This window comes from Sorex araneus, chromosome 6 (assembly GCF_027595985.1).
Source record: "Sorex araneus isolate mSorAra2 chromosome 6, mSorAra2.pri, whole genome shotgun sequence".
NCBI lineage: Eukaryota > Metazoa > Chordata > Mammalia > Eulipotyphla > Soricidae > Sorex > Sorex araneus.
Window position 1 is genome coordinate 96,323,323 of NC_073307.1, and position 144,179 is coordinate 96,467,501.

At 44.2% G+C, this 144,179-nt stretch overlaps 2 protein-coding genes, 2 long non-coding RNA genes and 1 other non-coding gene across 6 annotated transcripts in view; 1 reads left to right on the plus strand and 4 right to left on the minus strand.

Moving 5' to 3' along the window:
* MRTFA (myocardin related transcription factor A) overlaps nucleotides 1-32,089 on the minus strand; it is a 96,056-nt gene extending 63,967 nt beyond the window's left edge. For both annotated transcript variants that reach the window (XM_055144163.1, XM_055144162.1), the window contains exon 1: nucleotides 31,870-32,089. In XM_055144163.1, coding sequence (XP_055000138.1) covers nucleotides 31,870-31,915 — 46 coding nt within the window. In that variant the 5' untranslated portion in view covers nucleotides 31,916-32,089. The remainder of the gene's footprint in view (nucleotides 1-31,869) is intronic.
* Nucleotides 32,090-33,329: 1,240 nt separating this feature from the next.
* LOC129406164 (U6 spliceosomal RNA) lies at nucleotides 33,330-33,436 on the minus strand. The gene has a single exon (XR_008630827.1). It is a non-coding gene; the product is annotated as a U6 spliceosomal RNA (small nuclear RNA).
* A 19,989-nt stretch (nucleotides 33,437-53,425) lies between these two features.
* Nucleotides 53,426-117,608, minus strand: LOC129406129 (uncharacterized). The gene is made up of 3 exons (XR_008630808.1): nucleotides 116,863-117,608; nucleotides 78,361-78,473; nucleotides 53,426-53,566 (listed from the first exon to the last, which is right to left on the minus strand). It is a non-coding gene; the product is annotated as an uncharacterized LOC129406129 (long non-coding RNA).
* Nucleotides 117,609-127,950: 10,342 nt separating this feature from the next.
* On the minus strand, nucleotides 127,951-133,946 carry LOC129405819 (uncharacterized). Its single transcript, XR_008630777.1, has 3 exons — nucleotides 133,843-133,946; nucleotides 131,889-131,981; nucleotides 127,951-128,059 (listed from the first exon to the last, which is right to left on the minus strand). It is a non-coding gene; the product is annotated as an uncharacterized LOC129405819 (long non-coding RNA).
* A 7,792-nt stretch (nucleotides 133,947-141,738) lies between these two features.
* Nucleotides 141,739-144,179, plus strand: part of MCHR1 (melanin concentrating hormone receptor 1) — a 3,746-nt gene continuing 1,305 nt past the window's right edge. The window contains exons 1-2 of the mRNA XM_004610528.2: nucleotides 141,739-142,456; nucleotides 143,694-144,179. The exon at nucleotides 143,694-144,179 is cut by the window's right edge and continues 1,305 nt beyond it. Coding sequence (XP_004610585.2) covers nucleotides 142,159-142,456; nucleotides 143,694-144,179 — 784 coding nt within the window. The 5' untranslated portion in view covers nucleotides 141,739-142,158. The remainder of the gene's footprint in view (nucleotides 142,457-143,693) is intronic.

The window sequence follows — 144,179 nt, forward strand, 5'->3', positions numbered from 1 at the left end:
ATGATCTGCTATCAGTCCTCTCCCAGAACCAACCACAATACTTTCAGAGCACAGTTGCTCATCCCCACCTACCCCATTTCCACTGAAAAAGGCCCAATAAATATTTGCAAAATGGAAAGGAAAATGAAAAAAAAAAAAAAAGTTACCAAAAGTACAGTAGGTAAGGGACTTGCCTTGCATGCAGCAGTCAAAAGCAATCTTTGAGCACAGAACCAGAGTAAGCCATGAGCATGGCTGAATATGATGGGCCAAACACCAAAATAAACAAACATAAACAAACAAAAAAAGTCCTCAACTTCAGTAACACCTTCTCTCAACATGACCATGTGGAGTTAATTATTTCACTAGTGTCGTAATATAAATATTATCAATAAATAATTTGCTCCAGGGCTGGAGCGATAGCACAGTGAGTAGGGCATTTGCCTTGCACGTGGAAGATCTGGGTTGGATTCCTCCCCCCCTTCGGAGAGCCCGGTAAGATACTGAGAGTATCTCGCCCGCACGGCAGAGCCTGGCAAGCTACCCCTGGCATATTCAATATGCCCAAAACAGTAACAAGTCTCACAATGGAGACATGACTGGTGCCTGCTTGAGCAAATCGATGAGCAATGGGATGACAGTGACAGTGATTATAAAATATTGTCATAGAGTTAGAATCTAATAGTAATTAAGAATCTAGGCTTCTAGATTCTTGAAAAAGGAGTCAGAGCAATAGCACAGTAAGTAGGGCATCTGCCAGGGTTCAAATCTTGGCTCAGCAACTCACTAACAGATACTAACAAATACTTACACTAATATATACTTTACATCTCTATGCCTCCCCTTTCTCTTCTGGAAAGTAGGATTAACATAACTCACCTCAAGGGATTGCTGTTTATAAATGAGCTAGTATATATGAAGCACTTAGAGCAGTACCTATCCATCCACAGTCAGCAAATACTGGCTGTTGTCATCATATGAATATGTAACACATACATATAAATATCTCCATCAGAAAAAAGTGAACTGATGGTTAATACAAAGGTGTTGAGAATATGGTTCTATTTTCTTTCTGCCATCTGTTTATCTTCTAAATTTTCCACATGTAAGAACTTTTATATTATTACCTCTGTGATAAGCAAAAAACCAAAAAAGGGGAAAAAAACTTCTTTCTCAAAAAAAAAAAAAAAAGAAATGAGTCTTGCTATGCTTTTCAGATGGGTTAATTACTTAGCTGCAGGACATTAGAGTGTCCCCACCTTTGTTTTAAAGGAGGTTTTGGTGTTGGAGCAGTGTCCTTGGTTCTCTAAAATTTATGGCTGGGGAAAGGCAAGCTATACTCTTTATTTTGCTCCCTTTTCCTTTCTGTATTTGCTGTCTATGTCTCATGTCTGAGACACTATGATACAGATAATTGAAACATCCAAGAAACAGTCCTTGTGAATTTTACAATGTAGGCTATTCAAATAACTTGTGTCCAACCAATTTCACATCCAGTCAGCACAAGTGTTCCAACAGGAATAAAGAAGAGAGGAGTCACCTGGAATCAAAAAAGAAAACCAAGCCAAGTCCTGCAACCCCCATGCCTCCCAGCTCGGTTTTAGGGTTCTTAGGTTTTTTTTTTTTTTTTTTTTTTTTTTTTTTTTTTTTTTTTTGCTTTTTGGGTCACACCTGGCATTGCACAGGGGTTACCTCCTGGCTTTGCACTCAGGAATTACTCCTGGCGGTGCTCAGGGGACCATATGGGATGCTGGGAATCGAACCCGGGTCGGCCGCGTGCAAGGCAAACGCCCTACCCGCTGTGCTATTGCTCCAGCCCCAAGGGTTCTTAGGTTTGTTTTTGTTTTGGTGCCATACCTAGCAATGATCTGCATTGCTCTGGCTCTGCATTCAAGAATTTATCCTGGGAACTGCTGAGTGTTGACAGTAGGTAAAGGACAATGCCTGATAACCTTTCACTATATGTATTGCAAACCATAATGTCCAAAAGGAGAGAGAGAGAGAAGGAAAGTGCCTGCCACTGAGGCAGCAGGAGTGGGGGTGGGGAGTGGGAGGGAGTCTGGGGACATTGGTGGCAGGAAATGTTCACTGGTGAAGGGACAGGTGTTGGAACATTATATGACTGAAACCCAGCCACAAAAACCTTTGTAACTGTGTATCTCACTGTGATTCAATTTAAAAATTTTCTAAATAAAAATAAAAATAAAATAAAATAGGGGCTGGATTGATAGCATAGCAGGCAGGGCGTTTGCCTTGCACGCGGCCGACCCGGGTTCAAATCCCAGCATCCCATATGGTCCCCTGAGCATCGCCAGGAGTAATTCCTGAGTGTAGAGCCAGGAGTAACCCCTGTGCATCGCCAGGTGTGACCCAAAAACAAAAATAAAATAAAATAAAATAAAATAAAATAAATGATCTGGACAGAAAAATTAAAAAAAAGAATTACTCGTGAGGTGCCCTGGGGACCATATTGGGATTGAAACTGAGTCGGACACAGGTGCAAGGCAAGAATCCTACATACTATACTGTTGCTCTGGCCACTGGTTTGGATTTCTTTGGTTTTGGGTTTTTGGGGTTTTGGTGATTGGGGTCACAGGTACCAGGAATCAAATCCAGGCCTTTACAAGCAAAGTATGCACTTCCGGACCTTTGTGCTCTCTCTCTCTGGCCCTGCTTTTGTTTGTTTGTTTCTCGAGGCCTCAGGGACCTAGACTAGTTTTCATGCATGTAAGTCAAGTGACTTATCACTGAGCCACATTTCAGGCTTCCCCCCTCCCCACCATCCCCTTAAAGACAAACCAAAAAGATGGGTAAAAGGCATCAGGACCAAAGGGAGAGGAACAATGAAATCAAAGGTTCTGCACACATAATACATTTTCATTGAATATCCATAATACAGTATGCTAAACTCTGAGGGAGAAAGAGACACAGACAGTGAAGATAAACGACCAGCACATCCAGGAGAACCAGAATGCTTGCTCTTCTGCCAGACACCTCTCAGAAGCAAGATGAAAGCAATGTGATACAGGCTGAAAACTTGAATTTGAAACCAGACAGATCTATGTTCAAATTCTTGCTCTAACCCCTCTCCCATACTTGGGGATAATATCATCAAATCCATATATTTTTAGGGTGAATTATCTATTTTACTGTTTTGGAACTTTGGGCTTTCTTTGGTGGAGGCAAGGCAGAGTCTCCCAACTGGTACCCTCAGGAGACCCAGGGTCCTTCCTGGCAATTCTGGCCAACCAGGCAGTGCTCATGGGGACTTCCAGGGTCTCTCTCTGCCTTGCAGGGGTGGGTGGGGGCCTCCAGGGCTGCACCCAGCAATACTCAGGGGCCCATGCAGTGTCAGCCATACACAAGACATGCGCCTTAACCCTTGTATTATTGCTCTAGCCCCATTTAGGGTGACTTTGATGAGATAACCACTATTCAGGAAATGGCCAGCAAATGGTTCCCCTTCTTTTACTATTTTATTTTTAATTTCTACCTTTAGGACAGTCTATGATCTTCTACCATATATACATAAGAACATGGCAGAGACTATGGGGAGCAAAGTATTTTTAAATATATATTAACACTGGGCTGGAGCGATAGCACAACAGGTAGGGCGTTTGCCTTGCATGTGGCCGACCTGGATTCGACTTCTCCGTCCCTCTCAGAGAGCCCAGCAAGCTACCGAGAGTCTCCCGCCTGCACAGCAGAGCCTGGCAAGCTACCAGTGGTGTATTCGATATGCCAAAAAACAGTAACAAGTCTCACAATGGAGACATTACTGACTGGTGCCCGCTCGAACAAATCGATGAACAATGGGACAACAGTGCTACAGTGCTACAATATTAACACTACTGAAATCACATTTTAGTGAATACACAACTGTTTTATTGTAAAGATGTTATGCTTGAAACTAATTCCTTTAGGATTTCTCAAACTGGTAATATCTGCCTACATTATATGAAAACCATCTCCCCAAACAGGAAGCTGGTCTCATCTCTCCTGGGATTCCTTCGTCTGACTCTAACACTGAATCATTCAGACAGCAAAGACAACGCAGATAAGCAGTCTGAGCACAAATGTGGAGCAGGGTTGCCAGAGCACAGTACAGGACAACCCCTTTATCGGAAGTAGAACCTTCTAAAGCAGAAAAATCAAAGTGGAAAACTTTTCTAACAGGCTGTGCTACTGAAGAATAGTATCTTACAGGAGAAAAAGAGGTGTAATAATCTGTTTCACAGCAGCAAACAAGTAAAAGCTGCCTCCCTATAGTCACATACTCAAAAATGTTTTAACTATCTTGTTTAAATTCATTTCTTGAAAATGACTTAAAATTTTAGTGGTAATTAAAAGTTTTTAAAGACAGGATATCATACCTATCATAAAAGAAAATAGCTTCTGAGTGTCTACGGATCTTAAGGACCAAACTCATTTTATTTCAACTTCCCCTACAAATTTTCCCCTGGTTTCACAGTGAAACAAGTGATACCTCATTCCAAACAAGAGGATTTAAAAAGCAGGTGCAAACCTGGAAAGAATTTTCATGTGTAACCTATAACTTTTATTTTATTTTAAACTGAAATAAATTCTCTGCTTATAAATAAAAAGAATGTCACTGAGTGGTTATAATCTCTTTTACAAAGCTAGTCCTTGCGGGCAAGGGATGTGGCTGGTGGTAAATGACTTGCATCTATGAGCTCCTGAGTTCAAACCCCAACACAACCCACCCCCCAACAAAAAAAGCCATTTAATTTGAACCGGAGATAGCTCTAAGAGCTGGAGTGCATACTCTGCGCACAGAAGGAGGCCCAAGCTCAGTCCCCAGCCCCGCATGAACCAACCTAGCAACTGGAGAAATAAGGCTTGAGCTCCCAGCCAGAAGCAGCCAAGTCTGCAGTGCGTGGCCTTGCAGGTACTGCCTGAGCTTCCCAACACTGCCATATGCTGAGAGGGAGCCCAGACCCTGATGGGTGGATCCTCACTGCCAAAACAAAGTGTGTAATCTCCAGCACACCACAACCTAGTGTATTCAAGGAATGCACTAATAACTAAAATCTGCTACTCTGCAACCAAGTTGTGTGACCCCAAGGTCATCACAGCAATAACAGCAAAAAACAGAACAGACGGTGAGGGTGGGGTTTAAAGGTTAGCATTCTAGAGATAATTATCATGCTTCCAGGTGACCTGGAGATTTTTTTCCCCATGTAGTATCACAGAGAACACTTTTTTTACTCTTCTCATCCATTCTTCCTTCCATCACTACTGCACAGGGAAGTCATTAACAAGTGAAGATTCTAAACAACCTCAGCATCTCTGCTGTGCTCCACCCCATCCTGTGGATTACTCCTCCTGGCTGTACCGTGTTAGCCAAAGGACCCACCAGAAATCAAAAGTAGTCTTTCCTTGAGGTGCAGGATTAAATACCTGTACACTTGTGTTTCCCCATGACTGCTTGTGGTAGTCTCATAACATAGGACTATTTGTCCTTTTCCGATGATCCAGATGCCACCTGGGAAGCATGTGTTCCTTATTAAAACTGACAACAAAATAACAATGCAGTTAGGGCTACCCTCCACCCCCTGACCAGTCACCGCACTATCCAAGGATGCTAAACTCTATTTCTACCAGCTTTTTTCGAGCAGGAGCTGAATTTTGGAGCCACATCTGGTGGAGCTGAGAGGTGGCTTCTGGTGGTACTCAAGGAACCAAGTGATGCTGGCTTTGACCTTGTACTCATCACTCTACTAGTTCTTTCTTATTCCTTCACTGTTTTTGATTCTTTGCATTTTTCAAAGCTGAAAGGTGCAAGGGTCCTTCCAGTACAGGGCATCTCCCTTCTCATCTCCCCTAAAGAGTAATGCATGTTAATTCTTCTTCAACTCCAGACATTCACCCTAGAAATCATATTGTCCAGGAGCCACTCCCACACCAGGGTTACAAATTGTGCCTCTCAGATCCCAACCCAATAGCTTACCAAAATGCTCAAAAGCTACAATGCAAACATTGTTCATACAAAACAGACACTAACTACTTAGTGTCTGTAATGTGGGAATCGGAAAGGAATTTCAGTCCTCTAGGATAATTTATTGAGCTCCATAAAAGATGCTCAGAAAGTCAATTCTATTTTGTAATACTTCATACTTTTTCAAAGTGTTCATCCTACACTTTGAAATTCTAATACACGCCATTCAACAATTTATTTGTCTGTTTGGTTAGTTTCTGGGCTGCTTCCAGAGGTGCTTGAGGGACCATGTGGTGCCAGGATCAAAAAAGACTTCCTCATGCAAAGTGTCTGCTCTGAATTATTTCCCTGATCCAACAATATATTTTCACCAATACATACACACAGAAGATACGACTATTTCCCAGGATACTTTTCCTCCTTCCCCACCTCTTATGTGTTTTTTTTTAAAAAAGGCTGCATGAACACACTGAAATAATTCGGTTAAATTTATTGTTACTGGACCCTAAAGGAATACAGGGACCAAGGTACTTGCCTTGCACACAGCTGATTTGATCCCTGTCACACTGCATATTTTCTCCCAAGCCCTACCAGAAGAAATCCCTCCCACCCCTGTGCAAATTCCTGGCAGTATATGGTCCCCCAGGGACCACTAGGGGTCACTCCTGAGCACAAAGCCAGAAGTTCGCCGCGCGCCACCCCCCCCCCCCCCAGCACTCAGATACCACTCCTAGTTCTGCTTGGGGAACTATATGGGGTGCCAGGGACTGAACCCAGGTTGGCCGCATGCAAGGCAAGCGCCCTACCCACTGTACTATCACTCCACACCACACCCCCATGCACGTCTATCATAACTATTTGCCTGTCTTCACCAATGCCCTCAGCATCTGGCACGGCCCTCAGCTATATCGGGGCCTGAGAAATATTTTCACATGGCATGGATTCTTAACCTCCTTCCAAAAGTAATTCGTTGTTTCTCTAATACTAATAACCCTGACCATGTGGCACATATTCTATGCTTCATATTTTGTTTTATGTGCAGTAAAAAAGGAAATACATGTTTATGCTTTCCCTGTATGCTTGGGGGGGAAAGCAGGTATATCATACATCTCTGTGACCACTAAAGAGAATTCACAAACTTAGCAATCAAAAACTTTCAGGGCTGCAGAGATTACTCGAGTGGTTGTGCACAGGCCCTTCGTCCCCACACCCTGGCTAGCACTGGCCCTAAATGTCTCCCTACCCGAGCACCCCTAGATATGACACTGAGAGCCCCAAGCACGGCCAGGTTGGCATCACTGGGAGTGAACTAAGTGTAGCTCCCATAAAAATATTAATTTTTACATACACAAGATTTTTTTATTAAAAGTTTTGGGCTTTGGGGTGTTCTGGGGCTGGTCCCTGCCTGTGTTCAGAAGCTACTACTAGCCTGTCGCTCAGGTTCATTTCTGTTGCTGTCAGAAATCAAATATGGACCTCCAATGCGCAAAGCAGACACACTAGCCCTTGTAGTCATCTCCCCAGTAATCTCTCTCTGTATTACTTCTTTTTCTTTTTTCTTGCTTTTTGGGTCACACCCAGCAGTGCACAGGGTTTACTCCTGGCTCTGCACTCAGGAATTACTCCTGGCAATACTCAGGGGACCATATGGGATGCTGGGAATCGAACCCGGGGCGACCGTGTGCAAGGCAAACGCCCTACCCGCTATGCTATGCTTCAGCCCCCTCTGTATTACTTCTTATGACTGTCTAGAAATCTATAATCATTAAAAAAAATTTCACCTTAGGGGCTGGAGACATTGGGTAGGGCGCTTGCTTTGCATGACGTTGACCGAGGTTTGATTCTCAGCAATCCATATGGTCCCCATGAGCACTGCCAGGAATAATTCCTGAGTGCAGAGCCAGGAGTAATCCCCGAGCATCTCCAGGTGTGGCCCAAACACCCCTCTCCCTCCCCCTATCAAATAAGCTTAAAAAGCAATTACCAGGGGCTGGAGAGATAGTACAATGGGTAAGGCCTGGCACGTGGCTGACCCTGGTTCGATCCCTGGTTTCATATAAGCTCCCCTGAGTCCCATCAGGAGTAAGCCCTAAGCACTGTCAGATATGGCCCCAAAACAACAAACAATACTTGCTGAAAGCAGTATATTGATTAACAAAATCATTAATTACTCAAGAGCTACCAGGGTCCTTAGTAATCCAGCTTCTTATTTCTATTCAACCTAATCTCCCAACTATCCCACACTTTCTATTTTAATCAAGGTAAAAACCTTACTCATCCTTAGATATCATGCCTCGTTTCCAGATCTTTCCTTAGGATACATGTCCTATCTGAATGTCATCTGATTCAACCCTTTCCTCCTCTGACTCTTCTTGCTTATTCAAATTGCAACTGCCTTCTTGAAGTCCAGCATTTCTGATCTTCCTCATGCTGAAATTTTCTGGTATACATTTCTCTTTTTAGTTAGAAACTTGGGTAATTCCTGCATCTCCAACAAGAATGTATATTTTTGAGTCTCAGAATCTGTTTTCTTCTCAGGAATCTCCCTAAGTGCTACTAGAGCGTTAAGTATACAATAAATAATTAAAATATACTTGCTGGAAGAGAAGCATCACATTAGCCACGCATATTATTAAACCTCAATCATCCATGCTAACAGGAGAGCCATTGCATAGAAAGAAAACCTCCACTGCACAGAGACACCTGCTGATATATCCAACCAACTTTCAGAGAGGACAGGAATACCTCTGTTTATGTTAAGTATGGGGTAGTTTTCAATTTTCCAGGAAGTCACAAAGCTGCCACAAATGGTCGACCACACAATTCCTCCCTTGTCAGGGCCCAGAGTCTACTTAGTTTATCACACTGTACTGGCAAACAACTGTATGATTTTTCCTCATCTGTGACACAAAGATAAAAATAAGCAGAGGTAGTCATATTCTAAACATTCACTGGTTCACACCTTCTCCTAATAGGGAGATCATTGTTTGGGCACAAAAGATCATCTGTTCTGGCTCTTACTGAACAAATATCTTGTTTGTATCAACTAAGTGCTTTTGTAAATAGAATATAGTGACAATATCAGTAAGAATTTGAAAGAGAGATCTGCCAAAGTAAATCCCTGTGGTGATCTACTCTTATGATAATCCAGAACTGATAAAAAGCCAAATTCTTCCCATACTCCATAGAGAGTTTCCTTGGCCTACAGCTATTTTCCCCGAGTTTCTAAGCTCTTAAAACACTCTCTGGTTAACATTTCTTATGGTCAAAGTTTTCTTATAACAACATAGAACACAGCTGAAAAGAGATTTCTTAATCTGAATTTGTGCTTTATACCTGGTAGACGATACAGCTTTCTCTCAAGGGGATTTCAAACTGCCTTAATTTATCTCCCCCCAAAACTCTACAAATACTTCTATTTAACCTAATGGCAACAGCTTTCCTACTGAATAATTCCTTAACATCTTCCTGTTTTGGCAGGTCCTGTTGAAATCCCCCTCCCCAGAAGGGGAAATCTGTGTAAAAACACTGCCAGCTTCAAGTTCCCTTAGGCAAATTTCCAACCCAGTGCAAGGTCATGAGGTTAAACATTTCTCAATGACGCAGGCGCCCTCCAAGGGAGGAACAAGGTTAAAAAAGAGAAAGGAGCTTATTCTTCCCAGTGCAGTAAATCAAATGATAGCAGTCCAGTCCTAAAAAATAAAATCTGAGTGAGCTGCTTCTACTGCTAGGAGCCCAGTAGAAGCACAGAAATGGGATAAGAGCTGTAAGGTAAGAGGGAGAAAAGGTACCTGAGGAACGAGTAATACAGTCAAACTGACAGACGGTGCTCTAGGTTTTCTCAAGAATGGCGAGGCCATTATTAATAGCTGTTTCCATATACTGTTTGATATAAAATGCATAACTTACAATAACTAGTGCAAAGTGGTGGTTCTAAGATAAGGAACCAGTAGCATAAAGCCAATCTCTTAGGATTATACAAAATGATGTCCAAAAGACAGACAACAAACACCACTTGATTTCATTCATAGGCAGAGCACAGAGAAGCAAAACAAAATCCCAGCCTGATAACAAAATGGTGACTAACAAAGGCTATGGAATGAGGGGTGGCTACAAGTGTGTGGGAGGAGGGGGTGCACTTAATAATGGTGGATTTTAACTAGATCAGAGATTCCTAAACTTATTTGATCTAATACCTGTTTTCAGGAGAAAAAAAAAATCAGCATCTCCCTGGAAATCTACCTTCTTTCACGATCAAACAGAAAGAGCCCCTCACAACTGCACCACGTCTGCTACTCTACTCCCCTTTTGCCACCCCAACAACTGGGGGGGAACAGCCCACTGGGAAAACTGAACATGACCTTTAATGGTGGGAGCAGTGTGGCATATACACTGACTGAGGTGAGAAGTACTCCTGAAACATAATGTTGCAAATTAAGAGAACCTCAAGTTTGTAAATGTGTAGTAGGTAGGAGGTTGAGAAAAACAAAGGAAAGTTCATAATCAAGTTCTCAGGGAAAGAGAGTAAGGTGCAGATCCCAGAGGAGGAAAACTCATCTGCAGATGTGGTAGAAATCCTGGGCAGAGTGGTACAGCGGGTAGGGCATTTGCCTTGCATGCAGCCAACCCGGGTTCCATCCCTGGCATCCCATATGTTCTCCTGGGCACTGTCAGGAATAATTCCTGAGTGTAGAGTGAGGATTAACCCCTGAGCATCACTGGATGTGACCTAAAGCCCCCCACCTCCAAAAAGGAATTCCTGGATCTCTGGTCACTTGCATAGAGAGAAAATAATTAAATAAATATGACTTATTCCCTGGACAATTTATACCTCCCAGAAGTTTAGAATGAGAAAGGCCCCAATGCTTATGAGATATTTCAGTGATGAAAATATTGTTGCAAATTTACAGTGTTTCATTTCTCAAAGTGCTTTCATTCAATTAGCTCTTAATAAACATTATTTTGTACCTACTATAATGCCAAGAACTGGGGGTACAGAAAAAAAGACACCATCCATGCATTCAAGAGACTTGTTTCTAGTGATAACACCTCCTAGGAATAATAATGTAACAAAGCAATCAACCAGTCATTTCACCAGGGCAGGGAGAATACAGGAGTTCCTTGGTCTAGGATCAAAACATGCATTTTCAGAAGATGTCCTTGAGCTGGGACTTAAAAGATAAATAAAAGGATAGAAAGTAGCCAGAGGAAGACTCAAGGCAGGAGGAAAATTATATGCAAAAGAACACAATATCAAAAGGGCACAGATGATTCTGGAAACTGGAAACAACTCAGCATTACTGGAAACTCGGAAGATGGAAATGACTGGAGATAATCAAGTAATGAGTCACAAGTCGAACAGACAAAGAGATTTCATTTCATCCATGAGAAGCTGAAGACGACTAGGGATACAGTGCAATGGTGGAGTATGTGGCTACATGTGTTGGGCCCTAGGTTCAACCCCCAGCATAGCAAATAAAAAGACCAAAAATAAAAACAAAACCCACTTTTTTTTAAAAAAAGAATTCTGAACAAGAAAACGAGAATGATTAAAACTGTTAGAAAAAGTATCTTGGCAACTGTACGAAGTAAAATCAGAGTCAGACTAGAGAAGTAAGGCAGATAGAAGGCTGCTGAAATCACAGTGAGAAACAGTAACAGTCGAATCAAAGGCAGTGAGACAAAACATGAGAGGTGAAAGCAGACAGGCTGGGAGGGAAGGGGGAGGGAGGAAAACTGGGGACATTGGTGGTGGGAAATGCATACTGGTAGAGGAACGGGTACTGGAACATTGTATGACTGAAACCCAACCATGAACAGCTCTATAACTATGTATCTCACAGTGATTCAATTAAAAAAAAAAAAAAAGAGGTCAAGTCTATATTACTCAGAGAGCAAATCACTGTCAGGAATATAAGAAAGGAGCAGCTGAGAATAAGAATCCTAATTTTCTGGGTAAGCCAAGAATAATAACAAGTTAGGGAATACAAAAATGGTTGCCACAGGGAACAGCAGTAGTTTTAAATGAAGTTTCTAAGAATTACCTCGATGTGCAAGTAGGAACAATTAGTGGAGTAGGTGAATCTAGGGATTAGGAAATGATAGGAATAGGATACATATATAAACACCCAGAATAAGTGGGAGCCACTAAGGCTAAATGTTGGGATGAGGCTGCTCTAAGGTAAACATATATAGACTGAGAAGAAGAAAAAGTTTAGGGACTAACTCTGAGAAATAGTAACACTTAAGGGAAAGGAAGAAAACTACTCAAGAAGCTGAATAGTAGAAGAAAGGTAGGAAGTAAATTAGAGAGAGAAGGTCATTTACAGTTAAGGAACCCAGGAACTAAGTCTTTCTTAAGTGTGGGCAAATTCCATGGTAGTGGGAAAGCAGACCCCTCTTTCCCTACTATAGAAGCTTAAAAGAAACAAATAGTTTAACATCCTGCGTCCAGCTCACAAACAGAACTCAATTTCAGCCAGTCAGATCCTTCCATCTAGTACTCTAAACAGAGGGAGAATTACCCAAAAATGTAAATTACAATTAGCAATTATTCACAGCACTGTGGCAGGCAAGTGTCTACTGACTGCACAGCCAATAGTAGCAAGCATCCATCGGAATCCAGACCAGGAGCAGTGGCAGCGAAGTGCCACTCATGACTAGAAGTGCCTTGCTCTGTCTCGGCTCATCTACCCAGTATTCTTACCAAGGGCTGGATATTACAAATACTCTTTCAAAGGTTTATTTCATGTGTAGGTTAACTAGAACATAAAAAGACTTTGGGTAGAACAATCTGAGGAAAGGGTATCAAATAGAGAAAGGTCGGGCTGGAGCAATATAGCACAGCGAGTAGGGCGTTTGCCTTGCACGCGGCCGACCCGGGTTCTATTCCCAGCATCCCATATGGTCCCCTGAGCACCGCCAGGAGTAATTCCTGAGTGCAGAGTCAGGAGTAACCCCTGTACATTGCCGGGTGTAACCCAAAAAGCAAAAGAAAAAAAAATCAAATAGAGGAAGGTCAGATAAGAAGAATGATGATGAGGGACCAGAGAGGTAGTATAGGGGGTAGGGCACTTGCCTTGCACACAGTTCATCCAGGTTCAATCCCGGGCATTCCCTCTGGTCCCCCAAATTCACCAGAAGTGATCCCTGAGCACAGAGCTAGGAGTAAGTTCTAAGCACTACCGGATGTGGTCAAAAAATGGGGGGTGGAGGGGTGGGAGGAGGGATGGTGATAAGAAGTTAGTGGTGATCTTGGTAAAACTCTTCATATGTGTATCTTATTCCATACTTTAACTTTTGGAGACAATTTAGTAAATACTATATCTTTGTTTTAAGGATAAAAACAAATTGGTCTGAGCCTAGGGAGATAGCAAAAAGGCTGGAGCATATGCTTTGCATGCAGGAGGCCTGGGTTTGATCTCTAGCACTGCATGGTCCCTCCAGCCCCCATACCACCAGGAGAGGATCCTTCCCACCTCAGCAATGCCTGGTATTATTACCAGAGTCCCACTGAATGGGACCTAAAACAAAAACAAAGAGAAGAAGAAAAAAAAATTGAGTCTAAAAGAGATTGAGGACTGCAACAGTTACAGAGTTCTTTTAACTATCCAAGGTTTACCCCACAAGAAAGTCTGTTATTTTACAGACACTCAAGGAAGGTGTTAAATCTATTCTAATCCTGACACCAAATGTCTACTGACAGAAGCGATGACCACATATGGCTCCCAATTCTGGTCTTTCATCATCTTAAATTTTGGTAGTAAAATATTTTCAGTAGGATCTTAACAAAAACACTAGAATTGGGTCTGAGATATAGCTCAGAGGTAGAGAACACTTGACTCACGTGTGTGACGCCTGGGTTCAGTCCCCAGGCAAGGTTGGGAGGAGGAGGAGGGGGAAATACTAGAATCCTTATAGACAATAACCCAGAAAAGCCCCTCATGAAGCTCCTTGTCCTCCTCACTCCCAGGCTCAGGGTGGCTTGGTCACTACCTCAAGACTACATCATCAGTTACAAGGGCTCTGCCAGTGGAAGAAGGGATCTTCCAAACCTGACCATGAGAACCACTGTGGGAATGAGAGGTTGGGAGCTTTCAAAAGAAGAGGATTGTTTCTCAACTTCATTCCTTTGGGATATGTCACGGCAAGGAAGGAGAAATTGGAAAAAGCAGCTTTCACAAGCTGCCAAATCCATGGCTTAGTCCCAGGGGATAATTAGCCAATGAGATTTTGTGGAGTTGATGTAATGTTGGCAGAGGCTAACATTTTAGGTTGAACATGTAGCCTCTTGATATTTAGCTACAGGGCTAAAAAGGATGACATCCTGAAAGCCAAGAAACTCATACCCATAACACAACCACTTAGCAATTTGCATCTTAAAATTTGTAAATGTTAACTGATCCATCTTTATCATGAATAGTTTACCAGAGCATCTGTTAAACTATAAATTTTCTAAATCTTATCTTATGTAACTCTTGCTAGAAAAAGAAAATTTTAAGCACTTCCAAAGAACAAAAACAATTAGAAAGCTTCAAGTAATAAAAGGGAGAAATTAAAAGGGAAGTTTTCCAAGGAATAACGTGTTTGTGGTACTTTAATCCCAGTACTAGCACACTAAGTTTTAAACTGTCTGACATCCTTATGAAAACAAATTTTGAAACTGAGTATACTAAGCCAAGAGTTTTCATGAGCACTACATATCTCACAAAAACGGTCAATCTTCACCTTAAAAGTACTGTGAGATGCAGGAGGCAAGAAATCAGTGAGTAAGAAACTGAACTATTCATGTGCTAACACTCCTGGTTTGAGCTCAAGATATAAAATTTCATAATAAACCTTGTCATTTTAATAAGGATTAAGTTCCTTGACTTAAATATGTTACCAAAAGCTGGAGATGAAGTACACTTAAAAATATACATGTATATATACACATATATATTATATAAAGCTCTATAGGCTCACTCTTCAAGCCCATGTGCTCCCTTGCTTGTCTTTCTTTGCTTGCCTATTTCAACTCTGGAGAAGCCTGTTCTCTCTTGGATATATACAATTCTCAAAAAAAAAAAAAAAACTACTCTCTAATTAATAAGCATAAACTATTCAGCAATTTCAAATATGTGCTTGTTCCTTACTTGAGAGAGAATTTATGGTTCCATCCTGGGTAGAAATATATCTAGTAACAAATACTAATACTCCACAGCTTACATATCTTGATAACTTCACAAAGAAATTAATAATCACAACTCTCAAACTAAGTGAGAGGGAAAGACAGTTTAAAAGAGAGATTTTTAAAATATATCTTCTTGGGGCTGGAGCAATAGTACAGCAGGAAGGGTGCTTGCTTTGTATGTGGCCTTCCCTGGTTCAATTACCAGCACCCCACATGGTTTACCATGCCCTGCTATGAGCCATCTCTGAATGCAGAGCCATTACTAAACCCTGAGCACCACCAAATGTGGCACAAAACCAAACATATCTTCTGGGGCCAGTGCAACAGGTAAAGTGCTCGCCTGGCATGCAGCTGACTCAGGTCTGACCTCCCCAGCACTTCACAGGGTTCCCGAAGCACTACTAGGAGTGATCCCTGAACTCAGAGCCAAGGGTAAGCCTTGAACACATCTGGGTGTGGCCTAAACACCAAAATATAAAATAAATCTTCTACACATAAAGAAACCAGCCAGACACCTTTGGCAGGAGGGTTTGTTTGCTCTGTTGGGCTGGGGACCTAGATGCTGAATTTTCCAGGAGTAGCATTTGTCTTCCCAATCTTGCTAGTATTTCATGCTCACTTCACTCACTCATTAACATACATTTATTCAGCATCAACTATAATGATGTATAAAAACAGTCAAACAGGGGCCAGAGTGATAGTACAGCAGGCAGCAGTAGGTAGGGCTCTTGCCTTGCACATGGCTGACCCGGGGTTCAATCCCCAGAACCCTGTATGATCCCCCAAGCATGCCAGGAGTGTTCCTCGGGCGCAGAGCCAGGAGTAGAGGATAAGTCCTGAGCACCTCTGAGTGCAACCCCCAAACCAAAAAAGAAAGGCAGAAGGAAAGGGGGAAGCTAAAACATAATTTATAATAAGATATAAATGTCTTCATAAACTTTATAACCTATCTTCTATATAGGTCATATGTAGAAAATATAGAAATAATAGAATAGAAAATAAAAAGTATCCCCAAAAGATATATAACAAAGAATCAATACACAAGGAGAAAAGGAAAAGAAAAGAAAGGGTCAGAGAGATAGTACAGAGATTAAGGCACTTGTCTTGGACACAGCTGAGACCAATTTGAATCCCAACACTCCATAAGGTCCCCCAAGCAAGGCCAGGAGTGATTCCAAAGCACAGAGGCAGGAGTTAGCCCTGAGCACAGCTGGGTGTGGTCCGAACCTCTCTCCCTTGTAAAATGAAAATAACCAGAAGTGACAGAAATTGTCAGAGACCTGAAGGATGAGTACGTATAAAGCAAGCTGGAAACAGGAGAGGATTAGAATCAAAAGAGCAAAAGGAAAAAGGAGTTGGTAAAGCTGGAGAGGAAGGTAGGAACCAATAAAAGGAACTATGCACAATGGGAAACTAGCCTACTATTCATAAGTACAAATACTGACTTCATATTTAAAATATGACGATATTATCTGAGCCTTTATTCACAACTATCTAAACTAGAATCTAACACCTATGCAGGTAAGGATGTTTTTCAAGTTTCTCAAAAACTTTTTGGGGTTTTGTTTGTTTTTGTTCTGGAGCTATACCCAGCTGTGATCAGGGCTCTGATCACTCCTGGCAGGGCTTGGGGGACGCCTTGGGGTGCCAGGAATTGAACCCATGTCAGCTGCAAGCCCACTGTACTATCGCGCCAGCCCTCTCAAAAGCTTTTCATGTAAAAGACTAATAAGATATTTGAGATTATTAAAAAAAAAAAACTATCAAGACTTGTACTTCCACTGTAGTTGGAATGAAACATCTAAAACTAATTGAAAACAGACTGGAGAGATAGTACAAGGTTCGTGACCTTGCCACCCACCCCACTTCAATCCCCCGCACCACATATGGTTTCCCAAGAAACACTAGGAGTGACTCTTGAGCACACATCTCATGAAGCCACTTGGGAAATATATAACTCAACCTTTAAGTTCCTGAAAATTCTGTACTACAGGACTGAAAAGGGGGAAGAAGGCAAGGAAACATTTTTCTTTACCAGAGCTACTAAGCAAGGACCTCAAACGAAAAATGTTCCTATTCTAAAGATACACAGGTTTAAATTTACTTAGTACCCACAGAAACTATTTGCTTCATCGGAAAAAATTTCTAATACACGTTTATGGCAAGCCACTTGAGAGGTTCTACTTAGTTTCAAACATATGACGCAGCTTTTGGCCACGAGTCAGGATGCAGCTTTTGGCCATGATGTAGAGTCAGAAATCTTACTACATTGTAATTCAAAATAGCATCCTTTTGAATCTCTGTTAACAAGTACAGAACTACTATTCAAAAAAAAAAAGGATGGGGGCTAGACATCCGTCTAGCACACAGAACACCTGCAGTGTACACAGTCAACCCAGGTTTGAACTCTGGCCATTAACCATATGTGTATATGGTGCTTAGGAGATCATATGTAGTGTTAGGGATGGAACTGGGGTCTGCTGCATGCAAAACAGCCTATAACTCCTGAACCATCTCTCCTGCCAGGGCAGAACTTTAAATAGAAAATACTCTACCTCTAAGATGAGCCATAGTCAGGAAGAAAACTCTGAAACCATCTATGTAGCATTTTTTAAAGTTAGAGATTAATCTCTCAAGCTGTTCTTCAAACCTTGGAGATTTTGGGTAATAAAGTATATTTCCTAGTAAGAGATCAAGGGGATGAAGATCAGGGGTTGAAGACAGAAGTGATAGGTGGAAAAGAAGTTCCGTGATTTTTAGCATAAGCTAGCAATGCCACCACCTTCTCAATAGTAGCTCACTACCTTTAAAAATCCTTTTAACTCCAACTTTCTGGTACCCAAAGTAGCTTGGGGAACTCCATAAAGGAGGTGAAAGGTGATGATCTGATATGTTATACCAAATGGAACAAGTATAAGTTGTACATAAAAGGGAAAAGGTAAGGAGTCAATAAAATGGCCCATAAACAAACAAAAAAATCAAATCACATCCACTGATGGATTTAAAAAAAAAAATAGTGTCCACAATAGCAACAGACTTGCCCTAATTCAAAAGAAGCATAGTCCTCCTTTTTAATTTTTGAATAATATTCCACAGCCTGTTGGTACCTTCTGTGAGGGAACAGGGGTGGGGGGCAGGGAGGGGGGGAGATAGATAGGAGTGGGGGGGGCATGTGGGCAAACACCCCACTGTGCTCTGGGATTACTCCTGGCTCTGTGCTCAGGGTTCACTCCTGGTAGTGCTCAGGGAACTCTATGTAGTGGTAGGAATCACACCCAGGCCTGCTGTGTGCACAGCAAGCACCTTAACCTCCATACTATCGCACCTTAACCTCCGTACTATCTGTCTGGTCCTTGCTGTTTCTTTTTGCTTTAAAAAGAAAAAAAAAAAAAACTTGGAATTGAAACTAAGATGTCACACATGCAAGGCAAGAATTCTACTGCAGCACTACTCACATGCCTGAATTTTTCAGATCACATAAACAGAGATGCCTCCAGACCCCCCTCCAGAATGAGCCTCATCCAGGGCATGCTGAGGGGGCAGGGGAGTCCCTCCACCTGTCCCAACAAGGCCCGCCCTGGCACATGAAACATTCAGCTTGTTATCAAAATTTATCCAAAAAGGATAAAAAAAAAACTAGTTGTTGAGTGTTGCCTTAGTTTGTTATCTTTATTGCTAGAGGTTTTCCACTTTATGAATGTACTACCACTGTTACCCACTTACCCACTGATGGTTATCTAGATCAGTTTTAATTTGGTGTCATTAACAAAAATGCTGCCATTAACTTTTGTGTATAAATGTGAATATATGCATCCATTTTAGTAAAAAGTAATGAGAGGGAGAGACAATAAAGGATTTATGAACTGCTTATGGTCTTCCAGAACTACCAGAAGTGACCTCTTCGCATGGAGCCCCTGAACTTGCTACGTGTGACACAAACCCTCCTCCAAAAAGAAAATATCAGTAATAGGATTAGGATCATTAAATCATATGTTAAATAAGCTTAAGTTTCTGAGAAATGCCAAAATTTTTCCAAAAAGATTATGCAATGTTATATTCAACCATGGACTGGAGCGATAGCACAGCAGGTAGGACGTTTGCCTTGCACAGGGGAGAGGGATTCCCCTGTCCCTCTCGGAGAGCACGGCAAGCTACCGAGAGTATCCCGCCTGCATGGCAGAGCCTGGCAAGCTCCCCATGGCATATTCAATATGCCAAAAACAGTAACAACAAGTCTCACTCTGGAGATGTTACTGGTGCCCGCTCGAGCAAATCAATGAACAACAGGACAACAGTGCTACAGTGCTATATTCAACCGTTAGTAAATGAATTACTAACTTCATTTACTTCTTACCCTTGCCAACACTTGCTACTGTCTTTTAAATTAAAAAAAAAATTAAGAAATGTATACTAGAGAAGATATAGTGGTTTTAATTTATAGTAGTTTTAATTTGCATTTCCCTGATGTTCAGTGACATTTTCATGTGCCTAATAAACTCTTTTCCCATTTTTATTTTTAATTTTTGGGCAACACCCAGCCAAGCTCAGCGCTTACTCCAGGGTCTGTGACCAGGAATCACTCCTAGTGGAGTTCAGGGGATCATGTATGGTGCTGGAGAAGGGACCGGGTCAACTACATGCAAGGCAAGCAACTTACATACTATACTACCTCTCCAGCCCCTTTTCCCATTTTTATTAGATTATCTTATTGCGGGCAGAATCTCCTGCCCTGTGCCAGGCTGTCCTTACCAGAGTCCCCTCAAAGGGGGGCGGGTTGAGTTTCCCCTCCCCGCCCAAGCAGAGCCCCGGCAGCCAAAAACCTCCAGAATCCAGCCACAGCCATGCTCAAGGCCACTCTCCACACGCTTGGGTGAGCCTAACACATGAAGGAACCAACAGAGGAACCCAGGTATGCAGGACCTGTGGCTGAGATCTCCAAGCCTGCTCGAATTAGGACTGAGCCTCCTCCACCCAGATCCCCTGTAGCTTTTCCAGTAGCTTGGCAGTCACACCCACAAACTGCCCCCTGGCTCCATGTAATCTCATCAACTGCCAAGATCCAGAGACATAAAACAAAGCTTCCAGGAGAGCAACACAGAATTTCCTGCCCCCGCACCAGGCTGTCTTCACTGGGGGGGCCCCTTCGGAGGGGGGCAGGTTGAGTTTCCCTCCCGCCCCAAACAGAGCCCCAGCAGCTGAAAATCTCCAGAACCCACCGGCAGCCATGCTCAAGGCTACTCTCCACAAAAACTCTCCGCCTCTCTTAGAGAGCCCAGCAAGCTACCGAGGGTATCCTGCCCGCACAGCAGAGCCTGGAAAGCTACCTGTGGTGTATTCCATTTGCCAAAAACAGTAACAATAATGGGCCTCATTCCTCTGACCCTGAAAGAGCCTCCAATACAGCAGCATTGGAAAGGACAGGAACAAATGGAGACATTATTGGCACACTTGAGCAAATTGATGAGCAACGGGACAAGTGATACAAGTGATTTTATTGGGTTTTATGAGCTCTTTAAGTATCTTCTACGTCAGCTAGACTATAATTTTTAGTTCCACTAATAACTTGTCTTTTCACTATTGAGACATTTTTCTCAATTAAGTGTCCAAAATAAATATGGTTGAATTTGATATTTTTTTTCAGGTTTTTCCTTACAGTTTATATACTTTTGGTATCTTTTAGCTTAGACTTACAACTATAACCCATTTCCAGCAAATTTTTGTATAGAGTACAAAGAAGCAATTGGGTAGAGATATAATAGAGAATGCTAGTTCCTTCAGCATTTTAGTGAAACATTTTCTTTTACTGATTCATAAACTTTTACTTAAACCATGTATAAAAAAGCCTAATGTAATATTACTTCTAAAACTCAAAACCACTGCCATTTTAACAGGACAGAAAACTCCACATCCTTGCAGGAACACCCTTGGGTTCACTGAAGTAGCAGCTTAATTTCCAAACATCAGTAAATATCCTTTTCTGAAGCTATTATGAGTTCACATAGAAGGTAAAGGAGAGAATAAGCAAGAGTTATGGTCTTATAACTGCCCAAGATGAGTTCAAGCTATATTAATAAAAGCAAATAGCAATAAGATTGGCAACAAAGGAGGTACAAGAGGCAATATTTTGAAAATCAAGACAAAGGAAGTTCTAGGTAAATGACCTGAGGTGTCACTTAGCATGCTTAATCTCAAATTTGTCCATCCATGTAAGATTTTCCATCAGGTAACCTCTAAGATCCATCTTCAATGAAATGTTCTAAAATTACAAGAAAAATTCCATTTGTTCTTCCTTCCAACAATTAAGTAAAATGGCTCAAATATTATCAAAGTGACATATATCAAATTCAAATACTGTTATAGAAAAAAGTTTTATTTCATATTTCATCCAATGATTACACACTAAACAACAAATGATTTCTCCATCATATTCATATCTTGATTTTTTAAATTATTTTTCAAGCACTGCTTACTGCTCAACAAAAAATCTTTATTCCAACTGTTCACCTCAAAAATAGTCAATAAAAAGACAGTTATCTGTTAGAACAGAGCTTTTCAACTTGAATGAGCAACCGAGGACCTTATCAAAATCTTGATGGTGGGGACAGCAAGGAGGTACGTCAGTGGTAGAGCATCATGCTTTTTATGTGAGAGATCCCCAGTACCACCATTGGCAATACCAAAGATGCAGAATCTGATGCTGCACATGTAGGGCAGAATCTGCAACTGTATCTCCAACAAACTCCTGGGTGATATAGATGCTGCTGGTCCCTGACTGGTGAGATGTCAGAAGATGGGATCGTATTTGTTTGCTAGCCCAATTAATGTTAACACCCCAGGTTTTTCAATACTCACTGTCACTGTCATCCCGATGCTCATCAATTTGTTCGAGCGGGCACCAGTAACGTCTCTCATTGAGAGACTTACTGTTACTGCTTTTGGCATATCCAATACACCACGGGTAGCTTGCCAGGTTCTGCCGTGAGGGCTCGATACGCTCGGTAGCTTGCCGGGCTTTCCGAGAGGGGCGGAGGAATCGAACACGGGTTGGCTGCGTGAAAGGCGAACGCCCAATCGCTGTGCTATCATTCCAGCCTTCAATACTCTATACAACAAATTATCTTAAAATTTGTCTTATGGCACTATTTGGGGAACATAATCTTGTGGATTCTTGAGATAGCCTGGTTCAGATAACCAAGGTGAATTTAATTAACATTTTAATTTTTCAATATAAGTACTCTAGGTACTATTTCCCTCAAAGACGAGGCAATAAGAGTTTTGGTTTTCTGATAAAGAGCAGAAAAATTGCACAAGACTGCTCATACCTGAGACCAGGAGATAGCAGGGAGGTTAGACCTGGATTCAGGTGCCAGCACCACATGGTTTCCTGAGCATTGATGGGTGCAGCCCAACTGGTCCCCAGCACCAAAAGACCCAAGCAGCACTGCATTCTCTGGCCCAACTACTGAACCAGCCCAGCTGGTTATCACCAGAAGTAGCCCTTGGGACACTTGGGAGGCCCAGAGAAACAGAATTTTCATACCTACCCTGGGATAAAAAAAATTATAGAATGTACTTTCAGATACTTGAAACATTTTATACTAGTGTCACTATTTTATGCCTAACTCAGATTTTTCTTTTTTTGGCTTTTGGATAACACCCAATACTGCTAAGGAGATACACAGTACAAAGTAAAATTCAGGCCTCTACGTGCAAAGCATGCACTCAGCCCACTGAACTATCTCTTTGGCCCTCAGATTATTTTTCCCCACCAAAACTAAAATAATGGTATGTTTTTGATTTATAAAAACTTCGAGGAGATGGTACAATAGTACAGCAGGTACAGGCATGTGCCTTGCACACAGTCAACCCAGGTTTAATTCCCGGCACCCCATGTGGTCCCACATACACTGCCAGGAGTAATTCCTGAGTGTAGAACCAGAAGTGGCCCTGAGAATTTTGGGGTATACTTCCCCCAAAAAAAACAGCTTCTAAAAAGTTTAGAAAATTATTAAGTTAGCTAGAGTTCTGCCAAGAACACAGTCTAAGAAAAACACTGTAGAGATGAATTCTGGTAAATCTTACAAAACAGAAACATAGACAAAAATGTAAAAGGCATCAATATAAACTACACTGGTCAGAAGAAATAATTAAATGGGACAGAGTGTATCCTTATCACACACTGCTCCGTGGAATGCTTTGGCTTATAGAGGTCCATATTAACAATTCTAGCTTCTAATCAAAGTTTTCCTCTCATACTGCTAAGGTCTCAGAGACACCCAAGAGATATCCCAGAGCAGACTCTTGAGAATCACTGCCCTATACAACACTGCCTCTCTAGACACTATACATAAATTGGAGAAAGGCAATCTTAGGAATATAACTGCCCAGAACATACTGCGTTTATTTTTTTCCATCCATTAATGCAGAATTATTATTAGGCATGTACTATGTACGACGTACCATTACAGATACTGGAAACTCAGTAGAGAAAAATAGAAAAGTGCCTTTCCTACTAGATATTTTAGTAGGCAGAGATGAGATGGCAGTAACATGAATGAACAAACAAATCTTGCATTCTGTCAAATTATAAGTAGCATGAAGGACAAAACAGCAGTATTTCAAAGAACGAGGAGGTGTGAAAGCCTAACTGAGAAAATATTTAAACCAATATCTGGAAAAGATAACGGAGCAAAATACTAGACTGCCATAGGGAGAGTATTTCTAGCGGAGAAGAGCTACAAAAGGCTTGAGGTAGGCGTCTTCCCAAAGGTGTGCAAAGACCGTGCAGAGGCAAGGAAGGCTGCAGCAGCGTAAGTAAGGGAAAAGACTAAGAGATGCAGCTTAGAGGGTACTGGGACTGGAGAAGACATCAAAGACAGGACCAAACCCTTCCACTATCAGAACTTAAACCTTTTTGGTGAATGAGTACCACTGGCAGGGCAGAGTGAAGAGAAATATAACCTAACATTCATTTTAAATAGATCGTGTAAATAAATGTCTAAAGCAACTTAAACTATTCCATCTCTTATGGTGTGTCCTGAGGCCTTTTTGTGTATCTTTGTCCGTTTAAATGAAGATACAGATACTTCAAAGAGCTACTGTGAAAAATCAAATAATATAAATGCCTAGGGTGGGGGCAGTGCCAGAAATGGAAGACAGGGCCTCACACAAGCAAATCAAGTGCTCTACCACTGAGCTACATCCCAGGTTTTTTTAAACCTATTCCTCTTTTGTAGGATGTAGCTCCTTAAAAGACTCAATATATGGAGGGATAGTACAGGGCGTAAGCCACTTGCCTTTCAGGTGGCTGACCCTGGTTTGATTCCTAGCATCTCATATGGTTCCCTGAGTACCACCAAAAGTGATCTGTGAGCAGAGCCAGGAGCTGCCCTTGAGCACCACTGGTGTGGTCCAAAAACCAACAAAAAAGACTCAATACACAGAATTGGAAGAATATAATTAATGGTTAAAAATCGGGCTATAGTAGAATAATCAAAATTATTTGTACATCTGAGAGATAACCCCAGGGCTAGAATGCTATGGAAGGCCTGGGTTTAATCCCCAACAATTCGAGGTCCCCTGAGAACCAACAGAAATAGTCAAAATTAAAATAATAAACATTTTAAATGATGACCCTGAAATTACTCTACATTATTTTCACTATATAATAGTCAAGAATTTCTCTCTTTTAGGGTCTCTGTACTTCCCCGAAATGCTAACACCACCTGATTTATGTGACACTGTTGTAAGATTAAAGATGCCCCAAATCCCTGACATCATGAGTTCAGCCTGATAGTGACCTTCAGTTTGTTGAGAATAAGCAGAGAATGTTTCTGTTTTGTTGATGGCTGAGCAGGAATTTTTAGTATTTTTCCCTTGTTATTATAAAGAAAATTCTTTCAGAAATAATGCATGTGGTAATCATAAAAGTGAAGCTCCAAAGAAAACAAGACTGCATGAAACTCATCTTTATTTAATCTGGCACTGTTTTAATAAAACTAAAACTGTGGTTCATGGTCTTGACAGCTAGCTTCATCCAAAAAGAAACAAAAGAGACTCGGGAAAAGACAGAGACAGATGATTTCAAATGCTTTTGATCTGGGTCCTAACTCTAAGGAGACCCCAGATAAATCAGTGAGTCAGAGAAAGGGCACAGTGTAAGATGTAATCCAGAACACTGACGACAACAGCGGCCTGTCTGCCTACCTGCCTTCTGAGATCATCTCCCGGCCAAGCAGGCAGGCCCCGTGGAGGGAGGCCCATCAGAGAACCATGTTGCCAGCAGCGTCTGACTGCTCCGGGCAGGAGGTGAACTCCCCGGCACTGGTTTTTATCTCTACCTCTGAAGATGTGAGTCAGCCTGAGTAGTGACAGAAACTCGCAATGGAAAAACCCAAGGAAAATCAAAATATCCAGGGAAAATTATAAACAATCTTATACATCAAAGGCCTCTGATGGTTTCTTTGTAAGTAGGTTAGAGCAGAAAGAGCAATGGCATGGGAATAAGGAAAAGAAACCTCCATCCATTTTTGCCTCTAATTATGTAACTAAATATATGCCACTAAATAAATTAACCCCAGTGGGCCAATTTCCTAATCTTAAATAAGAGTGAGGATAAGAGAACACCAAAGGTTTTCTTCATACTTTAAATTCCTTGAAATAAAATTTCACCTTTCTCTAATCTATATTATTCTAAGAGATATAGTTCAAGGCAAACTGTAATAATCACAGAATTAGAAGTTAAAGAAATATGCAGTGATTAACTATATAAATACATCATGGGAGTAATAAGGAAACATTTTAAATTCTTAATTGTATAATAAATATTTCTGAATACGTAGCATGCCCGTAGTAAAAGCACAAACAATTCAAAAGTTACGTAGAGTAAAAAGCAAACAGTTTCCCAAGGAATAAACCACAAACAGCACTTAGAGAACTTTAGTACACATTGTGCTCTATTTCTAAGCCAAGGAAGTGGGTCTTCGCTTTTTACGTTGCAGTAATAATAATATGATACTCTATATATTCTTTTGCTTTCATGAAATGTCCTTAATAAACTTAAAAGAAAACTCATTGTTTAGGCATGTGCCTCACACAGAAGGAAGGGAAGGAGGGAGGAAGGGAGAGGAAGAATGAGAAAGAAGGGGGAGTGAAAAAAAGAGGAGAGGAAGAAAATAGAGGACAGAAAGAGGGAGAGGAGGGGGAGAGAGAGAGAAAGAAAAAGAGAGGGAGAGAGCACTCAACTGTTTCATGAAACATAATGCCTCTTCCTCCCCAATCCCTGATCAGTGCTCAACCCCTTTCCCCCGCTTTAGATAAGTCACCAGTTTCTTACAGTCCTTCCAGAGTACCTTCTGCAACGGGAAGGGGAAGTTTGTGTGTGTGGGTGGAGAGGTGGGTGGGTATGTGCACATATCTGCAAGAGAGACCAAGTGAAAACAGAGTAAACTGAGCCTCATCCACATCAGGTGTATGCCACGAAAACAAAGCGTAGCTCAGGTATTGCTTCAATCTTCTCTCTCCTACTCGCCCACTGCTATAGATATAACTAATAAGACAACACTGGCCAGATGCAGGTACAGGGCCTGGCTGGCCAGACTACTGAGTCAAGAGCTGAGCCCTCACACTCCTCCACCCTGAAACATAAGGAATCAATATTGTGCTCCAATGCACCTTTGGTCACTCTCAGAAACGCCAATGTCCATTTAAGATCACTGCTTTTCTCATCACAAAGTTTTCGTACTGGTGACAGGTCCCTGACTACCCTTAATTGGGACTTGATCAGAACAATTCGATTTAATAATACATCACAGGACAACAGCACATAGTACACATCCTGATATATGGGGGAATTTAAATTTTAAAAGCACTTGCTTTGAGCTGGGAGAGCTGGTACAGGGGTTAAGACAAAAGGCATGTGGCCATTTTGGATACGCAGTACGTGGTGCCCCCAAGCACTGCTGGGCTAGCCTGCTGGACTGGGCCTGAGAAGCACCACATACTGTAGCCCTGTTAGCTGAGAACTGCGGGGAGAGGCCCACAACTAAGCACCTCCTGGACCTGCCTTCAGCTCCCCACCCCATCTTGAAAATAAAGGTGCCTGCTTTAGACGACAGGAATCAACTAAAGATGATGGTTACAGGACTGATTTTTAGGATTGGTGGCTGTGTTTTGGGGGACACACCTAGCATGTTCAAGGGTTACTCCTGCCTCTGGATTCAGGAATTACTCCTGGTGGGCTCAGGGGATCATATGAGATGCTGGGGATCGAATCCCAACTGGCTGCATGCAAGGCTATCTGCTGTGCTATCCACACTATCTGCTGTACTCTCTGGCCCCTGATCTTTTTTAAAAGAAAAGTTTCAGGTAATGCAAACAAATTCAGAAATGACAAGAGGATTAAAACTGGCTATTAATTTTTTAAAACATGGAAACACAATGAAGAAACATAGTATGAAAAAATAATCAAACTTCTGAGATGAAAAGCATTATCTGAAATGAAGAATAGACTGGCTAGGATCAAAAGTTAATTAGACACAATGACAATAAAGACAGCAAAAGTTGCTATCACAAATGAAGTACACAGAGAAAAGGACTACAATAAATGTGAACAGAATGTTAGTGACCTTCGATACATTATCAGAATGCCTTACATGGAGAACTGATATGCAAGCAAGTTGAGGAGAAGGCAAAAATATTTAAGGAATAATGGTGCAGTCTTTATCCAAATCTAAAGGAAATGAAGTCACAGACCCCAAAATATGAAAATACCCAAAAGGAAAAACAAACCCACAACAATACACATTACAGTTGAAAAAAAATTTAAAAACCATAGAAAAGGAGAAAACTGTCGTATGAAAAAAGGCACTTATTTTTTGGTCTTGGTTTTGTTTTGTTGGACCACAACTAGTGGCAGTGCTCAGGGGCTACACCCAGCTCAGTACTGAGGGGGAGGGGGCTGCTCTTGGCAGTGCTCTGAAATCAATGTGGTGTGAGGGATAGAACCAGGGCCTCCTGCATGCAAAGTATGCAGAAGATTAATTTATAAATGTTGAGAGTAGGTCTCAGAACCCTTTGATAAAATCATGATTTCAGATTTATTCTAGGGTTGGAGAGACAAGTCAGCACACTGGCTAAAGCTCTGCAATCCCCAGCATCACACGGTCCCTCTCAGGCATCACCAGGAACGACTCCAAGCACAGAACCGAGAGTAGCCCCCAAAAGAAATGTGCTTTTATATCAGGAAAGCAGATCAAGCCAGATTTCTTCCCTCAAAAAATACTCTTAAAAAATACTTAAAAATACACTCTTACTGATGTCTACAATATACCAATGTTAGGCACCAATAAACAGACAAACATATTACCTTTGAGACACTAAGAATCTAATAATATAATTAAGGAGACCGGTAAAAGTGAAAATGTCTAGGGCCAGATAAATGGCTCAACGGACTTAAGCACAGGTTTACATGACAGAGTCCGGAGTTCTACTCCAGCAACATTACAAGCACAACCAGGTGTCTGTCCATTCCCACCCCCCCAACAGATAAAGTCAGGGGCTGGAGTGACAGCACAGTGGGGAGGGCACTTGTCTTGCACGTGGCAGACCCAGATTTATCCCCCACATCCCATATGGTTCCCTGAGCCTGCCAGGAGTGAGTCCTGAGTGCAGAGCTATGAGTAGTCACTGAGCATTGCCACATGTGGCCCAGAAACAAAAACAAAGAAACAAAAAGATAAAAATCTACATTTCATTTAAAGTTTTTTATTTTATTTATTCTTGTAGATCATACCCATTATCTTCAGGGGCTATTCCTGGCTGCATGCTGAGGGGTCACCTTTGGTGGTGCTTTAAAAGGTACAGCACCAGGGACCGAACCCAGGGCCTTCTGCACGCAAAGCCTGCTCTCTGGTCCACTGAGCTATTTCTCTGACCCTTATACTCTATGTTATAAAGGTGGCAGTTTAGGAACAAGGGGAGAAAGGGTTGTTTGTGTAAAGGGATTTCACAAAATTCATCTGAACCAGGATTTCAAAGTGTCAATATAAGACCATCATCAGTCAGGAGGATGAATATCTTATCTGTCTTACCAAACCTTCTTGCTCCAAATAGTAAAAAGCAAGTACACTTTTTACTATTTGGGGCTACACTGGGAATACGCTATGATATTCAGTGTCCTGAAGTTTAATTTCGGATGAAAGTTTTACAATTTGGATCTTATTAAAGGGGTTGAGTTTAAAATCTAAAACCTCATTTAACAGTAGTTTCTCCTACAAAGCTTATATTCACAACAGTCCAGATATTTTATTGCTAAAACACTGATGGCTTGCACAGATGGGTCCACATGACTTGAATCTTAAAAAGTCATCTTTTTAGGTTGGCTTTTAATTTATTTGGATTCTTAAGATTTCATTACTTTTTTTTAAAATTTCCTATCATAGTTAAATTATTGGGGAGGTGAAGGAATTAAACCACACCCAGCTGTACTCAGGGATCATTCCTGGCAGGGCTTGGGGGGACTCTAAGTGGTGTGGGGAACTGTATATGGTTTGGCCACTTGCAAGACAAGCAACCCACTTGCTATGCAATCACTCTACCCTAGCTACCTTATTATTGTTGCAATATAGCTTAATGGTCATAGTTTCAAAAGAAAACCATTTTACAAAATGAATGCATTTAAGTTTGTTGGGTTTTCCCCCCATTTGGTTTTTGTTTGTTTGTTTTTTGCTTTTTGGGTCACATCCAGCAATGCACAGGGGTTACTCCTGCTCCGCACTAAGGAATTACTCCTGGCAGTGCTCAGGGGACCATATGGGATGCTGAGACTCGAACTTGGGTCGGCCGTGTGCACAGCAAATGCCCTCCCCCCTCTAGCCGCCCCCATTTGTTTTTTAACATAGGACATCCCCACAAGAACTAGAGAAATCTGTTTGTTGTTACTCATTCTTTCTCTGCTACTCACTAAGGTGGGTACCTTCCTCTATTTTTATGCATAAAGGCAAGAAGAAAGAAGTCAACACATGTTATCCTATGAGATTTTTTATTCTACCACTTCTACCACTCCTGTCAGTTTCATCCAAATTTATCTTACAGATCTTTTGAAAGTTTTATGAAGTAGCAGGTCCAACAGATGGGTGGTTAGCCCTGCTAAACATATGTCTCAGAAAGAAAAAAAAAAAGCACAGCTCTTTGGAAGACAAGGAACTATTAAGTCCCTTTCCCTTATTTCACTGGGAATACTGAGGAAAGAGGGAAAGCAATTAATCTTTTAATTTTTAAGTGAAAAGGTGATCAAAAGGAAGAGATCATTCACATAAATTCTAAGGTCTATCCTTCAAGAAAAAAATGCACACTTGCTCATACATAGAGAACTAGAATACAGAGAAAGTCAAAATTTTAGCTTGACCGGGAACAATTTCATCCAAGACAGGTGCTCTGTACCAGTGTTTCTCAGTCTTTTTCCCAAAGTGGCTCCCTTCTATCCTTGTTTCCTTCCTGTGGTCCCCGGTCCTACCAATTGACCCCATTCCCATTCAGTGGTCCCCCCTCCCCATTTATGTGGTTGTCACCTGTGGCCCCCTTGGAATATCCTGGGAGCCACTGGGAACCCAGTGCTCTCCCCACACACTGAAAGACACTGCTCTACATTATCTTGTTTAGAACACAATACCTGAAAGAGCTGTGGTGAGAAATGGAGAGACAACCAATAACACAGAGCATGTATTCAAAGAAAAGGTCAACTGAAAAATTTATCATAGTCTTACTTTGTAAAACGAGAAAAAAATAGAACGGGAACAGTCTGTTTTTCTCTCTGCCCCTTTCCCTGTCCATGAAGCTTAACCTGATAGCATCTGATCGTGTCTTCCGATGGATCGCTTTATCTTTCAACATACTATCTAAGCACTCCCAAAGGAGAATTGTGAAGCCAATTCTGCTAGAGAATCTGCCAGAACCCAGGAATCTCATTCTCCTTTGAGCAAAAGCCAATGGATGTGAAGTGGTCCCCAAATGCTGCTTGTATGAATCTTTCAAGATAAGTTCTGGAACAGGAAAACATTACAGGCTACATTTTAGCAGAAGTCTAAAAATAACAAAAGAACATTCCCTATTTTTAGATAGCTAATGTACAAGTGTAAAAGCACTAAAAGTAAAAGAAACCACCAAAAACAAACTGAATTTTTAAATAGTTTAAAGGAAACTTTGAACTGCACACACTGTTTCTTGAGATAGAATTTCGAATTTTTTGCATTCTTTCTGTTGACTGCCTTACTCTAACTTCCTCATCCCTGCACTCAGATTTCCAATCCTATGGGTTATCAAGAGCACTTTCAACTAGCCAAAACATAAAAAAGATGAGAAAAAACAGCTCAGGAAAAAATTTAAAACATTTCCATAAAAGCACATAAAAATAGAGTGGATTAGTGATTAAAAACAACAATTTATAAAACAACAATTTAATTATCATTCATTAAAAGCAGTATCAAAGGTGGTAATGAAACACTCAGTTAAAGGAAAGTAGCAGTTCTTTTTCTTATATACGTGTTCCCATTAAATTGTCTTAAGGTCAGCAAGCATCTCACTTAAAACCATGAATATTAGCATGCACAATTCAAAAGATATTACTACAATAAACCTGAAAATGTACATTCACTGGACAGAATGCTTACCCCCATCTCTTTTTCACCCTGTCTCTATTCAATCTTAGCACAAATAAACCTATGTCTATTACAAGTAAAATTTGCAGGAAATGCGGCACTACCTGACTGGACAGCCATCATTAACATCTCAGGTTCCAGGAGAGTCATGACAGGCTTCTCAAACAGCAGTTCACAAATACAGTAAAAATTTCAAAGTCACAGAAGAAAGATGTCTTCATACACGACTGAAAGCTTTCATAAATTCAGTCTCATGCCTTTTGCTCCAAACAGACTGTGAGAACTCACTCCCCTTCGAAGCGCAGTTACCGGTTTATCCGCCCTTCAGGCAAGTCAAGATGGCACAGAGTTGAATTACTGCCGACAGGAAACCAAAAAGCGCTCAAGTTAAGACATATGAAGTGTGGTTAGCACAGTGAGTGAGCTCCTCCCCTAGCTACTCGGCTCTGGGGGAGTGGAGAGACATACAAAAAAGACTTTCAGAAAATAGATCAACTGCTTTTTCCTGTCCAAGAAGATGAAGCTTTGTTCAAACCTTACTCTGTGAGACTCTGCTACTAACGCAGTTTAGAGCAACAGATTAAACGCAATCCAAACAACTCAATCTTGTGAAAGAAACAGCCTAATTTTGATCCATTCATAGGTGGGGGGTAAGGATTAGATACGTATCAACACATAATATAAACAATTATGTATGGTGATTCAGTTATCTGAAAAACATTTTCAGAAACTTTTTCATCTGCGGTATTTATAGATAACAGGCTGAGGAAGTTGAATTTTTAACTGCAGAAGCTGAACTATTTCTCCACCCCCACTCCAATTAAAATATCTGTTTCAGAAAGTCATCTAAATACATTCCGAAGCTATAATCTGTCTTTCAGATCTGCCAATCCCCTTGACAGAGCCCCCTTACTGTGCCTATGTGAGACATGTGATATGTGAATAGACAGCTTATAAATGTTACTAGATTTACTGAATGTATAGAACACACGATTCAAATATAACAAAACTTCTCCTTTTCTGATTAAAACAAAAACCTTCATTTCTTGTTTTACTACCACAGCACTGACTCTTTTGAACACGACAGAACAGAGGCATTTTGCCTTCCACTAAAAAAAAGAAAAACTGAAGTCCTTTCAAATTATCGCAACTTTCCTACTTTCAAAATTAAAAGCTCATTCATTCCCTTCACAGTCACATTTACTGACATTCACCATAAAGAATAACTAGGGAGCCTTTTAACATATTTGATTTCATTTTTTTTTTTTCTGTCTTTATTTATTTTTTTTTAAATTTATTTATTTTTAATTAGAGAATCACCGTGAGGGTACAGTTACAGACTTATACACTTTTGTGCTTATACTTCCCTCATACAAAGTTTGGGAACCCATCCCTTCACCAGTGCCCATTCTCCACCACCCGTAAACCCAGTGTCCCTCCCACCCTCCCCAATCCCATCTCCCCCCCACCCCACCCTGCCACTGTGGCAAGGCATTCCCTTCTGTTTTCTCTCTCTAATTAGCTGTTGTGGTTTGCAATAAAGGTGTTGAGTGGCCGCTGTGCTAAAAATATGGAACGCTTCACGAATTTGCGTGTCATCCTTGCGCAGGGGCCATGCTAATCTTCTCTGTATCGTTCCAATTTTAGTATATGTGCTGCCGAAGCGAGCACTGATTTCATTTTAAATAGCTAAAAACTAGAAATCCATGTTTGGTATCTTTAGTGAGAATTCCTCAATTATTCTGGTTCAGTAGCAGCATGACTTAAAAGTCAACTACTACAAACTCTGCCCAGTGAATGTCTAAATGCTTACAAATTCAGGCAAACAAATGATAAATGAAAGCACTAAAAGACATTAAAAGAGAAAATAGACTCAGAAAGATTGAGGGAAATACTCAGTTATTAGATAAGAGGAAGCAATGCAGATTTGGGGTGGGAGAGATTCTGTGGCGAGGGGGGGGGGGGAAGCAAACTTCTTTCTACTCCAAGAACATCATGTTTAAAAGAAAAGCCAGAAAAGCTCTATATAGAACTGTGGGAATGACTCAACAGGCAATGAAGTGGCAGCCAGTGTAAGCTAAATAGCTGCTTTGGGGAAGAAAAGCATTCTCATTGGCCCCTCTGGCAAAAAAAGTTCTCTATCTTATGAAAATCGGATAAAGTTTAACTCTTAAGACTGCAAGAAAGCCCTGTCAGAGGTTAGCAACTAGAGAAGCATCCCTAGAAGATTGAGTCATTCCTTTGTCCCAATGTGGGTAGCACAATTGCTGTGTGGGTTTTTTTTCTCTTCAAATGAAACAAATTCTCACAGTTCTGTTCTTGCAAGAAAAGAAATATAAATTATAAGATTCCTACTCAGATGATGGTAAGAGCAGAGGGGTGTTTTCCTCCTGTCAAAGCTTCTTTTTTGCTCAAGAAGAGTGATTAGAAGAGTGTAGGCATGGCAGCAAATTCAATATGGTAACTTTTTGGAAGTTTTCACAATTTTGAAGGCTGAACTCCTATGGCATTTCAACTCCATAAATTTTTGTGCAAATTTTTTTTTCACAGAAAAGGAACTGAAGTAACTTGACAAGGTCTCTGAAAAGTCAACATGCTTTTCAAATTAATGGCACCAGAGGAATGAAGGCTAATGATTTTTTTTTTTTTACAGGGGTGGGGGTAAGGGGCAGGCATGCTGAGGGTGATACTCAGGGCCTACTCCTAGCTCTGCACTCAGGAATTACTCGTAGCAATGTTCAGGGGATCTTAAGGGGACCATATAGGATGCCAGCCTCATATAAAACAGACGCCCTACCTGCTTACTGTACTATCTCTCTAGTCTCCCAAACAATCTTAATTTGAACACTCTTTTACTTTTAGCCAATCCACACAAATTTAATAGGGTTAACAGTCCACTTTAAAGTGAAACTAGACAAGAATTGAGTGTTGAAAGTAGATAAAGGGATATACATGATAACCTTTCAGTATCTATATTGCAAACCATAATGCTCAAAAGAGGGGAAGGAGGGAGGAGGGGAGAAGGGGGAAGGGAGGTAGAGAGAGAAGAAAAGTGCATGCCACAGAGGCTGGGGGCTGGAGGGAAACTGGGGACATTGGTGGTGGAAAATGTACACTGGTGAAGGGAGGGGTATTAGAACATTATATAACTGAAACCCAATCATGAACAACCTTGTATCTGTATGTCTGACTGTGATTCCGTAAAAAATAAAGTGAAATAATACTGCAGGGTATCAATATAGTTTATTCACAAAGTTTTTCCATCCTAGCCCCTAAAAAACCATCCACACATCTTTAATGTTCATAATGAAGAGAAATTAGACAAGTTCTCATCTTAACCTTATTTGGTTTGTCATAGTCTCCATATTCTTCTTAAAATGGTCTATTCCCAAGAATAGATGACTGGGGCTGGAGTGATAGCACAGCGGGTAGGGCGCTTGCCTTGCACGCGGCCAACCCGGGTTCGATTCCCAGCATCCCATATGGTCCCCTGAGTACCGCCAGGGGTAATTCCTGAGTGCAGAGCCAGGAGTGACCCCTGTGCATCGCCAGGTGTGACCCAAAAAGCAAAAAAAAAAAAAAAAAAGAAAATAGATGACTGAATTTTAAAAAACTATGATACATGTACACAATGAAATATCACTTGGCCATAAAAAGAAAATTCATGCTACATGAAGGGACCTGGAGAGTACCATGCTGAGTGAATTTTATCAAAGGGAGAGAGACTGAGACAGAACAACCTCTCATATGCAGGATACAAAGAAACTAATGATGTAATAATGCCCCAAATCAATGGAAACAAAAAATATGAGAACTGGTATTCAGTAGGAAACATGCCACTCCAGGGGGCTGGGGGACAGAGCAGGGAGGAGACAATGTCAGTGTGTAGAGAGGCGTTCGGCCAGAGGAGTAGGTGGTGTTTGTATGTATAAGTGTTATGTATGAAACCCTATCAGCAGCGATAGTATAAACCACAGTGTGAAAACTTATTTTTGAAAAAAGCACCCGGGGCTAGAGCGATAGCACAGCAGGTAGGGCATTTGCCTTGCACACGGCCGACCCGGGTTCAATTCCCAGCATCCCATCTGGTTCCCCGAGCACTGCTAGGATAATTCCTGAGTGCAGCCAGGTAACCCCTGTGCATCACTGAGTGTGACCCAAAAAGGAAAAAAAGAAAAAAAAGCACCCATCATTGAAGCAGACTAGTGGGTGGGAGGCAAACGCGTTGTGGGGGAAATTGGAGGAAAGTGGACACTGATGAAAGGATCAGCGTTAAAACACTGTAAGGTTAAAACACAATGAAAAACCTCTTAATTTCATGGTAGCTACATAAAATACATTAATCAAAATGGCCTATTCCTCTGATTATCTTTTTTCTTTCTTTCTACTAGCCAATCATGATATGATTTATAGGAATACTTAAAACATTTTGAAAGCTTTAAAAATGAATCACTATTACACTTGGTTATCACATGTGTATTATTAAAATAACATTGGAAAACTATCCATATTTTGTTAAATATTAATGGTATTTATTCCTAAAATCGAGTTTCTTTATTTTTTTAAACACTTCCATTTTTATTTAGACACTGTGATTTATATTACCATGAATAGCAATGTTTCCGCATACAATGTTTCAACACCACACCACCACCAGAGTGTCGCAGCCTACCTCACCACTGTCTCAAGGTTCCCTCCCAAGCACCCCACTCCCTCCCACTCATCAAGCACAACAATGAGGTATCACCTCACACCAGTGAGAATGGTATACATCAAATGGGGTACACCTGCTACCAATGCTGGTGGGGGTGGGGAGTCGGAGGGAAGGAACCCTCATCCACTGATGATGGGAAAGTTGCCTAGTTCAGCTTTCACGGTAAACTGTATGGAGACTTCTCAAACAATTAAGAATTACTTGGGGGGGCTGGAGTGATAGCACAGCGGGTAGGGCGTTTGCCTTGCACGCGGCCGACCCGGGTTCAAATCCCAGCATCCCATATGGTCCCCTGAGCACCGCCAGGGGAAATTCCTCAGTACAGAGCCAGGAGTAACCCCTGTGCATGCCGGGTGTGACCCAAAAAGCAAACAAATAATAATAATAATAATAATAATAATAATAATTACTGAGCTTCCATTGAACCCATCAATTCTACTTTTTGGTATCTAATCCAAGCTCCAGAAATGTTAATTTGAAAAAACGGTGGCACTGCTATGATCACTGCAGCATTATTTATAATAGCCAAGATCTGGAAACAACCCAAGTGTCCAAGAACAAGTGAGTGGATAAGGAAACTGTGGTACATATACAATGGAATCCTACTCAGCTATTTAAGAAAAAAAAAGAAAGATAAAATCCTGCAGTGAGGTGACACATGAATGGAACTGGAGGATATCATGCCGAGCAAAGTGAGCCAGAGGTAGAACAACAAGGAATTATTTCTTTCATATGTGGAATAAAAGAAACAAAGAGGAAAATATAAACAGCCAATCGGGCTGGAGTGAGAGTGCAGCATAGGGCATTTGCCTTGCAAAGGGCTGACTCGGATTTGATCCGCAGCAATCCATAATGTCCCTCGAGCCCCACCAGGAGTGATCCTTGAGTGCAGAGCCAGAAATAAGCCCTGAGCACCACTTAATGTAGCCCCAAACAACAAACAAAATACCAGTCAATTACAAGAGACACTAAACATCTGTCTATAGAAATTATTTTCTTAAAAATCCTATTTTCTTCCTTCTGTCTTTCCTCTCAGACGTCAAAATAATTCCTCTTAACTTTTCAAAGGTACCCCTTCCCTCTTTTACATAGTCCCTTGGGCAAAATCCTCTCAAGATTTTTACTACCACCTACATACAGATCCGTATCTAGATCTGACCTCACCTGTAAGCTACCAAGTATGCATCTCTACCTAGCTATCTTAAATTCAGTATGTCTGAAGCAAACTTCCAAAATCATCACCCATACGAACCCTCTGAATACACAGCTACCATTTTTCCTTTCTTAGGTTACGGCATTCAAGTCCTATCACAAATGTCTGTTTGGAGAGGATTCCTCCAGTTCCAAACACCTACATGCAACCAATTATAACCGATTTCTCAAATCTATACTTTTTGCTCCATACCTATAAACAGAGCATTATTTCAGGTCCTTAACAGTTACACACACATACACACACACACACACACACACATCCGTTTTTTGCTTTCTTATCAACATCTTTCAAAAACACTGAGAGGCTCAAATATATGCAGAGGTATGAGAGGTTCAAATACATGCAAAGACAAAAAGAATGCTGTAAGTGCTAAAGAGATAGTTCAAGAAGATGAGCAAGTTTCGCATGCAAGAAACCTCGGGTCCATTCCCAGTACCAGATGGTCCTCCTGAGCATACCCAGGAGCAACCACTGACCAAAGAGCTGCTATTCTGGGAGTAACTGCTGAGAACTGCTGCATGTGCCCTCTTCCAAAACAGAACGATGTAATAAGCACTTATGTACCTCATCACTTAGCTTCAAAATTCATCAAAACAAAGCCAGACATATTTCATCTGTTCTATTCCCCCCCTCCTAGCCCCAAGACTGAATCACTGTGAAACAGTCTAGATCTCATCTAATTTCATCTTTATTCTGCATATGTAAAAGAATAGTTTAAATATAACTACAATGCTATGACCACACATATTTTTACAAAACCCTTAGTATCATCAACTATTCAATGTTAAAATTTTCCCAACTGTCTCATAAAAATTTTAGAACTGATTTGCTGAAATCAGAGTCCAACAGGAATAATATACTGCATTCATTGACGTGCTTATTATTATTTTAAAATTTTTTCTACATCCCCAACTAGGTTTTGTTTTGTTTTCTTAATGTGTTGCTTCCCCTCTCCTTTGTTCTGTTTTCTTTTACTTTTTTAAAAATTTTGAGCCACATCCAACAAGTGCTCAAGGGTTCAGTGCATGGGGGGTGCTCCTGGCAGTGCTCCCAGAAAACATGTGGTACCAGGGATTGAACTAGAGCCTCCTACATGCAAAGCATGTGCTCCAGTTCATTGAGCTATCTCTCCAGCCCCTCTGTTCTTTTCTTGTTTATTTTTTGAAGAAGCAAAACTGCTTCCCCCACATTTCGGGTTTTGCTAACTGTATAACAATGGTGTAATTTAACATGCTGTTCTCTCCCCTATATTTCCAGCAAATTAATAGTTAGATACAAGGCCTGATACAATTCAGATTAAAATTCTTTACAAGAGTATTATATGGGTAATACAAGTACTTCCACAATAGCTTCTCAACAGTGCTCCTTCTCTCTAGCCTTGCCTCAATTAAAACCATTCTCATACATCTCACAGTGATTCAATAAAATTTAAATAAATTAATTAAAAACATCCTCATAACCAATTGATTCTTATACATCCTTAAAAAGTCACTTAAGGGGCTGGAGAGATAGCACAGTGGGTAAGGCGTTTGCCTTGCACACGGCCGACCCAGGTTCGAATCCCAGCATCCCATATGGTCCCCTGAGCACCGCCAGGGGTAATTCCTGAGTGCATGAGCCAGGAATGACCCCTGTGCATCGCCAGGTGTGACCCAAAAAGCAAAAAAAAAAAAAAAAAAGTCACTTAACAGCAATTAACAAAAATTTAACCTCCCCTGAACTGGCACCCCATCTTCTTCATACCATCCATGAATTAAATAACCTCCATGAACTAAAAGTCACTTGTGCTTCCACCCACATGTACCATTGCTCTTTCCACAGGTTTAATGCCTCTGTATTAACAGATTTAGCATGTGTGTGACATGTAATGGCATCATAAATGCATGACAAAATGGATTTTTAAAAGTCCATCTTATTGTAGGAAATTCTAACCTAATAGGAAAACATCTAACAGCAACAGAACCGTTATGAACACACAGAAAGGCAGTAATCTGATACATTTTCTATTAGAACATATGCTGATGGTATTATATAATAAAAACTGCACGAAGGCTAACATTATCCACATCCCTGAAGCATAGGGTTAACTATAAGGATAGTTAAATAAGGACTATCAAAATATACACTTAGGAATATTAATTGCTAATGGTAACGAAAATGCCAAAATGTAGGGAATGAGTGAAATGCCAAAATGTAGGGAATGAGCCACAGAAATACAGTTTGACTCACTTACAAAATCATTAATCTCTTATCAAAAGCTGTCTAATCTCTTATCAAAAGCTGTCAACCTAATAACATTCTTCAATGGCAAATGATGCATATAGGTATACACGAAATAACATGCCATTTTAAAATCTCTATGGAATTTCAAGCACTGAGATGTAATTTTAGTCCTTATGTTCATTTTTGCTTTTAGTTCTCACATGTGCATGCATGAGTTTATGGAAGTGTAAATCTACAAAAATCTAATCAGTATATTGAAATTTCACAGATTCCAACCAGTTAAGTTTCTCCCAACACCTGGGCACAGGGAAACACCGTAAAGATAACAGAACCCAGCACCCAGGCAAGTCCCCGCAGGTCCTGGGCCATTTCTACTTCCTGCAACTTACTATAGATTAAAAAAAAATTAAAAAGAGGTCAAGACAACCACTCTGAAAAAAATCACACACTACCACAGGCATTCGCTGGCCTCAGAATAGACAAGGACTTCATGTTCAGTTAAATTTTCAAAATACAGTAAACGTTAAATGCCATAATAGTCATGAATAAAAATGGCAAGTTCAAGCTCATACACGCTGAATGTCTGAAATTTTGTCTCACTGCACAGTGCCAACATCAAGGGGGACAAGTATCAACCAGACTAACACTGCCTCCACACTGTCACGTAACATGAAGGTAGAAAATCTCTAAACTAGGAGGAGGAGAAGAAAAGAAAGAAAAATCTCTAAGTCTCAATGTAACAAAGAAAAAGAAAACTATGAAATACTAAATATGAGTATAAACACTGAGCAAATAAATGTCAAAGCAGTAATAACTAGTTTTAATTACATGAGATTTGGATTGCTCTTAGGAGGAAGATGAAAGCTGGGTCTACCAAGGTATCAAGTTTTAACGGCTTCTTTTAAAATTTCCAACTCTACACACTTGTCTACCAATGAATCATAAAATGACAAAGCCAAAAGAAAGTTTTCTTGATTTAATCCAGTCCCCTATCCAAAGTTCTGAAAGTGACAGACAAGAAAACTCAAATTCCTGACAAGTGAATTGAAATTACTAGACTACTAGAAGAAACTTTGAAAACAACAGTTAAGAGGGAAAGGATATAACTGAATGGTCAATAATGATGAAACATCCACTGGCCACAAAACATTTGGGAAGGGCCGGAAAAAGTACAGCGGGGAGGGCTTTTGCCTTGCAATCAATCAGCCGACCTAGGTTCAATCCCTGGCATCTTATATGGTTCCCTGAGCAACGTCAGGAGTAATTCCTGATTGCAGAGCCAGAAATAACCCCTGAGCAACGCTGGATGTGACCCAAAAAGTTAAACCCCCCCCCCCAAAAAAAAAGTTTGGGCAAAGTATTTTCCAGACTAGTAATCAAAGAAATAAAAATTGAGGTGTTAGAGAATATGGGATTAAGGTGCTCACCTTGTACACAGGTGACACTGACTCGATCACCAGCACCACATATGGTCCAACCAGGAGTGATCAGTGAGCACTGCCAGGTATCAGCCAGAAAACATCACACACACACTGTACAGTGTAAAATATCTCTATCATATTAGCAAACTCTTTTACAAGTCAGACTCTCAATGTCAAGAATTGACCTGGGAGTCTGGTGAGATAGTACAATGGATAGAGTAATTGCCTTGCACATAGCTGATTTGGGTTTGATCTCCGGCATCCCACAGGAACCCGGAAGTAAGCAAGCATCACTGGGTGTGGCCCAAAAAAAGAAAGGCAAAAAAGTGATCTGGGCACTCCTTCAGAGTTAACAGAAGTATAAACTGGTAGACCACTTTTGAGTGGAATGGGCCAGTCTACTTCGCCAAGAACTTCAATTCTTATCAAAACTAAGAAGGTCTAGGCCTGAAACAACAGGACAGCAAATAGGGTGCTCGCCTTGCTCTCAGCCAACCCAGGTTCCATCTCCATATGGACCCCTGAGCCTGCCAAGAGTGACTCCTGAGTACAGAACCAGGAGTAAGTCCTGCATTGCCAGGTGTGCCCGCCCCCACCCCCTCACCCCTGCTTAAAAAAAAAAAAAGTTGGTATGAAAATATAAACTGTGATATAAAAAAAAATAAGCAGGAAGAAAAAACAAAAAATAGTCAAAAAAAAGACTTATAAACTAGGGGCCGGAGCGATAGTACAGCGGGTAGGGCGTTTGCCTTGCACGCGGCCGACCCGGGTTCGATCCCCGGCATCCCATATGGTCCCCCAAGCACTGCCAGGAGTAATTCCTGAGTGCAAAGCCAGGAGTAATCCCTGAGCATCGCTGGGTGTGACCCAAAAAGCAAAAAAAAAAAAAAAAAAAAAAAGACTTATAAACTAAGTCTTATTTTGGCTTTTTTAATTTCATTTTTTCACTTTTGGGTCATATCTGGCTATGTTGGGAAATCCAACAGGGGTTAGCCATGTACAAGGCATGCACCTTAATCCCTGTACTATCTCTCTGGCCCCTCTTTTCTAAATTTTGTTTGCAATGCCTTCTGAGTAATGTGTTCTATAAATATTAGTCATTGCTTAAATCTAATTCTAAACTGAGAGGAATACATCTTAGAATGTAAGCAAGTCACCAACAAATGGATAATATACTCTTAAAGTTCCTTTAAAATGTGAAAATTTGGAACATGGATGGCATCTTCCCATAGAAATTATGAAATATGAATAATGGAAAAATTAGCAGGGATGCTTACAAAAGCCTGTTAAGATAGCTGAGATGAAATAAGTTTGCCATCAGAGGAAAAAAAGCAACAATATTTCAGATGCCATCCTAGAAATCCTGAAATAGGCCTATTGTAGTCTCAATCAGTTCTAAAACAAATACTTAAAAAGTTAATGAGAGATTAGTATAAACAAGAGATGGATATGTGAGAAAAAGTGAAAGACTGTTCTGCCATTAAAAAAATGTAGAACTTAAATTTTCCATAATCATTTACTATATGTCAAAATTCCTTTAGCTGGGGTCCAAGAGGTTAGATCTTCTCTACTATTGAGATTAGATGTTCTCTACTATTTCCAATTATGCCCATAAATTCACCAAAAGTACCTCTTTTCATTAGGGATCCAATTTCCTTGGGATAGGAAATAAGGATATCAAGACTGACAGGCTTGATACCTGGAGGATCTGTGCTAACTCATTGAAATTCTAAGTACAATAGGCTTCTCAATAAAACAGACCCAAGAAGTAAATTTCAACACTCTCTCCTTTCAGCACAACACACCACCCCTGAAAGAGTACCTCCTTTAACTCTAAATTTAGTCTTCTCTTGAACGCCACACTTTAGTTTCACAACCATTTCAGGGATTTTCCATTTCTATTTTTTTGGGGGGAGGGAAGGAAATGTGGAAGAGAGTGGATGTGGAAGAGAGTGTGCCTGCAATTTGTATGATTCAGTGCAAGGGCCTAAGGATACAGCGCTGCTCAGGCCCTACCATGCCAGGAACTGTGAAGAACAGACTCAACAGCGCTCAGGTGAAAGCTGTGCTACATCCAGTAGTGCTTAGGGGGCTATGAAGATGCCACAGCTCAAATCAGGGTTGAGCATACCCTGTTCTACCTTCCTGGTCCTCTACTTCTACTCCTACCTTTAATTTCCCTATAAATTAGCATATAAAGAGATCTAGACTAAAATATAATGATTGGGGCTGGAGCGATAGCACGGTGGGTAGGGCGTTTGCCTTGCATGCAGCGACCCAGGTTCGATTCCCAGCATCCTATATGGTCCTCCGAACACCACCAGGAGTAATTCCTGAGTGCATGAGCCAGGAGTAACCCCTGTGCACCACCAGGTGTGACCCAAAAAGCAAATAATAATAACAATAATAATAATAATAAAATATAACGACTTTCTTCATAGTGTATCCTGTTTCTTTCCTTTTTCCATAGAAAGAACTATGATCATAAATAGAAGATCCAAGTAGGATCAAAAAATCTTTCCAACTAAAGAGAGAGAAAAAAAGAAAAGTGCCTGCCATAGAGGCAGGCTTGGGCAGGGGTGAGGGGTGGGGGTTGGTAAGAGGGAAACTGGGGACACTGATGATGGGAAATGCACACAGGTGGAGGGAGGGTGGGTGTTGGAACATTGTATGGCTGAAACCCAAGCATGAACAGCTTTATAACTATCTCACCATGATTTATTTTATTTTTTAAATAACTTTTTTTTAAAAAGAAAGAATTCCTTGCAACTAGACCAACTGCCCCTCCAAATATTCATGTGATGGTTATGATTTTTAAAAAGTCAATAAAATACTAGTAAAGTAAATCTATAATACATAAATCAAAAACTATGGTCAAGTAGAATTTTTTCCAGAAATTTAAGGACGGTTCAATATTTACAGATCAATGCATAGTAACAATATGAAGAATAAAACTCATGTGATTAAGCTGGAGAGATAGTACAAGGGTTGAGGCACTTGCTTGCATGCAACTGACCCCAGTTCAATCCCTGACACCACATATGATCCTCTGGGCATCAATGAGTGTGGCCCAAAAACAAACTAAAAATATACATCAATAGGTGCATAGTAAAACATATGACACAATTCAACATTCATTTATGCTAAAATTTTTCAATGAGTGCAAGAAAAATCTCAACAAAATAAAGACCATATATGACAACCCCAAAATTAATATATTCAACAGCAAAATGTTGAAAGCTTTTTTTCCTAAGAAAAAAAGACAGGGAACAATTTCATTCCACACACAGTATTCAAAGTCCTAGTAAGAGCAATTAGAAGAAATAAAAAGCATTCAAACTGAAAAACGGTAAACAAAATTGTCACTATTTGCATGATATTTTCATGTCAATAACCAGATACTTCACCAAAAATAACTCAACCAATAATAATTCATGATACAAAAGCAACATAAAAATTATTTTGCACTTCTCTATACAAAGGATAGCACAGAGGATAATTAAGAAGGTAATCTGGGCCCAGGAGATAACTCAAAGAGCTGGAGTACATGTTTTGCTTGCTGGGAGCCCAGGTTCAATCCTCAACACTACATGGTTCCCTGAGTACTAGTAGCCCCCAAATAAACAAAAAATAAAATCCCTTTTACAACTGCATCAAAAACTACTACACTTAGGAATAACTTAAGCTAAGAAGGCAAAATTTACACAATGATGAAACAGACTGAACCGAACATACAAGTAAATAGAATTGGAAGAATACATATTGTTTAAAATGTCCATATTACCAAAAGCAATCTATAAACTTGATGCAATTCCTATAAATTTCCAATAAAATTTTTCAAATAAAACAATCCTATGATCTGCATGGAACCATGAAAGACTGAATAACTGAAAGAATCTTGAAAAAGAACAGAAAAGCTGTAGTGGGAGACTAACACCCAAGAGTTGTAGAGATAAGGATCAGGAGGTCTGCCCCACAGCTTGGAAACTGGCCTCACATGCTGGGGGAAAAGGCAGCTCAGAGAGAGAAGGGAACATTATGCAGAGGATGTTGGGAGGACCCATTCGGGTTAGAAGATGTGAACTAAAAGTAGACTATAGACCGAACATGAAGACCACTCAATACCTCTATTGCAAACTACAACACCCAAAAGGAGAGAGAACAAAAGGGAATGCCCTGCCGCAGAGGCAGGGTGGGGTGGTGGGGGATGGGGTGGGGGTGGTGAGAGGGATACTGGGATGGTGAGAGGGATACTGGGATGGTGAGAGGGATACTGGGATCACTGATGGAGGAAGGGTAAACGATCACTGTATGAGTGAAATGCAAACACAAAAGTTCATAAGTTTGTAACTGTACATCACAGTGATTCTCTAATAAAAAATTTTTTTTAAAAAGCTGGAGGCATCACATTCCCTGATTTCAAACTACATCACAAAGCTACAGAAATCGAAACAGTATGTGTTAGCATAAAAGAGCCACAAAGACCAGTGCAACAATAAGTAAAAGTAAACATCAGCTAGTCAAACAAGTAGATAACTATGCATACAATTTTTTGGAAGAAAGCTCAAAGAGCAAACCCCTAATGAGGAAGATGTCCTAGAGGAAGCAGTATGTTCCCCTAATCCTTAACAAAAGAGGGGGAAAGTCTGTAAAAGAAAAACAGCGATTCCAGAAGAGGAAATAGGACATGAAATGTAACTGAGATGTAGATGTGTCTCTTAGGGAAATTCCAAATCATTTAGTGTGTCAAGAGGAGAGTGTGGCAGAAGCTGACTACGCTGGATTTGGGTTGCCATTCTGAGGACTAAGTGGGAAACACTAAATGATTTCAAGCAGAAACAACATTCATGGTTCAGAATGATCACACTGGTGACCATAGGAAAAAAATTAGAAAAAAAGGATTAGAAAGCCATCAATACAATAATGCAAGTAAAACATTAATAAGATTTGAACTAAGAGATTTCTGTAACGGCAACAATAGCAGCCTGAGCTGGTGGGGTGTTTGCCTTGAACAGGATCGACCTGAATTCAATCCCCAGCATCCCATATAGTCCCGAGCTCACCAGGAGTGATTCCTGAGCACAGAGTCAGTGGTAAACCCGGAGCACCACTGCGTATGGCCAAACAACATAGCAAACATATCAAATTCAACAGACATGAATACTGCAGAATCTACAAAAAGTGATGATTGATGGCTGGGAAGAAAAGAGGGAGCAAAAGGAGGATAAATTAGTCTCAGGGACTAGGGCATTACTTCCAGACTCGGGGCTGGAGTGCATGCTCTGCAACAGGGAGGCCAGGGTCGATTCCTGGCACTGTATGGTCCCATCCCCTCTTCCTCTAAAGCACCACTGGAAGTGACTCCCCAAACACAGTGACTCAATAACAGAAACAATTTACTTCAAAAAAAAACTATGTTATTGACTTCCATGGGGGATAACTTGAAAATGGCAACTTTTAAAATATTTAAGGAACCAAGGAGAAGGATGGAGTGTGTAAGCTCTGTGTGTAAAGCAAAGATCAGATTCACAGGGTTGGAGTGATAGTACAATGGGAAGGGTAATGAAGGCTATCTGGAAGACAGTTTAGAGCCTTCAAGCACTTTCCCAGTAAGTGCAGGATCATGAATTCAAATCCCAGTGCAGTTTCATGTGCTTATCAAGACAGTTCATATACTGCACAAGTACTTAGGCCCTAGGCAATCCTGTCTGTCCAAAGGTCTGGGGGTTCTTAGCAAGGATGGGGGGAATTAAAACTTTGTACATAGGGCTGGCAATGTGGCTCAGTGGCAAAGCATATGCCTTTGACATGTGTGATTCTGGATTCAAGTCCCAGAACATTTTGTTGTTGTTGTTTTGGGGCCATACCCAGCAATGCTCAGGAGTTACTCCTGGCTATACACTCAGGAATCATTCCTGGTAGTGCTCTGGGGATCATATGGGATGACAGTGATCAAATTCAGGTCAGCCGTGTGCAAGGCAAATGCCCTACCTGCTGTACTATCACTCTGGCTCTCAAGTCCCAGAATTTAAAAGACAAATTCTGAACGTTAAACCAGGAATGTGGCTAAGCAATGCAGCAGCAGCACTTATCTTGTATATCTGAGGTCTTGAGTTTAATCCCTGGCACTACAAAAAAATATATATATGTATGTATGTGTGTGCGTGTGTGTATGTAATGCACAAACATGAAACTTGGGTATACAGAAAGAGAAAATATATTTTTGTTGTTATTGTTCTTTTAATTTTTTTTCTCCTGAGAAATATATTTTATGTCAATATCTTTTCATCTAATTCTGGGATCTTACCTAACAGTTCTTTTACAGAATTTACATGGCAAGGCATTTATTGCAGTATTATGCAAAACATGAAAATATTAAGACAAACAAATACAGCACACCCAGTTGTATTCAGGAGCTATTCCTGGCTCTGTGCTCAGGAGTAACCCCTGGCAGTGGTCAGAGGACTATATGCAGTTCCAGGGATTCGAACCAGGGTCAACCACATGCAAGACAAGCACATTGCCTCCTGTATTGATTCTCCAGTCACAAATACCAAAACAATTTAAGGGTCTCATGACAGGAACCGAATAAATGTTGCATATACAAAATTCAAATAACAAGCAGAGCAAAAATGCTGAGCCGAGTGATATAGGAAAACCTCATTAAATAATATTAAATGAAAATGATTTAAACAGAATATATGTGTGTAAAAATAAACAAAAGAACAGATCAAAATAGAGAACTGATGCCACTGGCTGCCAGTGAACTACATCATTTATGAAGGAACTTCAACTTCATTATCTTATGTGTTTATCTCACTATAAAACAATCAAATTATAAAGTAAATGAAGTCTCTATATTTTCATTTAGAAAGAAAACAAATGGCACGAACCTCTGGTTAGAAGATCCGGGAGAGGGTAGTGCTAATGTCAGAAAATGGAGAACTCAATAGGAACTCAGGTGAGGGGTGACAGGTTAAACTCTAAGCAGACTGAGTATGCAGCCAATGCAGCGAAAGGCTCAGCGGATAGCCACTGCTGAGACTGGAGCTCAGGGAAGAAAAGTTAGCTGGCACGAGAATAGCCTAGAATGGGGGAAATCACTAAAGCTTAAGATAAAGTAAGAAGTAGGGCAAACACTGGGGAGTCAAGGAATTTAAGAAGTGGGTAAAGACAGTAGGGGTCTAATGGTTGGAAAGGCAATGGATTTCTGTTGTTATTGTTATTTTGTTTTGGGGCTATCTCTGGCAATATTCAGTCAGAGATTCAGTCAGTGATCAGGGATCACTTCTGGCAGGGCTGGGGGGAAAAATTGGGGTGCCAGGAGCTGTATGCTAGGCAAGTGCCCTACTTGCTATACTATAGCCCCGGCCTCCAAAAGACCAAATTTTTATGCCAGGAAAGGGAAGACGCCTACTGTTTCAAAGAGCTAGAGCACATGCTTTCCAGGTGGGAGTCCAGGATCTAATCCCCAGCACCATTGGGTATGATACCCTCTCCCACAAAAAATAAAGGATCAATATGTCGTGCATGTACAATTTCCTGGGTTTGATTCCCAATGTCGCCAGATGTAGCCTCACAACAATACTATTTTTAACTGAAGAAAGAGGGGCCAGAGATAGTATACCAGGTAAGGCACTTATTTTCATGCAGCCAAGCTGCGTGTAATCCTCAGCACCCCATACTATCCCCAGAGCCCCACAAGGAATGGTCCCTGAGCACAGCCAGTGCAATCCAAACTCCCCCCCAGCCCCCTCCCCCCAAAAAAAGAACTAAGAAAGAATAATGTAATAGATACCAGGAACAGGGTAGAGAAAGTGGCCAACCATGACAGAAAGTTCAAACAGGATTTGCCTATCTGATTTACAACTAAAAGAACACTAATCGTAGTTCAAAAGGTCAGAGCAAGAGTTTTGCACATAGAAGTCCCTGTTCAATCTCCCTTCTACAATGAGAGCCACAAAAAACCCGCAAAGGTAGGGTCAGAAACAGAAAGACAGATAACTCTGGAACACGGGAAAGGAGAGATAGAAACTATGAACTGTTTCAGGAACTTGCATACAAAGGGAAAGTAATAGTGTTATTATTCAACTGCCTGATAGGCCGAAAGGTTGAAGATAAGCCCACTTACCTCTGCCCAACAGCAATAGCTACCTTTCTCCTCCAGAGAGATCATCACAGCTGTCAGCACTAATTTTCTCCTCTTCTGCCCCAAGATATTAGAGGGTTGTTGTGTGCTATCTGTCATCACCTTCACTATCACTTCCCTACCACAGAGGAATGCAGGTTCTTTCTCCTGCTCAAGGCAGAGCTAGCACCTTCAGATTCCATCCTCCACCTCCACAGGAAACTTACTCTCAGTTAGACTCTTGTTTTACTGTCTTCAGCACTTCCCTCCAGATCAGTGTTAACCAAAATGTGCAGTATCACCCTCTCCAAGGAACACTGAATCGTTGCAGTGGAGGTGGTATAGTAAATGCAATTGGGGTGGCAGTGGTGGCGTGGTTCTGCTTTCAGTTTGTTCCCTGAAAGGTTGGAAGGTTTCTAGGGCTGTGAGAAATAGTTCAGTATGTAAGATACTTCTTGCCTTGCAAACCACGAACCTGGGTTCAATCCCTGGCATCCCATATGGTATCCCAGACCCAGGAGGAGTGATCACCCCATCAAGATGCAGAGCGAGGAATAAGAGCATCAGATGTGGCACAAAGACAAAACAAAACACAAAGAAAGTAAGTTTACAGGGAGATGACAAGTAATTCTTTTTCTGAAACGGGGGCGGGGAGGTGGTAAGGCCAAATTAGTTTAGGAACCTCTAGATTCTTTCCTCTCAGAATATAAATTGAAATTGTCAACATCTGGGGCTGGAGCGATAGCACAGCGGGTAGGGCATTTGCCTTGCACGCGGCTGACCCGGGTTCTAATCCCAGCATCCCATATGGTCCCCTGAGCACCGCCAGGGGTAATTCCTGAGTGAAAGAGCCAGGAGTAACCCCTGTGCATCGCCGGGTGTGACCCAAAAAAAAAAAAAAAAGAAATTGTCAACATCTGGGGAGCACAGGGGTGGCACGGGAACATAAGTTAGAAATAGAAAAGCACGCATGTATGCATGTACACACACCCTGTTTAAGGGGCAAGAATAGCTTAAGTTTGTTCCACTTCCTATCTTGGGAGAAAAAAATGAGAAGCAATCTACTCATGCAACGAGTATTTATTGGGTGTCCACTAGTCCACTATTTACCATGAGTCAGGTATAATTTCCAGTGGACAAAATAAGATTTCTGGCCTCATAAGATATACATCAAAGCAGGGGGAATACAGACAATAGAAACACACAATCAGCAGGAAAGGTGTCCCTGAGGAAAGACATTTGTGCAGGAACCATTTAGTAACACACAACTAACTACAAAGGCCCTGGAAGAGGATCACTTGGTAAGTTCAAGAAATAGCAAGAGGGGGCCAGAGGGCTAGTACAGCGGGTAGGCACCTGCCTTGCACACAGCTGATCCAGTTTCAATTCCTGGCATCCCACATGGATCCCCGAGCACCAGCAGGAGTAATTCTTGAGTGCAGAGCTAGGAATAACCTCTGAGTATTGCCAGGTGTGACCCCAAAAGATTAAACAAAGTTTAAAAAAAGAAATTGCAAGAGGGAAAAGGGAGGGAAACAGGGACATTGGTGAAGGAAAGGGGAAACTCAATTATGCATAACTCCATAACTTTGTAATAATTCATGGTGACTCAACCAATTAAAAATTAAAATTAAATATCTGAAAGTAACTAAAATCAAGAAACAAAGGAGAGTGAATTAGGAAACAAAGGAAAAAGGTCAAAGATGGGTCAAAAAAGGCCACATTGTAAGAACCACGATTCTGAACTAATCTCTAAGAGCTGTGAAGCTGCTAAATCATCCCAGGTAGACCCATCCCTGAGCTGGGAATTCTAGGGCCTTCTCAGAATGGGGGAAGCGATTCCCTGCCCAGCCCAAAGGTGCTCAGCCCCACCCAACATCCTCTGGTGCATAAAAGGCCCAGCTCCTCAACTAACCTCAAGGAGACACCAAACCACTGAATCTTTCTAGCTTCTTGGCTTCTGCAGCACAGGGCCACAGACAACTCCAAATTTCACAGTACTGACAGCCCAGCAGGAGCTATGCAAATTTAATGGGAAAGTTGCATAAAAGCCCACCAAGCTCAGAGAGAGAAAACAATAGCATAGAAGGCTCAGCTAGTACCAAGTACAGCTCAAGACGTTAGTAACTCCACTGTAAGACACAACAATTTTCACAACTTTTCTTTTACTGAACTATTTTTTGATAATTCCATTAGCCATAAATGTGTGGTGACTGCCACAATAAGGCCAATGGGATTAGCAGCTTCGACTCTGTCCAGTGGGGGTTTATCATGAGGAATGAAACAGTTGTTGTGGCTTGTCCAGGTAGCAAGCTAGCCTCAGGAGCCCCAAGCAAAGGGTTCCGTGGCCTTTTTATCTGATATAACCCCTATTTTCCTCCTCCTCCTTGTCACATACACCATTCGTAATGAGTGAGTACACAGAACAAATAAACTGTTAGTGAAGCAGTGGGCATGGGGTAGATAAGCAATAGCCTTGGGAACATGGGAATGCTCTGCTCGCCTTGGCAGGACTCTCCCTGCCAGGCTGTTAAGGCCCTGTAAGTCTGTCTAAGCCTGTTCTCGCCATAGCAGGACATTTCCCACTTAGGCCCACACTTTCCCCAGCAGGCTCTTTCCTGCGTAGGCTAGTGCTTTCCTTTAGGCTTGCTTAACTCAAGATACTGCCCATATCATCGGGCCTGCATGTCTGCGGCAATTTCCCACAAAAATTAACATTTTGAGGAGCACATGGTTGCTAAGAGGCAGTAACTAGGAATAGGGAAATGACAAGAGAAAAGCTAAAAGAACAAAAAGGGAACACATTCTGCAAAGTTTTGCAAAACATATTTAGCAATGTTAGTTTACTGTTTATCTCATGAGGCAGTCACTGAGAATGTTAAGCTACAGAGTTCTAGAAGATTACTATGCCAAAACTATATGATAGAAAAGTTTCTTAATGACAGACACTTATTTACCATTAAGAAATGGTTAGGAGCCAGAGGCTACTCCTGGCTCTGTGCTCAAGGGTCACTACTGGTGGTGCTCAGGGAACCATAAGTGGTGCCAAAGATCTAAATCAGAGTAGACAGCATACAGTGTAAGTGCCTTAACCTCCGTATTCTTTTTTCACCCCCTCTTATTTACCATTTAATCCCTAATTCTTAAACTATAATACAATGATGCTCAATATATGTTTATTTAATTGCTAACATTATGGTAAGAATGGGGGAAGAGAAGCAAAGAGTAGAAAGACAATTTAGAAAGCAATTGTGAGAGCCAAAGAAACAGTACAAGAGGGGCTGGAGCAATAGCACAGCGGGTAGGGCATTTGCCTTGCACGCGGCCAACCCAGGTTTGATTCCCAGCATCCCATATGGTCCCCTGAGCACCGCCAGGAGTAATTCCTGAGTGCAGAGCCAGGAATAACCCCTGTGCATCGCCAGGTGTGACCCAAAAAGAAAAAAAAAAAAGAAAGAAACAGTACAAGAGGTCAGGCTCTTATAGTGCATGTGGTTGCAGCAGCTATGACCTAGTTCATATCCTCAGCATCACACATGTTCCCCTGAACACTGCCAGGGGTCACTTCTAAGCACAGAGCCAAGAATAAGCTCTGAGCACCATCCATGTATGACCACCCCCACCATTTCAAAATAAATTAAAATAAGCAATTATATTAATTCAGGTGAGAAATGTTAGGTCTACAAGGATCATATACACTAACTCTTGCCTACTGTAGCCTACTGTAGTAGAAGTAACATGAAACTTTCCAGAGACATGATATATGTAAGATTCTAAAACATAATCAAGAAGTTCCTGATGCAAATCAGGCAATGTAACAGTTCCAAATCCACTCACCGTTCTTCCTCTCACTAAGTGGAGGTAAATTGGGGTTCCGGCCAGGGTGGAGGCCTAGCGTCAGCTCGGGCTGCAAGGAGAGCTCCTGCAATTCATTGGCAACAGCTTCGCTCTGGGGACTGGGGGCCGCAGACAGGGACACAAGAACTGGTTCATCATCATTTTCACCAGCCCCTCCTCCGTCGAGCCCATTCACAGCAATGACGGAAGGGGGCAGGCACACTACACTGGAGAAATCCACTTTGGCTTTCGTGATGGCAACCTGGAAATAAAAGGAGAAACAAAAAGTTTAGGTATCACTGTGAAGAGATTGTTACGCAGGGTCTATGCAAAATACTAACACTATAAATTATACTATAGGAAAGCTACCTTTATTTTTCATTATTATAAAGCTTCTCATAAGTTTGGCATCATTATTAATGTTTACCACGTTCAAAGAGTGTATAAGATTTCAAGGCTGATATTATCCTAGACTACATTACTTAAGGTAACAGGGTCATACACCTCAGCAGACCCACCTCCACTTAAGTTTCATTTAAGTACTCCAGTTAAAGTAGTCCAGAGTCACAGTTTCATATAAAAGTTCTTAACCAAATAATAAAATCCCATTATTGCAGACCTAACTGCATTATGATATTAAAACATAGTCAGAGATTATCTAAAATGTTATGCTGCGGGGCTGGAGCAATAGCACAGCGGGTAGAGTTTGCCTTGCACGTGGCCAACCCAGGTTCTATTCCCAGCATCCCATATGGTCCCCTGAGCACCACCAGGGGTAATTCCTGAGTGTAGAGCCAGGAGTAACCCCTGTGCATCTCCAGGTATGACCCAAAAAGAAAAAAAAAAAAAGTTATGCTGCTTTAAAGTGTCAATAAAAGTGCTGTTAATTTCCTTTTTTTTTTTTTTTTTTTGGGGTCACACCTGGCTCTGCACAGGGGTTACTCCTGGCTCTGCACTCAGGAATTATCCCTGGTAGTGCTCAGGGGACCATATGGGATGCTGGGAATTGAACCCGGGTCGGCCGCGTGCAAGGCAAACGCCCTACCCGCTGTGCTATCGCTCCAGCCCCCAAGTGCTGTTAATTTTATAGTGTTTATCAGATTAAGTGAAAAACTAAATTACTGGCTCTTAAGTATAATTCAATAAATAATTATGAAAAAGACTAACATTTTCACTGTTAATAGTTCATTTCAAACTGTCATTTCAAACTAGTTAGGTATTCCCCCACCACCAATTAAAAACGATCTACCAATAGCATTTTTGTTTACTGAATACAGAATTTGAGTTCTGGGGCCAGGGAGAGAGTTCCAAAGAGCACTGCAAGCAAGTGTGAGACCTCTCACCCTTCACCCTGGGATATCACAACAGCAACAAAAGGGAAGTGAGGGGGGGAAAAATTTACTAAGCTAACTCATATTCTCCATTGTTCTTGAGGGAGTAATTATTCTTTAAAATGTTCTTTAGAGTCACAGACACATGGGTCTGTGGTAAAGTACATGCACTGCATGTATAAGACTCTACACTGAATATAAAATTTTAAATTAAAAAGGAAGTCCTTTAATTGATTTTCACTAATTTCAAAGGCATGCCCTCCTGGAATTACTCAATATTATTACAGTATCTGATGTATTTATTATTATTATATCGTATTATAATATCATGGGAGGGCTGGAGCAATAGCACAACTGCTAGGACATTTGCCTTGCATGTGGACAACCTGGGTTTGATTCCTCTGCCTCTCTTAAGAGAGTCCAGCAATCTACCCAGAGTATCTTGCCTGCACGGCAGAGCCTGGCAGGCTACCCGAGGCGTATTCAATATGCCAAAAACAGTAACAAGACTCAAAATGGAGAAGTTACTGGTACCCGCTTGAGCAGGCTTAAGCAAATCGATGAGCAATGGGATGACAGTGACATGACAGTGACAATTATGGGGGACTGGAGCGATAGCACAGTTGGTAGGGTGTTTACTTTGCACTCGGACGACCCAGGTTTGATTCTTCCACCCCTCTCGAAGAGCCCGGCAAGCTACCGAGAGTATCTTGCCCACACGGCAAAGCCTGGCAAGCTACCCGTGGCATATTCAATATGCCATAAACAGTAACAAGTCTCATGATGAAGAAGTTACTGGTGCCCGCTCGAGCAAGTCGATGAGCAATGGGATGACAGTGACAGTGATTATTATGGGATTCACAGGTTTGGCACTCGCAAGTGTTATTGCTCCCAAGATTCTTATATGACACCGTGATTTTTCTACTGAAGCATAAACCTTTTGCGTCTCTGATTATGATATGCACTTAACATACACTAACCAGTACTTCTAGAAAAAGATTTTTTTTATTTGGTTGGCCTGCAAGTAGAGGGTGAGCGATCAGATGGTTCAATGTTGATGAAGTCCAGGGGTAGAAATGGCCATCAGAGACACCGAACTAGTGTTCAGCAGCCATGTGGTGATGGTAATCGACTCAGACCCTTCCAGACACAAAACATATACCCCTAACTCCAAGCTATCTGCCCACACCTTAGAAAGTGTTTTTCTGTGTTTTGTTTGGAGGTCACACCCAGCAGTGCTCAGCATCTACTCCTGGCTCTGTACTCAGAGATCACTCCTGGAGGGGTTTGGGGGAAACACATGGTGTTCTGGGGACTGCACCCACCCAGGTCAGTTACATGTATGGCAAACACCCTGCCCTTTGTGCTATATCTCCAACCCTTAGAAAGTGGTGGTTGTTGTTTTTTCAAAGAAACTTTAGAGGAAAAAAAAACCTGCAGAAGAAAGTCAAGTCAACCCAAATATAAAGTTAGGCATATAGAGAAAAAATAAGGCTTATAAAGTAATGTTTGGGGGATGCTTGCTTTGCACATAGCCAATGTGAGTGTGTGCATGGGAGTTGGGGGGGTTCTGAGCCATAGACAGCTCTATGTGCTGAGTACAGGCCAGAGGTTTAGATACAATCCCAGCACCACAAGGTGTCTGATCACCTCTGGAAGCAATAGCTGAGCATCGCCAGATACAGGTCAAAAAAAAAAGGGTAAACAAAAGGATGATGTTTCTTCAAATATATGTTTTGCAATAAAGAGAGAAGTGTCAAATTCTGCAGTATCTTGACCTACCTCTCCCATAAAAATGAACATTGATAAAAATTTAAAATCATTGTATCACTGTCATCCCGCTGTTCATCGATTTGCTCAAGCGAGCACCAGTAACGTCTCCATTGTGAGAGTTGTTGTTACTGTCTTTGGCATATCGAATACACCACGGGTAGCTTGCCAGGCTCTGCCGTGTGGGAGAGTTACTCTCGGTAGCTTGCTGCGCTCTTTGAGAGGGGCAGAGGAATCGAACCTGGGTCAATCGCGTGCAAGGCAAACACACCCTATCCGCTGTGCTATCGCTTCAGCCAAAAAAGAAAAAATTTAAAAACCTGAAACAAAACTGGCAACTGCTAAAGTTGGGTAATGAGTTTATAGAACTAATCACACTACTCCTTTCCATACATTTGTGTATGTTTCTCTTTTTGGAGGGGGGAGGGAAAGGGGAGCCACATCCAGCTAAGCTCGGGACTTGTTTCTGGCTTTGCACTCAGGAACGACTCCTGGCAGGGTTTGGGGGACTTTATGGGGTGCTGGAGATCTAACCCAGGTCAGCCGCATGCAAGACAAATGCCTTATGCGTTGTACTATTGCTCTGGCTCCTGATGTTCTTTCTGTTTTAAATAGGATTTGTCCCATAGAACAAAGAGAAGAGCTGTGAAACTTCAAGGAACTTTTCCTTAATCTTGACCTTAGGATCACTAATGCCAAAAGTGAAATACAAACAATGACAGAAGAGAATATTTAACATAAGGTCCATCAGAAAGACTGACTTCTCTAGCAAACACTTTATACGCTTTGAAAAAACAAACTTTCTTTTACTCTTTAACAAAACAAACTTTCTACTCATTTTAAACCGCCCGTAGAAAAGAAGGCCTCAGAAAACTTTCAAAACTTAGACAATGAACAAAAATGTTGAAGTCCAGCCATCATGGATTCAGTCTCCAATGCCAATTCTTTAATATTAACTCCTAAAAATTTACTTTATGTAAAATTTAAGAAAATCTAAGGGTAATACTTATCTCAGATCATAATACTTTAGAAAAAAATTTTTTTTTCTGAAAGTATGGGGAAAATAGTCTGCCGTGGAGGCAGGGGGAGGGTGGGAAAGGGGGGGTATACCTGGGATATTGGTGGTGGGGGTTGTGCACTGGTGGAGGGATGGGTGTTTGATCATTGTGAGATTGTAACCCAAACATGAAAGCTTGTAACTATCTCATGGTGATTCAATAAAATTAAAAAAAAAAATTCTGATTTTGGGGCCACACCTAATGGTGCTCAGGGTTGATGCTTGCGCTGTACTCAGGAGGGACTTCTGAAGCTATTTGGGGGACCATATGTAGTATCAGGTATTCAAACCTGGGTGTATGTAAGACCAGTATGTAAGACAGGCACCTGAACCCCTCATACAGAAAAACTAGATCTCAAACAAAATATGAAATGTCTCAAAGGGAAAATAAGTATCTGCATCATGCTTTTGGACTGTAAATTCATAATTCTGAAGAGTCAAAAAGCAAACTTTCAAAATTATTCAGAACAGAATCATCAACTTCAACTTCGTGGCTGCTGATTCCCATACGATCAGCAATAGTCAGAACAAAACCACATGGGGGCAGGGTCATTTCCCACGGCCCATATGTTTCCCTCTTTCGCTGGCCTGATTCCGCCACATCTTTTCTCCACCCCAGACCCATTTTGGGCTGCAGCCTTCTGCTGGTTCCAAGTGGCATATGTAACTAGAAGGAAAAGCACAAAATGTGTTAGAGAAAAATGGAAGAACAAGGGCTGATAGCTGATAGCTCTAAAGGTTAATTACGACCCATGACAAAGAGTTGGTTTCATAAAGCCAAATTATATATTTCTTCTAAAAATACTTTTCCATGCAAAAACTACTTGGGGGGGAGGAGGGGCGCCCTGGGAGAACCATGCCCACTGGTGTTCAGGTTACATGAGGCTCTGTGCTCATGAGTGACCCCTGGTGGTGCCCAGAATTTGAACCAGGGCCAGCCACATACCAGGTAAATGCCTTTCCTCCTGCACTTTAACTCTGGCTCCCAAAATTGTTTTAATCAGTTGCTGGCAAACAGTAATTTGGAGACAACTATTTTCTAAGGCTTACTACATAAGTTCTAGATACTGCCTTTAGGTCCTACAGAATAAGGTGAGGAAAACAAGACATATTTAGTTTCTCTTACTGTCACCCCATAATCTTCAGATATATATGAATTAAATAAATTTTATTTCACTAACAAAATTTCACTAAAGGTAAGAGAAAAGGCAACATGTTCAAGAGAGAACACGGATTCCTCCTGAGGAAAGAGAGAGTCATGAAATAAAAGAAGAAATAAAAGGAATTACACACCCCAGGCCAACGATGTAGATCAGCAGTAGAGCACTTCCTTTGTTTTATGTGTGAGGCCCTTGGTTTAATTCCTGATACAAAGGAAGGAAGGGCATGAGGGAGGGATTGCTTTGACTTCCTCTTTTTAGAAATCATTCAAAATTAAGAAGTATAAGAAACAGGAAAATATATACTCTACATTCAAACAATGGACTGGAGCAATAGAACAGCAGGTAGGGCGTTTTTGCCTTGCATGCAGCCAACCCAGGTTTGATTCCTCTGTCCCTCTCAGAGAGCTTGGCAAGCTACTGAGAGTATCTCGCCCATCCGTTAGAGCCTGGCAAGCTACCCATAGCGTATTTGATATGTCGAAAACAGTAACAACAACTCTCTCAATGGAGACGTTACTGGTGCCCACTCAAGCAAATCGATGAGCAAGGGGATGACAGTGACAGTGACATTCAAACAATAGAAAGCACATACATGAAAAAGTGGTGTTAAATCTTACACCATTAAAGAAGATGCAAATTCTGACATTTCTTCTCATTAATGAGTAGTCTTTTTGCCTCTCCCCTGGAATCTGAGCTAGCATGTGATGCCTTAACCAATGAAGTACTGTGTACATGGTGCAGTTATAAAAGGGTACTGGAACCATCCTGGGGAAGGGATGACAGAAGCCTCAGGTGCAACAGGGGGGTGTTTTCGATTGTTCATTTTTAAAAGGTAGATTTCAAGGGGGCACAGAGTAATTTTTCTGAAAAATGGATACACATAAGTTTGGGAACCTCTTGTCTAGACTTTAAGAGGGGTGGGAGTGGGGCCAGAGAGATAGTATGGGTGGAGGGAGTAAGGGCATTTGCCTTGCATATGGCTGACCTGGGTTCCATCCCCGGTTTCCCTTAAAGCCCCCTGAGCACCAACAGGATCGATCCTGAATGCAGAGTAAGATGTGATCCTTCAACATCACCAAGTGTGGCCCAAAACCAAAAATTAAAAATGAAAGGGTGGAGCTTTTTACCTTGATCTATTGGAGCTCTATGTCCCCAGATAAGAATTCTAACTACTCCACTAGAAAGACATTAAAAAGAAGTCTCAAGTGGCCAGTGAGATAGTACAGCACGTAGGGTGCTTGCATTGCACGTTGCAGACCAGGATTGGATCCTCAACACCCTATTTAGCCTCCATGAGTATTGCCAGGAGTGACCCCTGAGTGCAGAACCAAGAGCAAGTCCTGAGCAGTGCTGGGTATAAGCCTCCCCAACAAAAAGAAAAAAGAAGAAGCTTCAAGACTACACTGAGGGGTCGGAATAGGAATTGAGGGGTAGGGTGCCTTGCATACAGACGACCAGGTTCAGTTCCCAGCAGCATGCCATATGGTCCCAGGAGCCTGCCAGGAGTAAGCCACTGCCAAGTGCAGTCCAAGCAAAAACAAAAACAAAAAACAAAAAAAAAACCCACAAAACAAAAAAAACAAAAAACCTACACAAGGGAGAAAGAATGTGATTGAAAATAGCTTTCAAAGCTGAGACACCACCACCAAGTGTCAGGCAAGAGTAAACGCTATCTTAGAACCTTCAGGTCAGCCCAGTCACTCGCTGAATACCACCATGAGGATTCAGTTACGGGGTACTCCAACAAAGGAGAAAAGAAAAGAATTCCTGGGGTGGGAGTGGGGAGGAAATAAAGACAAATACCAACAGAGCTCAACAATAAGCTAAGAAAGCTACCTGTAACATGACCACTGTATCACTGTCACTGTGGATATATAGCACTGCATATACTACATATACACTACTACAAAGTCTGCAACTGATTTTTGTTTTGGGACCACACCTGGCAGTGCTCAGGGATTACTCCAGACTCAGAGTTCCAGATACCATGTGTAGTACAGTAGCTAAGATAAGCAACAACCTAGGTGTTCAACAACAGATGGATTATGAAGATGTGCTATATATCCACAGTGTAATACAATGCAGCTGCAAGGACCGAGGAAATCATGCAATTTGCTACAACCTGGTTGGAACTGGAAGATACACTGAGTGAAGTAAGCTAAAAGAAGAAAGACAAACACAGGATAATCTCACTTATCTTAACATGTCCAAACTATATTTTAGAAAAATGATGTGGTTGTGAATAAACAGCTGATTTAGGCTGGGGGGGGTGGGTTGGGGGAAATAAAAAGACAAAAAAAGTTAACTTAGGCTATTTTTATTAAGCAAAGAATTATATTAAGGTGCCAGAGAGATAGTGTGAGGCTTAATGTACTCGCCTTGCATGTGGCCCACTCCTATTCAATCCCCAGAACCACACGGTCCCCTGCCGCCTGCTGGGACAGCCTCCTGAGCACAGCGCTGGGAGTAGTCCCAGAGCACAGTCAGGTGTGGCCCAATTTCCATCCCACCCCCCAAAAAAACACAGAAGCATGTTGAGACCTTAAACTAGACCAGTAGACATAGATGATAGCTGCCACACAACAAAAAATCATAGCTGACACAAAACAGAAATTCATATCACTGGTGAATTAATGTTGAGTGAATGGAAAAGAATTTATATAAGATAAAATGTGCTGATTATAGAAGATAAAGGGAAGGGAGGATCAAAAATGACTACTCAGATCTTGGGGCCAGAGAAATAATACAGCCAGTCAGCACCTGCATTGAACCTGGCTAACCTGGGTTCAATCCCCAGCACCCCATATGGTTTCGAAGCCCACGGGGAATGATCCCTGGGAGTGCAGAGTCAGGACTAAGCCCTGAACACAGCTGAGAGTGGTCCCAAAGCCAGAAAACAAAACAAAACAAAAAAGGCTCCACAGGTCTAAATCAGGATGACTGCTACAATGCTGATTCTACAACAGGGAAAAAAGAAGGAATTTCATCATCTGAGGGGGTGATGAATTTGTCTTTAGAAATTGGGTCTAGAAAACAGTAAAACAATAGAAAAACAAATGTTGTTTCTATTGTTCCCATAAGCACATGAGTAGGAACTCAAAGAAATGAAGGTAGAATGATAGAAACAAAAAAAGAATTGTGGGGATTTAGCTCAGTGGTAGAGTGTATGCTTCGCACATAACCCCTAGGTTTGATCCCCTACACACACACACATACACAAAATTAAAAAAAAAAAAAACTGTAGGGAGAAAAGAGGCAGAGTCTGCTTTCAAATCTGACTTAGATTAGATGACACTGGAACTCCCTATTTCAGATTGCTTACTTTGGTTTTCTGTTTGCTTGTTTGTAATCTATAATTTTTATTTTATTTTTCAATTTTTTTTACTCAGTCACTGTGCGATAGTTACAAAGCTTTCATGATTGAGTTTCAGTCATACAATGATCAAACACCCATCCCTCCACCAGTGTATATTTTCCACCACCAACATCCCCAGTACCCCTCCCCACCCCCCCACCCCACCCACTGCCTCTATGGCAGATAATTTCCTTCTTCCCCTTGCTCTATTTTTGGGCATTATGGTTTGAAATACAGACACTGAGAGGTATCATGTTTGGTCCTTAGTCTACTTTCAGCACACATCTCCTCCCATCTGAGAACCCCTCCAACCATCACTGACTTAGTGGTTCCTTCTCTATTCCAGCTGCCTTCTCCCCTAGCTCATGAGGCAGGCTCCTAACCGTGGAGCAATCTTCCTGGCCCTTGTCTCTACTATCCTTGGGTGTTAGTCTCATGTTATTTTACATTTCACAAATAAGTACAGTCATTCTGAGTCTGTCCCTCTCTTTCCGACTCATTTCACTTAGCATGATACTCTCTATGTCAAGTCCATCCACTTATGCAGATTCCTTACTTTGGGTATTAAACCATTCCTCTGATTCCTAAATTATCTGTACAGCTGAGGATCTCATTACATATCCGTCACTATTTTAACTGTAACTTTATAATGCTGAGGGGCAACCAGCTGTTACCAAACTTACAGACACAAGTAAACCCGGGGGCTTATGGAAAAGGACATGAACTTACCAGCTGGAAGTAGCAAAAACAAATGAAATTGTTACACCCTAGGCTCAACTGCTTTATTAATTACTATCTCCTGTTTAGATAGTTTCAACAAACCCCTATCACATATTCATAGCTTAGAATTATCTCTCCTGAAGTGAGCAGCACTGACCACTTGAGGGGGTTGTGCTGGAAAAATCCAGGGGAACAGTAGTAAACTCTGGTGCCATAGTGTGCGGGGGACACCTTCTGTCTATTTATTGAAGATGGCAGACTTCAGGGCCAGAGTGATAGTATGGCCAGTAGGGCACTTACTTTGCACCAGCTGACCCAGGTTCAATTCCTGACACCCCTTATGGTGCCCCAGCCTACCAGGATTGATCCCTGAGCACAGAACCAAGAGTAAGCTGTGAGCATCAACAGGTGTGCCCGCCACAAAAAAAAAAAAAAAGAAAAGAAAAGAGGGGAGGGGAGGGGAGAGGGGAAGGAAAGTACATTCTGTGAAAAACTGGATGTCTGTGTGATGACCTGATCAGCTATGGTGAGTGGTTTTGTTACTGATTTTGGTTTTCGTTGCTGCTGCACTGTAGAGAATGAACACAGGGCCCCATACATGTAAGGCATGCAATCGACCAGAACCACATCCCTGGTCCTTGTCTAGTGTTTGGTTTTATTTTTTTCTTAATTTAGGGGGTTGGGGGTTGAGAGCTAGACAGAATAAAATATGGGAGGCCACGTGGTGCCAGAGATCAAATTTAGGCTCCCATATGTAAAACATGTGCTCAGTCCTTTGAACCATTTCTCTGGCACTGACAAGTGGGGTTTTTTGGTACCAGGGGTGATGGAGTCACACCCGATTGTTCTCAGGGATCACTCCTGGTGGTTCTTTGGGACCATATGAAGTGGCAGGGATTGAACCACAGGCAGCAAGTGCAAGGCAAGCACCTAAACCCCTATACTGTCTCTCTGCCCTCCGGCCCCATCCCAGTGGGTGTTTTAAAAATATCACTGGTAATTATGTCAAGTACAGAGTGCATGAGAACTTGTTCACCTTGGCTAGTCACCTAACTTTAAGTTTGGTATAATTAACCAATCATTCTGACTGCCCCCTAGTAACAACTGCAATAACGTGGTTTTGAGAGAAAGTTAGGTGACTGTATCTTTAATATGTCACATCACTGCGTTAGTGATGGTTGTCAACCAGTCACCTAGAAGAAAAACGGATTCCTAGTCCCTAATAAAGGGAAGATACTTATAAGAAGATAATCTGGAAAACATGAGAGTTTGACTATAAGATGGTCTTTGTTGAAAACTAAAAGAAGTGTGACAATATGCCTTAATCCCTAAGCCTAGGTCACCCCTCCCGAGAAAAGGCTGCTTGAAATTTAAAGCAGTATGTAGGCAAAATGAGTTGGTTACATCTCCTGAACTTTATTAGAGATATTACAGATACACACATACACAGACATTACAGATACATTATGAATCCTTAATCTTTCTTCTATAGTGTTCAACTATGTTGTAATTTTAAAATGTAGAATTCTAATTGTTCTTAGAAATGTTTTCTCTTACAGAAAGATCGATTACCTACTCCCACCAGTTATGGGACCACCACACTGCTGGGTCTGAACAGCGCCACATCACCAGGACGGAGCACAAAACTACCAAATCCACGATGCCAGGCCGGATTCATGGGTAGAGAGGCCCTTGGGCCACCAAGCACTTCTGGTGAGGTATCCACCCCAAAACATCCACATGCTAAATGTAAAAGATCTGATAAAAGGCTGAAAGACTGCACAACATGGAGCATATATTCTGCATGCTGAAGGCCTGAGTTCAATCCCCGGCACTGCACAGTCCCTCAAACACTGCCAGGAGTGGCCCCTGACCAAGTATGGAGTAAACCCTGACCACCAGCAGGTGTGGCCCCATACAAAAGGGGCCAGAGATAATATAACAGGTAAGGTTGGGGCCTGAGTGATAATACAGTAGCGAAGGCTCTTGTCTTGCACACAGTTAACCCGGGTTCAATCCCCAGCACCACATATGGTCCCCTGAGTAATGCCAGGAGTGATCTCTGAATGCAGAGTCAGGAGCAAACCCTGAGCACCACTGGGCATGGCCCAAAAGCCAAAAGTAGAAATAAAAAATACAGCTGTCACTGTCACCCCATTGCTCACCGATTTGCTCAAGCAGGCACCAGTAACATCTCCATTGTGAGACTCGTCGTTACTGTTTCGGGCATATCGAATACGCCACAGGTAGTTTGCCAGGCTCTGCCTTGCGGGCGGGATACTCTCGGTAGCTTGGCGGGCTCTACTAGAGGGGCAGAGGAATCGAACCCCGGTCAGCTGCGTGCAAGGTAAATGCCCTACCCGCTGTGCTTTCGCTCCAGCCCAGTAGGTAAGGCAAACTTGCCTTTAACCTGGCTGACCTGGGTTCGATCCCCAGCATTATATTGGTCGCCTGAACCTAGAGGAATAAGGCCTGAGCACAGCTCGATGGGGTCCAAAAACCAATAAGCTTGATAAATTTAACCATGATCTGAACATATTTGTGTATTCACCTACAAAATTATGCAATTTCCACTAGAATTCAAGGATTCTTTGGTCACTTCTGATTTTATTTGGGGGGGAGGCCCCGACATCCAGCAGTGCTGGGGGCTACTCCCAGAAGTGCTTCTGAAACCAAAAGGTGCCCCCTCCACGCCAAGTATGTACTCAGTCACTGAGTTCTCTCCCTGGCACTTCCATTCTTACACAAAAACCCTACGTGCTCCAATAAGCCAGGACAACCTGAAATGTTCCCAGGAAACAATATATAAAGTCCGTCATAGTGATCCAGTTCAAGTATGAACAATATGAAAAAAATGAGCTATTTCTTAACACATTACTTTGGAATGAAAAACCTGTTGAGACAAACCTCACCTAGGATGAAGACAGGCAGCAGTTTGGGGAAAGGGAAGACATTTACAGTATTGTGCTTTGTTTTCTCACTACAATGGAGCATTTAAAGAGAACCCTTATCTTTCAGTGCTTCATATCCCAAAAATGCTCACTGGGAAACTGAGAGCTCAGTTTCCCAATGAGCTCTCTCCTAATACTTAGTATGTTCTCCTTTTATAAAATAAAATATTTCCCTAAATTCTTGAATATTTAACAACACTGTGAATGATATATCTTGATATGTATATATTAGATAAGATAGATATAAACCCGGAAAGTTATAATTTTATAGAGGTATACAAATACAGCACTCAACACTCAGAAAAAGTATACTCAAAACTAGTATCTCTGGATCTAGCAGAAAAGATCAGGTCTACAGCTTCTAGGCACCTATTAATGCAACATGAGGGACCCTCATACCAATGTACACACTTAAGACTGCACTATAATATTATATCTTAAATATCAAGGTATAGTATTGTCATATTCATAAATTATTCTTTTATTATAAAAGCTAACACTAATGAAATTAATCTACTCTGGCAAGATCTAGTAATATAAAATAGCACCAACTCTGCAAAACTGAACGCCATCAAAGTGTTCACTGTAGTTTGAGTTTAAAATCCATCTTCAAGCCAGGAATAAATCTCCATGGTAAAATGCATGCTTTGTATATATATGAGGTCTTGACTGGCTCTCTGGTAACAAAACTGTATTTTCAGTTGGTTGAAAATACTGCATTCAAGTTTTCAATCAAGGAAAATACTGCATTCAAGTTTCAATTTCTAGAAAACCTCTAGAAATATAATGAACCTCAGCAATTTATTTTATGTTTAATATATTGCTGGGTGGTAAGATTTGCTTCATCAGTTTCTTCTATATATCTTGTCAGTGTGTATGTGTTGTGAGGGGTAGGGGAGCCTCTTTACTGTTAAGGGTCACAGATGGTGACCTTTAACATAATCTTAATATAGGATTTGCTGCCAAGAATACTACCTCAAGAAAGGAAACATAACATACACGGCACTGACTTATTAAAGTGGTAAGAAGTGAGCACTCAAACACACAGTGATAACTGAAAAACCACTGATCCCTGTTGTGCAGTGGCAAAACATCTCGTTAAATCACTGCCTGCTGGAGCTTTAAAGGAACTAATAGGGAAATTTTAGAATGATGCATGAAGAAATTTTCAACAAAATTAAGTCAGGGAGCTAAAATTCAGACTCGAGTCAGTCTGTCAGAAAGCAGAAATAGAAAGGAATGCATCTCTACTAAGGAAGGTAGATTTTTTCCTATGGCCTGCAATCCAGCATCACACAGCACTGCAAGGAGTGACAGCCCTGCCAGCAATAACAAAATAAAGATAATAAAATAAAAATTGTCATATAGGGGCTGGAGAGAGAATATAGTAGGTAAGGAGATAATACAGAGGACAGAGCACTTGCCTTGCACTGACTGACCCAGGGTGCTTGCCTTGCACACAGCTGACCTGGGTTCAGTCCCCGGCATCCCATTTGGTCCCGAGCACCAACATGAGTAATTCCTGAGTGCAGAGTCAGGAGAAACTCCTGAACACTGCCATGTATGGCCCCAAAACACATAAACAAAAAATCTGTCATATAAAGTCTGTGAATCAAACTGCCAACATAAAAGAGGGTAGAATTTAGGAATTCTCTATAAAACGTCTAGGGGAGATTCATGGCTCAAGCAAAGGTGGGGCAGAGATGGGCCAGGCTCAGAGATCTCTACGATTAGATTCAGAAGGACACAGAGCCACAAAGACAAAGATTTAGATTTTGGTATACTGGGGGAGATGAGAGAGGTGTTGAGGAGATGACTATTTTGTTTTAATTTGATTTTGTTTGTTGGGCCATATTCTCTGGTGCTCAACTACCCCAGCATAATTTAATACAGGAATTACTGCTCTAGTAAGGAAAAAGTAAATGTTACACAGTAGCATTTAATAACTGCTGTTGACCAATGGCTTTCATTTTACTAATTTCTTCCCCTGCCTGAAAGATACCCTTTAATTACTATCATCTTTTTTCTACCATACCTATAGTACACTAATAATTCTGATAAGTTACCAATTTTTCAGTTATTGACCCTGAACTCTTTCTAACACAAAAGACTACATATCACACAGATATCCTAGGCTTTGAAATGAATACAATAATCATATGTGACTCCAGAGTAGCGCTGAAGTGATTGTGTGTATATATGAAAAGATGTATGGGTATATGCATTATTAAAAGGTGCAGTCAATAGTGTTTTTCTAATCCTAATTATAGCCTCAAATTAATTCCTCTCTTATCAATAAAGAACTCTGAATAAAATGGCAACCCACATTAATGACTAGAATTCTAGCTTCCCTTAAAAGTTAGGTATAAGCTTGCTCTTCAAACCTGTGTTCTCCCTTGAACATGTATCTCACTAGCTTATCTTTCTTTGCTTGCCTTTTCCACTATTTTCACTCTCAAACATGTACTTCTCCCTTTCTCACCTCTCACATCTTTCTTCTGTTTCAGTAAATAAAGTTTCAATAAAAGCTTGCTTTTTTCAAAAAAAAAAAAAAACTAGGTATAATTAGGAGTCAGACAGATAATACAGAGGGTAAGATGTGACAGACCCAGGTTCAATACCTGGCACCCCATATAGCCCCCTGAGCCAACCAGGAGTGTCCTTGAGCATTAAGTTAGGAGGAAGCCCTGAGCCCAGCTGAGCGTGATCCAAAACCCCCAAAATAAATAAAACCACATAAAGACAACTACTTCATACCACTGGGTTTACTAGACCAAAAAGCTGGCTTTTTACAAGTATTGGTGAGAATGCAGGAAAGTTTATGAATATTATATAGCTCCATTCATATAAAAGTCCAGAATAAAAAAAATCTATAGACAGAAAATAAAGTTAGTGGTTCTATAATTGAAAAGTGTGTAGGTGGGAGGGAGAGACTGGGAGATTGTGATAACCAAATGGTACAGATTTGCTTTATGTTGATGAAATGTTAGGTATATGTGGTTGCTCCTATCTGTGACTACTAAAAAATCACTGAATTATATTGTTTAAATGGGTCAGCGAAAATAAATAAATCAACGTGCCAACTGTATGACAAGGCGTGGCTCAAGGGTAGGCAGAGCACTTGCCTTGCATATGTGGTTACTGGGTTCGATCCCCAGCACCACATGATCCTCACCTAATAGTCAGGGGTAGAATACATTGTCTCCTGTGAGGTACTGGGTCCCTAGCACTGCAAAAATAAAAAGATGTTCTGTGGTATGTTAGTGATCTCACTGAGTTTGGGATGAATGCTGATCATGTTCCTTTTTCTTTTTTGTGGTACCAGGGATGGAATCCAGGGTCTCATTACATGCAAGGCAAGTGCTCCACTGCTGGGCTACTTCAACAGGCCCCTGACAAAAGCTTAATGATATTACAAAAGTTCTCCACATATAAAATTACTTTTCCTTGCTTTTCAAAAGGACAGCTTGAAGGATTCTAAATCATGCATAAATGTGGAGTCACTTAGAAGTTCCCCTTTAGGAAAAGATACTGAGCTGGAGAGATGGTTCAATAGTCTGAGTCCATGCTTTGCACCACACAAGAACTGACGGGATCAATCGACCATGGAGCACTGTAGGTGTGATTCAAAAATCCAGGGGGACATGCCATGTTTCCAAACCAGATTTTGGCTTAAACTTCAAATGATTTCCAAAATGGGACTTAAGCAAATTAGACAAATTTCCTTTGCATAATACTGTATCTCTACCTAAAATGCTTTTAGTATGTCTTTAAAAGTATGTGTATATGTGTGTGTGTATATATATATATATATATATATATATATATATATATATAAAGGCTGGAAAGATAGTTTAGGGCTCAGGGTCAGCAGTGCCTCATCAGGACCAACTGGTCAAACATTATGTGACTGAGTACCCCTCAGTCCCTTGAGAACTGCTTGGGAGACAGTACCTCCCTAAAAAAAATTAGGAAAAAAATCTACCACTGGGACTAGAGAGATAGAACAATGGGTGGAGTGCTTGCCTTGTAAACAACTTACCTGAGTTCAATACCCAGCACTTTATATAGTCCTCCAAACACCACCAAGAGTGATCCCTGAGCACAGAGCCAGGGTAAGCCCTGAGCACTGCCAAATGTGACCCCAAAAGCAAAACAAAAAAAATCGGTTGGGAAAAAACTTCAATATAACATTTAACTAAAGTAGTTTGTTTTCTGTCACCATTAAGCAAATTAATGAGACAGACAACAACAATTAAGAAATCCAAACATTCCTGACATGCTTCCAACTTGAAGAGTCTGGTTTTAGACTAAGGGAAAGAACACTGTCACAGAATGCTATGTACAGAGTGGACATTAGCCATTTTAGTTGATAATGACCAAACACAGCAAAATTAATATGTAATGAAGCACTACCTTGACCTTAAACATAGTGTGTTTTGTAAACACTTCTAAACATCTCAGAGGTAGTACCTACCAATCTCTAACAAGTCTTCAAAAGCTAGGCCAAAAAGAAAAGAGCAGGGACAAGAAAAAAAGTCCAAACCAAATTTTATTTGAGAATTACCTACACACTTACCATTCACAGTATTTTCAATAGCACTACTCACCCCCTCCATTCACATCCCAGCTCATAAAACAACAAAATACTGCTGGAACCAGGAAGAAGGCTGTGAATACAGACCCTGGTGCCACACACAAGCATAGATGTCATCTGACAATTCTGCTTGTGGGGAGTCCCAGCAACAATGGGCCTGGAAGATCAGCTCAGTGACTTAGAGCTTAATCCCCACTGCATCAAGGTGACTGTGCCATGATCTGGGGAATGTCTAACTTGAAAACTCAGTCAAAAATATAAAGATTCAGGGGCCGGAGAGAAAGTATAGGAGTCAAGCTGCTGTTGGCTTTGTATCCTGCCAACCCTGCTTCAATCACAGGCACTTTATAAGCACTGCAAGGGGCTACTCCTGAGCAGAACGCCAGGAATGCCCCTAAGGATCATCCCATTCCACTAATATACATAATATACATACACATATATGTATATTAGTGGAATATATATTTTATACACACACACACACACACATAAACACTCATGGTTGCTTCTCCCGGAAGGGAGCATAAAATGAGGCCCCCATAACCATGCCACTGGACTCCACACCAGGGGTGCCCCAGAGGGGGGCAGGTGAGAGCCCTCCCCACCCCAAGTGACCCAGCCTCAGCAGCTGACCTCTACTACCCCACCGCCGCCATGCTCCAGGCCACTTTGCAAGTGCTCGGGCCAAGCCTCACACATGAGCGAAGTCCCATGGAACCCAGGTACTGCAGAACTTTGTGATCTTGAACTCTGGGCTCAACGGGAGCAGAGATCCTCTGCCTGCTTCCCCCAATCTCCGGTCACACCCATAAGCCACGTCCTGCCAGTGCCAGATATCTCCTCATCAGTCACCCTCCAAAACTCACGGCTGCTTCTCCTGGAAGGGAGCATAAAATGAGGCCCCCACAACCATGTCACCAGACTCCACACCAGGGGTGCCCCAGAGAGGGGGCGGATGGGAGCCCTCCCCGCCCCAAGGGACCGGGCCCCTGCAGCAGACCTCCACTACCCCACCACCGCCATGCTCCAGACCGACCGCTTTCCACACACTCGGGCCAAGCCTCATGCATGAGTGAATGTATTCCTGGAACAAGCAACACATCATCAAAAAGGGAAATATATATACATGCCTCTCAGAGAGCCCGGCAAGCTACCGAGAGTATCCTGCCTGCACGGAAGAGCCTGGCAAGCTCCCCGTGGCATATTCAATATGCCAAATACAGTAACAAATAACAGGTCTCATTCCCCTGACCCTGAAAAGAGCCTCCAATCGTTGGGAAAAACAAGTAAGGAGAGGCTGCTAAAATCCCAGGGCTGGGATAAATGGAGACGTTACTGGCGCCTGCTCGAGGAAATCAATGATCAAAGGGATGACAGTGATACAGTGAGATATATATGCGTGCCTGTGTATTTAATTTTTAAATTTTTTTAATGAATCACCGTGAGGTACAGTTACAGACTTATAAGCTTTTTTTTTTTTTTTTTTTTTTTTTTTTGCTTTTTGGGTCACACCCAGTGATGCTTAGGGGCTACTCCTGGCTTTGCACTCAGGAATTACTCCTGGCAGTGCTGGGGGGACCATATGGGATGCCGGGGATCGAACCCGGGTCGGCCGCGTGCAAGGCAAACGCCCTACCCGCTGTGCTATCGCTCCGGCCCAGACTTATAAGCTTTTGTGCTTATGTTTCAGTCAAAATGACTGAGCACCAAATGTGCCTGGTATTTACAGATAAACTAAACAAAGAATAAAGCATAAAAATTTTCCTTGGAAAAACTGAAACGAAGACTACGCACCAAGGAAAACAGACCCTATCTCTTCTTTTGATAACAGAAAAAGATACAGCTATTATGAAGATAATATCAGAGTCAAGCTAGTAAATTACAGATAACTAGAAAGGGAGCTAGGGAGATGGCTCAAGGGGCTGGTGTGCATGCTGTGCATGTTGGAGCCCAGGGTTCTAACCCTGGCAACACATGGTCCAAACTCTCCAATCAACTGCCACCTGAACTGTGACCACCAATGCAGGGCAGAGATGTCACACAGCTATCAATGTGTGAATTTACCATTTCCAAGGTCACAAGAAGATCACATATACTCTGCAGGAGGTACATGTTCAATCTCAGGCACCACATGGTATCCCAAGCAGAGTTAGGGAACATGTTAGAGCATAGAGTTAGCAGTAGCCCCCAGTACCACCAAAAGTGCCCCATCCCCCAAAAGATAATATACAATCTGACGTTGAAAAGATATTTGCTTATTTTTTATTTTTGGCTAGAACTCGGCAAAAAATAACTGATATTATTTCCAAAATAACATGCAGCCAATATAGGCAAAAAGGAGAAGGGGGCAGTCAGAATATGTATGCTTTAAGTACTTTAATTGAAAGTACTTCTAAGGGCCAGGGAGATGGCTTCAAGAGTTAGAGCTCATGCACTGAATGCGGACCAAGCCCCAGGTCTGATTCCTGGTACAACATGGTCCCCTTGAACATTACACCCGGGTGTGGCTCTAAAATCAATTAAAAAAAATAAAATTCATAATTCCCCCAAGTTCCATGAAAAATTATGGGCATAGAAAAGATTTTCTAAGATTATTTTCCTATAATCTTAGGTACAGACTTAAGGAAAAATCACTAATATATAACAACCTTATAATCTAATTGAAAAGAATATATATGTGCAGAAAAAGTCCAAATGTCTGGTTAAGTCTTTTTTTTTTTTTATGTCTTTATTTTTATTTTTTTTTTTGCTTTTTTTGCTTTTTGGGTCACACCCGGCGATGCACAGGGTTACTCCTGGCTCATGCACTCAAGAATTACTCCTGGCGGTGCTCAGGGGACCAATTGGGATGCTGGGAATCGAACCCAGGTTGACCACGTGCAAGGCAAACGCCCTACCCACTGTGCTATCGCTCCAGCCCATGTCTGGTTAAGTCTTACAGCAAGCTTATAAAAGTTATTTTTATTCTCCCCGTGAATAAAGAGAATATCAAGGCAGAATGAGGCTAAATCACTCCTTCACAATAATCCAGTGATTAAGTATCTGAACCAGAGCTAAAACTTTGTATTAACTCCAGAGTCTCATTATTTCAAGGCACATATAAGACTGAGGGAGGCCAAGGAAAAGGCTTAAAGGACTGGAGCACATATTTTGCATGCTGAAGTCCTGGATTTTATGACCGGTACCACATGGTCCCCTGAAGACCACCAGGACTAACCCTGGTGCACAGCCAGTTGTGGGCTCACCCAGCAAAAACAACAGTGATACAACTATGGAATATAAAATAATATCAGACGAACACCCAAGGACAGTAGACACAAGGACCAGGAGGATTACTCCATGGTTTGGAAGCCTATCTCATGAGCTAGGGGAAAAGGCAGTTGGGAAAGAGAAGGGACCACTAAGTCAATGATTGTTGAACGGATCACTCAGAATAGGAGACGTGTGCTGAAAGTAGACTAAGGCCCAAACATGATGGCCTCTTTAGTATCTGTATTGCAAACCATAATGCCCAAAAGTAGAGTGAGAATAAGAAAGAAATTATCTGCCATAGAGGCAGTGGACTGGAGTGATAGCACAGCAGTTGGGCTTCTGCCTTTCACGAGGCCGACCCAAGTTCGATTCCTCCGCCCCTCTCGGAGAGCCCGGCAAACTACCGAGAGTATCGAGCCCACGCAGCAGAGCCTGGCAAGCTACCCATGCATATTGGATATGCCAAAAACAGTAACAAAAAAATCTCTCAATGATTTTTTTATTACTGGTGCCCGCTCGAACAAATCGATGAGCAACGGGATGACAGTGACAGAGGCAGTGGGTGGGGTGGGGATGGTAGGAGGGATACTGGGGACATAGGTGGTGAAAATGTACACTGGTAGAGGGATGGGTGTTCAATCATTGTATGACTGAAACTCAATCATGAAAGCTTTGTAACTATCTTATTGTGATTCAATAAAAAAAAGTGACGGAGAGGATTTTTACTTCCTCCTTCCTTTTTGTTATTGCTGCTGTGAAGACTGGGGATGAGGGTGGGAGGATCGCACACACTTGACTGTGGTACTGCCACATTTTAGTTTCAGTGCCAGTGATGACAAACAGCAGTGCCATCCTAACTACATTCAGTTTGTGGGGCAGTGCCACAGACAGACTTGGGCCTCAGGACTGTAAGGCAGAACTGTACCACTGAGATATCCCTCAACGTCTACGTGAAGAAAAAGGCTTTAAAAGCAGAAAAGCATTTGTCTAAAATCTATAATAAATGCTAATACTCTATTAAAGTGCAACCATGAAAAGATTATCAGCAAAATATTAAGACACAAGATGTTTTTTTCATTTAAAAAATTTATTAATTGAATCACCATGAGATGATTCTCACCAAAAAATAAACAAGTTCACAGTACAGAGAGGCTCAAATTAAATACATATGAGAGCCAGAGATAGAGCTCAAAAAGCTGAGCACATGCCTGGCAAGCAGGAAGGCCGAGTTTGATTCCTGGTACCACATGTTCCCTTGAGCACCATTAGGAGTGATTTCCCCAAGCACAGACATGAAAGAAGACCTTGGCACCACTGAATATGAACGACAAGTCCAAAGTAAATAACGGAAGTCTGGGCTCCATTACATACATTTTGCCTTGCATATTCAAATTTTAAACACTACCAGTTAAGTTTGTTGCTATCTCTTGGAATAACTACATGGTACTCCTGTAGGAGTGATATCAAAACAGAAATAGAGGATCAGAAAGATAGTTCAATAGGCTGAGTGCATTCTTCGCATGCTGGAGGCCCAGGTTCAATCTCTGGAACTACACTGCTTGTGTTCCATGGGCACAACCAGGAATGACTCCTAAGCACAAAATCAGAAGCAGCTGCTAGCACTACCTGTCAGAAGTAGCCCAAAAACAAATTTTGAAGTTCATAGTGGGGCTGGAGCAATAGCACAGCAGGTAGGGCATTTGCTTGCACGAAGCTGACCCAGGTTCTAATCCCAGCATCCCATATGATCCCCTGAGCACCGGCAGGAGTAACTCCTGAGTGCAGAGCCAGGAGTGACCCCTATGTATCACTGGTGTGACCCAAAAATAAAAAAAAAAAAACAAAAAACAAAAAAACATAGTAATATTAATCTAATCAATTATATTACAAAAGGAAAGGGGACCTTTATAGTGGATAAACCTAGCAGACAGGAACTTAACCAAATGTGAGCTTTAACATAACCATTAATGGAATAAACAGCATGGGTGCCCCAAAGTTAAGCACCGAGAAAGACAAAACATCCTGACCACAATATTTATCCTAATTATTACTCAAAGGAAAATCAATAAAATCTACTTGAAGGATAAATTGCAAAACAACTGGCATCCCAAAATGTCAGTGACATTTTAAAAATATTTTGGCATAATAAAAACATGTGTGTATGCATAAAGAAAGGCAACACAAAATAATAAATTTTTAAAAAGAAGATTAACAGGACAGGAGCCAGACAGTACAACGGATAAGGTGCTTTCCCTGCACACTGCTGACGCAGGTTCGATCCTCTGCTCCATGTACAATCTCCTGAACACCACCAGGAGTGATCCTGAGCAAAGAGCCATGAATCAGCCCTGAGCATAGTCCACTATGGCCCAAAAACCCAAAGTAAAGAGATGAGACAAAAACATAATATATTCAGAGTCAGTGAATCCTGTCAAAAGGGTGTATGTGCTATTCTTTATTCTGAAATGCTATTTCAGAATAGCATTTCCTGGAAAATAATTTAGGAAAGAAAAGTCAGGAGTCTGGATATAAACATTATTTAAGGAATTAAATGAGTAACATTCTCTTTGGTAAGAACAAGAAAAGAGAAATAAATCAAGAAGCAGAAGTCAGGGAATAAGTCAGATCACAGAGACGCAAACCCTATCTTCCTTCCTTCATAAGTCAGTACAAACACACTACTGGCAGGAACCTCAACATTACCAATTCTGAAATAAAAGCCCCAAGTGCAGGGGCTGGAGCGATAGCACATCGGGTAGGGCGTTTGCCTTGCACGCGGCCAACCCGGGTTCTAATCCCAGCATCCCATATGGTCCCCTGAGCACCGCCAGGGGTAATTCCTCAGTGAAGAGCCAGGAGTAACCCCTGTGCATCGCCGGGTGTGACCCCCAAAAAATAAATAAATAAATAAATAAAAGCCCCAAGTGCAGAAAACAGTGAGTGTACACTCATCCACCAATACTGGTGGGTAGTACAGCAGGTAGGGTGCTGTAAAGGTATGGTGCTTACTCACTTCCTGCAAAGTGAATAATGAACCATTCTTGAGAATGGTAAGTGCTTGAAAATCCAAATGGAAAAAAAGCATGACTTCAGCTGAGATTTAGCTAACAGGAATAAATGAGGGAGAAGGGGGGAAAAGGGCAGAAACTAGTGTTTTAAGTGGACTGGGTTAAGTCATATAAGCTATGCTTAAACCTTATCCTGAAAGTTAGAGGAGCCTCTAAGAACACAGAAGGAGACATATAGTATGATCAAATCTCCATGTCAAAAATTTCTGTCTGACAGAGATCACTATGGTAAACAAGGTAGAGCATAAGTTAAAAAGGCAACAAGTCTGGGGGCAGTGAAGACCAGCTAAAATTCTGCTACAGTAATACAGCAGGAACAAAAATATAGTCCTTGATGGACTGGAGAGAGAGTGCCATGGGTGAGGTGCTTTCCTTGTACGCAGCCGGCCGGAGTTCCCTCCCCAGCATCCCACATGGTCCTCCAAGCACCACCAGGAGATTTCTGAGTACAGAGCCAGGAATAACCTCTGATCAGCACAGGGTGGGTCCAAAAACAACCAAAAATATATACAGGCCTTAAGCTTCTATGTGACCTGGCAATTTCACTTCTGGAAATATACCCCAAAGTTCCAAAAGCACAATACAAAAAAGATATCTGCACTCCTATGTTCATTGCAGCACTATTCACAATAACCAATCTGGAAACAACCCAAATGTCCAAAACAGATGACTGAACAAAGAAACTACGGTACATATACACAATGGAATACTATTCAGCCATAAGAAAAGAGGAAGTCATGCAATTTGCTGGTAACGTGGATGGATCTGAAAAGTATCATTCTGCGTGAAATCAGTCAGAGGGAGAGGAAAAGACTTAGAACAATCTCTCTCATATGTGGGATAAGAAACTTCCTAGGGGAATATCAAATGCCCGAAGGTAATAAAAACGAAGAACATGAGAACCAGTCTTCAGTAGCAAGAGAATTTCGAGAAAATTAGGCAATTTATGTTTATTCTGTTACTCTAATGGAGGTCATACCTGACAATGGGTATGGAGTGAGGAGGAAGGAAAGTACACAGTAACAGAGTCAAACTCAAGATCTCACACATGCACGGTATGTTCTCTACCATTTAGGTATTATCACTAGTCCAGGAAATTAGTAAATTTTTAATTGAATTTATAATATATGATAATTTCTGGGACCAGAGCAATAGTGCAGCAGGTAGTGTCTAGTCTCACACATGACCAACCCAGGTTCAATCCCTGCACCATGAATGATCACCTGAGCCCTGCCAAGAGAGCCTTGAGCTTTGATGGATTTGGCAAAAATAATTTTTTTTTTCCATTTCAGTCCACTGAAGGATAGTTTTGCATCTCTGGGCAACTCTCTTAAGACCTTACTAAGAGAAAACAGTGAGTGTACACTCATCCACCAATACCGGTGAATAGTACAGCAGGTAGGGTGCTTACCATCAGAAGAACAGAAATTAAAACAATTTTAATAAAATAAAACATGACAGATCCCTTATAAGCATGATGACAACATTCATCTTCCTCAGCTAGATAAAGCATCCAAATGATCTGGGAAATTGGGAGCCCCCGTCCCAGAGCAACTGTGGCTACTACAACCCAGGCTACTCCAACCACCACAAACTGGAGTGCTTAGGGGTATTTTTGGAAATTTGCACTTGGCTCAGGGATTTTTTTTCCCAAAGTCCCCCCAAACAGTGGTATTATGTTTTATTTATTTTATTTGTCCCCATATGCAACTAGAGATCAGCAGAACTGCTCCAACAAACCACAACTTACATTGGCTTTGCCTTAAGAAAATATTAACCTACTTTGACCTACCCTACATCGGCTTCAGTGCGGCAAGTCACCACTTCCCAAACGGTCCAGGAGTCTCTTTCAGACCGCTAGTTTCCTCTCTGGCCTCTGACTGGATCAATAGCAACTTCAGAAAACTAAAAAAAAAAAAAAAAAACCCTCTACTAACTCATGTAGATATTTTCTTTCTCCGTAAAAGAATGTCCAGGGTCAGGGACACTGTGCAGGGGGTAGGGGTTGGCATGCACTCAAGCTGGGTACAATCCCCAGCACCATACAGTCCCCAAGCATGGTTGGGTGTGGCCCTAGAGGCCCCAAGCATCACCAGGTATAGCCCTGGAAGTACCTAAGTGCTGAGCGTCCCTGGCACCATAGGGCTCAAGCAGCATGGCATCCTCAGGCCCTATCACTGCACTGGCATGGTTAGCCAAGGACCACCAAGAGTGGCCCCTGAGCCCCCTAAACACCACACGGGAGCACAAAGTCAAGAAATTTATAAGGATGTAATAAAATAACATCAGTATATAATTCTATTTCCTCGAAATCCTTATAAGGTAAAAGTAGTCTTATCATGGAACAGTTCTTATTACCCAATTTAAAATAGGAAAGCAGAAAGAAAATAATTTCCTAACTGACCCCCAGATAGGAAGGAAGGAAGGAAGGAAGGAAGGAAGGAAGGAAGGAAGGAAGGAAGGAAGGAAGGAAGGAAGGAAGGAAGGAAGGAAGGGAGGGAGGGAGGGAAGGAAGGGAGGGAGGGAAGGAAGGGAGGGAGGGAGGGAAGGAAGGGAAGGAAGGAAGGAAGGAAGTTCATGCAGTATGAGCAATTATTCCTGTTCTGAAAAGTATTTGGTTTTCAAGGTAAAAAGTTATCTTTTCTGTCTTCACAACTGCAATTAACTTCTGTAACTGGTAAAACAGCCTAGATAGGTAGAGTTAAATCACAGGTAACACTAATTGAACACTTACTGTAGGCTCTATTTTAAGTGTTCAAATGTACTAATTAAGTTAACCCTCAAAATAGCCCAATGAGATACTTACTCTAACTCATTTTGTTACCAAGTAACAACTGATTCATGCTTCTGAAAATTGCTCTTCCTGGAAATGGTTTTTAAGTAAATGCAGGTTGAACCAGAGAATACATTAAAGCACTGGAATGCAAGTCTTGAATGTGAGAAGACAGATTTGATCCCAGGCACCGCATGGTTCCCCAGACTCTGCTTGAAGCAACAGCCTGGCCCTGAACCAGGAGCCTTGACCAACTGCGAGGTGTGGCACCAAAACCAAATAAATAAATGCAATCTCAACCACTGTAATCTCTTTGGGCGTGGGGGGCACACCCAGCAAAGCTCAGGGGTTACTCCTGGCTCTGCACTCAGGAATTACTCCTGGCAGTGCTCTGGGGACCATATGGGATGTCAGCAAGCAAACCTGGGTAGGCTTTGTGCAAGGCATATATGCCTTACCCACTGTACTATCGCTCCAGCCCCTCAACTATTATAACCTTAATGATAATTGTTATCTATCAGTGTTCTCTAAATAGTCATCCATTCATTATTTTGAGTTCCCGTAATGTTCTGAGCACTATATAAGCTACTATGGAGGATTAGTTCTTTGCCCTTGAGAGTTGAGAAACTAGTTGGGGAGATCAGACTATACAAGAAACACTACCAGGAGGGGCCGAAGCAATAGTACAGCAGGTAGGGTGGTTTTTAACTTGTATGCAGCTGACCCGAGTAATTCCTAAGTGCAGAGCCAGGAGTAACTACTGACCCAAAAAACAAAGAGGAGGGAGGAGGAGGAGGGGGAAAGAAAAAAAAAGAAACATCACCAGGAGCAACTCCTGAGCACAGAGCTAGGAGTTATACCTGAGCATCATTGGGTGTGGCCTCCCAAAAAAAGAAAATAAAAGTTCAAAAGCTGGACTATCCTACTGTGAGGCACACACCGTTTATATATGATTCAGCAAAACAGCATTTGAGAGAAGGGAAGGAAATTCTCACATAAGAGGAAAAATAGCTTCATACATGCCTTAAAGCTGAACCTTGGGGCTGGAGCGATAGCACAGTGGGTAGGGCGTTTGCCTTGCACGCGGCCGACCCGGGTTCTAATCCCAGCATCCTATATGGTCCCCTGAGCACCGCCAGGGGTAATTCCTGAGTGAAGAGCCAGGAGTAACCCCTGTGCATCGCCAGGTGTGACCCAAAAAACAAAACAAAACAAAACAAAAAAAGCTGAACCTTAAAAATACAGGATACTTGGAAGAGAAATGAAAATACTCTTCAGGCAAAGAAATGAACAAAAACATGACGGTAGAGACAGACAAGGTGTATCCAAGGTCCTTTATACTCTGATCCCACCCAGTCCAATCAGCCACGGGGCTAGCCACTGCTCTCCCTTCTCCTCCCCATGAGCCACTATGCTTCAAGGACATGCAACTTTGACAGATGAATTGCTTCTCCTAATGCCTGGAACTTTCCCCCCTTTTCCTTGGTGGATGATATTTACTAATCTTAATACACAGTACTCAAGTATAGATGTTAGAAATAATGTTATTATTAAGACACAATCAAACATTTTTCTAATGCCTTTTCCAGTTCCCTAGAGTCATCCAGTTGCTTCTCTACTACACTGACATGGTATGATATCTGTCCCTTTCATTATAGCAGCAAAATGTTCTTATTGTCCCAGGTTTTTTTCTTCCTTTTTAACAAGTCTGAACAGGAACCATCTCCCATACAATTCTTAACTTCTAAAACCTACTAGTACAGCATCCAGAACATTAGAGGTGCAACTATAGACTTGTTGACTAAAATCACATCTTGGAAAATCAATTTTATAGAATAAATATCAATAAGACCCTTCTAAGAAGCCAGCTACTTTAGTACATTTAAAAAATTTCATTTCGGAGGCTGGAGCAATAGCACAGCGGGTAGGGCATTTGCCTTGCATGCGGCCGACCCGGATTCGATTCCCAGCATCCCATATAGTCCCCCGAGCACCGCCAGGAGTAATTCCTGAGTGCAGAGCCAGGAGTAACCCCTTTGCATTGCCAGGTGTGACCCAAAAAGCAAAAAAAAAAAAAAAAAAAAATTCATTTGGGGGCTAAACAAATACAACAGCAGATAAAGTGCCTGCCTTGCATGCAGCCTACCCCTTACCACACAGGGTCCCCCTGATAGCATAGATCCTTAAGCACAGAACCAAAAGTAAGCCCTGAGCTCAGTTAGATGTGGCCCAAAGCAAAACAAAAATACAGTTTTGGAGCCACAGGAATAGTACAGGTGTTAAAGCACGTGTCTTGCATCCCAATCTCACTGATCCCTGTTTAATCCCCAGCACTTCAGATGGTCCCCCAAGCCCCACCAGAAGTCTCTCCGTGGAAACAGAGCAGAAATAGCCTCTGAGCACCACCAAGTGTAGTCCAAACCTCCCCCAACCAACTGAGAAAAAAAAGACTTTGGGGGCCAAAGAGATAGGACAGGGTTAAGGTGTTTGCCTTGAATGCAGTCAATCGTGGTTTGGTCCCTATATCACAGAGGATCCTCTAAACACCAGAAGTGACTCTTGAGCACAGCCAAGAATAGCCCCTGAGCACCACCAAGGACGTCCCCCCAAACCCCAATGATTAAAAAGTAAAAGATTCAGGAGCCAGAGAGAATGCCATGCACAAGGCCAAGCCAGGTTTGATCCTGCTAAATAGACAGAAAAAAGGTAACTGAACTGATCAATAATTCAGACATGGTGACCTTTCTCAAAGCATACTGTAGCGTGAATGTAGTATTATGGTTAAATAAGTAGTTATGGCTTTAGTCATGGATCATGACTAAATTTAGAAATTCAATCATAAATCTAAGGTTTATTAATAGAAATTTTCCATATGGTAGGAATTTAGGAAGTGAAACAGCAGCCTTTTGCTTTGCCGAAAGCAGAGTTCAGCAGAGTGCCAAAGGAACAAACCCTCTCCCAGCCCTGCTCTTGGCAATTCTGAAAGCAAAGAAATGTGCATGTGCCATGCTAAAAATCAGTCACCTAAGGGTAGGAGGCATTTTGAACGTCTGTGCTATTCAAGGCTAAAGTATTAATTTTATACATGCCCAAATTCATTTGAAGCATAATTTGTGGCTTGGAACTTTAAAGATGTTCTAAAATGCTAGACTGTTCACATATTAATCTAGTCAGCCAGGTCTGAACATGCCAGGCTTAAAATATTCTCTAGATCGTTATGCAAAGGTATGAGCGCAATCTTTTATTCTCAGGAAAAGGAACTCAGAATGACTAAAGCAATAGTAGTTCAATAAAAGTCACCACAGAAAAAGTCAACTTCTAATAGTGATGAGTTGTCTTTGTGTTTTTTAAAGATTTGAATAGAAATAAGGACTGGCAAGGTGGCTCAAAGACTGGAGAGCATGCTTCACACACTGGAGCACCAGGTCAGACCTCCAGCCCCACCACATGGTCCCCATCACTACTAGAAGTGGGTCCCAAGCACCATAACGAATGGGACCCCTGAGCACGGCTGGAGGTAGCCCCAAAATATCATGACTTAAAATAGAAAGAAGATACAAGCTAATGGCAAGTTCCTTACAATTATGAATCTCAGAATGACATCTCGGATTTTTAGTTCAAAGCTGTCAGAGAATGGATTTTGTTTTGTTTTCTAAACTGCACACATTCCATGTTTTTCCCCTGTATCCCAAGTGTATTTTGAAACTGATTTCTACATGAAACCATTTTATAAAAAGGTTATTTTAGTCACTCACTAAATCTGTTTAGAATCCAAGTTTAACTTAATATTGAAATATTTTCCTATGAACAGTATTTCAAACAAAGTTCTCTTAATCTTTTAATTTATCAGCTTTAGAGGAATGCCAAGAAAATTCGGAATGACTAAATCTTAATAAGTAAATCTCAGAAGTCACACAACCAACCCTTCATTTTCAATTGGGGAGTCAGAGAAGCAAAGTTTTAATGACTTGATCATAAAAACAGAGGGACGAGAATCTAATTTATTACTTCTTTTCAAAACTTTTCAGTTCACTACATTCTCCCATAGAATCTCTGCCTAAAGTTAGCTTTATAAAGTCTTCCTTATATTCCAAATGGAGTAGGAATAATTTTTATAATATAAAGAACATTACTCCAATCTTTAAAAAGAAAAAAACAGGAGCTGGAGTGACATGCAGCGGGTAGGGCATTTGCCACACATGCAGCCAACCTGGGCCCAATCCCCAGCATCCCATATAGTCCCTGAGTACTGCCAAGAATAATTTCTGAGTGCAGAGACAGGAGTAATCCCTGAGCATCGCCAGGTGTGACCAAAAGAAAAAAAAAGAAAAAAAGCATGTTCAGGGTTGGGGAGAAGGTCAAAGAGCTAAGGTGCAGGGTGCATGCCTTGACCACATGATCGCTGTCACAGCATGGCCCCTGAACATTACTGGCTTAGCCCTTGTGGACCCCATGAGCAACAGATGGGCCTAAACATTAAACTGTAGAGCCATTAGTATCAATCGGAATGACGTCAGGACACCGGAGCATTGGTTGGGAGATCCTCCACTCCCCTTTAAATTTTTTTTCCTGTAACAATACAATTGTCTTATTTTAATTTTGGAGGGAAAAGATGCAAAATAGTTAAACAAAAATCAAAGAGAAAAAGGGAAAAGAAAATCAATACAAAGGACTAATAATTTAGAGGAGGGCAGAGAGCCAAGAGAAGCCCCTATGTATCACCAGGTGTGGTCCAAAATCAATCTCTCTCCCCCCCCCGTCCCCCTCCCTCCTCTTCTTCCTCTCTCCTCTCTCCTCTTCTTCCTCTCTCCTCTCTCCTCTCTCCTCTCTCCTCTCTCCTCTCTCCTCTCTCCTCTCTCCTCTCTCCCTCTCTCTCTCTCTCTCTCTCTCTCTCTCTCTCTCTCTCTCTCTCTCTCTCTCTCTCTCTCTCTCTCTCTCTCTCTCACACACACACACACACACACACACACACACACACCCAAAAAAGTGGGAATATTGTCTGCCATGGAGGCAGGGGGAGGGTGGGAAAGGGGGAGTATACCAGGGATATTGTTGGTGAGGAATGTACACTGGTGGAGGGATGGGTGTTTGATCATTGTGTGATTGTAACCCAAACATGAAAGCCTCTAACTATCTCACAGTGATTCAATAAAAAATTTAAAAAATAAAATAAAATAAAATAAATTTTTTAAATAACCCAGGTTGGCCACATGCATGGCAAATGCCCTCTCTCTACCACTCCGGCCCCCTGAACTGTTCTTTTAAAAGCTATTAATCTCAACAGTATATATTTATTTATTCTACTAAACAGCACATAACTCTTTTTTGGGTGGAGGATGGGGGAAAGTACATACCTAGCTATGCTCAAGGCTTACTGCTTCTGCTCTCAGGGATCACTCCTGGCAGTTCTTAGAGGGGCATATGTGGTGCCGGGGATTAAGACCAGGTGAGCTGTGTGCATGGTAAGCACCTTACCAGTGTACTATCTCTCCAGCCCACAGCATATAACTACATGCCTTTTCAAAATGAACACTGGGGACTGGAGAAACAACTCAGTGGGCTGAGAATAGGCTCTGCATGAGACCAGGTTTAATCCCTTTCACTACATGGTCCCCCAAGCACCAAGGCAGGAGTAATCCCTGAGCACTGCTGGGTGTGGCCCAGAACACACTGAACATCTTCCCTGGATGGAGATTTAAAAAAAAAAAAATCTTAGGAGGGCCAAAGAGATAGTACAGCGGGTAAGGTACTTTGCCTTGCATGCAGCTGACCCAAGTTCAATCCCCGGCATCCTATATGGTCCCCCAAGAACCACCGGGAGTGATTGCTGAGTGCAGAGCTAGGATTAACCCCTGAGCATCATGAGGTGAGGCCCAAAAGCAAAAATAAAGTTCAACATAGCCAAGGATTGGGCCAAAGCAATAGTATGGAGGGTAGGACACTTGCCTTGCCCAAGGCTGATCTAAATTGACCTGGGTTCAATCCCTGACACCCAATATGGTCCCGCAAAACCCACTAGAAGTGATCTCTGAGCACAGAGCCAGGAATAAACCCAAAGCACCACCCCAAAGCACCACTGGCTCAAAATACAAACAAACAAAAAAACAACAATGTTTTAAAAAATTAAGGACTAAAGAATGAGACCTATCATTACTGTTTTTGGCATATTGAATATGCCATGGGTAATTTGCCAGGCTCTGCCCATGTGGGCGGGACACTCTCAGTAGCTTGCCAGGCTCTATGTATATTATCACTGTATCACTGTCATCCCATTGATCAACAATTTGCTCATTAACGATAGATAGGTCTCATTCCCCTGACCACAAAAGGGCCTCCGATCATTGGGAAAGATGAGTAAGGAGAGGCTACTAAAATCTCAGAGCTGAGAGGAATAGAGACGTTACTGGTGCCCGCTCCAGCAAATCCATGAACAAGATGACAATGACACAGTGAAGGACTAAAGAGATAGCTCAAAGGGCTGAGTGCAAGCTTTGCATGCATGAGGCCAGGGTTCAGCCTCTGGCACCACATGGCTCCCCCACCTGCACTGTCACAAACAGCCAAAAGTTATTTCTGGTCGCACAGCAACCAGGTGCTTGCATAAACTGCAACAAAAAGAACGCGGCCTCCAGCAGCACCTTACCCGAGTTATGCAATCACCTCAACTTGATGTGAGACTCTGAGCACTGTAGCACTGTATCACTGTTGTCCCATCGTTCATCAATTTGCTCGAGTGGGCACCAGTAAGGTCTCCACTGTGAGACTTATTGTTACTGTTTTTGGCATATCGAATATGCCACAGGTATCTTGCCAGGATCTGCCGTGAGAGTGGGATACTCTCAGTAGCTTGCCGGGCTCTCCGAGAGGGATGGAGGAATCGAACCCAAGTCGGCCACGTGCAAGGCAAATGCCCTGCCCACTGTGCTCCTGTCCGAGCAATACAACTAAACGTATGAGGACCATGTGTGTGCAACACCATGTCATCCAAACAGCATCCCCCACAAAAAGCAGATAGAAAGGGGAGAAAGGGGAGAGGGAAAGGAAGGGAAAGAAATGGGAAGGAGAATTTTTTTTTTAATCAGGATCTGGAAATGTAATAAAGCACATGTCTCCTATGTGTGAGGCCCTGGGTTGCATCCCAGACACAGCACAACCTACCCCCCCCCAAAAAAAAAAGAATCAAATAATAAATAAGGAACCTATGAGAGGCACTCTGAAGATGGCCTAATAGCTTAAGATGCCTGCCTGGCAAGCACAAGTTTGTGAGTTCAAGCCCCAGAGCCACATTCACACATCAACTAAAGAGACTCTGATTTTTGCTGTGAAAAAAATTCTTTCTCCAGAGAAAGCATCCAGAAGACGGCAGAGTAACTTAGAAAGCACCCAGGGCAAGCATGAGGTCCTGAGTCTAATATGTGGTGCCACATATGCTCTTAGGCAATGCTACCTACTACGGCACTTCTGAGATATCCAGCAAGGGAGGTGGGAGAAGCAATACATAAAAAAATGGGTCTCTACCACCCCAGTCCTCCTGCACTCCTTTCCAGAAACAATTTCAACTTCCTTATTTAAGTTTCCTTAATGACTGAGTCAGTTTCCTATGCTTACTTTCAAATGAGGCTGCAAGAGAGGATGCTTAATGACTCAGGTGGTTATTACAAAACCAAAGAAAGCACATTTTCACCACTGCTGAAATCTGAGCATCTGTGCCAAGGAACTGTCTTCTGCATAGTTTGGCATCCCCGTTAGGTGCGCGCGCATGCACGCACACAAAATAAGAGTATTCTAGTGGGAGGCAGGAATAAAATATACATTACGTAAAAGTTATCATTCCAAGCACTTTCAAGTGTAGAGCCAATGGCATTATGTACATTCTCAATGTTGCTGACCAATTTCCCACTCACCTCTTCATTTTTTCATCAAACCTAACAGAAACTATGTACCAACTAAACAGTAAATCCCCGTAATGCATTTAAGTTACACTACTTGCCTTTTTTAATGTATATGTAACAAAAATTCTGTCGTTTTTCTAGAGTTAGGGATGCCCAAGATAAAGGCTGTGGCAGATTTAGTTCATGAGATTCAACTATTAGCTATGGTGGCCTCACACAGCAGAATGCATAAAAGCATGAGTTTATTTCATGTAGGGACAAAGTCCACTGGGCTCCTCAACCACCTCCCGAAGACCCCATGTCCAAATACATTTCATCACCTGTACCTTCGTGTCTGACTTCTTTCACTCAGCATATTGTCTTCAAGATTCATCTGTGTGATGTAGTATCAGAATTTCATGTCATATTTTATTTTCCCATTCAGCGGTGGAAGAATATCTGAGTTCCACCTTTGGCTATTATGAATAATGTTACTGTGAAGGTTGGTGTACAAGTACCTATTTAAGTCACACCCTTCAGTTCTTTCCGGAGTATGATTCCTAATGTCAGTGAGAGACTGGAATTGTGAATCCCATGGCAATTCTATTTTTCACAGTGGCTGCACATTTCTCACAGGTGATAATATACAAGAATCCCGGTTTCTCAGTTTTGACAAGACCATCCCAGTGAATGTGAAGAGGTTTAACCACTGTGGCTTTCATTTGCATTCTAGGGTGAGTTTTCTTGTTTACAGCTTCAAAGCATTTTGTATTTGAAGGGATTCCTGCTGTAAAGGTTTATCCCCACCCCACAAAGAAATATATTATCTATGACTCTTCATCGCACTCATACCTTGACTTTTCCCAGAAAGACTGATACTGACTTCTGACCAGCAGCGTGTAAGTGTAATGCAGTTTGGAAGGTGGATAAAGACCTTCAAGTATGATATCAGCACAGCCCGCCCCAGCGCATGGATATGGCCTCACTGTACAAGGAAGAGGAGAACAAGAACACCACAGTACTTTACATCAAGTACAGCCGAACCCTCCACAGGAGAACCCAGTGTTCCTGTTTACATACGCACCCGGGCTCTGATCTAGGTTACCAGGTGTTCCCACCAGGTCTCACAGAAGCTGTGCTGGGAACAACTTTTCCCAGAGCTTCAGGACTATGGACTCTGAAAGAAACACCCTTCTGTTGTATTTAATTATAAAAGGAAAAAAAAAAACAGAATCTACCCCTCATTCACTGATAGCCATTTCAATTCTATCCACTATGAATACCACTGTACCCTCTGCTTTCTTTGTGTCTACAAATCCTTTCACTCATGATACACCTTTCTTCTAAAGAAAGTTGTTTATAATCAGATATTGCGAGATTGATCAACACCCCCTTCAACTTTGAAAAAATAAAACTACTCAGAGCACTTATGACATATAAAAATCTTCTCTAGAATTGTCAGCAATGCTCAAAAGTTCTAAGACATGAAACTGGAAAGATACTGCAGCTGGTAGGGCACTTGCCTTACAAGCACTTCGCATGATCCTGAGCCCTACCAGGATAAGTCCTGAATACAGAGCCAGGAGTAAGCCCTGCACACAGCCAGGTATGGCCCCAAAACCATTTTTAATAAAGCTCCTTCTTGAACCAGAAAAATACCCATTGTAATTGGAGTACTTGCTTTACATAAGACTCAGGTTTGATCCCAAGCACCATATGGTCCCCAGCACTGCCAGGAGTAACACACTGGCACTACTGGATGTGGCTCAAAAAAACAAAATAAAAGTTCCTTCTTAACTGTCTAAGGTTTTCTTGGTTTTGAGTTCAGTATCCATGAGTGCCTGAAAGTGACAGAAAGTTGATCTCTAGATAACTGAAGTTCTACCCACAGGAAATTTATGTCTAAGTCTACCTGCATTTAAGCATACCTTGCAAACGAATGCACTGAACTTTTCACTCCTTTACATTCACACACACACACACACACACACACCCCAAAACTAGTGTTAAAAATATTTTTATTACTGACCCATAATGCATTTTTATTCAACTGTCAACAGAACCTGAAACATGACAAGCACCTGATAAATATTGGGAAAATGTGTGGTAGTTTCAAAAATTAGGTCAAAATCATGCCAGGCCCAGCACCCTATGCTCATAAAACATAATTTAATGAGAAGATAAATATAATAACCACATAGATTTCAAAATATAATATTTGGAGATAACGGCTGGAGCAATAGCACAGCAGGTAGGGCATTAGCCTTGCACGAGGCCAACCCAGGTTCGATTCCTCCGTCCCTCTCGGAGAGCCCGGCAAGCTACCGAGAGTATCGTGCCCACATGGCAGAGCCTGGCATGCTACCCGTGACGTATTCGATATGATAGTGAGACAGTGATTTAAAAATAAAGGGCCAAAAATAAATAAAAATAAAGGGCCCAGGGGGATGAAGATTGTACAGTAGGCAGGGTGTCTATCTTGCATGTGGCTACACTGAGCTTAACCTTCAGCATCCCATATGGTTCCCTGAGCACTGCCAGGAATAATTTCTGAGTGCAGAGCCAGGAGTATCCCTGAGCACAATCAGGTGTGCCCAACTCTCCCCAAAATAAAAACCAAAAATACATAAATAAAGAGCCCAAAGAGATAATATAGGGCATTTTTCTTCATGTGGCCAATCCTAATTTGATGTCCAGTACTGCCAGAAACAATCTCTAAGCACAGAACCAGGAGCAGGCCCTGAGCACCAATGGGTATAGCCCAAACCCACACCCCCCCCCCCACCGCCAACCCCAAAAATATTTATAAAAAAAAAGACAGGCTGGGGAGATAATTCAAAGAGCTAATGCACATGCTTCACATACAAGAGGCCCAGGTTAAATTTCTGCCATCACGTGATCCCCTGACCACCACTAGGAGTGATCTCCATATAACACACCAGAAATTAACAGCACCTCCAAGCAATTTTACAAGCAGAAGACTCAAGCAGTACTCTGGTTAAGAAGTCAGTAAGGAGGCCAGAGTGATAGTATAGCCAGCAGTGCCTTTTCCTTGCATGTGGCTGACGTGAGTTTGATCCTCAGCATCCTAAATAATTCCCCGAGCACCACAGGAGCTATTCCTAAGCGAAGAGCCAAGAGTAACCCCTGAACACTGCTGATGTGGCGAGAGAAACAAAATCAATGCCCCATCCCTCAAAAAAAGAAACCAGTCAGCTTGCAATTCTAGCAGGGCTGAATCTTGCTGAATTAGAATCTGGTTCCCTTATGTAAGTGGTTTAAGGAATTAAAGGTAGTTATGATCATTTTCATTCATTTCTTGCAAAAAAAAAAAACAAAAAACACCTAGGATCACAAGAAAACACCATTCTAGTCCAACCATTCACTCTATGTCAGTCTCCAAACTTTCTAAGATAGAACTTAAAGGACCAGAGCGATAGTCCAGCAGGGAAGGCATTTGCCTTGCACGTGCCCAACCTGGGTTTGATTTCCAACATTCCATACGGTCCCCAAGCACCACCAGGAGTAATTCCTGAATGCAAACCCAGGAGTAACCTCTGAACATAACCAATGTGACTCAAAAAGCACTAAATAAATAAGTACATAAAGTATTTATTGAAAGAAGTAATGTTTTCTCTTCCTTCTAAAGGATAATGTTATTTAACCTGAACTATTTATTTGGAGGGAGGAAGGGAGCTGGGCCATACCTGGTAGTACTCAGGTTTTACTCTTGACTCTATGCTCAAGGGTCACTCCTGGCAGTGCTTGGGAGACCAGATGCTTTGCCAAGGATAGAACCAGGGTCAGCTGTGTGCAAGGCAATCACCTTACCCCTATACTATCTCTCTGGCTTATTTAGAGAGATCTAAATTACATCTTTAACTTCTAGAATAAAACAATCACAATAACTTCCAATGTCATCTGACTTTTCCTCTAGCCTAAGTTCTAAGCCAAGGCATAGGAGATAGCATTTGAGCTTTGTGGAAACCTTACTTTTATTTTACTGCTAATTGTGACTTTCAGGAATTCATCCACAAGAAAATTACAGGAATTTACTGTATTAATCCATAAACCAGATTTCCTTTTAATTTACAAACAAAATTTTAAAGGTTTATAATACAACATGTCAAAAACTGTCATCTGAGCCAGGTCTTGCAAGCAACTAACCCAGGTTCAAGCCCCAGCACCACATATGGTCCCTTGAAACTGCCATAATTAGTTCCTAAGTGCAGAATCAGGAATAAGCCCTGAACACCACCAAGCATGACCCCAAAAACCAAAAGAAAAAAAAAGTGTCATCTGTCATCTGTTTTTATACATCACACACAAAAACCTTATCTCTGATACATGTTTTTACTTACTGGTAGCCTCTCACTCTCAAAAATAATTGTTAACCATATTGTTATCCACCATAACATATTTTAACAAACTGCTGCTCTCTCAGCAATTACAATGGAATATATGCTTACAAGAGTGAGTCAGGCCTTGGGAGTGGTTTAGCACATGGAAATTCACCAGCTGGCATCTACAACTAGATTCAAGAAGAAAAACAGAACTTTTGAATCAAGTCCTTCTATAGTTAACAAGTTCTCAAGCTTATACCTATCTAATGTATTTACAGATGAAATGATAAAATATCTAGGATTTACTTAAAATACCGAGAAGGAAAATTAAACAGATTGGTCATGTGTTAAAAGCTGGGTGATAGGTTCAAGATAGTGGTTCATTTTATTATTCTATTTTTGTACATGTTTGAAATTTTCCACAATATGGTGGTAGTGTTGCTTTTAACTTATGTCATGATCCACTGAATCTGAAAAACAAAGAACAAAGTTAAGACATTTGCCTTATAGGAATCCCACTGCTGTTAAGATTCCCAGCCCAGCCACAGGTCACTCCTGGGGGACCAGAACAGTTCCTGAGCATCAGGGGCTGCGGCAAAGAGAAAGAGTGCACACAAAGTGATTCTTGGGACTAATGTGTTTTATAATCTACCAAAATTAAAGCAACCCATTTCTTAGGATAGCTATATGCACACCTGTGTTCACAGCAGCAGCACTATTTAAAATAAACCATGGCGTATTCATATCCCAAATACAGTAAAAGATATATACATACCTCTCAGAAAGCCCGGCAAGCTACCTAATCCTGCCCACACGGCAGAGCCTGGCAAGCTACCCATGGCATATTCGATATGCCAAAAGCAGTAACGATAGGTCTCATTCCCCTGACCCTGAAAGAGCCTCCAATCGTTGGAAAAGACGAGTAAGGAGAGGCTGCTAAAATCTCAGGGCTGAGTGTAATAGAGACGTTACTGGTGCCCCCTAGAGTAAATCGACAAACAACGGGATGACAGTGACAGTGATACAGTGATACAGTTATGGTAATAACCCCAGTGTATAAAGAAAAATGAAATTTGCTCTTGCAGTACTAGCAGAATGGAGTTATGCTAAAGTAAATGAAGTCAAGAGAAAGAGGACTACTAGATGATCTGACTCATACGTAAAATCGGGGAACAAACAAACTGAACCCAGGGGGCCAGTGCAATAGTACAGCAGGTAGGGAGACTGCCTTAAATGCAGTTGACCTGGGTTCAATCCTCAACAACCCATATGGTTCCCCAAGCATGCTAGAAGTAAGTTCTAAGCACCGTAGGGTGTCCCCCCAGTCCCCCCCTCAAAAAAACCCATGGTCTCAGACTACAGAGCAGAGGTTATTGGTAAGGAAGGGAAAGGGAAAACCACAAACTCGGGAGGGATTGTGGTTAAAGGTGTGCTGGGTAATACATTTTGAAGTGTAAATTGTACCCTAAACATATACATACAGTCATGTAATGTTACCTAAAAAAAAAAAAAAGGCATATATCCCCCTGGGTTCAGTTTGTTTGTTCCCCGATTTTACTGTATTTCCCACTGAACAAATATTTGTTGAGCACAATTACCATATGCCGGCATCAAACTAAAAACAAAACAAAACAAATAAAGTATCTCTTCCTGAAGGAATCAAATACAGAATCTGCTGTTACAAAAGAGGCTAGCATATGGTATCACATACTAGACAAGAGTGAGAACTAATCCAACTCTAGCCAATCAAAAAAGTCATCTCAGATATCATCTAAATTAATTCTGAAATACTCAACACAAAGAAATAATTTTTTTTGCCAACATAGACCTTTATCATTTTACAGATGGCCAGATCAACAAGTAAACATGTTTCTACATAAAGTATCCATTTTTCAGGACCAGAGCAATAGTACAGTGGGTAGAATGTTTGCCTTGCATGCAGTGGACCTGGGTTCAATACCCAGCACCCATATGGTCCCCCAAGCACTTCGAGGAATGATACCTGAACACAGAGCCAAGAGTTAAACCTTAAGCACTTCCCAATGTGGCCCCAAAACCAAAATTAATAATAATAAGTTATCCGTTTCTCTATTATGCACAAAGTATCAAATTATCTTTCAGTCAACAAATATGTATTAAATACCTACCAAAACCTGCACGTGACATAGTCAAAAGGATAAAACGTGGTCTCTAAAGATAAACAAGGGGTTTATAATCTGGGTGCATAGAAATATAAAAAGAGCAAGCCATCAAATAGAAAACTAATTACAAACTCCTTCAGATTATAAAGGAAACAAAAAGGACTTTGTGGGCAACCAAGTATCTACTTTTTTAGATATGATAAGAAAAGTTGAAAGAACTAAAGACCAAGGGAATGATAATGCAACTGACTAAAGGGAAAAGGGAAGCAGAGGAAGTGGGGAGATCAGCACAGATAAAGCATGCAAAAAAAATCTAGGTCATGGAGAGAAATCTAAATTTTGTTCTAAAGGAAATGTGAAACACTGGTGAGTGATTTACATAAATAAGGGATATGATTCTGTTGGATTTTGGAGACGGGGGCCTCCCGTTCCTACTGGTCACTCCAAATCCAGCGACACAGGTCTGAAAATTCTGTGCTTGGACCAGTGATGGAGTGCTAGGGACCATCAGGGCTACACCTGGCAGTACTTGGGAGCCACCAGGGGTTCACCCAGCAGTGTTCCAAAGAAATGTGATGCCAGGGATAGAAATCAGGACCTCCATACACAAGGCATGCATTCCAGTCCTCTAAGCTATCTCCAATTCCAGGTTTATGATTTTAAGATCATTCCTGTTATTCTGGAGCAAATGGACTGATAGAATAATAAAAATGATCAATGGTACTGTGTGTTTCCCTCACTACCACCCCCTCCTCCTCCCACCATTCCTGCTTTATTGTTATTTGTAATGTCCAGAGCCACAGTGCTAATCACAATTGCACTCAGCGGTGATGTATTGGTAGCAGGCATCCTAAACTTACAGCCTGACTTTAAAGCAGGCAATGTACCACTGCGCCACATACCTGGCCGAGAATATTCATTTTTATCAAGAGGAATTTCAGATGAGTAAAACCGAAACACCAAAATTAATTTTTGCCAGTCTTCACTCTGCATTCCATTACCAACCTAAGTTCTTTTATACTGCCCTAATATTTAGCCCAAATTTCATCTGCAGTTTATTTCCGTTTGGTTTCTTAAATTTTCTTAAAAGTTTACAACCAGTAGGTCATAACCTCTAAGAAGATCTCTAGTAAACTAACGCAAGGCAAGATGCTTGGGGTTAACATTCTTCTCATTCTCCAATTGCCAATGTCAGATTAATTTTCATTTACTCATCTCCTATTCCACAATCAGCTTCTTGACTGAAATAGAGTAAGGAACTTCCTCAAGTTTTTGAGGCAACAATAAACTTAACTGAAAATCTGATAAGGAATGTGATTATATAACCTTTCCTCTTATTACCAACCACGTTCCACTTGGGAACTCCTATAAAAGCAATTCTAATCTTCCTAAATTCACCAGATCTCAAGAAGCCGCCTAAAGCAAAGCCATTTAATTCCATTTAAAATGTTTCCTCATTCCAAGGTCTGAACAAGAATAAATTTCTAATAGCACTTGCAATTGATCAGGAAAGAAAAATAAATTCTATTGTCAATCTCTGAACCATGTGGCTAAGCTATCTGAATAAAGGCACTAAGTTATGCTCAAATTTTACTCAATTATTTGAAAACAGAACAAAAGGAAGAGAGCCAGCAACAACACTTACCAAATAACCATTAGCTTTACTATGTTCTTTTCCCTAATTGTTAATATCCCTACAACCGGACTCCGCACCAGGCTGTTTTCACTCAGGGCGACCCAGAGGGGGGTGGGTGAGAACCCTCCCCGCCCCAAGACCCAGCCCTGGCTGCCACCCCCCGGGCCGCTTTCTGGACACATTATAAGAAACTTCCTACCAATTTTCCATAATTACCACACCATATTTGATGGAGTTCAGACAGTAGGCAACAAATCATAGATATATATCCATACCTCTCAGAGATCACGGCAAGCTACCAAGAGTATTCCGCCTGCACAGGCAGAACCTAGCAAGCTACCCGTGGTATATTCAATATGCCAAAAACAGTAACGATAGGTCTCATTCCCCTGTTCCTGAAAGAGCCGTTACTGGTGCCCACTCAATTAAATTCACGAGCAATGGAATGACAGTGATACAGTGATCCCTACAAGATTAGTATATACTTATTTTACATACATCAACACTTGCTCCAGAACACACAACTACTGAGTTGCTTCCAGGACCCATACTCATCATTTTTACAATGCCACAGATCAAAACAAGGTCTCATGCATGAAAGACCTGTGTTTTTACCAACTGAGTCACATCCCAAACCCTCCACCAAAAGTCTTCCACATGACCAATATATATACACCTGTTTCATCTAACCATCAATTCTAGTATTTCTCAGCAGAAAAGAGTTCAGCATGCATACTTAGAAACTTCAGGCCACAGGGCTGGAGTGATAGCACAGCGTGGGTAGGGTGTTTGCCTTGCACTCGGCCGACCCGGGTTCGATTTCCAGCATCCCATATGGTCCCCTGAGCACCTCCAGGAGTAATTCCTGAGTGCAGAGCCAGGAGTAATCCCTGTGCACCGCCAGGTTTGACCCAAAAAGCAAAAAAAAAAAAAAAAGAAACTTCAGGCCACAGAAAGCACTTCTGATTAGGAAGTTTCATGGCAAAAGTTTAGGGGGTTAACTTATCTGCTCCTTTCTTTTTTAGAGGTCTTCCCAAGTAGGGCTCAGGAGGTCTGAGAAAACTGGGAAATAGCCACCAGCTTTACATGCCAAATGGGTTAATGATTAAGCCCAGCAGTTATGGGGGCTACCAGGACTATACCCAACAGTGCTCAGGGGTTTTGTAGTGTTGAGGATCAAATAGGCATGCACTCCAGCCCTCAGATATGTTCCAGCCTCAGGTTATTTGCTCTTAATGAAGTCAAAAGTTCCTCCTTGACAGCAATAAATTGTTGTACAAGGTATCAAACTCAGAGCCTGACCCCTATAAGGCAGGTGCTATACCACTTAGCTATCCTCCCCTTCTCCCCAAACGAGAAATTTTTAATCCCATGCTTACTGATGGCCCACTAGTCAAGTGACCTGTCTCTAATAATAGCTGACATCAACTATATAATAATTACAATGTGCCAGGTGCATGCATGTGTTCTAATTTAATCTCACCACAACACTATGAAGGTGGCACTAATCAAACTTATTTTGTAAAAACCTGAAAATAAGTATTGGTAAAGATGTGGTGAAATTGCAACCACTGTGCATTGTTGGTAGGAATGTAAAATGAAAGTAAACTTCACCTTAAATAGTGAAAACTATTATACAAGATTCTGAACCCATCAAAGATAGCACATTCTGGTTTTTGGGTTGTTTTCTGTTTTGTTATTTTTGGCCACACCGGTGGTACTCAAAGGACCAAGCAGTGCCAGGAACCAAACCCATCACCAGGTCTCCTGCATGTTCTCAGCCCACTGAACTCTCTTCAGTCCAAAGGACTTGATTCTGAAAGACAAATAAAATTATGTACTGTTTCTTGATATTAATTCTAGCTTGGGCATAAGTAGAAACAATTATAATCAGAGAAACCTGTCAAAGAGGATAATAGATTTTCCCAAATTAAACAACTAAGATCACATACACATGCTTCCCCTGAGCACCGAAATAAGCCAGGAAATAACCCCTAAGTATCATGTGGTATGGCCCTAAAACTAAAACTATTAAAATAATAGTAAATTTCCTCTGATGGTCTAGCATAGAGACAAACTCTGCCTACTGGACAGATAAATGCAGCTCATTAAACCCTTATGCTGGACTCAGATTGCTGCTGTGGGAACTGCCTCCTCTTAAATTTCTGGGCTGTTATCAGAAGCAGCTCTTAATCTCTCTGGCAGCCTTTTCAGGGAAATGTGCCAACAAAAGGCAGAGGAGAAAAGAGCGAGGTTCACAGTTATCTAAAGTGCTATAATGTTATCCATTATGGACTCTGAGCTGCATGTTATTCAGCTTCACCTAGAATGTAGCATCAATCTCTATTTACTAAATCGCGTGGTTTAGTTCTATTAGATACATGAAGAGAAATAGGGTTTTTATTTTTGTTTGCTTGTTTGGGGTCTCAGTTATTTGGTTTTTGGCCCACACCCAGCTATACCCAAGGCTTACTCCTGGCTGTGCACTCAGGGATCACTCCTGGAGGGGCTAAGGGGATCATAGAGGGGGCTGGGGATAAAACCTGGGAGGGCTGCATTCAAGGCAAACACCCTACCTGCTGTGTTCTCCAGGCCCCGAGACAATATTAGGGAACAGCTAGCACCTCTTGATGAAGTACAGCCACTACTCACCAATGAACTATTATTTTAGTAGAAAGGGTCATGGGAGAAAAATAAATAAAAGAAAAAAATTAAAGAGTAACAAAACAGGGGCCGGAGCGATAGCACAGCGGGTAGGGCGTTTGCCTTGCACGCGGCCGACCCGGGTTCGATCCCCGGCATCCCATATGGTCCCCCAAGCACTGCCAGGAGTAATTCCTGAGTGCAAAACCAGGAGTAAACCCTGAGCATCGCTGGGTGTGACCCAAAAAGCAAAAAAAAAAAAAAGAGTAACAAAACAAGTTTGATTAGATGACTCATTTGTGTCAATCAAAGAAAATTGTTTTGTAAAATAGTTAACCTCAAGCTAATTTTAAAGATGGGCAAAGACAAAGTTTGGGGACAGGGAGTAAAGCAATTCTTTGGAGAATTAAGGACAGCTAGATCAAAATCAGGGAAGTTAACAATTAGTACAGAATAATAACCAGTGCTTTTTCAAAGCTGACTTTTAAAAGCACAATTATGTTTGATCGACTATGAAAGTATACACTAGGACTGGAGAGACAAGACAAGGATTAAGGTGTTTGCCTTGCGTGTGGCCAATCCCAGTTTCATCCCAGGCAACACTTGTTCCCCTGAGCAGTGCCCATTACCAACACTGCCCACTCTGGGGGCCAGATAGCTCAAGGGTCTGGAGCAGAACTCTGCACACAGGAAGTCTGGGCCCCCGAGCCCTGCAAGCAGTTTACCTCATCCTACGTTCAATAACCAGCACGGAATATGGTCTCCCTGGGCAATCAAGGAGTCATCCCTGAGCAGAGCCATGAAGAGCCCCTGACCACCATCAGGTATGAACTAAACCCCTCCACTCACAAAAACCAAAGAAAAGCAGATCAGAAAGTACATGTAAGATTTCATTCCCATACAACAAACCATAAGAACTAAAAATGGTTACTCTCTTTTTTGTTTTGGGGGTTTTTGTTTTGTTTTTGGATCATACCCAAGCAGTGCTCAGTACCTATTCCTGGCTCTGTGTTTGGGGTCACTCCTGGCAGGGCTCAGGAAACCCTATGGGATGCTGGGGATCAACCTCAGTCGGCCTCATTCAAGGCAAGCACCCAACCCACTGTACTATTTATTGCTCCTGCCCTCTCCTCCAATTTGTCACAGTTCCCACCACTTCTTTTTCAAATTCCTGGTCTTGAAACCTGGTTCGGCACCACCCCACATACTGAATTTGACCTCAGCAGCACTGGTTTGGGGTCCTAGATACATTGACCCCATCATTATACAACACAAAGGGTTAAGAGAAAGAAATCCCTGATCTGCTACCAAATTCCTTCATTATAGGGGCTGGAGAGATAAGCAAGTAGGGCACTTGCCTTGCACTCGGCCAACCTGGGTTCAATCCCTGGTATCCCATATGGTCCCCTGCCCCCCCCCCCACACACACACACTGCAAGGAGTAATTTCTGAGTACAGAAACCAGAAGTAAGCCCTGAGTATCACTGGGCATGGCCAAACTCTGCTCCACCTCCCCAAAAAAATTTCTATAAGCATAGCCTTAGAGTCTATAGACAGTGAAAAGCTTAGAGAAAAAAACTGGAGTATAACATGATTTAATTTTTTTTTTTTTTTTTTGCTTTTTGGGTCACACCCGGCGATGCACAGGGGTTACTCCTGGCTCTGCGCTCAGGAATTACTCCTGGCGGTGCTCAGGGGACCATATGGGATGCTGGGAATCGAACCTGGGTCGGCCGGGTGCAAGGCAAACGCCCTACCCGCTGTGCTATTGCTCCAGCCCCTGGAGTATAACATGATTAACTGCCTTTTATGTACATTTTGTTTTGTTTCAGGGGACACATTGAAAAGTCCTGAGGATGGTGGATTGTTGCTCCTGGCTTGGCGCTCCAGGGTCAAACTTGGCAGTGGTCCAGGATCATGCAGCACAAGGTTTAAACCCTGGGTTCCACATGCAAAATATTAGTTCCATCACCAGGTCCTGAACAATTGCCCAGGCTCCTAGAGTTGTATTTTCAAACTCCAGCTTTGGTATAGAAAATCAGTCAAGATCGATGGGGTAAAGGGAAGCAATTTAAAAAAATTACTGAAGATCTGGAGGGACATTACAGTAGGCAGGGCGCTGGCTTTGCACACAACCAGCTCAGTTCATGCCCAGCACCACACACGGTCCCCTGAGCCCCACCAGGAGTGACCCGAGTGCAGAGCCAGGAGTAAGCCCTGAGCACAAACAAGCGGGCCCAAAAAACAAAACAAAAAAACAAAAAAAAAAGGAGAAAAGGTGATTCTTTTAATGGCAAAAGGAAAAATGAAAGAAGAAAACTTTATCTGAGTTGTGTACCACCTTATGTGAGAGCAGAATTTATAAATGATAAATCTTAATATTTAAAGAGAATTCCAAGCAACATATTTAAGATAAAGTCTGACTACTTCTTGCATATAGTAAAATACCAGAGGAAAGATAAAATAATGGATAAAAGACCAGGTACATAGCACAAAGGGTTGAACACATATTTTGAATGTTGGAGACCCAGGTTCAATCCCAAGCACAACATGGTCTCCTGAGAACTAATAGGAGTACTCCCAAACCACAGAGCCAATTATAGCCTCTGAGCAATGCCAGATAATCTGCCAAATAATCCGCCCCTCGCCCCCAATAAAGGACAGGTGAATCAGATCTTAATGATTTTGAAAATTTACAGTTATCTAGATCACAACATAACAACAATAAGATGCATTTTGAGCTGCGGGTCTTCTGAGCAGTGATCTGGATGCCCAGTTGTCCCTCTCGGTGATTCTCAAACAGGGCAATCGGTTCAATGCAAGCACCATAGGATGCCCTGCTGCTTGAAACCCTGCAGTGCATGAGACCATGGAGGCCACACTGGCTGTGCTGGGGAACCTCCGGGGCCAACCCCAGCAGCATTCAGGAGTCTCCAGGGCTGCACCTGCTCAGAGGACCTATAGTGTTGGGGATCCAACCGGGGTCAGCAGCATCAAGACACGCAACTTAGTCACCTGCACCACCTCTCCAGCCCAGGAAATGCATTATTAAGAAAATACTACAAGATACAGCTCAGTGATGGCCTGTATGCCTCACAAGTACAAGACCCAGGTTCAATCCCTGATACCCTCCCCACAAAGAAGCATTATTGTGAAGAGGAGCCAAGAATGTGGGTGAACAATCTTTTAATTTAGGGATTTTCCACATTGGCTATCTAAGCACAAACTAGGAGTAACATGAGATTATCCAGGAAATATCAACAGAGAACCCTCTCTGTCTAAAGACAAGAATTATGCAAGCTAAAGATGTAGCTGAATCATAGAGCACTTGTTTTGCATAAGAAACCCTGGGCTTGGGGGCTGGAGCAATAGTACAGAGGACAGGGCATTTGCCTTGCACCCGGATTCAATTCCCCGCATCTCATATGGTCCCCCAAGCACTGCCAGATTGATTCCTAAGTGCAGAAGCACTGCCAGATTGATTCCTGAGTGCAGAGCCAGGAGCCCTGAGCATAGCTGGGTGTGGCCCAAGAAGAAAAAAAAAATGCAGCAGCCCTGGGTTTGACTCAAAACTGGGGGGTGGGAATTAAGGCTTCTAAAAATGTATCAGTAAAACCATTGCCACCTCAGGTTAAAAAAGATAGAGAAATGAAATACAGATTATTGGACTACCTAAATTCTACAGAAAAGAGACAGGCTAACAAGTATGCCACTTGCAAACATATGCTACCCTTTAAGGAAAAAAATCAGTAATTCCAAGAGGTTGACTCTCAGGCCCAGAAACCGGTGTCATGGCAAAAGTCACAGTTACAGGCCTAGAGGGCAGTCTCCTATCACAAAGAACTGTTCCCAAGCTTTTAAGTCTAATGATAATTTCCCTGCTCCATTTTTTAATTGCTTGGAACCAATAAATTTTCCTCAGTCCTTACACTGTCTCCTTCTGGAAGAAGGATGTCTACAATAACCAGACTTTGCCTGTCCCATCAGTGTCTCCCAGAATTAATAATTAGTTTTCTAGTTTAATAGGTCCAGAGCTGGAAAATAATTTTACACCAAGAGAGCTGATAACTCAGTCTCATTATGTCTAATATGGATTTTTTTTCCAGTGCCAAGGATCAAAAGAGCCTCATATATACAAGACTAGTGTTCTATCACAGAGATGCATCCCCAAGCAGTTTTAGATGAATTTTTATGACAAAACTTGGATTTCTGAGTTGATGACACCTAGATGAGATTTTAAACTGGAATTAATGCTGCAATCAGGTGAGACTTCAGGAATATTAGAATGGGGTAAATGTATTTTGCATGTGGGACAGGTTTTAGTCATTGTAGGCCAAAAGGTGGGGGGGAACCCTCAAAATAGTCATGTTCTCTTTTTTTTCTTTTTGGCTGTTTGGGTCACACCCAGTGATGCACAGGGGTTACTCCTGGTCTGCACTCAGGAATTACGCCTAGCGGTGCTCAGGGGACCATATGGGATGCTGGGAATCGAACCTGGGTCGGCCGCATGCAAGGCAAATGCCTTACCTGCTATGCTATCACTCCAGCCCCTGTTCTTCTCATCTTAACCCCTAAAATTTATGAATGTTACTTTGTATGGCAAACAAAAAAAAGTGGGGGAGGAGGGCAGTGGTCAGGAGCTGTGATTCAGGAGCCTGAGATAGGGAGATAACCCTTGATTATCCAATTGAACTCTAAGTACAATCACATGTTTTAATAAAAGGAAGGCAAAGAGATGTAGAGAAAGAAATCTGAAGGAGGAAACCTTGAAAATGGAAGTAAAACTACCAAAAGTCAAGGAATGCTGGCAGCCACCAGAAGCTGAAAGAAATGAGGGAGGAACAGACTTTCCAAAAGCCTCTGAAGGAGTACAGTTCTGCTGCTGCACCTTGATTTCAGCCTGTAAAAGTTGATGAACTGGCAGTCAACACCTGGCCTTCAAAACTGTAAGAAAATAAATATGCATTGTTTGAAGCCATCACCTTGTTTTTGTTTGGGGGTCATATGCAGCAATCCTCAGGGCTTACATCTGCCTATGCACTCAGAATTTACTTCCAGTGGTGCTCAGAGGGTCATACGGGATGACAGGATCAAACCCGGGTCAGCCACATACAAGGCAAACATCCTACCTGCTGCTATAGTATGTTACAGTCCCTAAACCACCACTCTTGTGACAACTTGCTTAGAAACTGAAACAGACCGTTCAGATTGGGTCATTATAATGGAAGTGGAAAGAGTTGATCAGATATAGATAGCTACTGAAGACAGCACTAACAGGATTTGCTGATGATACTATGAACTGGAAAAACTGAGTAAGTAAAAGAGCTACCATTCTACAAAGTGAAGGACAACCCAATGATTGGGAAACATACAAGTCATAGGTTGTCTCCCTGGAGGATGTTTTGATTAAAATTTAGGACTGGATACCCGATTAAAGAGAGTGAGAGGGGCTGGAGCAATAGCACAGCAGGTAGGGCATTTGCCTTGCACGCGGCCGACCTGGGTTCGATTCCCAGCATCCCATACGGTCCCCTGAGCACCACCAGGGGTAATTCCTGAGTGCAGAGCCAGGAGTAACCCCTGTGCATCTCCGGGTGTGATCCAAAAAGGAAAAAAAAAAAAAAAGAGTGAGAAAACCTAGAATACTGTGACTTTTGTTTTGTTGTTTTCTGTTTTTGTGGAGGATTTTTGTTTGTTTTTGGTTTTACTATTGCTGATTTTGGTTTTTGAGTCACACCGGTGGTGCTCAGTGGTTACTCCTGGCTCTGCACTCAGGAACTAGTCCTTCCAGAATTTAATCCTCAGGGGCACCATATGAAATGCCAGGAATCAAATCCAGGCAGGCAGCATGCGCAGCAAGCACCCTACCCCCTGTACTACTGCTTCAGCCCCTGTTTTCTGTTTTGGGGGCCAAACCTACTGATGCTCAGGGGACTATATGGGATGCAGAGGAAGGAATTAACTTGGATCAGCACATGAAAGGCAAGCACCTTATCCACTGTACTACCTCTCTAGCCCCCAGAGTACTGATTTTATAATATTAATTTACTTTGCATATTGCTCTACTTTTTCTGGCTGGCTTCCAGGATCTCACGAAAGCAATTAATCCACAGCTGTGCTATGTATATTAGTCTCTCTGGTTGTTTTTCATCTGTCCATCCCCTCTTCTTACATCCAAGCTTTATTACTGTCACCATCACTGTCATCCTGTTATTCATCGATTTGCTCGAGCGGGCACCAGTAACGTCTCCATTGTGAGACTTGTTACTGTTTTTGGCATATCGAATACGCCATGGGTAGTTTGCCAGGCTCTGACATGCGGTGGGATACTCTCAGTAGCTTGCCGGGTTCTCCAAGAAGGACAGAGGAATCGAACCCAGGTTGGCCACATCAAGGCTAATGCCCTACCCATTGTACTATCGCTCCAGCCCAAGCTTTATTACACCATAGCTAAATAACATATTTACTAATTCCCAAATGAACCAAAGCTTTTAAGAATCCCTGCTCTAGGAAGTGTCTTCTAAATTTACTCGATGAAGGTGAATTTTGGATGGTATTCAAAAATTCCTTAACACTCTCTAAATAGAACAAAAGGTTACACTAAAATTAACTCAGTTTTATTAAGACACCAAACAGGTTATTAAACACGCCAAAAATGAAATATCTTGAATAGTTTATCGCAATTATTCTGGTTATGCCAAGTTCCATATTGTTTTTGCCAGGCTCACTCTCTGAATTTTCAGGTGAAAGTTTAACTAAAAAATCACTGACTCAATGTATACAAAAATCCATGACAAATATCCCACAAGTGAGCCAAAATAAATCTGAACAGAAAGGAAATATCAAGATAGAAAATGTTTCACTCATTTATGAAATACAATGTAAAATACCATAAAAATCTTTTCCTTCAATGCTGCAATGTTGGGATATTATCTGGAACATTAGAATTAAAGAGTTAGGGCTGGAGCAATAGCACAGCGGGTAGAGCGTTTGCCTTGCACACGGCCGACCCGGGTTCGATTCCCAGCATCCCATATGGTCCCCTGAGCACCGCCAGGAGTAACTCCCGAGTGCAAAGCCAGGAGGTAAACCCTGTGCATTGCCGGGGTGTGATCCAAAAAGAAAAAAAAAAAAAGAATTAAAGAGTTAAAAAGCTGCACTGGAGAAACAGTACAGCAGGTAGGGCACTTGACTTGCATGTGGCCAACTCGGGTTTGATCCCTAGCACCCCTTATGGTCCCCCAAGTGCCACCAGGAGTTATTCCTAAGATCAGAGATATGAATAAGCCCTGAACACCACCAGGTGTGGCAAAAAATGAATAAAAACTCCTGAATGAAAGCTTTAGTTCAAGTGATTTTTGTGGTGGGGAGGGGAGTGGAGAAGGGGAGGGGAGGCACACCTTTTAGTGTTTATGGTTATATCCAACTCAGAGCTTCGAGGCTGCTCCTGGCATTTCTTCAGGGACCATTTGGAGACCCAGACTCCTGCATGCAAGCATGTGCTCAGCCCACTAAACTATCTCTCTGGCTCAAGAGATCTTTTTTTCTTTTTATAAAAAGGGATTACCACATGTATAAAGGATAAGAAAGAAAATTCCCTTGTTTTCATTTCTAAAGTGTTTCCCAAGGAACCCAAGGATAGCTCAGTGGCAAAAGCACTTGCCTTGCAAGTATTGGGCCAAGCTCCACCCATGTGCACCTAGCACGGTCCCAGCAACCAAGCTGTTTGGGATTCCCAGCACCACAACAAAGCGTGGGATCTGTAGCTCACCACAACCAGGTATGTGGGAACACCCCAATTAAAGGATATAGCCTGGGCAGGCACTGCAGCTAAAACAGTGTGAGTACTATGTCCATGTGTGCAACTTCTAGGCAATAGTATAAGCACCACAAAAAAAAGTGTGGGACCCCTGGTAAGCTCCACACCCAGAATGTTTAAGAGTATAACTAAGGAATGTGACACCCCCTTGCAAGTATGCAATGTGAGAACTAATGTGAGCAACCCCAGAGGAGCACCACATCAAAAAGTGAGCGCACTGCAACCAAGTGCCATCCTGAGGGAGCACTCCAATCAAGAGTGTGTGTGTGTGACCACCAGTAATCACAGCACAGCAAAAGCGAAAGGGGAAGGAAAGGGAAATTAAATAAAATTACCCCATCTCTAAACTTAAAGTGAGACAACTGGTACATGCAGTTTAAGAAGACAAATGGGATGGGGAGAAGAGACAGTACAGCAAACAGGCTCATGCCTTGCATGCAGCCAACCAGGGCTGCATCCCCAGCAACCCATATGTCCCCTAATTCCTGCCAGGAGTGATCCCTGAGCACAGAGCTAGAAATAAGCCCTTGAGAACAGCAAAGTATGGCCCAAAAACTGAAAGAAAAAGATGACAAACAGGGACCAGGAATTTAGCTCAGCAGGAGAGTGTATGCCTTGCATGAAAAATGAGGCCCTAAGTTTGATCCCCAGCACCACGAAAATAAGTAAAAACTTTTTAAACTTAAATAAAGACTAAATATACCTACCATGCAATATGAACTCAAAAATAAAGCATGTTTCACCCATGATAATCCCACTTTAATGCCAAAATGCAACACAATGTGCCCTAAGGTATAAAAAGCAAACAACTTTCCAAGTTCCTATAAATTTTGTGGTAGTGAAAACTATGTACAAATTAGTCACAATTAAGAAACTCTGGCATGACTTACAACATTTATTATTAACTCCATTAACTGAAACAATGACATTTTTTAAATTTGAACAAGACAGTATGCCCTTATTTAGTAAGAATTTATTGAGCAACTTAAGATGTGAAGTCACTATTACAATTTTCCATTTCAGGAATGGCAACAAGATACATATAAGGAATATTGCAAAAAATAGTCTGAGAGCTACAACACCTTGATCACTACCATAAATTCTCACTGCACTGACATTTCTACTAACTGAAAAATCAAGGAACAGAGACATTTCCAAAGGCAAAGTTCAGCACTTCATATTGTGCTCTTCATGAAAAGTTGGCATTTTTTAATTCAAAGACAGATGTGGGGGGCAGAACATTAGTACAGTGAGTATGGTGTTTGCGTTGCATGCAGCCTACTCAGGTTCAATCCCCCAGCAGCCCATCTGGTCTCCCAAGTATCACTTGGTAATTCTTGAGTGCAAGAGCTGGGAGTAACCCCTGAGCATTACTGGATGTGACCCAAAAAGCAAAAAAACAAAACAAAAAAAAGATTTTTTTTTTTTAAAGACAGATGTGGGTTCAAATCTTGACTGTACTCTCCCTTAATTAGCTCATCTTTCACTAAGCTTCTGTTTCTTCATCTGCAAAAAAGTTCAGTCACTAATTTCAGAGCTGGCACGAGAATTAATGAGGTAACACAATGACTAACAAAATACATGTCACTGTTACTTCTCTTTATATTTCTCCATTAATTTTTTAATGACATAATGTTGTAAGAATTATTAACACACATTTAAAGATGAAGAAACAAAGTCAAATGCAGGTTAAATAGTGAGCCTGTGGTGACACAGCTAGTAATTTTCAGTTTCAAACCCTGTTCATGGCCTTAAGTTTTATGTTACTTCACTAATTATTTTACTTTCTCATACTGTTTCAAATTTATTTATCTTTTGACTTGGAGGCCACACACAGCAGAACTTGGGGGCTACTCCTGACTCTATGCTCAGGGGTCGTTCCCAAGGATTGGGGAACTCAGCAGTGCCAGGAATTGAACCTGGACTTCCAACATGCAAAGCACGCACTGTAGCCAGCTGAGCTATCTCTGGTTCAAGATTTTCTTTTTCTTTTTTTTTTTCGCTAGCTTGTTTTTAGCTTTTGCTCCACACTAACCAGTGTTCGGGAGCTACTACTAGTTCAGTGCTTGGGGATCTCTCCCAGCCATACTTAGGGGATCATGCAGTACCAGGTATCAAATCTAAACCTCCCACATGCAAAAAAGTATGCACTCCAGTCCTTTGAGCCATGTCCCTGGCCCCAGAACAAAGTTAAAAAAAAAAAAAGCATCATAATTCCCCATGTTCAATCCCCAGCACCCCATGTGGTTCCCCGAGCACCACCAGGTGTGATCCCTAAGCATAGCCAGAAGCCCCGAGCACAGCCAAATGTGTCCCCCCCGCCAAAAAAAAAAGACCATAATTTCTAATTACAATTTTTTGTCTTATTTTTTCAGGGGGGTCACATCCATCGATGCACAGGGGTTACTCCTGGCTCTGCACTCAAGAATTACTCCTGGCAGTGCTCAGGCGAGCATATGGGATTCTGGGAATCGAACCCAGGTTGGTCATGTGCAAAGCAAATGCCCTACACGCTGTGCTATCACTCCAGCCCCCCCCCCAATTACAATTTACAGGTCAAAACCCTGTAAGTAGTACCCTATCTTCAATTAGTAAGAGAATAAATCAGATTTTTATAATACCAGATTTCAAAATTACTTTTTTCCAGCACTCATTTTATATGGGGGATGATTTATAAATGCACAGTAAAAGGGAAAGCAGAACACAAAATAATATGGTATCGAAAGTCTTCGCAATACTGTCTTCCCCAGACTTTGCAAATCTCTTACTACTATACAAACTATTTTATTTTGGGGGCAAGGGAGAATTTGGGGTCACACCTAACTATGCTCAGGGCTTACTCCTAGCTCTATAATCAGGGATCATTTCTGATGAGCTTGGGGGACAATATGGGATGCAAAACTCGAACCCAGTATCCACTGTACTATCTCTCTAGCCCTTACGTAAGCTAGACATAAACACACAGTGAGGCCCAAGCCTCAGCCACTAGACTCTTGTGGAACTGCAAACCATTTCTCACGCCTACAGAGCTGGAATTAAGTCACTGAACCCCCAAACTAAAGGTAACCAAAGCAATTTGCTAACTTCACCCAAGGCACCCTGGCAGATCAACCAATTTGTTTCAACAGTTGCAATAGCATGAATTTTAATGATCTTGCCTCTTATAGAAGTGATACAAGCAGTATGTTTAAAAATTTCAGAGGATTCTTCTGTGAACCAGTCACAGAACATTTCTCATTCTAGGTATTTTTACCATTAGTCCAAGTTCCATACTAAGCTCTTGTTGAAACATTACACCTTTAAGTACTGCTTCTTGTTAACCCACTCTGTAGACAAAGGGCCCACTATTCTATTTCAAAGAATGCAAGAGTATACAATAGCATTAGTAGGCAATTCCTGAAGTCTTGTGGAGTTTCTTTGCGGGGGGAGAGGTAGAGTGGGTCACACCTGGTTATGCTCAGAGGAATCACTTCGGTCAGTGCTCCGGGGACCATTATGTGGTCCCAGAAATCAAACTGGAGTTGGCCACATAACATTGTGAGTGACTTAATCCTTGTAACTATCTCTCCAGTCTGCCTAAAGTGTGGAGTTGAGCTAAATAAAATCACTGGTTAACTCTACAAAATAAAACAGGCACCATTATTATTCCCTAAGGAAATCACTAAGTATCAAGAGGATTCAAACCTAGGTCAGAAAGGGAGGTTTGCTGCCAGGGATCAGGTAAGTGTGCATATTTAAACTCTTTACTTAAATTCTATAACTGCGTGTCCATCAATTAAGTTACTGTTCTCTTCAATATCAGAAAAATCACTTCACCCTTTCCTTACACATAGTTATCAAATATTTGTCCACAGGGCTGGAGTGATAGCACAGCGGGTAGGGTGTTTGCCTTGCACGCGGCCCATCCGGGTTCGATTCCCAACATCCCATATGGTCCCCCGAGCACCGCCAGGGGTGATTCCTGAGTACATGAGCCAGGAGTAACCCCTGTGGATTGCCGGGTGTGACCCAAAAAGAAAAAAAAAAATCTGTCCACAGTGTCAATACTGACCAACAGGCTCCCTAAAATAATTCTTGTGACCTTATTTAATGTCTACTACAACATACTAGCCTACTATGTGGAATAATGCACACAACATTTGAGAGTATCTGTTGAAAGAAATAAATCTGGGGACCAGAGAGACAACAGAGCATAAGGAAGTTGCCTTGCACACGGACAACCTGGGTTTGATCTCTCACATCACATATGGTCCCCCAAGCACTTCCAAGAGTGATTCCTGAGTGCAGAGCCAGGAGTAACCCCTGAGCACTGCTGGGTGTGTAAACCCCCCCAAAAAAAAATTTAAAAAAAAAGAAGTAAATAAATCTGGTCTATTCCACTCTGGAATCACATCCCAAACTACGGTATATAATTTCTTTTACTTATATTACAAGGTTTCCTCTTTTCCCTCTTCTCTCTATACTTCCTAATTTACTCTCCTCCCCCACCCCAGAATCTCCCAATCCCCTTCTCTTCCAAAAAGAAGTGTTTCCGGGGCTGGAGAGATAGCACAGCGGGTAGGGCGTTTGCCTTGCACGCGGCCGACCCGGGTTCAAATCCCAGCATCCCATATGGTCCCCTGAGCACAGCCAGGGGTAATTCCTGAGTGCAGAGCCAGGAGTAACCCCTGTGCATCGCCAGGTGTGACCCAAAAACCCAAAAAAAAAAAAAAAAAAAAAAAGAAGTGTTTCCCTCTTCTGAATCCTTCCCTGCGCCCAAGACTTTGTACTTTCTTCCAACACTAACCAATCTCCAAGAACATCCACAATGAACCTTAGGTGGTATTCATATCTTCCAATCGTCCTTTCCACATGTGTGTACAGAATGCTGGAGAACGATAGTGACTTCTGAAGCCAGTTCAAATAAGACAATACAACCTGATCTGTGGTATTACTTGTACTGAGAGAAGCCACCAGTCATGCCACAGAGACATTCAAGCAGCCCTAAGGAGAAGCCCACTGGAAAGAAACTAAGACCTCCAATAACCCCCACTAACTTTAGAGAAGGATCCATCAGCCTCAGTGGTGTCTCAAGATGACTGCCATCCCAAATGACATACTATGGCAATCTTTTTCTAAAAAATAGGAACCACCTCCAATAGAGTTAGGGGACCCACGGGCCATCCACGGTGGCATTCTGGGAGTCATGTGGTACTGGAGATTGAACTGAGGATCTTGAACATGCCAGGCTTATGCCCTACCACTTTATCCCATCTTCCAGGGCCCTATTATTCAGCCAGATTATTATTGAATTTCTGACTTATAGAAACTTTGAAAGCTCAAAGTGTTGTCATAGACACTAACTTTGGGGTGATATGTTATACAGCAACGAATAGTTAATACACCTACTCACAAAAATCGCAAGTCCCTTGAGAGCAGAGGCTGGTTTCCTCTTAAGGGGCCAGAGAGATTAAGAGTTAAGGTTCTTGTTAACAGGAAAGTGCTTCCTAGGCACTGCTTGGGAGTTCCAAAATAAACAACGCTTGGATTCTGTGTATAGAGTCAGTGGGTCATTCCCCTTGCCCAAGGAAAGAAATGTTCTTTTTCTTTCTATATCTATCCATTTATAAACTACTCTCTATTACCTATACCACTTCATCTTCTTTTAACTCATCCTTTTCCTCTTTCTGAGATCTTCCAAAATAGAATTTTCTGAGCAAAGCTTTTTCTCAATTGAAAATGTTCCGTATTTTGGGCTGGAAAGATGGTATAGGAGTTAAGGCCTTTTATCCCCTGGACCTAGTTCAAATCTCAAGCACTGACTGGGGCCACTATGAGCACAGAGTCAGGAACAGCCACTGAGTACAGTCAGTTGAGGGCCCCTCCCCCACCAAAAAAGAAAATATTCCTTATGTCAATAATTTTAGTAACCCAAGCACATGCGCGCATAAATCTCTCACTGTAATATATATTGTCACATTTATCTTTTATTCTACAAATTTTTACTAAGTATTTATTATATCCCAAGAATTACTCTTAAAGCTAGAAATAATATCACTGACTGTGAAGATGCAATTAAATATACTTCTGGCCTCTAAATATAATATTTTAGGGGTTAAGGGGACATACCTAGCAGTGCTTAGAACTTATTCCTACCTCTGTGCTCAGAGCTTATTCCTGCCTCTATGCACAGGTATCACTCCTGGCAGTGCTCAGGAGACCATATGTGGTTCTGGGGACTGAATCTGGGTCAAATGCATGTGACCTGTCTTTGTTAGTCAAAGACAAGTGACTAACCTGCTATACTATCTTTTCAGCTCAATATAATCTTTGTTAATATGACTTCAAAATTAAAATTTCTCCTTTGTAAATTACCCAAAACTATTTTACCCTTTGTTTACTCAATTGGTCATATATCAGCATAGCCTTTTCTTTATGAACTGGAGAGGCGGAAGATTTGGGGCATACCCAGAGATACTCAGAAGATATCTGGCTCTATGCTCAGGGGACCACAGATCATAGAGGTGCCAGGGATTCGAAACAGTGTCTTAGATACCACAGCAACATGTAAAGCAAGTGCCTCACCTCCTGTACTATCTCTCCAGTTTTCCTTTATAAATTTTAAGCTACATTCTCAAGAAAAGTCCATACTTATTTAGCAAGTTTGTACATGCCACATACAATCTGTATGAATCGATGTCCTCTCTTTTTTTGAGAGAGGAGCTCCTAAGTAATGCTCAGGGAACCCTCTCCACATGATACTTGGCCAGACCAGTGGAGGTTGCAGGTATAAAAGGGTTTCAAATCACAGGCCTATTGCTGATACATGAACTGGTGTGCAGTCAGGTACCAGTCCTCAGATATGAAAAGGCTGAAAGTAAACGGGCTTGAGGGTGCAATGCTTAGACTCAAAAATGCTTTGGCTACCAGGACCACCCTGGTGATGTTCAGGGCGACACCAGAACTGCAGCATACACCAGAACTGCAGCAGGCAGTGGTACCAGGGACTCTCGAGAATACAAGAAATGGGGTCCAGCCCTTTGAGCTATCTCCCTAACCCTCAGTGTCCTCATTTTCACTGAACAAATTTATGGACCACATTTCTTGGCAAATTTATGTATATAAAAGATAAATATTTTGATAAAGATCATTTATTTATTATACAAGCCTCAGTGACTAAATATAAAAATTTATTTCACAGAACTACTTGTAATAGATGCAGTAAAATGACATGTAAGCAAAACTTTCTCTACTCATTTATATTTACTGTACATAGTGTGAAAAGAAAAGGTATGCTACACGTTTTTGTTTTTAACAGGGGTCGGGGGGAGGGTATAAGGAGGTGGAGGGGTTGAGTGGGGACAACACCCAGCTGTTTACTGGGTTTACTCCCAGTTCTAGCAGATCTAGTAGATGCATCACACCTGGTGGGGCTCAAGGGTGCATAGAGCATGTTGGGAATCGAACCAGGGTTGGGTGAGTGCAAGGCAAGTGCCTTACTCTCTATACTATCATTCTGGCTCCTATATTTCACTTTAAATCAGATTCAACTCAGGGCTCTGTCCCTATGCAACCTCAGACTAGTTATTTAATTATCCCACACCTCAGTTTTCCTGACCTACACTGGAGATAAATCTACCTCCAAAAGTTGTTAATGAGGATTACAATAATAACCTACTTTAATGTTGTCAAGGAAGGCAAGGAATGTCAATTTTCTACCTTTTCCTGGGGGTTTGTGTTCTCAGATTTGTCAGAAAATCTTTGCAGGCACAATTATCTTTGTATGAAATTTTTATCCTCCCCATCTAAAGAGCTAAGATTCAGCTTAGGAAGTCAGAGAAATTGTACAGCTGGTAGGTTGCTTGTCTTGCACATAGATGACCGGGGTTGGATCCCCAGTACACATAAGGTCCCCTAAGCACCACCAGGAGAAATTCCTGAATGCACAAGGAGTAACTCCTGAGCACTGCTGTGTGGTTCAAAACTAAAACAAGGGGCTGGAGTGATAGCACAGCGGGTAGGGCGTTTGCCTTGCACGCGGCCGACCCGGGTTCGAATCCCAGCATCCCATATGGTCCCCCGAGCACCGCCAGGAGTAATTCCTGAGTGCATGAGCCAGGAGTGACCCCTGTGCATCGCTGGGTGTGACCCAAAAAAAAAAAAAAAAAACTAAAACAAAATGGGGGCTGGAGTGATAGCACAGCGGGTAGGGCGTTTGCCTTGCACGCAGCCGACCCGGGTTCAAATCCCAGCATCCCATATGGTCCCCTGAGGACTACCAGGGGTAATTCCTGAGTGCAGAGCCAGGAGTAACCCCTGAGCATTGCCAGGTGTGACCCAAAAAGAAAAAAAAAAAAAAAGAAAAAAACTAAAACAAAATGTTCTCTTTAAAAAAAAAAAAAAAACTTTCCCATTTGGTTCTGAGTTTCTAAGTTTCTATTTCAAGTGATTAGTGTATTTCAATATGTTACAATTTTCTGTCACTTTCTCCCTATCTGAGTATCTTGTGAGCAGGGATCATATGATTTTCTTGACATCCTCAGGCATTCAAAAACCACCTTGCTGGTGCCAGAAATAGTAGGAGAGGTATGGCACTTGCCTTGCATGCAGCTGACCCTAGTTTGATTCCCCAGCGCCCAATATGATCCCCAAAGCCCACCAAGAATGATCCCTGAGCACATAGCCAGAAATAAGTCCTGAGAATAGCCAGGTGTCGCCCCAAAACAAAATAAAACCAAAAACCACCTTGCGCTTTACTGGTAGGGAACAAAACATGTGTTGAAGAGTAAATGAGTAAGAGAAATGGTACAGCAGGCAGGCACTTACCTTGCATGAGGCCAACCCAGGTTGTCCCCAGAACCCAATACAGTCTCCTAAGGACTGCAACGATCTAACAAACAAAAACTAACAAACAAAAAGCCCTGAGCACCATTGGCTGTGCCTCCCTCTCCCCCCAAAAAAAAGAGTAAATGAATAAAAACCTTAAAGAGTACCCAAAATTACTACTGACTCAAATTTATGGTGTTGCCCTTATGGCCAAGATGTTGTTTTATACTTCTGAATCCCTTCCCCAAAGCATTAAGAATATTTAGGACACAGACTACATGAAATAAACACTTTTGAATTGTTTGATGTATATTCTTCTTCCACTTCACATGATTTTAACTCAACTTTAAAAAGTTAAAATGGATGGTGCTTTCAGAAGCTTTTTTAAACAGAAGTTTGTTTGTTTTTTTTAACTTGATCAACAACTTTATTGAAAAGCCTGGAAAGCTGAGCCCTACCTCTCTGGGAGGGTCTGTGGTGGTCCCAGACCCAGAAATTTCAGGAGTGCTGTAGCCCCAGCAGAGGGGTTTTCTTTCAACAGTTACTGGCAAGGAACTAAAACAAATGCTAGAACTAGATTACAATCAGATTTTCTTTGCATGTGTTTTTGAAAACAGCAGTAAAGGTTTGCATCTTCCTAAATCATTTCATTAAATCGAATACCATACAGCCCTTGGATGCGCTGTGAAAAAAAATGAAAATAACATTAGGCAAAACTTAGTTTAATAGCTTTCAGCCCCAGGTTCCCCACCCTGCGGTCAGGAGGCTGTGGGCCAGCTGGCTGTACCACCTCACCCTGGGAGGCGGCTGCTTCTCAACAGTAAAACTGCATTAAGTGAAGAAATTTAGAGTTCTTTGGGGTCTTCCAAGATAAAAACAAACTTAACTTCTCATGAGTAGAGATTCTTTTACAGGTTAGGGCTTCGTCTAGGGAAGAGCCAGAAAGGATCTCAAAAACATTTCAGACATCTTCTGGATGTAAAGAAACTAACAAAAAAAAAAAAAAAAACCACACACACACACAGGAAAAAAAACACACAAAGCGAAGGGCCAGACAGATGGCTCCAGGGGCTCATGCACACGCAGGAGGCCCAATCAGAGCCTCCACACCACAAGGTCCCCTCAGCCCCTCAGGGAGTGACCTGAGTGCACTGGGCTAGGAGTGGCTGCCCCTAACACACACACACACACACACACACACACACACACACACACACACACGGAGAGGTGTTCACTGCTGAGTGACTGCCCCTAACACACACACACATACACACACACACAGAGGTGTTCACACACACAGGGTGTTCACTGAGTGGCTGCTCCTAACACACACACACATACACACACACAGAGGTGTTCACACACACACGGAGAGTTGTTCACTGCTGAGTGGCTGCCCCTAACACACACACACACACACACACACACACTGAGGTGTTCACACACACGGAGAGGTGTTCACTGCTGAGTGGCTGCCCCTAACACACACACACAGAGGTGTTCACTGCTGCATCGCGGCGGAGTATTTCCCATTCGTGTCTACACACGAGTCACGCCCAGCTGAGTCTGGGAAGCAGAGCCCCGGCCACCAAACCGTCCTTTATGCTTCCCCGCAGGGAGGAAACCGAAAGCCTGACGAAGCCGAGGTGGGCTGGGGGTTTCTAACACGGGGGGCGGGGTCCACCAGCAGCCGACACCGGTGCGCGAGCCCCCGCCCACCCCCCACCCCACCCCACCCCGGGCCGTCCGTCTGGCCGAGCGCGTCCTCAGGGGCGGCCGCCCCGCTGAGCCCCATTTCTCAGATGAGCAGACCAAGGCCCCGCGTTGCCGGCCGCGCAGCCCCCCGCCGAGAATCTCGGGGTGCCGGGCCGTGGGGAGGAGGGGGCGGTGTCCCCGGAGCCCCGACACACACCGACGACGAGGGGAAAGTTCGCGGCCGTGGGCAGTTTCCAGCCCGCCAAAGCCCTTCTCCCACCTGGCGACCCGCGGGGGGGAGGGTCCGGGAAGCCTGGGGGTCGCACGAGACCCCCCCCCGAGAAGGCGCCCGGCGCTGCACACGCGCCCCGGCCGCCGCGGGGGCGGGACCCTCCGCGTCTCCCCACGGGCCGGGCGGCGCCCAGGTGCGCGGCCCAGCCCTGCCACCGCGCGGGCTCCGCGACCCCCGCCCAGCCCCCCGGGGCAGCGCGCGGCCGGGGCGCGCGGAGAAAGGATGCTCGGGGCGGGGCCCGGTGGGGGAGGGGTCCGCGCCCGGACTCCCACTCACCGCCTCGCGCTGCTCCCGGCCCGGGCTCCGCAGCGGTCCCCTCAGCGGCTCTGCGGACGCGCGTCTTCCCCCGTGGCTCGCCGGCCGGCCGCACAGCGCGCGGTGCAGGCGAGAAGTCGTCGCGCACGGACGGGTGTGTGGCGAGCGGAGCCGGGGAGCTGAGAGGATGGAACGGGCAGGCTTGCAGTCGCCGCGTCCACCTCAGACACGGCCGCCGCCGGCTCCTCTCAGCCGCGGAAGCTGTGGGCCCGCCCACCACACCCGCCTCCTGCCGCTTGCACCGCCCTGCTGGAGGAGCGACAGCGGCGCCGACCAATCACGGCCCCCATCGAGGCCTGGCCCGGCGAACTCCGGGGCGGGCGAGCCCGGAGAGATTTTAGGAAAGCGAGGACGGCGGCGGGACTTCCTGTGACTGACGGCCGGGAGCAGCCAATCGGAAGCTGCGAGATGACCTCATCGCCGAGGGAGCTCTGGAACTGGCCGAGCGACTGGGAGGAGACGGGAGGAGGTCGGCGACGAGCCGGAGGCGGGGCGCTGGGCTCTTAAAGAGGCCGCCGCCCTTTGGACACCCTGTCAGGGGAAGGCGGCCGGCTGGTTGTACCTCGCCAAGTTCTCCCGACTCAAATGCAGCGCGCCTCGGCATTGCATTAATGAATCTCCTCTCTTTATCAGTAATCCTTCCCGACCTCACCCCCATCCCGTCTAGGAGGCTGCCTGGGACGACCCGCCGTCGGCCGGTACTTCACTTTCACGCTCCCCCACTGCAGACAATAAATTCCGCCCCGGCGCGGAGCCCAGAATTCCCGTTACAACCCCCGCCCCAAGCGCGGCCCCTCCGCCTCGTTTTCTCTGAGTCAGTCTCCCCAACGGTAAACGGGCGGCTCCTCGCCCCTCCTCTCCCTACCTGCCTCGAATGCTAGAAGGTTGAGGTCATGCCCCAGCCGAGAGCCCCGGGCTGCAGGGAGCCCGGAGCGGGCACCGGGGGGCACTCCCGGGGAGAGCATCTCCCGACGGCCCCGCCGTTCTAGCACCCGGGGCCGCGGGCGAGGCGTGTCGGGGGGTCTCCCGGAGGGAGGGGCGACGTGCTCCCCGACTGCCTCCCGGGAGGGGAACGCGGGGTGGAGGCCGGAGCCGGGGAAGGAGGAACGAGCCCGGGTTGGCGCGGGCGAGCGGTGGAAGCGCCCGGGCTGCAGCGGGGCGGCCGCGGGGCGCGGGCGCTCCTCCAGCTTCGGGGAGGGGCGCTGCGGGTTCGGGCACAAAGGCCGGATAAGGGGGCACCCCGCTCGGCTTCCCCGCGCGGTTCTCACGGCGATCCCCGGCTCCCCCACAGAGGTCTCGGGGGGGGGGGGGCGGTGTGTGGGGAAGATGCGGGGGCTGGAGGGGTGAGGGAGGACTGGGAGCGGAGCCCTCGGGGTCCTGGGGCGTCGCGGAGATTCCTCCAGAAGCCCGCCTCAGTTCCTAGCACTTGGGGACAGTGGGATCCCTGCGGCTCCTGAGTCACAGCCGGCCCCCGCGCCCGCCCCCGCCGGGATCCTCCGCAAGCCCTGATGGAAGCATTAGCCCTGCAAATATTTCTGGAGTAGACGCATCACCACCTCGGGGGTGCTTTCACCGCCAGAGGAGGGCGGGAGGAATGGAGCCAGACGCTGAGGGGTGACTTCAGCCGAGCAGCCCGTTGCTCCGTGCCATGACTAACCCGAGGCTGCAGAGGAGAAAGTGCTCCAGGTTGGAGGAGTTGGGGTGTGACCGGGTCTCCAGGTCAGACTGGCATGGGGCGTTCCAGAGAGCGCCCACTAGACACCGCCCTGGGGAAAAAGCCAAGGCGAGAGGGGGCCCAGGCCTGGGGGGGGAGGGTCTGGGCTCCCCCCTCACCCCTTTCCGCCTCCCCCAAAAGTTCGAACTTTTTTTTTTTTTTGCTTTTCGGGTCACACCCAGCGATGCACAGGGGTGACTCCTGGCTTTGCACTCAGGAATTACGCAGGGGACCATATGGGATGCCGGGGTCGAACCCGGGTCCGCTGCATGCAAGGCAAACGCCCTACCCGCTGTACTATCACTCCAGCCCCACTTCTTTTCTTTTTAGGCCACTTATTTGTGTATACATACCACATAAAGTGTTTACATCTCTTAGGGGGGTTGTTTTACTTTGTGGGGGGCGACATCCTGCAGTGCTCAGGGATCACTGTGGTACCTTAGCCACGGTACTATCTCCAAGTCCCATATCTAGTTCTAGTGGATAATCTGCCTCCCTCTGATCTCTGCCTCTCCATCCTAATGATACCCCCTAAAGCTTCAAACAATACCCCAGCAGGGCAACATTCCAAATACTTGAAGATGACAATCAGCCCTTTCCCACATTGTCTAAGCATCTCCCAAAACAAGTGAAGATAAAGGTTCTTTCTCTTTTCTGTCAGTCCAGCTCTTCTAGTAACATTCTTTAGTTTGTCTAGATGTGCAGGTGACGTGGATTATTGCTCTCTTTCCTGCAAACATTATCTTTCTTCTGACCCGGGGGCTCTTGCTTTCTCTAGAGAATCCCTCCTCCCCACTCTGCACTTGGTTGCCACCAGGCTGGCTTTAGCTACTCTCCATTGGGTGGGGTTGGGTGGGGGTATGAACATATTGACCAGTCCTGACCAATCAAAGCACTGCTCCCCAGCCATCACATACACCATCTGTCATGACTGGTTAAGGGAGAGGCATGTGACCCCAGGCAGTCCAATCAGAACGAGTTCTGGGACCCTTTGCTGGAACTTCTGAGACAAATTCTTTTTTGCACTGGGGCTGCTGAATTGTCCAGTAATTCACCTAAATCTGACAAGGCAGACACGAGACAGAACTATCAGTTCATTTATTTATTTACTTCTGCATGCCAAGCATGCACTTTACCACTAAGTTATGTTCTTGACCAAACGGTTATGTTTATTTCTTAGGCATCCTAGACCAGAGTTCTTAGAAAAAGGTTGTAAGAAGGATCCCGTGAATGGCATTTATCTTGCTTTGACCTGATTAACAGGAGAGCTCCGGAGACACACATACACACACACACACACACACACACACACACTGGACAGTTTTTTCCCCTCCCTGCCCCCATCCCCCAGTATTTATCAGTCAGTCATTAGCTTTGGGCTGTGAGGAAGTTAAGGTCCCCAGAGCTGCTCCTTTCAGCTGAGGGCATTTCTCTGGAATTTCTGGCATCTGGAAACCCTTAACTGTCCACACTCACAGCAGCTGAGGATAGATGCGCCATCTGGAAGGAACACCACAGAAATCTGCCCCTCTGGGCCAAGGCATTCCCCTCCCAGTGGGGTTTCTTTTTCTTCCAACCAAAGTGTCACTACATCAGGGACCCAGGCAGGACCCCAAAAGGCCTCAATCTTCCTTGACACTAATACAGACAATTGAATTAGCAAACTCAGGGGCTGCTCTGACCCTGTGGCTCAAAACTGGCTCTACAACTCACCCTCATACCCCGCTTCCTTTCAAGCTTTCCCCCCACCAAACTGGTATTAAGCCAAATTCAGTTGTTTCCTGTACTGGTATAACTAATACTCTTAACACAAATGCAGACTCGTAATCTCAAGCCTAATTATAATTAGTCTCCAGCTATCATTTTATTTCCACCCCTTGCCACAACTTGTTAGCAATATAAGTCCTTCATCACAGCTGGCCACACTTCTTCATCTGGGTCTAGGCTAAAAGGGGCAAAGCTGATGAGAGCAAACCAGTAGAGATGCATTTCGCTCTCTTGGAAAAGTTACTCATGTGTCTTTCTTTGCTCAGGAGTTTCCTATTATGTTGTTTTTGGGCGTTTTTTCCATTTGTTTCAGGTGCCAGCAATGCACCTCAGGGCCTCAATAGGCAAAGCAAATGCTCCAGTATTTTGCCACATCCCTGGTCTTCTCACATTTCTTTTCTTTTCTATTTTTGGGAGATAAGGAGGTTTGAGCCACACCCAGTGGTGTTCAGGGCTAACTCCTGGCTCTGTGCTCAGGGATGACACCTGGTAGTGCTCAAAAGACCCAATGAGGGGCCAGGGATCAAACTTGGGTCAACCCTATGTAAGGTAGACTCCCTCCCTACTGTACTTTCACTCCAGCCCTTCTCCCATTTCGTGACTGCTCTTATCCTCAGCATAACCTTCTTGTTCCTATTGCTTTTTGTTTGCTGTTTGTTTGTTTGTTTGTTTGTTTGGAGGCCATACCCAATGATGCTCAAGGCTTACTTCTGACTCTGCTCAGGGATCACTTTTGGCCATGCTCAGAATCACATATGATGCCAGAGATAGAAGCTGGGTGGACGACATGCAAGGCAAGCACCATACCCACTATACCTCTTGCCTTCTTGTTTCTGCTTGAGTCTTTGTTTCAGTTAGTTCTCTTTTATCTTTATTCAGATCCCAGCTCACCTCCTCCAGGACATCCTCCATGATCCCTCCTGCATCTTTCTTCTCTGATAAGTCCTAGATCCTCTTGTGCCAAGAGGGCTGCACAGCCTAAACGCAACTTCCTATTTCATCTGGCGATAACCCCAAGGTGGTTGGTGTTATGGTCCCTGTTTCTCACTGTGACTTGAATGGGGGGTTGACACCACTATCCCTCACACTAGAATGTGTTTTAATTACAGCACTGTGACAGCATATTAAAAATCTTAATGTCACACAGATGAAAACGAACACATCAGAGGACTGGAAAGCATGCTCTGCATTCAGGATCCCCAGCTTTGGCTTTCCCAAGCACTAAGTTAGGAGCAGAACCTCTGGGTGTGACCCACCTCCCCAGGAAAAAAAAAAAAAAAACAATAACAGCAACCAAAACTAAGATGTCAGGGTATAGGTACTAAAACAGCAATTCTGGATGCAATTCAAGAAACATCTGTTGACTGTCTACAAGGCAACAGAAGCAAACTAGATAGTTCTTGCTCACAATCAAGACCGGGTCCCTCTGTGACAGACAGTGGCAGGAGCAGCACCCTGAGCACAAGAGAGAGGGAAGAAGAGGCGGACCTGCAGGAAGGCCATGGGGAGTCTGTCTGGAAGGCAGGAACAAGGCGGGGCTCCAGGAACACTGTGCGGGTGTCTGAGCAAGAAAGCTGTCTGCCTTGACTCACAGATAAGACGGGAAGTCTGGATGAAGAAGGAAATACTGTCAGGAGGGCGAGGCAGGTCTCGGGCTGCTGGAGAGAGAGCTGGTTCAGCCGGCTAGTCACTGCACAACTTGGTGCAGGAGCTCCTGCCTCTGCATGCAGGAGCCCCGGGGCCATCCCCAGCACCACCTGGCCTGAGCACTGAGAAGAGTCCTTTCCCCTACCCCATTCTCCGAAACACAAAAGCAAACAAACAAAAACCTGCCTGGTAGGTGAGTTGATGGGAATGAAAGCAGAGTGAAATGAGGTGGGGGGTGGGGGGAGTCCTCCCTGCTACCCAGCCAGGGGAAGGAAGGACCTCGAAAGGGGTGGGACTTGGCTTATTCATTATTCCCACCTCTGACCTGTTTCTCCTCATCCCCAGAAGATTATAACATCCCCTGGGCACTTTGGTAATTGGGGTGGTTCTGTGGCAACTTTGGGTGCCCAAAGCATAAACAGCGACACGATTGTAAACTATATTACCTCAGTAATAATTTAAATTGGGGGGGAGAGCTGGAGCAATAATACAGTGGGTAGGAGATTTGCCTTGCACAATGCCAACCCGGGTTCAATCCCTGGCACCCCGTAGGGTCCCCTGAGCCCTGCCAGGAGTGATCCCTGAATGCAGATCCAGAAAGAAGTCCTGAGCAATGCCCGTAACCTAAAAAACAAAAAACACACCATCATCATCATCATCATCATCATCATCATCATCATCATCATCATTCCATTGATCGTCCAATTTCTGAGCAGTCTCAGTAATGTCTCCATTCGTCCTAGCCCTGAGGTTTTAGAAGCCTCTCTTTACTCGACCTTTCCAATGGTGCTGCATTGGAGGCTCTTTCAGGGTCAGGGGAATTAAATTAAACTGATTTAAAAACACACACTAAAACAAAACAAAAACTTTAAGGTTCATGACATCCTTGAGAGGCATCCATCTCTATTATTTTATTTCTGATTTCCCTTTATATTAAATATAAATATCTTTTATTTCTGATTTTTGTTTTTGCCTTTGGTGGCAGGGGGAGGGGTGCGGTAGTCTTATTTGTGGTGCTTGTGGGAGCCCCACACAATTTAAATCTTTTTGAAAATGAATGCATCGGGACTGGAGCACATGCTTTGTGTGTAGAAGACCCAGGTTCAATCCCTGGCATTGCCCGGTCGCTCACACAGAGACAGGGAGGCTGCCCAAACACAAGTGTGATCCCAAATTGTGCCACCCCTTCCCCCCAAAAAAAAGTATGTTTATAACTCTAAAACACTAACAGATTTTTGTTGTGCAACAAGTACTCAGCAAAAACATTTTATTATTGTGAGGCCTTAGCAGCAGCGCTGGGGATGGGGTGCCATCTGACTCACTGAACGCCGGCAGTTCAACCCAGGGCCTCCCTCTGTCACTTGAGCCACACCTGCAGCAGACCTCTCTGGAACTGAACTGAAAACACGATGAGGGGGGATTTCAAAAAAATAAATAAAAGGATGAGACTCTGGTTAACAGTTATTAGAGGAGGGGCCAGGGAGATAGTACAGTAGGGAGGGCATTTGCCTTGCACATGGAGGACCTGAGTTCGATCCCTGGCATTCCATAAGGCCCCCTGAGCACTGTCAGGATTAATCCCTGAGTGCAGAGCCAAGAGTTACCCCTGAACATTGCCAGGTGTGGCTCAAAAACAAAACAAACAAACAAAAACCCACCATGTAGTGCTGGGGGCGGAACCCAGGTGCCTGCATGCAAAGCATTTGTTTCAGCAGTGTTCTGGGGTACTCCCATCCCGGGGACATGCAGTGACAAGAACTCAGCCAGGGTCACTTATATGAGGTGAGGACCTTACTATTTCTCTGGTTCCCCCCCTAAAAAAATACATGCTGCAGCACTGTAGCACTGTTGTCCCGCTGTTCATCGATTTGCTCGAGCAGGCACCGGTAACGTCCATTGTGAGACTTGTTGTTCCTGTTTTTGGCATATTGGGGAGCTTGCCAGGCTCTGCCGTGTGGGCAGGATACTCTCGGTAGCTTGCGTGGTTCTCTGAGAGGGATGGAGGAATCAAACCCGGGTCGGCCGCATGCAAGGCAAATGCCCTACCCACTGTGTTATCGCTCCAATCCATTTATACATAAAGCAAAAAAAATGTATACTTTCTTTTTTGATTTTGGGACCATACCCAGAAATGCCCAGGGGTTACTTCTAGCTCAGCACTCAGGAATCACTCCTGGCGATACTCGGGGAACCATATGGGGTGCTAGAGATTGAACCTGGGTCAGTGCAAGGTAAGCGCCCTACCTGTGTACTATTGCTCCAGTGCCACCCCCAAAAATATTATGTTGGATAATATTTTGCAGATAGCAAATAGCAGATAGCAATACTTTGCAGATAGCATTCAAGCATATCTTAACCAGAATTTGGCTCCTATACTTGGAGCCAAGTGGAGAGTGGAGCTTACAGAGAGGTAAAGAACTACAAAATGGATGTTTTTGTGGGTTTTTGCTTTGTTTTGGTTGGGTTTTGTCTTGTCAGAGTAAAGGAATCCAGGCTGGAAAAGTCTCAAGGCACCGCTGCGGGAGGGTTTGGCTCTATTAGTTGGCTCTATTAGCTGTTCTTTGACGCCCCCTAGTGTTGGACGTTTGTAACTTTTTTACTCCCTGGCTTAATGACAGCATTTGATAGGTGAGAAGGAACTCGGTTCTTCTTGGGGTATCTGAAGAAATTGTCTTTTTTTATTTTGGAGAGCACACAGCATTTGAGAATATTTAGGATGTGGCTCTTAGGGGACCTTTCAGTGCCAGGGATCAAACCTGGGCCTCCTGCAAGTAAAGCATGGGCAACAACCTTTGAGCTATTAATGTGGCCCTAAGAAAATATCTTTCTTCTTTCCTTTTTCTTTTTGTCTCTTTTTTTTAATTTTTATTTTGTACCACACGCAGTTGTGCCCAGGGAATATTCTTTTTTTTTTTTTGGTCACACCCAGCGATGCACAGGGGTTACTCCTGACTCGTGCACTCAGGAATTACTCCTGGCAGTACTCGGGGGACCATGTGGGATGCTAGAAATCGAACCCAGGTCAGCCATGTGCAAGGCAAACACCCTACCCACTGTGCTATCCGCTGTGCTATCGCTCCATCCCCGCCCAGAGGATATTCTTAGGAGACAACAGGGTGCTGGGGATTGAACCCAGAGCTCCTACGTGTAGAACATAAGCTCCAGTCCTTTTCACTATCAATCCAGCCCCTATTTCTCCTTTATGCACATGGAATATCACGTAAGCTATCTTTTTTTTTTCTTTTTGGATCACACCCAGCAATGCACAGGGGTTACTCCTGGCTCATGAACTCAGGAATTACTCCTGGCGGTGCTGGGGGACCATATAGGATACTGGGAATGGAACCCAGGTTGGCCGCGTGCAAGGCAAATGCCCTACTCATTGTGCTATTGCTCCAGCCCCTGTCACGTAAGCTATCTTAAAAGTGACTCCAGGGGCCGGAGCGATAGCACAGCGGGTAGGGCGTTTGCCTTGCACGCGGCCGACCCAGGTTCGATCCCCAGCATCCCATATGGTCCCCCAAGCACCGCCAGGAGTAATTCCTGAGTGCAAAGCCAGGAATAACCCCTGAGCATCACTGGGTGTGACCCAAAAAGCAAAAAAAAAAAAAAAGTGACTCCAGTCGCTGGAAACGATGCTATGAGAGGCCAAAGCAATAAGCAAGCAGGGAGGGCACTTGCCTTGTGTATAACCACCCTGGCACCCTATATGGTCCCCCAAGACTGCCAAGAGTGATCTCTGAGTGCAGAGCCAGGAATAAGTCTAAGCCCTGTCGAGTGTGACCCCAAAACAACAAAAACAACAACAACAACAAAACCAAATCTGTGTTGTGCTCTACCAGGCAAATTTGTGACAAGATTTTTCTTTTTGGTTTTTTTTTTTGGAGAGTCTATTTGGGCTACTCCTGACTCTGTGTTTGGGGTCTCTCCCACTGGTGCCTGGGGTACCATGCAGTGTCAGGATCAGCTCAGCTGCATGCAAGGTAAGCGCACAATCCCTGCACTGTCTCCCTGATCCCCATAGCAAGACATGTCTGCAGGCTGCCCGTGTAGGTGTGCTTTCAGCGGGTCGAGCACACATGCGTCGGAAGGAATGTTCTAAGGCATAAAAATATTCTGTCTTTCAGCTACGGTACATGCAGTCACCTCTGTTGGGAGTGGAGGTGCCAGAAAGTCATCTTTTCAGCATTAATTGTTCACGACCAATTAGTTCCTGAATTTAGTTATAGTGATTTATACTCAGTGAAGGTAATTGTGGCTTCGACCCTTGTGGGAAACTTCATGTGTGAGTGTGTGTGTGTGTGTGTGTGTGTGTGTGTGTGTTGTGTTGGTGCCAGAGATCATACCCTGAGTGTCATACATATAATTTAACTGTAAGGGCCAGAGAGATAGTACAGCAATCAGGGCACTTGCTGTGCCTGTTGCTGACTTGAATTTGCTCCCCCGCACCCTGCATGATTCCTGAGCCCACCAGCAGTTGCTCCCTGAGTGCAGAGCCAGGACTAAGCCCTGAGCATCATGGGGGTCCGACCCAAAAACAAAACCAAAGAAAGCTGAATTAAACCAGATTGGCCTGAGGCCTGTGGTTTGGGGTATCTGAGGGCCACTCCCTGGGAGAAGCCACCTTGTTAACTAGTTTAGTCATGATTGCACCAAGAAAGGGTGACACGAGTTGGGGGGTCATTGCAGAATGGAGGACAGTAAGGCCTGCGGCTGGACCCCTCGGGGCAGGTTACTCTGACTGGTTGTCTGGCAATCTGCTGAGTGGCCGTGGGGGAGGGGACAGAGTACACAGGGAGCCCAGTGGTGGCCAGGAAAGACACCAGCCTCCCACAGGACAAAATGTGCCCTGAGGTGGGTGACCAGGCCCTTCCCACATATTCACACATGTATTCACACATAGACACACACACTCATACACCGGCACACACAGACACACTCACACATTCTCACACAGACACACAGACACACACAGACACACTCACACACTCTCATACAGACTCACAGATACACACAGCTCCTTCCCAGCCCCAGGAGCAGAGCCACACAGGGTTTGGGTGGGTGATGGGTGATCCCGCCACCACCAGGCTCCCCCCACCCACCCCCGAATTCTTTCCCCTCCCCCACAGCCACTCAAAACCAGCATGTGCAGTCTGCAGAACAGTCTTGGGAGAAAAAGGGGCTGGGGGCTCTCAGCAGGGCTAACAGCTGACAGGTGTAAGGGCTTCTATTAGCCTTTAGCCCATGTGTGAGGGTTTCAGGTCCACCTTGTCTAAGAAAATTCTGGAGCAAGCATACATGTACAAAAGTCTCATACACACACACAACCACTCAGACACAGATACACTCACACACACACTCACACACACACTGTCACACAGACACACAGATACACAGATGCACACACAGACACACTCCCACACATATTCACACACAGACACACACAGATACACAGAGACACAGTTACACTCTCACACAGACACACAGACTCTCACACACTCACACATACACACTCGCATACATCCACTCACACACTCATACATATTCTCATATAGACACATCACACACACACACACACACACACACACACACACTCACACTCCTCCTAAGATTAAACCTTAATTCTTAGAGTCACGTCTGTTTCAAGGACGTTTTATATAAGAAACTTCTGCAGCAAGCATGCACGTGCGCACACACACACCCCTAAAATCAAACCTAAACTTAAAAAATTGCCCAAGTCCATAAGGAACAAGGAAATCACTGACAGTTCTCAACTGCTGCGAAGTGCCTCTCTCCCGAAGTCCCCGTCAGCTCCCTTCATAAACTCTCCTGACGCCACACAGCGCTTCTTAGAATGGCAGGGAAAGGAGAGCCCAAGTTGAGGGCATTCTCACAGAGCTCCGCAATCAGTGCTCTGAGGCTGTGGAGGGGAGGCCCCAGAATCTTCTCTGTTGATGCCAGGGAGGATGCAGGGAGGATAAACTGATCAACGCTTGGCAGAGGAGGGCTGTGGAGCTGCACTGCCGCTTCCTGAAACACAGAGCACAGAACATGCTATGGCCATGTCTGCTCCGGGAAGGGAAGCAAGGACCCCCTCAGGCATCCCGGGTGCTGCGACGTCACTGTCACAGTCTCACAATGGCAAACGCCTGCTTAGCACAGATCACACGCCAGGCGTGGTTCTGGCCGTTACATGGTTCTGGCATCACTGATTAGGGGCTGGTTAGGGGGTAGTATAAGGTGCAAGGCAGCTGCCTCGCAAGTAGCAAACCGGGGTTTGATTCCTGGCACAGCCATGATGCCCTAAACACAGAGCCAGGGGTAGCCTCCAGTACTGCAGATGTGGCTCAAACCATCCCCCAGATACTTTATAGGTTAGCCTGTCCGCTCCACAGGTGCTGCTGGAGATGGAAGCACAAACTAAGGTGTTGACCTGAGGTCACGCCCCAGCAACGGCAGAGCCAGCAGCCGGGCCCCAGGCACCCGCTCCGTGCCCGACGGCTGAGCAGCGATGCCCGCTGGCTTCGGCGGGGAGCTCTTAGGTGGGGAATCCCACCACTACCCTCTCACAGTTGTGGGACCCCACTCTGGGTCACTCAGCTTTAGTCTATTTCTTTCTTTGCTCTTTCTAGAGGCGTCTGTTAAAACACTCCATGCAGACCAGATACTGGTTGAGGTACCTGTGTTTCATCCGCAGACAAGGACTAAAGCCACAGGGAGTTACCCTGACCGGGGTAAGGTGGGCGAAGGTGGGCCAGGCCACAGATAATAAACCACGGCATGGGCGGGACTGGGAAACCACGCCTGCCAAAGGCAATTCGAAAAAACGGACAACATACACTTGGTGTCTCTCAACGGGATAGAAGGACCGAGAAGGAAGTGAGGAATTATCTGGCCAAGGTGGGGTTTGGACGTGTGTTCATCATTTGACTGAGATTGACTTATAAAACGAATAAAATGAACAAATTAAATAGTATACCAGATATCTGAGCCTCATCGTCATGAGAACTTTTAGATCGACTCTTAGCAATGGTTTCATAGAGAACACTGTATTGATAACTTGTATCACCACACACCTCTCCATTGGTGGGATTTATTTATGCCTCAACATTTATGGGGTTTGTTTATGCCTCTAACGTTTGTGGGATTTGTCTATATTATGACTGGAAATTGGCACTTTTTACCCTTCTTCCATTTCACTCATCCCCAGCCCACTTCTGGGAACCACCAATGACTTCTCAGTTTTATTGGGGGGGAGTTTGCTTCTTGGGGGGAGGACAAGGGCCACACTTGGTGGTGCTCAGGGCTGATTCCTGGCTCTGCACTCAGGGATCACTCCTGGCTGGGCTTGGGGAGCCACGCGGGCTTTACTATCTCTCTGCTCCTCCATTTTTTTTTCTTTTTGGGTCACACCCGGGATTGCACCAGGGTTACTCCTGGTTCTGCACTCAGGAATTACTCCTGGCAGTGCTCGGGGGACCGTATGGGATGCTGGCAATCGAACCCGGGTTGGCCGCATGCAAGGCAAACGCCCTACCCACTGTGCTATCGCTCCAGCCCCTGCTCCCCTATTTTTAAAGAGACTTTGTTCTTCTTTTTTTTTTTTTCTTTTTTATCCCACTCACCCCAGAGTCGAACAGGCTCTTGCATTCAAAGATAAGTTCCAGTCCACTGACCTTTGCTCCTGCCTCTGAGCTCTCTCTCCTGCCTCTAATCTTGTCTTCAATTTTGTAACAGCTTGGGTTAGATGTTTACATTAGTATCAAACATATATTGTACAAAGTTACCGGGTGCTACCACCACGGAAGATATTCTCCTACCCCTAATTCTCAGATAAACTTCGAGGGGCCAGAAAGTATGGGATAAGGCGCTAGCTTGTCTCGAGTGCTGCTAACCCTATTTCCACACCCAGCACCACAAGCACAGGTTCCCCAAACACAGCCAGAGTCGCTCCTCTGAGTATAGAGCCAAGAATAAGCCCTGAGCATGGCCACGTGTGACTCAACTGCCCCCTCCACAAAACAAAACAGAAAAACAGATACATGACTAATATAAAAATGTTCAAGTGTAGGGGAAATGTTATTAACTCTGAACTCAACAGATTGAATAAAGCAAAGGAGGTAATTGAACCCCAGAAGTTCAAGACTCTAATACTGCAGCTTCAGGTATGGCTGGATCAGGGTTCCAAGACATAATCAGGATTCAGTTTATCCCCGTTTCACTCTCACAGGGTTGGCTTCTTTCTCAGGTATCCTCTGAGAAGGAGTTAGGAACCTCGGCATCCCCTACAGTTTCATGTCCAGCAAAAAGGAATTTTATTTTCCCAGGGCTAGGAACCCAACCGCCTATACAGGAGCCCTGATACACAGGGACATGCCTGGAGGTGCTCAGGGCTTACTTCCGGCTCTACACTCAGGGATCACTCCTGGTGGGGCACAGGGGACCTTATATGGTGCCCCAAATCGAACTGGGTAGGCAAGCTCCCTACCACTGTACTATCTCTCAGGCCCCCGTGTGGGTCTTTAATTTGCATCACTGACTCTCATTGGCTCAGACAGGTCACGTGTCCAGTGACGATGGGGGCCACGCTGGTCAGTCGCTCTACTTTCCTGGAAGCCTCATGGTTGCAGGGTCTCTGAGTGGAAGAGGAATGACTTGGGGGCAGGCAAGAGCACTAAGTCGGGTTGACATTAGCTGCAAGGGTCTGGGGGCTGGGGGGGGCAGGCGACGAGCCCAGAGTGAGTGTCCCTCTGAGAGAGATCCAGCAGCTCCCTCTGAGTCAGCTGGGCACAGCCTTCCTCCAGCGTGCTGAGCCGGCCCTGACTCAGCGCCTGCGTGAGCTGGAAGCAGTCTGGAGAGTTAATCAGCCTTGGAGATCCCTCCCGCGAGTGGGCGGGGATGAATGGAGAGTGGGAGCGCAGTGAGGACGCGAAGGAGCACAGAGCGAGGAGGGCTGAAGTCAAGAGCCGCAGATGAAAGCAGCCGCCCACTTGAGGCCGTGGGTGGTCTCCACCGATGGCCCCCTGCAGCTCGGGTCGCAGGGAGGTGCTCCCGGCAGCTCTGCCAACCTCAAGCTTATGAGGAAGCTATATGAGGGGCAGGGAGGTGTGTGTGTGTGTGTGTGTGTGTGTGTGTGATGTGACCTGTCTCTTTGTCACCTGGTGCCTAGAGGAAGGCCAGGGAGCCTGGAGGTGAGGTTAGAGGATCCCAGAGTAGCTAAGAGGAGGGTAGGAGCCGGAAGGCAAAGGGACAGGGTGATGCAGAATGGCCCGTGGCACGAGCCAGGAGAGTGGGCACCAGGATGCCAGGCTTTGCCTCAGAGGCACTATCTGGCGTGGGAAGTCATAAAAAAAGTTCATGACCAAAGAGGGTGATGGGTGCTGGGCTTTGTGGGGGAAATATCCTGGCGAGGAGAATGCAGCAGGGGGCAGGGAGGATCCACTCGCTGGGGCTCTCGGGGATAACTCACCTGATGTGGGAAGTCAGGTGGGAAGGGGGACTCTGAGGCTGGTGGGAAGGGGGTGAACTGGGAAGAGTAGGCAGAGAGATGGGAGAACTTCCGGGAGAAGACATCCACTCTGCCAAACCCTGACGGTCAACTGAGGTGACACACAATGGAAGTCGCTTTGAATGGGGCGGGGAGATGTAGGCAGCGGGTAGACAGGGGCCTGGTCATGAAAGGGTCTGTGTGGCATCCGAAACACACAAGGTGATCCTTCTAAAAGAAAATGGGATATGGCATAGCTCATGCCTAACCTGGGTTCCACCCTTGGCATGCATGCACATGCACGTGCACACACACATACACAAGAGGGGGTTCTCCTTCGATCCCCACACAGTCCCTTGCATAAGCACTTACCCACTGTCTCTGCACGGCTGGCCCAGCCAGCTCCATTCGGGGAAATCAGGGCCCAGATGCTCCCAGAACCGAAGCAGGATGGGGCTGGGCCACCTGTGTGCAGGGGCAAAGGGTCAGACAGAGGAGCTGGCCGAGAACAGGGCACCAGGTGGAGAGACACAGCATGTCAGAGGCTTCTCTTGACGTCAGGGTCTGGTGAGTAGAGAGTGTCCCCCACCCCCAGAGAACCTTGCGTAAAGGACACGGCTTGGAGTCAGAGATGCAGAGGTCTTGGCTGGTGGTTCGTGTCAGCTGGACACTCCGGAAAGCCACCCAGTGCAGCCAGACTCCAGTTCTGCCTCTGTCACGCAGGATCCTCTCAGTCCCGTGGGGTCAGCCGAGAAAAGACACAACAGGCTGCACAAATATGACTTTCTCTCATCTTGCCTCCAAACCAACCCAGCCCCCAAACAAACAGCCCAGGGCCAGGAGAACCCCAGGCAAAGCTCAGGGTATTCCAGTCGCCACTGCCAGCTCGGCGATGTGCCCTGTGCCACAGAGAGTTGGCAGCGAAGCCAAGAGTCAACTCTCTGGGCCGCTGGCCCCAGCCTGGTCAGCAGAATCTGCTGGACGCAGCTTACACGGCAGACCGGATGTTGAGGGGCTCCGAGGAAGCTCTGTCTAGCAACGCTGGCATCAGATGGTTCCCGACGGGCAGCCCCTGAGTCCTCCAAATACGCGACAAGATGCAGCTGGGAGAGGTGCCCGGGGGAGGGTATAAAGGGAGAGAAGGTGCGGGCGCCTGCCCCTGAGAATCAGAGAGGAACCTGGTGGCTCAGCCCCACAGGGCACCTTGGAAAGCACAGAGGTAACATTCACATACTGGCTCATCCATCCTTTTAGAGCCAGCTGCTTTCATTTTGTTTTGGGTTTGGGGGCACACCTGGTGGTATCCTGGAGGCGAATCCCAGCCCCGTGCTTGGGGGTCACCCCTAGCAGTGCTCACAGTGCAATGTGGTGCCATGGCTCAAACCCAGGCCTCCTGCTTTCTGTCCACCGGGCTTCTTAAGGCCCAAGTGGGCAATGTTTTTTTAGTGCACTCACAGAGTAGGTGATGGTGACAACAAGCCTTTTTTATTTTTCTTTTTGGGTTACACTCGGTGATGCACAGGGCTTACTCCTGACTCATGCACTCAAGAATGACTCCTGGTGGTACTCGGGGGACCATATGGGATGCTGGGGATCGAACCCGAGTTGGCCGAGTGCAAGGCAAACGCCCTACCCTCTGTGCTATTGCTCCAGCCCCAATAAAGCATTTTAGAATAACTCTATTATCCTATAAAAGGTCTCCGACTGGGGTCCCATGAAGCCCCAGCATTCCTGGTGGAGGGGTACTCCACCCCGGTGCCCTGCCGTCTGCAAGCCCACCCACCAGGAAGTGTCCCTGGAAGCAGGTGTGGTGTGGGAACATTACACCCTAAAAATAAACATTTTACCCTGGAGGGGGGCTATATCCAGCTGTGATCAGGTCTCACTCACGGCTCTGCACTCAGGGATCGTTCCTGGGGGGACTCAGGGGGCCATATGGGGTAGTGGGGGCCAAACCCAGTCAGCTGATGCCAAGGCAAGTGCCCTACCTGATATGCTATTTATTCAGCCCCCCAAATATTTATACTCTCTTGTCGCTTTTAAATTGAGATGACATTGACTTACAAATCACATCTCCGGGGCCCTACTGTCATTTTAATGATGCTGTCACAGCTCTCCTGATAGGTATAAAGTAGATTTCATCACGCTGGGAGAGAGGAGCCTGGGGGCCCACGTATAGCCCTGCTTGGTCCAGCTCTGTTTGGGGGCCACATCCAGGCTTATTCCTGGCTCTGTGATCAGGGCTCACTCCTGGCAGTGCTCAGGGGACCATATGTGGTGCTGGGGATCGAACTGGTGGCATGCAAGGTGGGGGGGGGTGTCTTACCTCTGCTTTACCTCTCCAGCCCTCAGCCAACCTTTATTGAGGCCCACCTGGTGCCCAGGGCACTTGCTTGGCACAGAGATCAGCCTCCAGGGAGCCGAGGATCTAGCGTGGGAAAGGCACACGTCAATAAGCACGAACTTGGCGGGTCACAGCTGCAAGGAAGGACAGAGCAGGGCACCGTCGAGACATCAAAGGTGGTGGTGGGTGGAGGTGCCCAGCCGGAGCAACGGGACTCTCCATGCTCGACGTCAGCGCAGCAGCCGTGCGGGGCTACAGTTAGCGTCAGTGCTTGGGGCACACGGGCTGTCCAGACCCAAGAGGGGGGTGGTCTGAACTGCCCCTTGGTTTCGCAGTACCAGAACCACTCCACTCTTAGCCTGTCCCGTCCGCAGGCCTTGTGTCTCGGACAGGGTGTTTTCCACCGTCCTGCTTATGTCTCCCAACACAGGGTGGACACTGGCTTCTGTGTCCATTCTCTGGGCCCACCTCTTGGTCACAAACGTAAATCTCAGGTGACCGAGTCAAGCCCTCAGCACCTCTGTCCAGACACCATCCCTTCCCGTGTGAAGTTGGTGAGGGGCACGGAGACACACAGTGGGGAGGCTAAGAAGCAGAGGGAAGCAGGGGTGAGGAAGGTCAGGGAAAGCACGGGGACTCGGAATGAGTCCTCAATGTCAATCCCAGGGGGCCCCTGAGCCACTTGACTTCTACCATGCCCTGAGCTGCCTTTAAATTCTTTCTGGGGCTGGAGCACTAGGACAGCAGGGAGGGCATTTGCCAGATTTGATCCTCGGCATCCAATGGGGTCCCCCGAGCACCGCCAGGAGTAATTCCTGAGTGCAGAGCCAGGAGTAACTCCTGAGCATCACCAGGTGTGACCCAAAAAGCAAAATAAATAATAAATAAATAAATCAATCCTTTAAGAAATAAATTCTTTCTGTATGTCCATTCAGGGGCCACAGAGATAGTACAGTGGGCAGGGCGCTTTCCTTGCAGTCAGCTGACCTGGGTTCACACCTCATGGGGTCCCCTGAGGAGGGATCCCTGAGCACAGATGGATGTGACCCCCCCAAATAAACAACAACAATGTAGATCCGTCTTCATTTCCCTGGGCTGCTTCCACCAGTGACCACAATTCGATCAGCTTCAAATGGCAGAAATATTTTTTTCTCTAAGATCTGGTGGCCCCGGGTGGGAGAAAACACTAAATAGAGTAAGTGCCTACTTTGCGGGTGAAGAGGCCCAGATTTCCGCCACCTGAGGTCCCCCGAGCACTGTCGGGAGTGACCCTGGAGCACAGAGCCAGGAGCAGCCCCTGAGCACTGTAGGATGTGGCCCCCCACTTGTGGCGGCCCAAAGCCTGCGGGCAAGATGCCATCCGCCCTGAGGGCTCTTGGGCTGAGCTCTCCTCACCGCTTCCGGGCGTGGGTTCGTTCTGACCTGTTTCCTCAATCTGGATCCATCTGCCCTAGGCCCCCTCCTGCTTCCAGGCCTCTACTCTCCTCCCCTCTCTCAGAGCAGTGCTCGGACTCAGGGCTCCCCCAAAGCAAGGCTGATCTCGTCCCAAGATCTCGTCTCAAGATCTCGTCTCAAGATCGTCTCAAGAGTTCTAACTCCACCACCTCTGCTCAGACCCTGTCACCAAATTGGGCTGTTGCCACAGGAACCAGGGATTAGCAGACATCTCAGACATCAATCTCTTTGGCCGCCACATGGCTCAATTTGCAGTACACTCTAGAAATACAAAGAAATGTGTGCAAACCACTCTGGAGCGTATAGCGAGTCCTGTAAGATCAGCAACTAGGGAAAGTTCTTTCTTTCTTTCTGGATTTGGGGGTAAGACCCTGGGATGCTCAGGGGTTACTCCTGGCTCATGCACTTAGAAATTACTCCTGGCGCTGCTCAGGGGACCATAGGGGATGCCGGGGATCGAGCTTGGGTCAGCTGCGTGCAAGGCAAATGCCGTCCCCACTGTGCTATCGCTCCAGGTCCAGCAACTTTGGAAAGTTCAAAGTGACATGGAACTACAGCAAAGCACCGTCTTGGTCTTTTGTTCTGATCTACAACCTCAGCACCTTGAAAGCGCCTGGCCAGGCTGGGTGCGCCCCGCAAGTATGTGTTGGTTGAAAGAACGTTTGCTAGACCTCCGTTTCAGGCATGGGTCTCTTTCTGGTGTGTGTGTGTGTGTGTGTGTGTGTGTGTGTGTGTGTGTGTGTGTGTGTGTCTCTGTGTGTCTCTGTGTGTGTCTGTGCGTCTGTGTAGGGTATGGGCATCAGGTATGGACAAGAGACTTTTGAAACTGTTTTCAGCTGCTGGAGCGAAACAGCTGACTCACTGGACTGAGTGCAGGCTTATGGTGCCGGAGGACTCACTTGGGCCCCTGAGCAATGCTGGGACTGGCTCCCAAGCACAGAGCCAGGAGTGTCCCCCCAAACACTGCCAGGTGTGCCACCCCCAATACACACACACACACACACATACACACACACACACACATACACACACACACACACACACAAGAAATTGTTCTCAAAGAATGAATAGGCGGGGGGCCGGAGCAATAGCACAGCAGGTAGGGCGTTTGCCTTGCACGCGGCCGACCCAGGTTCGATCCCCGGCATCCCATATGGTCCCCCAAGCACTGCCAGGAGTAATTCCTGAGTGCAAACCCAGGAGTAACCCCTGTGCATCGCTGGGTGTGACCCAAAAAGAAAAAAAAAAAGAATGAATAGGCGGGAAGTAGCTGGGTAGTTCAGTGGCAGGAAGTGCCAACCTTGCAAGCAGAAGATTGGGCGGGCGAACTGAGGTGGTCCTAGCTGCACGGCTCTTTAGGGTTCCCCCGAACCTCAACTAAGAGTGTGATCTTGGGCAGCGCGTGGGCGAGTCTGTGCTTGAACATCCCTACAAGCAGGTAAGGGCTGCAGCGGAATCACACACGGACGCTCTCCACATCGAGGCGTTTGTGTTGTCCTAGCGTCACTTAACGATGCCCCAGTGGTGATGGGGTACACACAGATGTGCCTAACCAGTAGGATAGTCCCACTGGAAATGACCCAAGGCGGGGTAGGCAGAGAATGAAACTAGGGGACAATTTGTGGGATGGGGGCCCACAGGAAAGAAGTGAAGTGAGGCAGGCAGTCAGAAAAACACTGCAAAATGCTGCCTCTGTTCTCCCATACAGCGACATGTGCATGAGACCGTGCCGTGGAGATTTATGTGAGAGCTCTGATATTCACACAGTGACAGTATCGCCACATGGCTCCATTCTTGAACTAAATTCCATTATGCAGTGCATGACTGTATTTATTACAAGAAATTGGCTTGGCGTAGTCTCTGCTGCCCTTGAATGTACTCTGTGTGTGTGTCTTTCTCCCTTTGGCTTTTCTTACAATTTTTCTAAATAAAAGGAAGGAAGGAAAGAAATAAGAAAAAAAAAGGAAAGAGAAGGGAGGCCGTGCTAGTATAGAAGCCCAGAAGTCCGGATCTGCTGTTTGCCAGCTGGGACCCCTGAAATTCCGAGGTGCAGTTCAAAGTGAGTCTGAAGGACTAAGAACTGGGAGGCACTAACAGTGTCATTTCCTATCTGAGGGTAGGAAGACAGATGTCCCGGCTCAGGTGGGCAGGCAGCGAGAACCAATTCCCCCTTCCTCTGGTGTTTGGCTCCATTCAACCCCGAATGGAAGGGTCGTTGGTTAGCTTTTCCTCGTTAGTCGGCCAGCCAATGCAGTTCATCTGGCCAGAAACGCCCTCACAGGCCCGCAGAAATCAAGCTTAGCTGAACACCTGGGGTGTTTGCACCCTGATCAGGTGGATCTAAAATGAGCCATCAAGAAACATTACTGTCGGGTCTGGAGCGATAGCACAGCGGGTAGGGCGTTTGCCTGGCACGCGGCCGACCCAGGTTCGATTCCCAGCATCCCATATGGTCCCCTGAGCACCGCCAGGAGTAATTCCTGAGTGCAGAGCCAGGAGTAACCCCTGTGCATCGCTGGGTGTGACCCAAAAATCAAAAAAAAAAAAAAAAGAAACATTACTGTCACTGCCTCTGGTGGACACTGGATGCTGCCACCACCAGTGGCCGGATAACTCTCTTCCTCTCTGTTCGGGTCATTTCACTGCAGTTTCAAAGTCTTAAGAGATACAACTAATTGGTGAAGCCTAAGATGAATTATTACTATTATTGTTGTTGTTGTTGTTGTTGTCATTTGTTTGGGGGCTACATCCAGTGGTGCTCATGGCTTACTTTTGGCTCTGTGCTCAGGGGTGTTAGGTGATGAGAAAAGTGACTATTGAAGAGGGGACTTACCTCACATCCTCTGGACAAATCCCCAAATGCAGGCTGTGGGTTCAGGAAGATTGATCGAGAAGTCCTGGGGTAGGTGCCAGCGAGCTGATGACCCCGACAAATATAAGCGGGTCCTCTGGGACAGAGAGAAAAGGCATTTATTTGCCAGATCAATTACCGCATACCAGGTGCTAGGGCTGTGCTGATTTTTTCAGCAATACCACATCTGAAATAGCAGCTGCAGCCAGAGTCACCCAGTAATTAAGCCTGTGGCAGACCACTGTCATTTGGCCCTCTCCACGGGCCAGTCTGGGGAAAACGGTGAAATTACCTCGCTGGCCTCCTAAAAGACTTTGATAGTTTTATTCATCTCTTCAGTTCCCTAGGGGGACAATATTGCTTCCGGCTCATGACTTTGGAAGGGAGGGATTTTCACGGACCCTTGTCAGCACCACTTCCCTGCACTGCCAAACCAAGCGTGAACACAGTTATTCTGCCGACGGCTGGGTTAACGTCACCAAGCTAGAAAATCAGGGATAGGGGGAAAGGAGTTTTATGCTCCTTCATATCAATCACTGGATAAGTAGTCTTTGCTTCTTCCACATAGAGGGGCTCAGAAAATGAGATAGTGCAGGGGGGCAGAGTGCTTAATCCCCAGCACCCCCTCTGCGCCCCCAAATCCTACCAGGAGGGATCCTTGAGTGAAGAGCCCAGAGTCAGTGCTAAACATAGTTATGTATGGCCTGAAAAACAAAAGAGGGGAAAAAATGAAAGAATACCTTTCAGGATTAATGGGTGGGTGGATGGATGGATGGATGGATGGATGGATGAATGGATGGGGCAAAATACTGAATCACCCAATTCTCCGAACACTTCTCTATCTGTAGCATTCCCTAGGTGAGCTCCAGTGCCATCAACTTAACCCCCGTCTCCAGGACTGGCCTCTGCCTTGAACTGCTGACTCATGCAACCGCCACCACCACGTCAATCAGATGCTAACAATCATCTCAAGTGGCACACACCCAGATCAGAACTCTGAGAATCTTCCCCAAATCTCCTCCCCCAGACTTTCATATTAAAAAAAAAAAGACACCATAATTTTTTTTTGTATGCTTGGGCCCAAAACCTGGGGTGCATCTCTGATGCCTCTGGTACATTTCTTCTTTTTTTTTTTTTTTTTTTTTGCTTTTTGGGTCACACCCAGCGATGCTCAGGGGTTACTCCTGGCTTTGCACTCAGGAATTACTCCTGGCAGTGCTTGGGGGACCATATGGGATGCCGGGGATCGAACCTGGGTCGGCCGCGTGCAAGGCAAACGCCCTACTCGCTGTGCTATCGCTCCGGCCCCCATTTCTTCTTTTTTAAAAAAATTTTATTTATTTATTCACATTTCTCCTTCCCCCTCCCCACCCCCAGTCTTGTACATTTCTTTTTTTTTGCTTTTTGGGTCACACCTGGCGATGCACAGGGGTTACTCCTGGCTCTGCACTCAGGAATCACTCCTGGCGGTGCTCAGAGGACCATATGAGATGCTGGGAATCGAACCCGGGTCGGCCGCGTGCAAGGCAAACGCCCTACCCACTGTGCTATTGCTCCAGCCCCCAGTCTTGTACATTTCTTTAAAACAAATCCATTTTTTTTTTTGCAAGGACACCCCTAATGAGCTCAGTTGCTCCTCCCAGCTCAGTGCTCAGGGCTTGCTCTGGCAGTGCTCAGGGGACAATGTACTGGGGACTGAACAAAAGGCCCTCCTGCATGCAAAGCAGCTGCTCCCACCCTTTGAGGCATCTCTCAGGCTCCTAAAACACCTTTTTGTTTCCCTCTCTGCACAGCAGTGGACTAATCCTTTTAAGAATGTCGGCTCCTGCCTGTCCTAAGTTGCGAACTCTCTGGGGATCATAACCCCCAAAGGAAACTCTAAGTCCTTCCAGTGACGACCAGTCAAGGCTCCTGTTGTTTCCCCTCTGAAGTCGCCATCGGCCCTCCCCTGGGCTCCGTCAGGACCAGACAGTTCTTCCAAGACTTCCTCAGGGACTCCCGCCGCCCACACTGTGCCTCTCCCAGAGACTCCCCAGACGCTTCTTCACCCCGAAACACTGCTTAGGCTCAGAGGAACCAGAGGCCTGAGGCGGGGGCTGCTCTCATCTAGTTACAGACTCAAATCCCAGGGCCCCACGTGTGCTGACGCCTTCCCACTGCCAGCTCCACCCTGAGTGATCCCCGGCTGCGCCAGGCCAGGCCAGTGCGGGCATTGCAGGAAGGGGCGTGACCTCCAGCGGGCATCCAACTGCCCTGAGGATGTCCTCTGGTAAGCAAATCTGTGGCATGGTGGGAGCATGTGTGTGCTTCGGCTCAGAGTGTGGCCCCTCAGAGTGCACAGAGCTTGAGGAGTACTGTGTGAGCACTGTGGTGCACTGTGTGAGCACCACAGCCTGAGCTGCAGGCCCCAGTGAGCACTGTGGCTAAATGTGTGAGCCCAGCTAGGTGTGTATGCAACAGTGATACCACAAAGGGGAAGGGATGGCGGAGCTGGAGAATCACAAGCAAATTATAAAACAACGCTTCTGAGAAAGGCCTCCTGAGTAACAAAGCAGCCTCCCCACCCCTGCTGGATTCTATGTTGGCTCACTCTGCTTTAGGTGGTCTTCATCTTTCCCTTCCTCCCTCCTTCCTTCCCAATATCACAACCTGTCTTTGCTTTGTATATTTTCTCACACACACACACACACACACACACACACACACACACACACACACACACACACACACACCAACTTGATAGTAATCTCTGTGAGGACAGAGACTCCTTTTTTACTTACAGAAGTGCTGGGCAAGTAGTATGTGCTCAATAAACTTTTATTTATTTATTTATTTATTTTGCTTTTTGGGTCACACCTGGTGATGCACAGGTGTTACTCCTGGCTCTGTACTCAAGAATTACTCCTAGCACTGCTCAGGGGATCATATGGGATGCTGGGAATCAAACCCGGGTCAGCTGCATACATGCACACTGTGCTATTGCTCCAGCTCCAAACTTTTTTATTTTTTCTGAAGCAAATACATGAAGACTCCAGGGACTGGGGATGTGGCTTCAGTGGTCAAAGCATGTGCTGCCTCTGAGGTGTGAGGTCCTGAAAAGAGTTTCTCACACACCCCGAACCCCCAACACCTCCCAGGCACACGGTTGTCTAGGCACCAGCACCTGAGCCTCTGAGCCAGCCAAGAGTTCCTTCCCCGCCCACAAAACACCTGCAGGGTGCAGAGTCATGGGGTCGACTGGGGGCTGCCGGGCCAGAAGACCCCAGAGGTTGCCCCTGTTTGATAATCTCTCTCTCATTTTTATTTTTTTGGTGGGGAGGGGGAGGCGAGGCTCTGGTATTTGCTACTAGGAGTCCACCGTGAAAGCCTCAAAAACTACTCCATGTGCGGGGAACACAGTTCTTTGCATGTGGGCGGCTGGGTTCAATCCCCTGCACCACATGGTCCCCCAAGTACTGCAGGAATGTGGCCCAGTTCCCGCCCCCTCCACCACACACACACACACACACACACACACACACACACACACACACACACACACACACGCAGAAAACCAAAAGCCAAACCTCAAGGACATCAAACATTTGGGAATGGAAGACTTCTGCCAGCCTGTCCCCTTTCTGGTTCCCAAGGACTTGGCTTGTCACCAGCCAGCCGGTTGCTCTGTCCTGGACAGTTCCTGGGGCTGCTGAAAGACACTGGCAGTCTGACCAGTTAGCTGGAATCCGGATACAGGGGCGCTGGGGAGGGGTGACGTGGGAGGAGGGGGCGGGTGAGAGACCCTTGCATTTTCCGCAGTCACCTGTGTCCCCTCCACCCGCCCTGGGCTCGGCCCCCACGGCCCCCGTTCCCCGGAAGGAGGCAGCCCTCGTGCCTCCGGACACCGGGAACCTCCCCTGCAGCCTGCGGCAGCCCCGGGGCGTCCCGAGCCCCGCTCTGCGGGCGGTCTGCAGCGGCGCGGGCGCGAAGAGGTTAACGCGCATCCGCTCGGCATGTTAATGTGTCTAGGTGATGTCAGTGGGAGCCGGGAAGGAGGGAGCGGGGAGGCGTCAGAGGCTCCGGGCGGCCGAGGAAGACCCCCCTCCCGGAGGGCGGCGGGACGCGGGTGCCGGGACGTGCGGGCGGGCGGGCGGGCGCCGGGCGCTGCGGCAGCCTGCGGGGGTGGACGCGCGGGCAGGCGGGCGCCGGCCGAGCCGCCGGCCACGATGGACCTGGAAGCCTCGATGCTGCCGCCCCCCGGCCCCAATGTCAGCAACGCTTCGGATGGGCCGGATAACCTCACCTTGGCGGGTGAGTCCCTCGGAGGTGGAGGGGGGAGAGGGACGGGGGTGCTCCCTTCTCTGCCCGGGGGGTGGGCAATGGAGGCGTCCCCCTCGCAGCCCAAGTGCTTTTGGGAAACTTTGGGACAGTTCTGGGGGACGAGCCCTGCAGTCCGCTGCAGGAGGGGCAGGGGCCTAGAGGCAGGGGTGGGGCGGGCGGGAGGCGGTCCAGGGCAGGGGCGCCCTCTGAAGTGTGAAGGGGCAGTGGCGAGTCCCAGGCAGGCTTGGCAGGGCGGGAGGAAATCACACAGGAGAAGGTGGAGGCTGGATGTGGGGAGACAGCCCCGGGGCTCGGGCTCTCCGCTCCCTCTAGGACTGAGCGATTCTCAGGCACTCTGAGTGCTCCCTGGGCAAGGCCCCTGCAAAGCCGGGAACTCCTGGGCTTCCAGAGGGAATAACTTTCCAGGGCCAGGGAGTTCCCGGAGCCCAGGTGCCCTGGAATTCTAGCTGGGAAGAAAAGAGGAAGAGGAGCAAGAAAGGGAAGAGGCTGGTGTGGAGAGAATTCCCAGGTGGTCGGGCTGCCGCGCCCAGCTTGGGTCCCCACGACTGGGGTCGGGGGCGTGGGAAGCGGGGAGGGGGTAGGGATGCGGGGGGGGGGGCGGGGGGAACCTGGGACCAAGGAGATCCCTCACAGGAAGCAGGAGCCGGAAGGGCTGTGGAGGAAGCAGTGGGCACAAGCCCTAAGACAGTCACCCACAGAGATGCCCTGCAGTGAAGGCACACACAGCTCCCAGCCAACAGCTGCCACAGGGAAAAACAAGTGGGGCTGCGACTAAAGAAAGCTCAGCCCCTGTGTGCCGGCATGCAGGCGTGCGTGCGTGCGCGCGCGCGCGCGCGCACACACACACACATATACACACGTGTGTGCACACACATGACGCACACTCACATGCAGGCATGCGTGCACACACATGCGTGCCCTCCCAGGCGTCTCCACAGACTGCCCGTGAAGCCCGGTGGGGTGCCCTGCTGGGGTCCTCCGAGTCTGGTTTGCTGAGGGGCGGCCGCAGGCAAAGGACTGAGCCCGTCAGCAAACAGGTGGTACGGGAGAGTCTGGTCAAATTGCCCAGGGGGCCCGTGGGGGAAGGCCAGGGCACGGGGCTGGCACCCGTACGGGCAGGGGCGCTGGGCTCAGAGCTCAGAGCGCGGGCGCTGGCAGGGGCACGCGGGTCCCACGAGGGTGCTTGCTCCTTCCGTCCCGCCCCCAGGGCTGCGTCCCCGCTCCGGGAGCGTCTCCTACGTCAACATCATCATGCCGTCCGTGTTCGGCACCATCTGCCTGCTGGGCATCGTGGGCAACTCCACCGTCATCTTCGCCGTGGTGAAGAAGTCGAAACTGCACTGGTGCAGCAACGTGCCCGACATCTTCATCATCAACCTCTCAGTGGTGGACCTGCTCTTCCTCCTGGGCATGCCGTTCATGATCCACCAGCTCATGGGCAACGGCGTGTGGCACTTCGGAGAGACCATGTGCACGCTCATCACCGCCATGGACGCCAACAGCCAGTTCACCAGCACCTACATCCTGACGGCCATGGCCATCGACCGCTACCTGGCCACCGTGCACCCCATCTCCTCCACCAAGTTCCGGAAGCCGTCCGTGGCCACCCTGGTCATCTGCCTCCTGTGGGCCCTGTCCTTCGTCAGCATCACCCCGGTGTGGCTCTACGCCAGGCTCATCCCCTTCCCGGGGG